This window comes from Protomyctophum parallelum (assembly GCF_964188405.1).
Source record: "Protomyctophum parallelum genome assembly, chromosome: 9".
Taxonomy (NCBI): Eukaryota; Metazoa; Chordata; class Actinopteri; order Myctophiformes; family Myctophidae; genus Protomyctophum; species Protomyctophum parallelum.
This window is the reverse complement of record NC_139706.1, coordinates 25,770,047-25,891,942: the sequence shown is the minus strand read 5'-3', so window position 1 is coordinate 25,891,942 and position 121,896 is coordinate 25,770,047. Positions and strand designations below refer to the sequence as shown.

Here is a 121,896-nt window from a genome sequence, read left to right as displayed (position 1 = left end):
TTTGTTTGGTGGGGATGTCTATCCATCCACATCCTGCTTATTTTTTTTATTTTTTCATAGCCCATCCCACATTTGTGGGGTATTTGTTAATTTGTTGTTAAGCAACACTTCTTAATTGGCTCCATCAGTAAAATGTAGATCTCTTAATTGGGACCCAGCAGGTCGTATTACATATTCAGTGGCAAAATGCTAATTATTTCGAGTATTATTAAATACATCATTCACGTCATAGTTTTGCCTCATTTGTCATTGGTTGACAAACTTGACACTTTGTAAAGATGTCCTTTTCCCCCCTTTCTTTTTTCAAGTCCAATTCTCGCACCACGGCAGAGCAGCAGCTGCAGGACGGACGCCCTTCAATAGTAGCCTAACGTGCGCACCACTGGAGGCAGTCGAACACTGACGCTTTTTAAGAACTCTGACTGGCTGATGTTTCTTTCATTGGGTGGGCATGACACGACCGAAGTCTTGTCTGCAGACTCTGCACACAGATACAAATGGCCAAACTATGTTTACAGGAGCGGTGGCATGAGGGTCTTGAATGAGAGCGCAGCGGCAGATTTAACACGAGGAATGCCACTGTTACATCGCGTCTATTTAACCTCCGTCTGGCAACAGTGAAGGAGAAGGACGGGGAGACTGCGCTACTCTGTAAAAACTATCAGACAACAATATTATTGGGACTCTAAATCTTTTTATTTTTCATTGGATTTTTTTCCTAGTGTGACAGCAGGAAACATGTCAAAGGAAACGAGGGGGAAAGGTAAGGGATATCCTTAATTGAGTCAAACACATGAGCTTCTTTGATCGGCTCCTCCGTTCTGGTGCTGCTTAACAGGTAGAATGAGCCAACCTGCCTGCTGTATGAGAAGCATGCTGAAGGCTATGCAGGAATGCGTGATGTAAGCCAGGCATACCATATAGGACAGGTCCGTCCATATCTGTTTCATAGTAGCACAATGTAAAATGATGCGATGTATCTTATCTGTGCCGTTTTATTCGACTATTCCTGGCATACTCTGTAGCATATAGGCTTTGAGGTATACAGAAAATTGTCTCGTTCTCTAGGGTTGTTGTTGTGTGTTGTGTAGTACGTGTGTGTGTGTGTGTGTGTGTGTATGTGTGTGTGTGTGTGTGTGTGTGTGTGTGTGCGCGCGTGCGTGTGCGAGTGTGCGCGTGTGTGGGTGTGTGCGCGCGCGTGCGTCCTATATTGGACATACAGTGTATTTTAGTAGAAGCCTCACCCTCATGCATATGCATGTAGTTGCACGAAACCAATAAAACATTATCAATTAACCAGCAGTTGCATTTGGTGCAGTTTAAGAAGGTCATTCATCTGTCCAACAGGCTTGGGTATTATATTCTGTTTTAGATTTCTGTCAAGACCGATCTGTCCTTCTAAGACAGAGAAGACAATAATAAAAAAATAGGCCTACTGTACATCCTTGTTTTATGAACACTAGTCTCACTGGACCTGTGTCTTCCTTTTTTATTTTATTTCTGGCTGCTTGCTAAGGAAAACGTGTGTAACAATGCACACGCTGTTGCCATTTTGATAAGCCTTTGTAAATCCCTGCTTTGTGTCTATTTGTTTAATCAGACGTTAATTTGATAGACAATATGTAATGTTTCAGGTAAACTATTAGAGCTGCCTGTGTTGACAAATGACCCAGCTCACAGCTGGGTCATTTGTAACACATGCAACATCTATTTCTCACAATGTGGTGCTCCCAAAATGTTCCCCCTAAATAGCTATTAATCTAGTTGTGTCCTAGCCTCGGTACCAGGCTTTCATTTTTAGTTGTGTCCTAATGATCCCACACGCAGAGATATCAGAAAGAATAATTTATTCACCACCTTGGCTATAACTATTTTTCTGATATCTCTGCATGTATCAAATTAAATTGGTCGTCAATGACAGTCATTGTTCTTCTGGTCCATTCTAACAAGAAATGACAATCATATTATGGCAGCTTGTGGCAAGCTTTTCTTTCTTTTTTCCCCTGATCCAATCATTTTTTTAAATCTTCAGCATATAATGTAATGTAAACAAAATTTGAAATATAAATATCCTGTCTTGAACAAATAAAAAGCTGCATCTTTAAGATCAGGGAGGGAACAGGCTGATTTTCGGAACAGTGAACCAGGTAACAGTGCTCACTCAGGACATTGAGGACAGCTTCCAGGCCAATGAGAAAGCTGGGGTTGTGCTACTAGACCTGACAGCCACGTATAATAACGAATTGCATTTTTATAGCGCTTTTCCAAGTGCTCAAAGCGCTTTAAAATGGTTCATTCATTCATACATTGGGAGGTGAAGCGTATGACACTATCTGGCACCGCAGACTCCACTTGGTCACCTACAGCCTCTGCAGGTGGCGCCTGTAGCTCAGCAGCGGCAAAGAAAAAAGGGAAATCAATGTGTTTGTTGACAACAAGTCAAGCCCCTTCAGTTCCAACAAGACTCAAAATGCCTCATTCAATCAACACTTTGAAGACGTGAGTGCCATGGTGACATCAAGGGTCTCACTTATCCGTCGTCTTGCTGGGCTTTTGCACACTACGGATTTCTACACAATAGCCCTGGTCTTCTCTGCAGCTGGATACTGTGCCTCAGTCTGGTTTAGGAGCCCACATGTCAAAAAGATAGACACCGTAATCAACAACTCTCCGAACCATAACTGGCTGCCTGAAGCCCGCTCCTATATGCCAGTCCTTGCAGGAATTGTCCCGACTGGCCTCCGACGAGAGGCTGCTAGCATCAAGCTAGCAAGGAAAGCCCAGATTCAGGACTGGCATATCCTGCATGACACAATGGAAATAGAGCCTCCAAACAGACTCAAGTCCCGCCACCCTTAAACAAGGCGGCACAATGCTTCTCTCCATTCCAGAGGAGTACATGGCTGGCGGCATCCTGGAAGCAGGAGTGGGGAGTCTGCTGGGCCCTCCGGGATCCACATCTGGGATCCGAGTGATGGTGATGAAGGATTGATTGATTGATTGAAATATTTATTAACAGTTTGTAGAATTACAGTACATTTTAAGCACAAACTCAATACAAAGACTGTTAACTGTGAGTGGACGACCCAATTAAGCATTACACTTGTTTACAACAGGGTCCACATTGTTCAATTCATCAAAACATTTAGAGACATACAAATAGACACTTCTATGTAGTTAAAGAACAGAACAGGAATTCATCATATAGGAAGCAAAAAGGGAAAGGATACATATACAGTGAGGGGAAAAGGGGTGGGGGGGTGGGGGGGATTCAGATTTTACAGAGGCCAGTTTCGAATTGCAGCCATCCGTAGGTGCCCTTTGAGAGCGGTTTTGAAGGAGTCAAGGGATTCACATGTCTTAATGACTGTTGGTAGGGCGTTCCACATTTTGGTGGCATAGGAGCGAAAATAATTTAGTCCCTTGTTTGTGCCGAATCTGGGTTGTACATGGTTTGTTGCACTCCCTCTGGTGTTGTGGGTGTGGACTTCGTTTACATTAAGGAAGTATTTAGACAGGTACATGGGTATCTTGGTGGTGTATCGAATCTTGTGGACCAGACCCATTGCAAGATGCTGTACTCTGTCGTCGACCCTAAGCCATCCCAGCCTGTCAAAGTGGGCAGGGGTGAGGGGGGTGAGGCCAAGTAGGAGCCTGACCAGTTTGTTTTGGGAGGTCTGGAGCCTTGTTTTAAGGGCCAAAGAAACCTTGTACGAGGGCTCCTGTTGAGGTCTTCAAGGTGTTTTTGTTGACCAGTGAGGAGATCCTAAAAGGAATCTTGTTCTTTGATTGACTTTTTTGATTACGTTGGTGGCCACTGGCCATTTTATCACCGGAAAGATTGGCCTCCAGGATGGAACCTAGGTAGGTAATTTCATCTTTGCGTGTGATAATATTGTCACCCACTCTAACCAAGAAGCCATCTGCCTTGCTGAGATTACTATTTGATCCGAAGAGAATGGATTCAGTTTTTCCCAGGTGTAAGGATAGTTATTCATTTAATTGTCAAAGTATTTGTATACTATGTGCAGTGACAATAAATTGAATCTAATCTAATCTAAAGTTTGTTATCAGCGAGCCAGGTGCAGATTCTACCGAGTTCAGAGCTGAGGGTCTTTTCAACCTGCAGTTTGTTCCTGTCCGAGACCAGCAGTGCTGAGTCATCTGCGAACAGGAACAAGTTGCAGTCACAAGCTGATGTCATGTCGTTAACATATATTAGGAACAGTAAAGGCCCTAGTATGCTTCCTTGTGGGACGCCACAGCTCACTGGGAGGGGGGGGACAGTGTTCCGTTCACCTCCACCATCTGTTCTCTCCCCTCCAGGTAGGATTGCATCCAGCTCGCTGATGTGCTTTCAAAACCAATAGCTTTAAGCTTGTTAACCTGTATGGAGTGGTTAACAGTGTCAAAAGCCTTTTGGAGGTCCAGCTTGACCATGCCGCAGTATTTTCCAGCATCCACCTCGTGTTTGATGTGGTCGCTCAAGAGAGGAGAGGAGGACCTACCATGCATGCCGGCAATGGTCCCTACTGAACCGCCTGCGCACTGGAGTGCTTCAGATGGCTGCTTCAGATCAGCTATGAATAGTAAATAAATGGTAAATGGTAAATGGTGCATTTATATAGCCTTTACATAGATTGTGCATTACATTCACCCATTCACACACACATTCATACACCGATGGCAGCTGAAACCATGCAAGGCACCAACCAGCACATCAGGAGCAGCACCGCCGCCCTGAAGAAGAAGTAGGGCTTGACAGACAATGCAGCATGCGAGTGTGGTGAGCCTGACCAGTCTGCCCATAATTAACACCTGCCCCCTGTACAGACGACCTTCGGAGGCCGGCCTCTTCCAAGTGGGACCAGAGACAAAGTCATGCCTACACAATACTGAGTCAGACATTTGAGGATGATACACGACAAAAGAAGAAGAGCAGACATCTTGTAGACTAGACTAGACTAATGGCTTTCAAAGTTTGGTTTCATTCAATAATTTAAGAACTTATTTTTTACATTTTTGGTTTGCAAAATAAATCAAGAACTTGCCTTTTCTTTCACACAGTGTTTGTCATATTTATAACAGTGGATATTTTTGGGAACGATGAAAAGACCATGGGCTGCCTAAGAAACACTATAATCTTTGTAAAACCAGTGGTGAAGTGGCTTCCAACTGGTCAAACTATTCTAAATAATAATTGTAGTGTCTGTATATAAATAGAAGTATATAGTAAATATGGAAACATGGTGACTTCTGTATGTCCTGCATTTATACTCATGTTCCATTACTGTCAGTCATTATTAGCTTGTATATTTCACAATTCACAGGAGTAGTTATGTCATATTGCTTTACCTGCACTATTCGTACTGTACTGTAGTATTCTTACTGTACTATTTGTAATGTACCGTACTGCACTGTACTGTACTACTCGTACTGTGCTGTAGTACTACTCATACTGTACCGTACTGTACTGTACTACCCATACTGCACTGTACTGTACTACTCGTACTGTACTGTAGTACTACTCATACTGTACTGTACTATCCGCACTGTACCGTACTTTACTACTTGTACTGTGCTGTAGTGTACTGCACTGAACTGTACTGTACTCTGTGCTGTACTGTAGTACTCTGTACTGCGCGTCCCAATCAGGAGGTTCACACACGGCCACGCCGCCCAACAGTGCCACCCCAGGTCATCTAGCGCTACTGTAGCTGTCCGTACTCAAACGGATGGACAGACTTACATACATGGGGACGGACGGACATAGCTGTGTGTTGGACCGTTTAGGCACTGCTCAAAAAGCTCTATATGTTGATTTCTATTGAGGTGCAACCACTCCAAGGAACAGCAATGTCCGTGTACACCTATGTGTTCACCTATGTGTTCATATGTATGTATTAATGAGCACGAGTATGACTGAGTACCAGTAGGGACGCTGTTTGCCAGAAACAGAGAGAGGGAGATAGTATTAGTGCTGCACTGTTGCCTGCTAATGAGAGAGAGAGAGAGAGAGAGAGAGGAGAGAAGGGGGGAGAGAGGGGAGTTGTACCACTCAGTTCACACGGGTGTGATTTTATTCTATAGAGAGGCATCCCTTGCTACCAGCGAAATTTACTTTTTTACAGTGCTACCAATTTTAGAATTCGGAAGAAATTCGGAGCACCCATCAAAGATTTAGGAGCATCAATATGTAATGATTTTTTACATTCATTATTGATATTACACTTGTTCTCATACCAAAGACATTTGGCATGAGAGATGCTATTTTTGTTTAAGAAGCGCAAATTTGTTTAAAATCTTCCAAATTCAATTCCAAATACTGTCTCTGCTATAATTTGTGGATTTGTAAATGGCTACAAAACCCTTTGTTTTATGTAGGCCTGTGAACAACAATAAATAGTGCTTTAAAAAAATAATATATATATATATAATATATATATATATATATATATATTCAAAGATTTGCACACATTTTAAAGATTTCTCTAAAAGATCTACAAGCTTGTATATCTGCTATTTTTGAATAGCCAAAGTATAAATGATGGTTAAAGTGATTCAAAGGATTGGGACGGTTTGTCTGTGAGTCAGAGTGTGAATGGCTGAATGTAATGCACATTCTAAAGCGTGTCCGGTAAAGACATAAAAGACATGTCTGGTAAAGACATAAATGTACCATTTACCACCATCACTTACTTGGGGGTCAAGGCTGAGTGTGACAGGTACACTTACACTGTACTGTGCACACTACTTTAACCTAACAGGCATACATTCACAGTACTGTTAGTACAACCACAGATCTTTTATCTACACAATATGTTTCTAAAAGGATGTGATCTTTATACAATTCAGCTATAAATTATCCATGTGTATGTTGCATTCTCAGTTCTCATAAATACTGTAGCCTACATCAACATCTTGTTCTGTTTGTAATGGCTATTTATAGTCTGTCTTTGACCTGGTAATGAAAACATGTAATCTCGTGTTTTTTAATAGTATATATATATATATATATATATATATATATATCACTCATTCTTGAGATGAGGGACAAAAGTGGAAAAAACATGTCCCACACATAAGAGCCTTATTTAGTCTTATTCATAAAAATAAAAGCACTTGCAAAGTTAAATGTAATACAGTTGTGTATTATTATGCCATTAATTCCATTATGATTGTTTTCATATGCCATCTGAATTAGTTAAAAGCAGGCACTGTACCCAAAAACGCCTGTATTTAGCCTGTCCCCAGCAAGTGGTCACACAGTGGTCTGTGAGGCAAAAAGAATGTCTAGATTCAGAGAGGGGAAACGCGAGAAAAGTGAGTCTGTTTGTTTGACTTTTTCAGGAGATCTACCTCAGAGAATGTACGTGAGTTACATTTCAGGGTTAGGCCATATGAGAGAGCACCGCTCAGGTGCTTTTGTTGCCAACGTTATGGGCATGTGGCAGCAGTGTGCAGGGAGAACAGACGGTGTGGAAGGTGTGGGGAGGAGAAATGCGAAGGAGAGGAATGTAAAGAAGGGCAGGGAGAAGAAAAGTGTGTACATTGTGGTGGGGGTCACTACACCGGATCAGCTGGGTGTCCTAGGAGAGAGAAGGAGGTAATGGTGAGCAGGGTTCGAGCTGAAGTGAAGGGGTTGTCGTATGCCGAAGCGGTAAAGAGAGTGGAGAGGAGCAAGGACAATAATGGAAAAGTGGCAGAGGAAGTACAGCAGGCAAGTGAGGGGAAAAGTAATGTAGGCGTAAGTGATAATGATAACATCTGTATGGACAAGAAGCGATTCCTGGCATTCATTGCGATGATCATCAATTGTGTGGTGTTGGAAGCGGCGAGGAGATTCCTAGATGTATGTGATGTCACTGCAGAAAGTACATTGAGAGAAGAATTCACACCATCTCAGGGTCTGGGATGTAGCGCACAGAATGGACAATGTGGGTGGGGATCACTTTGGAGTGGGCACTATTAAGTTTGTACAGGGCGATGATGATAAGTTACGTTATGGATATAAGTTTTAGTTTTGTCTGATCCACACACGGATCAGAAGGTGGCGGTAATGCACCAAATCTGGATGCCAACCGCCGTTAAACAAAAAAAAGAAGAAGAAGAGCTAGTCAGTTATGCTCGGGCAGGCATCATGCTGACAGCCCAGTGACAGAGCTGCTAGGGCCCATGTCATGGGTATAGCCTAGTGCAGTTTGGTTATTTTTTCTTTTTCCTATATTGTGCGTTAAGTATTTTTGAGTTCTTTGTTTTGTATTTTGGCCAGTATTATTTTTGCAGTTTGATATGTTTTGTGAATATCTGCACTGGAGCTGGAGTTTTGGAGAAATAAAATCCACCAAAAAGCATCGCTGACTGTTTTTGGAGCCTTGGCCCTCGGGCAACTTCACATTGTGGTGGCAGCGGAAAGTAACAACAGTTCAGGATGCCTCCAAAACCACATCTGCGGAGCCAGCAACAGCAAGTATCATTCGATGAGGAGGAAGAAGAGGGTGCCACAGGAGGAAAGAACACATGGAAGAACAAATCCACACCAGGGTGAGCACTACCTCGTCCCAAGAGGAAACTTTCTCAAATCTGGCTAGGATGTTTGAGACCTACATGCAGTCTCAGATGGAGAAAGAGAGGAGTCAAGACAAGGAGAGGGAGCGACAGGAGCGGAAGCTCGACGTACTCACTCATCAGATAACCCAACTCCAATCGGACATGGAGGCAGTATATATTATATATAAATATATTATATATATTATTTCAGTCCGACAACCTACGAATAGATTTATCCAATATTTATTATAGAATGAGAATACAAGTGTGCATACGATATTAGACTTGGCATTCGGCTCTGCTGCATTTTCTCCCTGCTCGGCGCAATTAAACACCATCATAAAACATTAAGAGCAGGGAGATAGATACAATAAACCCCCATGGGGAATATAAATAACGGAGCCCACCGGTGGTGCTGGGGTGGTGGTGGGAGCAAACATCACATAACAACCAAGGACTGTCTAAAGAGGACGAGACGCGAAGACCGTACGGGCGACGCCATGTTGCTCCATGGAAGGAAAGAAACATGCGCAATGGGCTATATGCAGCCAATACTTTCCGCATTCAGCTTCCTTGGTCTCAACTGCGCATGTTTCTTTCCTTCCATGGAGCAGGGTTGCCAAGTCTGCTTATTTCCAGCGACTTTTGGCTTCCTTTTTTCCAGAGATCCTTTTCTTTTCTTTATAGGCTAATTATTAGTATAATAAGTTACTAAAACATTAATTATCATAGACATATTATTTATAATGATAAATGCATCAAACCTTTTTTATTAGGATTATATGGTCATATTATTGGGTTTGTTTTGGCTTGTTTTTGGAGGTGGGTTGGCTTATTTCTGTCACGAGTTGGCAACACTGCCATGGAGCAACATGGTGTCGCCCGTACGGTCTTCGCGTCTCGTCCTCTTTAGACAGTCATTGATAACAACCAGGAACCATATGCAGAGGAAGGCAAGGAAGCTCTGAGAAGGAAGAGAAGTGGTCACATGACTGGACTGCGCCATGACACTCTCATGGGAGCCAAACTACCCGGAAGTTTGGCAGAATGCACTGGAGTCAATGAGAGATCAGTGACCAGCTCATCAATATTATTTATGAATGACTGAGACCTTTTGTAAAGTAATCACTTCTGGAAAATAACAGAAGACATGTAACACATTATTGTCTGTCTGCTGTGTTGCTTTTCGATGTGTACACTGTGTAATTTGTATAGAGGTATGGTATCTAAAGAGCACAAAGTACCTTTCTGAACGTATCAAGTATCGCGAGACTTCCCACCGTTTTCTGTCTGGCAGCAAAATCTTGCGATACTTCGGAGCCAGAAACGATACCTGCTGCTGTTTAGATACTCGGATAAAATGATATACTGTGCACATCGAAAAGTAAGTGATTAGAAAACAACCTGTGATATGTCTTCTTTTATATTCCTGAACTGATTATATGACAAAAGTCTAAATTGTTCATAAATAATGTTTGTTATGAGCTGGTCCAGCCAGCTCCATTCATTGCACTTCCGGTGTGAGTTTGGCTCCCATGAAAGTGTCCATGAAAGTGTCATGGCGCAGCCCAGTCACGTGACCACTTCTCTTCCTTCTCAGAGCTTCCTTGGAGGAAGGCAGGTAGAGCATGCAGACTGGTGAGCTTAAGTAGCCCGCCCAATTGGTCAGCTGACTGCCACATCAGCGAATGACGCGTGGGACTTGCACACACTTACACACCCACGTAGTAATGCAGCATGTTAATCTCTTGAGTATAGTATGCGCCTTTGAGCATGGCATGAACCCCTTTGAGTATGTCTACATGAACTAACTCCACAGGCTGTGCGTGTGTGCGTCCGTCCGTCCGTCCTGGTCGCATTAAAGCAATTATTTGCAGTGGCACTGGTGGCACTGCTCCCAATTAATTTAGATTGCACAGATTAAAATTCAGGCGCATTTGCGACCAAAACTGTCGCAATTTCGGGCCCTCCTTTTCAGTCTGCTTTTTGAAGAAGGCCAACATCTTCCTCACTTTTTCTGCCAGGCAGGAGGAACATTTGTAAGGGCTCGAGGCTTCAGCAGCAGTCTGAAAACAAATGGAATACCAACACTCACGGGTCATCCTGACGTGATAATGTGGTGTTGATGTCTTGTATACTATACGCAACAGATATGGTTTCAAAATTGGGAGAAGTGTTTATTTAATAAGCTGTTTCGCCATGTTTTAGGCCATATGGTTTTGCACCGAGCATGAAGCAACAAGTGTGGGAGACTGAGTGAACAGCCTTTTATCAAGTATGACATAAGCACAGTAGCCAACAGTGCCCAGCCTTATGATTTGCTTTACCTTGTATTAGTTTTTTTTTTAATTGCCCCGTTTTTTTCCCTGTAGCCTACTGTGTAGGTCAAAATTGGCTTAATTTGCCATTCAAAATAACAGTTTAACTTTAAATTGAAAGGTTTAATCTAACAGTTATAATGTCCTATCTGAATTAAACATAATTGCATGAGCTAAAATAGTGTTTGGCATGCTCCTGGTGCAGTAAAGCAATGGTCATGGTGAAAGTTCAAGACAGGCCCTTTAATTATCTTTTCTTCTCACTAGCAAATTCTCATTATGAAGACGACTGCGGGGTTTCCATTTTTAATGATAGATTTTAGCTTCTCTCTTCCTCTCCCCTCTTTCCCTTGCCCTTTCTACCTTTCGACTTTCTTATAATCCCAGGGAGAAGCTGTGAGGACTGACCCAAATTATTGAAACACACACACACACACAGCTGTTATTGTATCAATCAGCCTAATTGATAAAATTGGCTAAGTAACACATTGAGCGACATCACCACCACCCCCGGTTCAACCCGCGGGGGGTGGTGGGGGGTGGTCATGTGCTCTCTCTCTCAATATTAAATCAAAAGACAAAAGACTTTTGCACTAAAACATGGCCCGGCTCAGACAGGTGCAAAAATAAATAAAAACCTACTGCAAATAGACGCCTAGTTCCTTTTAAACGCCCGGGGTCCAAATCGATTGCATATTAAACACTAGGCTACTATTTGGAGAAATTCGGGTATATGGGCATATCGGTCGGATCTGTGCTGTGACGTAGGTGTGAGAGCCGTGTAGCGGCACAAACCTCTAGTATTGTAAATGTTGCCGTATGACACATACTGTATCTATTTCCATTTGTATTTTGCCATACAGCTAACGGCTCCCCGGGGAGCCTGCTCAACACAGTTTTCTGCATCCTACAGATGCCTGTACTGATGCATTCAGCCCCTGACCTCTGTCATTTCAGTTGAGAATTTAAACGTAATGGCCATTTGTCATGGGGAAGCACTCAGGGCCTCTGTCAGCCTTGTCAGGGAACAGCTTCTCACCATGCACACAGCAGATTTCCCAGTGATATGCGAGGTCAGGGGCCAGAAGTGACACCCTGCTGCCTTGATTACGATTAATGTATGATATTCTTTTGTATAGTTAAAATAACACATCGCAATGAGATGTGTGTGTGTGTGTGTGTGTGTGTGTGTGTGTGTGTGTGTGTGTGTGTGTGTGTGTGTGTGTGTGTGTGTGTGTGAAACCTGTGCACTGCACTGCACACACACTTCACATCGGCCTGTTATAGCACTGATTATTCTTTTGCAAAACAGAGTAGATGCTTATTTACTTGCTGTCAGACCTTGGAAAAGAGCTGAGATTACCCTAAAGTTTTTGTTTTTGTAAGCATGAACCATAATCCTAATTACCTCATTCATTGAGTCAGTCATTATCTCTTTTTGATAGTAATCTCAAGTACTCAAAACCCAGATGACCTTGGGATACATCACTGAGAATACGTCCCAGTTGCATCCATGCAATGTATTTTCATTCTGAGGTATTCTATTTATAGTGAATCATAGGAATAGACTATGTGACAACCAGAGAGACCACCGGAGAGACGGGTGACAGCCGGAATGTAGACGGCACCCCGGGAGCAGTATGGGTTATGCCCCAGCCTGCATCCTCCATGAGGAGGAAGCGCAAAAACCTTCAATGAGGCCTTTAGGAGGGCCATTCGAGCCGCAAGTGGAGTCTGCAGAACCATTGCGGCTCAAGACTCCTGAATGAAGTGTCTGGTGCTGGGAGTCCTCAGTGGAGTACAGTACAGTGGAGTACAGTGGAGTACAGTACAGTGGAGTACAGTACAGTGGAGCACAGTACAGTGGAGCACAGTACAGTACAGTACAGTACAGTACAGTACAGTACAGTACAGTACAGTACAGTACAGTACAGTACAGTGGAGTACAGTACAGTACAGTACAGTACTGAACAAGTCCGTCAGAACGTCAGACAGTCACGGTCAGAGCGCTGTGTAATCCCTTACTGACAGTTGATGCCGGTTAGCGTTTCCTCATCGAACGATCCGGGATGATCCACACAGTGTTGTGTGTCCCCCCCCCCTCTCTCTGTCTCTCTCTCTCTCTCTCTCTTTCATTAGCAGGCAACAGTGCAGCACTCTCTGTTTCTGGCACAACAGCGCCCCTACTGGTACTAATAGTCATACTGATGCTCACAGTCACATAGGCTTATGGGTGGGTTAACATCACATAGTTAGGCGGACACGGACATTGCTGTTCCTTGGAGTGGTTGTACCACTCAAAAACAGCCAGACAGACAAAGTAAATCTCTATTCTTGAACTGAAATACAATCAAAGAACTGGCCATCTTAGAATGTCCTTCTAATATGTGAGGGGGCCATGATTTTTCCATTACCTTTTTCATTGAATTTTTCATGAATGCCATGTAATGAGCCGTTTTCCTATACAGTACTTGTGTGGGCAAGATAGCAATTTTTGTGATGGAGCAACAACACGCTCATGGCCACATGCACTGCACATTGGCGCAAATTACGGAGTAAGCTGTAGCTCTGACATTTGAATATTAAAATCAGGGCATTGGCTTTTGATCTTTCCAATTTCAGCTTGGTGAAATCACTTCAGACTGATGGAAGTATGAGGGATGATGACTCACTCATACTCATATTTTGCTTTTGAAGGCGCACACTTCTATCTATCACTTCTACACTTCTACCCTTTGATGCTAGACTAGCAAGCACTTACTAAAACAAATGACACAATTTTTCTTTGTGAGAAGTGAAATGTCTTTTATGTTGTCCTCACTATGTGACTTGTGTCCTCACTATGTAACCTTAAACTACTTTCATAAACATTTGAAAGTAGGTCCTAAGTCCTAACCAATGACCTCATTATGCCTAAGCCTGTGGTCAATTAGCCACTGGCAGAATTAAGCACTGTTCATTTACATGCAGTCATCTTCAGCCTGTTAATTTAACTCAAGAGTGTACAACTACGAATGGATCCAAATGAAACCATTACAAGTTAGGGTTAGGACCCGTTAAGGGTTCATTCTCAGAGTTACAAATGGATGAATTTAGCACTGAAGATTTTACTGTGTACTGTAGGTACAATGTGACTATTTCACATTCAGGAATGGAGGCTGTACTGGACTACAGTATGTAGGCTTTTGAATTACTAGCTATCCTGCTCATCTTTTTGCAGCAATGCATGAGCACTGAGCAGCATTTATCAATACAGCTGCACAGTAGGGGCCCTAAGGGGGAAGAGAGTGTCTGGAGGCTATAGATACTATCCATTGCTTAAGGTGACAAGTGTGCAGTTTAGCTCTGCAGCCTTATACACATAGATCATTGGCTGTGGTAATTGATTTTAATTGTGTGCTGAAAAGAGGTGTAATTCAATTAGAGGAAAGGCTATAATGGCTATTTCCAATTGACAAAAGATCCAACCAACACACAGTATGCACTCAGCATACACACACACACACACACACACACACACACACACACACACACACACACACACACACACACACACACACACACACACACACACACACACACACACACACGTCTTGTTTTTTCATGCCTCTAGGTAGCTTGTCCAGTCAGTGCTTAGTCATTCTCTTTCCCAAGAGACATGTCATGTCCATGTATAAGTGCATGGGAGTGTTCCACTGCTGCTGAGCATTCAAGTTTAAATACAATTTAGTTTTTCTCTCTTTAGTTGGAGGATATTAATACAATCTGGGAATAAATTTCTTACCAAGAGTTTTCTTCACCAATGTGTTTGTAAGGGTGTCTACGAACATATGCCACAGCTGCTGAAAGTTGGGGTACCATACAATGGTATATATAATATACCAATATAAGGCAAATTATGTTCTATATTAGGGGGTTTTCATGATTCTGAATCCATTCCAAGCATTAGTTTTGCATGAAAAACACTCCTTGGGCTAAAAACGGCCATAGCCGTCATCACAAATGTGATGAGGTCAGCACATTTGGGCACATTTGGGTAAGTGGCTATATGACCAAACTAGGGGGTCTATGACCAAACTAGGGGTCAAACTAGGGGGTTTTCATGATTCTAAACCCATTCCAAGCATTCGTTTTGCACAAAAAACACTCCTTGGGTTAAATTCGGCCATAGCCAAGCTTGCCCAAATGTGCTCAAATGTGCCCAAATGTGCTGACCTCATCACATTTGTGATGACGGCTATGGCCTTTTTTTAGCCCAAAAACTGATTCAGAATCATGAAAACCCCCTAGTTTGACACGTCACATGCTACTGGTGCCAGATTTGACATTATACTGATAATTTTCCCTGACTACTTGACTTTTTAGATATTTAATTTCACCCAACCCAGTATGATACAAGGGAGCTTGTAGATACAGATCTACAAGCTGTGGGCTTGTAGATCGGCTATTTTCAGCAAGTGAAAAAACAGTCATTACGACGGCATCAAGGCCTGCCAAAATACATTTTGTTCGACTAAATCAACTGTAGATTTAGTCGACTAAAACTAGACTAACACTAAAACATTCCAGGTGACTAAAATGTGACTCAATTAAAACTATTACACAAGAGACTAAAATCTAAATTTGCTGCCAAAAACAACACTGGGTGGGACATCAATTCAGGAGAGAGAACCCATTAATAAGCTTCAATTTGATAGTGAAGTTCCTATTTTGTTTCATCAAACAAACGGTTACATTTGGTGCCACTTTTTAATGATGATACTGTATCATGGAGAATAAGAGCCATGGCAGATGGCATGTATTAACAGTTACCAAGCTTATTCTCCTTTTCCCTTGTTCGTTCATGAACCTGATTGTCCAATGGAAGTGACTTCACTACAGTATTACTACTACTGCCAGTAGTCCGGCAACATGTGGATTTATTGCGGTATCATCTACTTGGTGTGTGAACTGTTCATACATAGCTCAATATAGGGTAGGAACGGTCTACGCTACCATCTTTACCGGCATCAGTCATAGTGGTACTTGGAGATCCAAATATTTGCGATGGTAGTAGTAGAATATATCATAGCAGTTTTGTATTGAAGTTTCGTTTGAAATACCCATTATATATACTGTGAATACAAATTTCAATCAATCAATCAATAGTAGGTACACAATGTAAAACTTACAGAACCTTCTCTCTAAGCACACACACGCACACTCCCACTTGTTTTCATGCAAAGGCTCTTCAGTTTGTCCAGTCAGTGCTGATGAGTCATTCTTTCCTAAGAGACATGCGTTTTCAGTAAGTGGGAGTCTTCCACTGTTGGAGTTTTTCATTTATCGGTTTTCTCTCTTGAGTTTCTAGATATCTCACGCAAACCAATAACCCTGTTGTCAGATCAATTTACTCATGTGTTGCAGTTGCACGCACTTCCAAAACCATTTACAGAAAATGAAATGAGATATTGTGTACGTACGTACTCAATATCTATACTGGATGATACGTACGTACCAGGTATGCCATCTGGTGGTACATACATACACGCACACGCACGCACGCACACAAACAAACAAAAGATATTAGAACAGATTTATTCCACTTTCCTGAGATAAAAGGAGAAGTACATTTGTGTGAAGAAGCTCTCAGTCATAATATCCATTGGAAGTTCTATGCATACCAATGTCATCTGTTTCGCAGGTTTAATCAAATAACGGTGATAAAACTCCTCAAATGGAGACGGCAAAGACAGCCTGGCGTCCATGGGGCTTTGTTTAACCCAGGTGGGGCATATTGGCTTAATAGAGTCCATGAATGATGACCTGTGGTGTTAGACTGTTGTATCATAATAGGTTGCAGGGGACTAGTCTCACAGAGGGGGAGTGCTTTGTTAAGCCAAACACAGGATGTCTGGTTAATTGGCTGGTGTGCACATGTGCATAGAGAGTGTGAGAAAAGGGAAATAAAAAGTGCTCATAAAATCTTTTACAAAAGGGCAAAATGTTTCCCTGGCTGTAGCAGACTTGATTTGTCCCCTGTCTGTCCGTCCGTCCATACATCAGTGACATCACGATTCACACACACACACACACACACACGCACGCGCACACGTGCACACACACGCACGTGCGCACACACACACGTCACACACACACACAGACACATATTGGATCCATTCATCCATGGTAGTGCCCCATAAGAAAAGCGAGGCTCAAGGATGGGAATCAATGAGACGGACGGAAGGACACACACGCACGCGCATGCTCACAAGGATGCACATTTTTCAGGAAATGACAAATACATCCAGCTCAAGTACAGATGTAAAGGGTGTTCAGTAGCATGAAAAGAAAATCTAAAACCTGAATAATGGAGTTAGCTGGTTTCTGCTGGACAGCGATGATATGATAGTGGAATATAATAAATAGATAATAATATCCATGGTTGTTATCTAAGAGGTGATTTGAGTGCCTTAACAACATCTAAAGAACAGTCCAATTAGTGCTCTTGTTCTATTAAAGACCATCCATGTCTCTTGCTTTGGAGCTCTAATTTTGCACAATACGGTTATTTAGAAATGAGAAATGGAAGTAAAAGAGCAGATGAATGAAAAGAGATGGAAAAAAAGACACCCATTCCTTTGTATGTTGACATCTCTGATTAACTATCATAGCTACAGATAAATCTCTCTGATAGACTGTCATTACTGATCCTGTCTGTGAAACTGATGATTCTCTATATTTCATCTGACCCACAGCCTCATCACGAAAGCACAGTGCCTCTCACTGGCGCATACAGAACATTGCACAAGAATCCATCGACAGCTCAGATGACGAGTTTTTTGATGCAAAAGGTTGGTAAATATTGTTTTTAATTGAACACACAAGCCTCAGGTTCATAGTTTGGCCCAATTTCTGTTATTCACTAATCCGTCCTGCTGCACGTGCCCAGAAAACTGCAGGAATGGCAGCCAGAGGCCAGTTGTACACTCTGAACCTCTCCTGGCATTTCTTAAAGCTGTTAATGGGAAAGCAAAAACAATCATAGCATTGAGTCACAAGATGGGGGATTTGCAGTCGGGGGTAGTGGTTAGAATCTACTGTAGATGATTGCTGTTGTTATTGACTCCTGATAGTAGAGGCTCCAGGAGTGGTCCACACTCACCCCCCTTATTTAATTTTTCTTCTCATTTTACAAAAGGTCCCTTTAGCTGCCACTTCAATATATGTGAATGGATGTACCTACAAGCCTCCCCTGTACACACATACCAAATGTATGCCAATCTCATGTAGTTTGGGCAAGAACCATGCAGGTTTATACATGCAGTACAAATGTGTATAATTTCCGCCTATTGTAAAAATGAGACAACTTTACTGTATCTATAGCTGTATGAGACCACTGTACTGTTTCTATAGCTATATGAGACCACTGTACTTTATCTATAGCTGCATGAGACCACTGCATGAGACCACTGCATCTAGATACCACTGTACTGCATTTATATCTGTAGGAGACCACTGTACTGCATCTAGGCTACTGTGCTGCATCTATAGACCTCTGTACTGCATCTATAAACCACTGTACTGCATATAATATATAGACCATTAGATGCAGTAAGCATCTATAGACCCCATACATTGACCTCTGTACTGTATATAGAACACTGTACTGTATCTCAACTAAACTCAACACAAAATGTATTTAAGAGCACATTTAAAATTACCAGGTCATCCAAAGTGCTGTACAGGTTAACACAATCCCCGCTAGTCTCGGCAAGCACCAATAAACGTAAGTTACGTTAATTCAGTTGTATTTAAATGTTTTGATCCGATCTAGTCGAAAGGGTACTCACATTAGCTTCGGATGGATATCTGTTGATTTGCGCGTGCACGCACGCTTTCAGTCGCTTTTATCTCATGCAATTCCCCGTCCCAGGCGGCATTTCTGGTCAAAACAAGGCTTATTGCACGTAGCATAGCGGTTGCTGTAATGGCGTCTGCCTGTACTTCTCATCAGCTAGTGAGAGATCAACACCTAATCCGACAACACACACACCATTCAGTCAACATCCGGTTTCCGGTTGCGGTGTTTTGGATCTTCAAAATAAGGGTTGAACGGGGGGATATCCTGGCATATAGTAATCATTCTTTAATTAATCCTTCCGGCCAAACGGTTAAAATACAATTGAAATAGAAAGAAAAAACAAAACATTATCTGTATGTGTTTAAAGTGCTCTAAACAAATAATATATAGTATAATATATAATAATAATATAAATCACACTCATGTGAAGTGAGGGGCGCTCTTATCATCACATGATCATACTGTCATCAATTTTCGTGGTGTACACACACACAGTGACACACACACACACACACACACACACACACACACATTTCGATTTCTTTATTTGAATCCATAAATTACAATTCATTTTACAAGGAAACAAATATAACGGGGTTGACAGTTCATGTTCACTTAAGGATACACATGGCACCTCCTTCTCCACACAGACAAACTGCCTATAACAGCCGAAACAGAACAGTATTTGCAAGTTGTTTGGCTTTGCTTTTTGTCATGCCAGCTATTCTTAGACCACTCATGGTCAGTTTATGCACATAGTCCAGGCTTCCGAATATCAGTATGGCAAATCTACAGCGATACCCCAAGTTTGTTATACTTCCAAGTAATGGTTGTTTATCTAAACAATACTGATTGGGTCGTGCAGCTGTCTGTCACGGCTGTAGCTGCAGGCTCCGCCCGGAGCCTTTAAAGCAGCCCACCAGCCGGAAAGACGTCATTCCTGCCTTTTTCTGCGCTGATACAGAAGTATTTCTAAGACTACCATTAACTCCGTTGAGAATATTATTCTCACTTGTGCCCTCACTTGTACCCTGGAATTCGCGGTGGAAACCCGGTGGTCTTACACTCACAAACACAGAAAAAGAAACGAGGTAAGTTTCTAGGGCTTTTTCTAGCAGTGCCGAGAGGCCTCTTGAACATAGCTCTATTAGCGTTGACAAACGCTAGCTTAGCTTGCTACAAACGCTAGCTTAGCTCTAGCTTGGCCTAACCAGCGTCGGAAGACCTCACGTTAGCCGCGAAGCTTTGCCTGGCCCTTGGACAAGAGCCAGCCGACAATGGACGAGGCAGCCGCTCGTCGGAAAGAAGCGATCCGCGGAAGTCAACCTGCGCTGCTCTGCTACGGTGAGTTGGTAAGCCTCCGTTGTGCAACCCCAGCTTGTTAGCTCTGTTTTCCCTTGTTTTCTCTGCTGCTAAAGCCTTCGGAAACTGTTAGGGACCCTACTAGCTAACACGCAGTTTTACAGACTCCCTCAGCCCGCGCTGAACCACGCTCTCTCTCACTACGTTGTGTTGCAAGACCCCGTCGGCTCGGAAGCCCCACGCTCCACACGACCACAGGCTTCCATACGGCCTCACGGCCCACGGCTAGATTGGTAGCGCACGTTGCTCCGTGTCGGAAGACCCTAGCTACTAGCTAGCTGCTTTTAGCAGCCTTTCTGGCTACCTCTAGCGGCAGCCTCCTCTAGCTGCTATCGGCTACTCCTGTTGCCTCTAGCTACTGTTTGATCTCGGAAGCTAAGCAGGGTCCGGCCTGGTTAGTACCTGGATGGGAGACCGCCTGGGAATACCAGCTGCTGTAAGCTATGGTTTGTTGTTTGTGGTCCTGTAGCTATTTATTAAATATATTAAATATATATTTAACATATATTGAATATATTATATATATATATATATATATATATATATATATATATATATATATATATATATAATGTATATTATAGCCTTTTAGCTCCGCTAGACACTAGCTAGTTTCCAGCCGTCAGGCGTTAACTTCAGCTTCTCTAGCTTCTTTTTGGCACGGTTTTGCTATCGAAGGCCACAGGCCTGCTTTACGCAACCCGCACTACCCAACGAACCGCCGCATCGCTCTGTGTCGTCAGACCTAAACAGCACCAGCCCGACGGCCGCGCTACGCGAGCCCCAGGCTTTGCGGCCTTCCCGTAGTCCGGCGCCTTTTCTTTCACACAACTAAACAGCTTCTCTGGCCACCACAGTTTCACAACGTGGTCCTCTCTGTTTAGACAGCTGATTTTCAGTGGAGCACCACGAGTCCTACTCTTCTACTCCACCACCGCTTTTCTTCTTTTATAATTTTTATATTATAACTTAAAAGAGAAGTGCTTCTACAATGTCTTGAACTGCTGGTTCCTTCTTTAAGCTACAACTGCGCTTGACCTACAAGACTCTTCCTTTTGTCGGAAGACCCTGGTTAGTTTTCTAGCCTTATTACACCTCAGTGGACAGTTGAAAAACTAAACTAGGCAACATGGCTACTGGCGGTGACGCTACACAGCACAACCAGACCCAGGAGGACCTTCAGCAGGGGTGACAACAGCCCTCCCGGGTTCCCGAGGAGGAACGCCACCGGGAATTTCTCATGCAACTGCAGCAACCTGCTGTCCCCTGAGGACAGTCACTCTCGCTGCATTGTTTGCCTGGGTCTAGACTCGAGCATGCTCGCCAGGCTCTTGAGACCTCTGGTCTCTACCCCTGCTGCTTCTACTTCGCAGACGGGGAGAAAAGCTGACGCATCTCACGCGTCAAGAGTCACCAAGACAGGTCCCTGGTCGACATCTCCGAGCCCGGCTGTCCCGACCAGCCCCAAACCTCGAGGCCTAGGCCCACCACCTCGTCCTCTCTCTCCAGACCCCTCAACCTTGACGCGTCTCAGAGACACCATGACGAGTCCTTCCTGGGCTCCTCCCCTGCCAGGAAGGCGGCTCGGACCGCCAACAACAAGCTCCACACGCTCTTCACCACACTGGTAAACAGGCCTGTGGAGCCAGACCCAAGACATCAGCCAGGCCTCGCCGGCTGGCTCTGGGTGCTGCTCTCCCTCCAGCGGGATCTCGTCGGCCCACCAACGAGGCTCCCCCGAGCCGGGTGGTTGCGACAACGGGATGTCGGATGCAGTCCTAGGCTTCCACCGACAACTACCGCTACTACTACTTCACGCAGCGGCCAAAGGCACGAGTCTCACTCGACGTGGTTCCCCAGCGACCCTCGACTACCGACTGCTTCCCTCAACATTACAGGTATGTACATTGTGAAGCTAGGGTTGTTTAGCTGTTTAGCTAACTTTTTCGAGGTCGGGAGTAGCAACCTCGTTGGATGGCCGATGCCACCCTAGCATGCTTAGCATTCTAGATAGGCTGCTTTTCAAGCTGGACGACGGACAGCGAGCTCCTCCAAGAGCTCCCTCCGCACGCCAACCCCAACACACTCAGACCGCCCAGGAAGAGGCGGGGCTCACGATGCGGAGCGTCACCACGGGTGCGGCCGACCATCGACATGTTGTTGTTTCCAATGTTGTACCTGTTTTATTTCCTGTAATGAAGGCTTTCACGCCATTAAAACAAAACAACAACATCGGGGGGACATGAACCCACTGCCAGGAGTAGCCCCCGGGCTCTCCGACACAGTGGGGCGGGACCATGGCCTTGTGGCGGGCCTAAACGCCACTGGCAGGACGGGTCATGCCGAAATTTTCTCTGGTCCACCAGGGGGCGCCAGCCCTGCGCGACGACGCGCTCCCCTGGTGATGGAGAACCCCCTTGCGCTTCGCCTGACACAGTGGGAACTGTGCGGAGCGTCTCCTTGGGTTCTCCGCACCATAGCGAGAGATTACAGGCTCCAGTTCGCTATGAGACCCCCTGCATTCGGAGAAGTCCTCTACTCCGATGCACGCGGCGAAGCGGGTCAGGTTCTCCAGCAGGAGATCAACTCTCTGCTGGAGAATAAGGCTGTCAGAGAGGTACCCCTGAGCCAGAGTCGCAGCGGGTTTTACTCACGCTACTTCCTGGTCAAGAAGAAGGGGGGGGGGGGGGGGGGCTGCGTCCAATCATGGACCTACGAGCTCTCAATCGGTACCTCAAGTCCTTACGCTTGAAGCTGCTGACAGCCAAGTCTCTTGTGCGCTCTATACGCCTGAACGACTGGTTCACATCTATAGACCTGAAAGACGCCTACTTTCACATCCCTATCTACCCACCTCACAGGAAGTTCCTGAGGTTCGGTTTCAAGGGGAAGGTGTACGAGTACACGGTTCTCCCCTTCGGGATGTCCCTGAGCCCCAAGGTGTTCATCAAATGCACCGAGACGGCTCTAGCCCCTCTGCGGCGACGAGGTCTACGTGTAGCAAGCTACATCGACGACTGGCTTCTGAGCACAGGCTCGCCACAGGAGGCACTATGGAACACCACTCGGGTGGTGTCCCATATGTCCTCCCTAGGGTTCACCATAAATCACGAGAAGAGTGTGATGGTGCCCGCCCAGTCGATCAACTTCATAGGCATAGCACTGGATTCAGTCTCCTTCATGGCTCGGTTGAGCCCAGAGAGGATCGACGCCTTCCTGAAGTGCGTGGCCCTGTTCCAGAGAGGACACAGACTGCCACTCAGAATCTGCTTACGTATGGCGGGACTGATGGCATCGGCCATCTCTCTGGTGCGGTTGGGCAGACTCCACATGAGACCCTTTCAGCGCTGGCTGAGGTCTCTACGGGTGCCCACCAGATTCCTCTCGCGGCGAGTGACAATCCCCGGGGAATGCACGCTCGCCCTGAGATGGTGGTCGGACAGACAGGTCCTGACGGAGGGAGTCCCCCTTGGTCTACCTTTGTTCAGGAAGGTCGTCACTACGGACGCGAGCCTGAGTGGGTGGGGGGCCACCCACGAAGGCAGGTCAGCCAGAGGGGTATGGGACGGAACATTGAGCTCCGCCCATATCAATTATCTGGAGCTCCTAGCGGTCTTCCTAGCACTGCAAGCTTTCGAGCCGCTCATACGGGGTTGTCATGTCCTCGTCCGTACCGACAACACGACAACGATGTGCTACATCAACAGGCAGGGTGGACTGAGGTCCTTACGCCTGCACACGTTGGCATACAGGCTTTTGACTTGGTGCGACAGACGTCGTCTGACAGCCTGCCACGTCCCGGGACTTCTGAACGCGGGTGCAGACCTGTTGTCCAGAGGTCCCCTCCGCTACAGCAACTGGTCCCTACACCCGGGTGTAGTGGAACAGATCTGGGACAGGTTCGGGACACCGGTGGCAGACCTGTTCGTTGCAGGCGGGAACGAGAAGTGTCCACTCTTCTTCTCCCTGACAGGCTCACCGACGTTGGGACTGGACGCGATGGCACATCGGTGGCCTCAGGGCCTACTCTATGCTTTTCCTCCACTGGAGTTGATTCCCTTCACCTTAGCCAGGGTGAGGGTTCAGGGCTCGAGCGTGCTCCTAGTGGCGCCAGCCCGAGGATCCTGGAGGCAGGACATCTTTCCCCTCCTCTACGACCGGCCCTGGCAGCTCCCTCTATGGAGGGATCTGCTTACCCAGGCGGGTCACGAGATATTCCACCCGCGCCCGCAGGACCTAGATCTCTGGGTATGGCCGGTGAAGGGTCGACCCTAGTAGCCACAGGCTTGCCCCCTAGAGTCATTGAGACGATTTTGGGAGCCAGGGCCCCTTCAACTAGACAGCGGTACAACACGGCTTGGAACGTGTTTGTGCGCTGGTGTGCTGCGAGGCCGGAACGGGCGGTTCCTTTTCAAGCCTCGGTGGTTCTTATCCTAACCTTCCTGCAGGAATTGTTGGATAGAAACTTGGGGAGCTCCTCAGTCAAACTCAACCTGGCGGCCATATCGGCCTACCATGTGGGTATGGACAAGAGACCAATAAGTGATTGATTCGTCAGTTCATGAGGGGTGTCAAGCGTGCTCGGCCGGTATCTAGATCCTTAGTTCCGTCCTGGGACCTGACTTTGGTGCTACACGCTCTGTCAAGAGCCCCCTTCGAACCACTGGACACAGTGGGTTTGAAATTTCTCTCACTAAAGACCGCCCTGCTGGTCGCCTTGGCTACAGCGAAGCGATCTAGTGACATGCATGCGCTCTCAGTGAGCCCAAGCTGCATGAGGTTCAGTGGGAACGATAACAGGGTTTCGCTCAGGCCGAACCTGTCGTTCCTGCCTAAGAATTTTCCTTCCGGATGTGCTCCGGTAGATTTGGCGGCTTTCCACCCACCCCTGTTCGCATCGGTGGAGGACGAGAGACTGAACAGTCTCTGTCCTGTCAGGGCACTGAAACTGTATGTGAACAGGACTGCTGCCTTTAGGAAGGGCAGTCAGTTTTGTCGCATGGGACCCTCAGAGAAGAGGGACTCCCATAACCAAGGTGAGACTTTCACAATGGGTTGTGGAAGCCATACAGTTGACTTATGCCGAAAGAGGAGCACAACCCCCGGAGGGTTTGCGGGCTCACTCTACGAGGGGCATGTCTGCATCCTGGGCCCTTGCAAAGGGAGCCTCACTTCAGGATGTGTGTACGGCGGCGAGTTGGTCGTCCCCTTCGACTTTCGCCACGTACTATAACTTGGACGTGGCATCTTTTGGAATTGCTCACGCCGTTCTGGGAGCTGCCGCTAGGTGATGGGACAGTTGGGAACAACAGTCACACACGCGCACTTCAGGAGATAGATCCTAGGGCATATAAGATGGGGAACCATCAGCCCGCGTCTGAGTGCTTAGACAGTTTACGCTGGCTAGCTCCTTAGATAGGTTCTTGTCTACTGGGCCTGTGGTCCAGATAGCCTCCTTGCCTTTCCTTCTCCCCACGGGCAGGGGACTGCTGGGGGAGGGATCCCGGGTCGGGCCTCCTTTTCAACTGGTGGTAGTGATACGGGGGGTTTATGTACACCCTTAGGCGATTCTTGAGCGAGATGAGCTTAGATAAACTCTGGGTTACTTTAGTAACCTCAGTTTATCAAGCGAATCGAGCGAGAGAATCGCCCTTACTACCCTTCTTGCTTAGAAAGAGCACAGAAAAAGGACTGGTTGATAGGAATGACGTCTTTCCGGCTGGTGGGCTGCTTTAAAGGCTCCGGGCGGAGCCTGCAGCTACAGCCGTGACAGACAGCTGCACGACCCAATCAGTATTGTTTCGTGAGTATATGGATTTATTCTGTGTTGGCACCATGGAAATGGCGCCACCCTTAGGCGATTCTCTCGCTCGATTCGCTTGATAAACTGAGGTTACTAAAGTAACCCAGAGATACTTAGAATATTTATCTTGGAATGCCTGGTCCATGTACAAATCAAAGACACAGCCCACCTCCAGAATCAGGACCTCCTTGTGACTGGTGTCAACAAAGACAACATCAGGTGTATTGGGGATGTTAGCAAAGACATCGCATGCACAACTAAACCAATCTGGTAACACTCTTGAATGTTTATACATTGCTGCACTAGATGGCACATACTTTCGAACTGCATCAGACACTAGGTCAACAATCCGGTCGTGGCGAGCAATATACAAGTTTTTGTATGCACTACATCCATTTGTTATGTGTGCGATGGATTCTAGGTGTTGTTCAGAATCAAGATGGTTTATTCAGAGTGGAGTGTGGGTGTCGGGATACCAGATTGACAGATTGTACTTGGTAATACTTGCAGTCTTGCTTTGATGGTGAATTTTAAAACATCCTCCCCAATAGCAGCATTTTTGTACATCGAATGTGAAACAGAGTGATCAGCTGAATCAACACAGGCCAACTTTCCCTGCAGTCGAAGGCCACGCCAATGTTCTTTGGCTTCAGTCTGTTTCGTGCTAAGCAGAACCCTTCTCGTTTCTTCCTGTAGTCTAGTGTCCGCTCCCTGGTGGGTGAGGGTAGCCTTCACTACCACGCTGGAGTCTGTAATTAATCCATCAGAGATGGGCACATTTTTGCACACACACACACACACGCACACACACACACACACACACACACACACACACACACACACACACACACACACACACAAAGCTGGGCATACGAGGGGCTAGCACCAATCAAAGGTCCATAGACTTGGCTGCCACATGATGTAATATCAAAAGCCAGAAAATGGCTCTGGTTGTGTTTGTATTGCAGTATAAGGCTTATGGTGATTACAGAGGAGTCTGAGGCGAACCTAGTGCATAAACAGCAGGAACACGTGCAGCAAGACAGTGGGGTAAATCGCCTTGGAAATCGATGCTTCTAGGAGCCAGGCTTAATGTGTTGCTTCTGTTATCATTCTTGTCACCCCGATGACCTTGGGATACATCACTGAGGATACGTCCCAGATGCATCCATGCGATATATTTTTGTTATAGTTATCTAGGTTCTCGGTTGTTCCTTTCCCTACGATTTCAATTTGGGGTTTGTTAACCCCGCATGCATCCATTATCTACTGCAAATTGTCATACCCTCTCAAATTGGATTTCAGATTGGAGAGAAATACAGTGTGTTTGAGAAATAAAATTGGAACATAGCCTACCAGCTTCTATTGTTTCTTTGTTCAATAGAGCAATTTAAGCATACTGTAAATGGAATACTCATTGTGTTTTTGTTTGTGGACATTTTAACTCTCTCGTGTCTGTCTCTGTCTCTGTCTCTGTCTCTGTCTCTCTCTTCCTGTCTAGAACAGTTTGTTGAGATGTGGGGGCATGAGAACCTCCTGTGTAGCATATTGACTCACTGGTTTTTATCTCTTTAGAAAAGAAAACACAAAAAAAGAAAAGAAAAAAGAAAATGTTTTTTTTTAATATTATTGTGAGTACCCAAAGCATGTAATTTCTAGAAATGTCTGTCTGTCTGTCTCACTCGCACTCAATCTGTGTGTGTCAGTCTCTCTTTGTCTCTCTCGCTCTCTGCGTCTGTCTTCCTCTCATTCTGTGGCCCAATCCCAAATGCCTCCCTCAAGCCCTGAGCCCTGGACCCTCATTGACTTTAATGACGTCAGCTGTAAGTGCTTGAGGGTGAGAGGCTGCAAGGGCTCCAAATTGTTGTGAAAGAAATGGGACAGCACTTTGAAGATGAGTCCGCCATTCATGACACTTTGCATCACTTTATACAAACTGTCCTCATTCACAGCCAGTGCCTACCTACATGCTTGGCCTATTTATACATGTCTATCATGTCTATTTTAGTATTTAAGATGATCGTTTTATTATTAGTTTAATAAATACACTTTCCTGTGTGATATGAGTTTTAATATTCATATATAATAATATGCATTATAAAATTTCAAAATTTCATTTCCATATTATTTTACTTTGCTCATTAGTCATTTCTCATCATGTTTCCCTTAATATTATTATTGTTATTAAATATATAGCCTATATCCTTCCATTCCGTCTCCTTTTGAGAACAGTGAGAAAGCACTATTGTGTTTGTTGACATTCTAATCGTGATACATAACTAATTTGCATACCTAAATGATTGACGTTCGGAGGATCCCCCTCATTCCACTAGTAACGCTATGAACTGTGGGTAATTTATTTGCCAAAGTCAGCCTAAAGTCAGCATCGACGCTGACTTTGGCAAAGGGCACATAAAGGGGTGGGGCTGAGCCCTCACTGACTTACCGATTTCAAATGGGACATCCCTCAAGCCCTCGCAGACTTCACATGAACGCGCAGCTAAGTCAGTGAGGGCTTATTGAGTCAGCAAGGGAGTGGATTGGGATTGGGCCTGTGTCTTTCACTTTCCCTTTGTGTTTCAGCTCAAGGCTGTCTCTCTCACTCACAACATATTTTTTGGTCTCTCTTCTGTGTGTTAGCAGCGCAAAGTGAATGTTTGCAACACAGAGACCGTACATACTTAACGTAAAATGTGTCATCTTTATCACAGCTGTCACATCAAATACCCACTGTGTGACTGCTTTCATTGCAGCTATACTAGTGGACCAGCATCGCTGGGCCAAAGATAAAGGAGCATATGGTGTTTAATCACACTATACCTTGCACAATAGTGATGCGCGGGCTAGCTTTTTTTCATAACCCGCCCGTCCCGCCTCAGGTCGCTTAAGAGAGAGAGAGAGAGATACAAGAGAGAGAGAGAGAGAGAGAGAGAGAGAGAGAGAGAGAAAGAGAGAGAGACCTTTGACGAAGAGAGAGAGAGGGGACGTCGTCCCTCTTTCCTGTGTGAGGCGTAACAAGTTATTTGAATGAACAGTATAACACTTACACATACGTGACATGACATACTATCTGTCTCGGACCGGTTCACTTCACTCGTTTGGGTTGTGTGCGCACTGCAGCAGTGTAGCTCTCCACTCAAAATGAATGAATCTAATGTGCTCATTTTAGTTTTGATTGTGTATACTTCAACTTTGTTGCGCGGCGGCGGTGAAAACCTTGACACGTCCGCCCGGGGCAACCCGCGGGACCTCCGTCCGCGCATCACTATTGCACAGTATTTCACAGTTAGTCATGAAATTCCCTAACCGAAAACTGAAGGGAAGGAAAGAGAGAGAGAGAGAGAGTGCTAAACTCGACTCAACCGTCATTTCTTTTGAGGGGAGCTAGCCCCTCCTATGTCCAACTTTGAGAGTTTGTGAAAACACAAACATTGAATGCGCATTGACAATGAATGGCCAGCTTTGAGTGTTTGTGTAAACACAAACATTGCGTTCGTCCCGGGGAGGTGTCTCTGTATTATTTATGACAGTCACTCATATTTGATACACACTGTTTCTAGTGAAATTTTAACAAATTTCGGCGGCAGTAAAATTAGAGTTTTCTCGCAGTCCGTTGATTCTTCATATATAGTGAAACCACCAAGATCTTTTGTTTATTTTTGGAACATACCATGACCTCAAAGTATTGCTGTCGGTACATTTCTTCGGGTGTTTGGACGGTGTGTGAAGGACCACCTTCAACGTCCTATCGGCGGGGAACCTTTTTCGGTCTTGGCACAGAGTTTGGACAAGTTAGCACAAAGCAACAGATTATTATCCACAGAGTTTGGACAAAGCACAAAGCAACACATTATTCAGAGTTTGGACAAAGCACAAAGCAACAGATTATTCAGAGTTTGGACAAAGCACAAAGCAACAGATTATTCAGAGTTGCATTGCACAGAGTTTGGACAAAGCACAAAGCAACAGATTATTCAGAGTTGCATTGCACAGAGTTTGGACAAAGCACAAAGCAACAGATTATTCAGAGTTGCATTGCACAGAGTTTGGACAAAGCACAAAGCAACAGATTATTCAGAGTTGCATTGCACAGAGTTTGGACAAAGCACAAAGCAACAGATTATTCAGAGTTGCATTGCACAGAGTTTGGACAAAGCACAAAGCAACAGATTATTCAGAGTTGCATTGCACAGAGTTTGGACAAAGCACAAAGCAACAGATTATTCAGAGTTGCATTGCACAGAGTTTGGACAAAGCACAAAGCAACAGATTATTCAGAGTTACATTGCACAGAGTTTGGACAAAGCACAAAGCAACAGATTATTCAGAGTTGCATTGCACAGAGTTTGGACAAAGCACAAAGCAACAGATTATTCAGAGTTGCATTGCACAGAGTTTGGACAAAGCACAAAGCAACAGATTATTCAGAGTTGCATTGCACAGAGTTTGGACAAAGCACAAAGCAACAGATTATTCAGAGTTGCATTGCACAGAGTTTGGACAAAGCACAAAGCAACAGATTATTCAGAGTTACATTGCACAGAGTTTGGACAAAGCACAAAGCAACAGATTATTCAGAGTTGCATTGCACAGAGTTTGGACAAAGCAACAGATTATTCAGAGTTGCATTGCACAGAGTTTGGACAAAGCACAAAGCAACAGATTATTCAGAGTTGCATTGCACAGAGTTTGGACAAAGCACAAAGCAACAGATTATTCAGAGTTGCATTGCACAGAGTTTGGACAAAGCACAAAGCAACAGATTATTCAGAGTTGCATTGCACTTGTGTTCTTCCAACTGCATACCAACTGATTGGACGTTTATTATAGCTGTGGAAAGAACTGGCAGTGTAATAATCAGTTTCCTCATGCATCTTTCAGGAGACATCTCATTCTTCTTATGTAATGATTCCACAACACTTGGACCTTGAATTAAACTCCAGATGCAAGTAGAGAGTAGCAATTAATTCTCTACTTGCATTGCATGGGGTTAATTCGTTCTGTACCAATTGTACATGCCACAAAATGTCAATGTCCCATCTTTGAAGCATATTGGAATAACTTTGCGGCGCCCCGGTGTTATCAAAAACGTTGTAAACCTTTCATGCCACATGAAATAATCCCAATTTGAATGAACAAAAACCAGGTCCTCTTCAAGAGCAAACCATTTGAAAAGACACAACAGTGCGACATTAGAAGAGAAGGACAAAACATTTGAAATGTGCCATTGCTAGGTAACGCGTGCAAACATGTGAAACTGTGTCCCACAAAGAAGGCACAGAACAGAACATGCCGACAACTAACCATATTATTCTCACTATGAAAAAAACTGTTTCTCAAAAGGGAACCAGAACCAGGTCATAAAAGCCTGTTGAAAATGTGTTCTGCTTCATTTGCCTGCCAATTGAAAGACAGTATAGTGCTCGTCTTGGATGCATTTATTATTATTCTGAACCACTTAAAGCTGCTATAAGCAATAATATGTCAAAAATTAATGATTATTTTTGTTTTTTTTGTATTCAGACAGCCAGCAATGGGTAAAATGCTCCCAACAAAAATGTAGTCTCTGTGACACATCTAGGGGCCGCAATCTGCATTCATTGCAGTCGTTTCTAGAAGCTTTGCCATTGGTAAAAAAAACACCGGTTGAAATGACTAACCAGACAGGCAAATCGACCAATGACAAAGCTTCTAGGAAAATCTTTGAATGCTGATTGCTGCCCCTAGATGTGTCACAGAGACTAAAATGTTTTGACATATTGCTTATAGCAGCTTTAAACCCCAACAGATAGTAAAAATGGTTGATCTATAAGCTCACAGTGTCACTGTCGTATCACCATGCAGTCAAAACTAAGACGCAGACAAACTCAAATGGTCATAAAGTGCAAAAATCAATACAAATATTATTGAAAAAAAAGTTTGTTCTAAATGGACTGGGCCTGCCCTAAAGGTTAGATTACGGAGTGTTTTCACTGATATATGTTACCTATTGAAAATCTTTCTCTTTATTGTGCTTTGATGTGTGCGACTAGTCCCTTGTTCAAACGCAGCACATGACCATGCTGCTCGCCTTTTCACTGACAGCCTCTATAGCAAGTATAACAATTTGCTGTCGAAAGAAACTCCTATATTTTATTTTTTAAATGTGATTGGAGGATAAACCCTTGCCTGATTTAACCACTCTCCCTTGAAATCGCATTGCATTCATTTAATGTGATTTCAAGAGGTGAGTTAAAACAAGGATATTAACCCCCCTGAGATGCATCATCTCATTTTCGAGGGAAACAATCACACAACAAATCAACAATATGTATTATATGGTGGAAATGTACAGTAAGCTTTGTGATTCAATGCTTGTACACTGAGTTGTACACTGATTTAACCCATTAAGACCATCTGTGTGACCTTAGCTTTTAACCACTTAACTTTAGCTATTGGAATAAATAGCAGATATACAAGCTCATAGTGCCACACTTCCAAGCTGCATGCAGGAGCTGTTCAAGCCAGGGGAACTGCCATGTTCAAGACAATTAAGGCAAGGACCAACACTAAACTAAACTGAAATCTTTCAGTTTGTCCATGGAACAAAATATTCTGAGATGGGGCTTGGCGCCGGCGGCCAAATACCTATAATTTGGGGGGTCCTTGACATGAAAATGTTTTGAGAACCACTGGCATAGAATAACGACACTAGGGTTCAAGTGGTCACTAATTGAATCATTAACTCAATACCTCCATCCATATCGGCAAGCTGTGCCAACTCCAGCTTACAGTTTGAAAGAGCTCCTTCATACAGCAGAGCAGATATAAATAGCTGTCAGCACCTCATGCCTGCATGGCTCCATCAGGCACCGCTGCTCTGTCACTGGTGAACGAACATTAATGGAGTACTTAACCCAATCTGCTTTCTCCTTTTTGTGCATATGTAGGAAGTAAGGAGCCAGTGAAAGGCCAATAAGCTTTATGATTAGCCCTGCCACTTTATTGAGATTATAATAGCCCCCCCACACACACACACATGCACAAACTCCCATGCCACATCTATATTAAACCCTCTGATTCAATTCCATTCAGGGTTCAATCACTGTACACACTACACAGTATCTTCATAAGCACATAAGTCAAGCTACGAGTTTTAGTTATTATTATTCTCATTCATCATTCATCAGTGACTATGCCTTCCAGCAACTCATGTGTGAATGAATGCATAAATGCAAGAATGAATGAATGAAAATTAATGAATATATGATGAGTTTTAGTTTCTGGCTGCCTTTCGCAGCCCATCCCTTACGGCTTATGGGATTATTCAGACACAATTTACAATACATTATATGTCCTGTGCCAACACGCTGACACCAACATTATAAACAAAATAAATATCACACAATTGTCAGGCTAGAGACTAGAGTGGGGGGAAAGAGAGAGAGAGATAAAAGTACAAGGAAAGAATGGACAGAAAGCAGACTTAAGTGTTTAACTTAGACAAGGTGATTTGAAATAGTGTAAATGCAGATTTTGTATCAGTCAACATGACTTTGCATAATGCACCTAACCGTCCAGATGTTTGCATTCATTTTAGCTGTTCCCTCGATATAACCTATTACATCAATACATTGCTCTGGGAGAGAGTGTTTTGTAGGCAAACTTTAAATGGAGTGGCCTTGAAGGAGTGTCTAGATCATTTTTTCAATTACAATTTAGGCATTTAGCAGACGCTCTCAATTCAGAGCGATTAAAGTGATCCTACTAGATATTGTACTTGCTTATATCATCATAGTGCTATAGCAACATCTTTTTGTGGTTTGACATTGATGTAACTACAATTTACCAATTTAAGTTACTATAATAAACGGACATGGCAACACTGCTGAGCAGGCACCATGCATCAAACTTTTTTATTTTCTTTTTGCACATAAGAGGTGGTCAGACCCACATGTAATCGGTATGCGCTGACTCTTTTTAGGTCAAGGGAGCATAATAGCAGACAGCGCAAAGCGAAAATAATTAACATATGGACACTCACCCAATGCTAAAATATGCAGGAAAGTGGTATGACATAATGTTTGTGCGTTCAACGTGACTTGCATAATACGAAGGGTGCATAACGAGGTCGCGGTTTGAGCTTATTATATCATACCACATGTTTCTAAGAGGTTTCATGATGGCAAAAAGAAACAGGGCGGCTTTCATTAAAATTCTCAAGCTTTTGCTTTTGTTTGTACAGTCTGCCCTGCCGGTCCTTGTATGCTACATATTGGCTTTTTGGCTAACATGGTAACGTCACGTTTGTCCTAGGTGATGACACCACTTTTTTACGTTTTCTCTGTCCAAAGATGTGTCTCCAATCCTATCACTGTTGTTGCACCATGATGATGTAATGACAGTACTTTATATCCCTGCCCCATTTGCTCCATGCCCTTTCATACACACACACAAGCCAAAACCAGAGATTAGCACTCTGTTGAGAGCACCTCTCTAGTTCTCTTTCTTTCCGTCCTGTACCAGGGCCAGACAGTACACCAGAACACCAGGGCCAGACAGTACACCAGGGCCAGACAGTACACCAGTACACCAGGGCCAGACAGTACACCAGGGCCAGACAGTCAGACACGTATCTCTGCATCATGCCATTCAGACCAGGGATTTGATCAGAAAGAAGAGATGAGTGAAAGGCAACGACTCCCAATAGCGGAGGACAAGCGTGTCCATTAGCCTTGCTACTGTATCATTCAAATGGACAGAACTTTGCACAATGGTGTCAGAGCCTCTCAGAGCTGCCAGCAGCAGTGAGAGAGAGAGGAGCGCGCATGAAGCATTTGGTTGTCAGACTGTATGAGTCTGCCTGTCTCGGGCTCTGTCGATGGATGACGTTGTTGCAGCATCAGACGTGGTCGTGTCGTGTTAGTCATCCACACATGTATTTGTGTGTGGTTTTTTTCCCCACTGTGACAGACATGGTCGTGCATGCATCCTCCTGACCGTCTGTCATTTCGGTGTGTGTTTAATGATCCTTTGCTTTGAGTTTGAAGGACAGGGAGACATTCATGGTTTCCTTCTCATCCTTCTCATCTTTCTTTCTTTCTTTCTTTCTTTCTTTCTTTCTTTCTTTCGTGCGTGCGTGCGTGTCTCAGCAGATGTGCTGGAGGGAAAGAGTGCCATCCTGCTGGGCATGAGCCAGTGGAACTCAAATGACCTGGTGGAGCAGATCGAAACTCTCGGGCACATGGATCACCAGTCGCAAGGTACGATGCACACACGACATACCAAAGCCTACACAGGTTGTGCAGTCGAGAGCGCTGTGCTTGGCCAGTCGCTGTGATTGACAGCCTAACCCTAACCTCAGTAAAACTATACCTAAACCTAACCTTAACCTCAGTAAAACTATACCTAAACCTAACCTTAACCTCAGTAAAACTATATACCTAAACCTAACCTTAACCTCAGTAAACTTAACTTGCCCGGAGGCGTGGTTATAAACACAACCGGTGTAGGAATTGGTATGTAGCGTCTCTGACATTTATAACAAACCAAACCGTTGAGCAAGTTATGGACATTTAAAAATGCTGCCTCCCGGCAAGATGGCCGCCACGTAGCGACGTCACTCTCCATTGGCCAGCAGTGCGGGTGAGCCATCGAGCCTTTCTTATATATATATCTATGATAGCGTTCACTTTTGACACAAAGCTCTCACCCAGCGGCATGAAAATACATTTCAAAAATAGGAATTGAAAACATCCCAAAAGCACATTCAAAATGTCAAATCAATGGAGAACAAAGTACTCACATTTCCACATTTGTATTGACATGAACCAATAAAAGAGATACATTTATTCTCTGATAAACTATTCTTGACACAACCCAATTTCAGTGTTTATTGTTTACCACCAGCCCAAAATAAATCCAAACTCACTTCTGAGCAAGATAAAACAGAATACAAATTGGCCAGTAAGGAGACATTCAGAGCACCATGAATCATTCCTGCTAAGGTCATCACATTTCCACAGAAGATTGCACAAAATAATCACCTTGCCGTGTGTTGGCCACAGGCCATCTGCCCACTTTGTAGGCAGAACGCAGCAAACCTCCGATTGGGTTTCCAAAGCAATTTCACTTTTCTTTACTCCAGCCTGTATTATAGGCACTTCAGGTGCAATTATTTTTTTATTCTTTTCCACTCTTTTGAACAGAGTAGGACAGGGTTCCCCAATAGGCGGCCCGCAAGCCATTTGCGGCCCGCGGCACGCCCCCTTGTGGCCCCTGGAAGAAAAACAAATGGGGGTCAGTAGCCTATGCATGTCAAACGGAGTCTTGCCCTGAACATTTCTTTTCAGACCTCGACCTCGACCTTGCGCGTGCGGACTCGGCCCCCAGCCTGGTACCCTACTCAAAATATGGCCCTTGAGGAAAATTTATTGCATGGGGAACCCTGGAGTAGGATCTTACATTTGACATTGATTTGCTTATTTAACTGTATGTCTTCCCTGTATGTTGTATGGCATGACATTTATGTATAATTCTCTTTTCCCTGTATTATTGTAATCTGCTATTTTCAATGGTATATGAGGAATGTTCACAGAAGCACTGCACCTTTAAGTCACGTGACAAGGTTTTTCACAGCTGTTATCTGTTTAGATTATTACATGCATATTGATTGGTTGTTTATACTTTCTGAAATGTATTTAGTGACACTGACAATGTCAGCCCATTCTGAATTAAGCCTGAGGAAGGTCGCAAGACCGAAACGTTGCTTCTTAAATAAATGCTCTGAACCTAGCAAGTGGCGGTGTGCGGGTGTCCCTCCTTTCTACATTGTATATGCCTCGTCATCATCGCACCTGCTCCAAATTACCTACCGGGTGTGCGGAAGTCATCTCTCTGTAACTTTTCTTTACTCCAACATGTGGGTCAATGAGCATTAAGGAGACACAGCCTACATCAACACAATATAAAACATTATACTTGAACATACGTATAGGGCATGGCAGTGGCAGCCATTTTGTGGTTCCACTTGATTCTTATATACATTATTTTAAGCCTAGAATCAAGCCATCCAGGGTCCTGGTGAATCATGACTATAAAGCACTTTAGGTCACCCAGCTGTATATTGCAGTTACCCGTACTCGAACAGACATACATACACACATACATACACACATAGCTGTTTGCTGCTCGCACACACACACACACACACACACTCATTATATAGTATTATATTATTATATAGTATTATTATTATTTTCCACAGATTTTGATGATTCACCAACCCTGGATGGCTTGATTCTAGGCTTAAAATAAATTTTACACATTTTAGTAAAGGTTATGCTCTGAGGCTTGACAGACTGAAGTGGCAGTTCTAGGGCCATGTAGGGATTAGAGTCCCTCCTACAAAGATGAAATAAGAAGCTTGCTGTGTACTACAAGTGGCGTACAGTATCTGAACCTGGTAAGCTACTGTACTGCTGGTTGCTGAATGCTGACCTATCCAATAGAAATGTGGTTCGTCATATGGTGGATAGGTGGTATCCAGTACAGATAGAATGGGCGTTTAAACAATTAAATACACTGCAACTAAACCTGATATGTTGTTTCCATTATGTAATGCATTACACACATGCACTGCAGTGGTAGAAGAAGTTAAAGGGACACCCCTTTTGCACGTATACGCGTATATCTATTCTACATCCGAGCATAGACATGGTAACGCCCCGACTGCCTCTGATTGGCCTACAGAATACGCCTGGTCACACCAGACTGTCCTCCGTCCGAGGTGGGAAATAATAATAAAAGTACAAGACATGACAGCTTGGCATGCGCGACAGTAACTTTTATTTTTGTAGAAGAGGCAAACTAATATTGTTGTTTGTTGTTATTTGATTGAATGATTGATTGATTGAACACGTATTTGTATGATTTGATTTGGGTGTGTTCTAAATTAAAGTGTTAGTGTTGATTATGGTGTATTAATCTAGTAGTAAACTAATACTATTATACTAAAAAAGATAAAGATCAAGGGAAAAGAGACCTTTTTACAGTACAATAATGTTTCAAGTTTACACTGTACACATGTAAAATAAACAACATAAACAATATATTAGTTTGCCTCTTCTACAAAACATAAAAGTTACTGTCGCACGTGCCAAGCTGTCATTATCTTGTATTATATTGCTCTGACAACATGGAAGTAAGTGAGCCCAGTGTCCATGACATCATGGAGTCCATGGGTGTCTAAAAACACATTATTGCCCACAAAAACCCCAGGCAAGTGTTTCTTGTCTCCCAATCATCATTAAAATAAGATCTGGTTGCAAAAGGGGTCCCTTTAACCCATTTTGACCTGAGATCAGATTCTAAAAATGTCTTCTACATCCTACATCGTTCTTCGATCTTTCAAAAAATAGCAAACCTACAAGCGCTATGAGCTTGTAGAAAGGGGTTCCCGCCCAAAATGGTTTAAGTAAAAGTAGCAATAACGCAATGTAGAAATACTCAAAATAAAAGTACTGATGATACAGAATGGCTCAAGGGAAAGATCTTAAAATAATCCTATATTCATAATGGGTGGGCGGACTGCGGCCCTTTGGGCCCTGGCAAGTGCTCCCATGCAGGGACCCCGTCAGCATATATACAGTATGTCAGACACCGTCACGTCAGCACCGATGTGATCTCTGCCAGGCCAGGGCCTGCAAACTTTGGAAGGCCATAGCCATTGTGGGGTCCTTGGCCTACTGGGAGGGAGTGTGCGTGCAACATTTGACGCTGATTGGCCCAGTGATGCCAGAGATTAGTTGTTAAGTGTGGGTACTCGGGGACCCCCGGTGCGCGAGGCGCTGGTCCCCCCGGAGGTGAGACACAAACAAATGATCACACTGACAGACACATGCTCAGTTGTGTTCCTCTTTCTGCAACCCTGCTTCTGCTTGCTTGTCTCATTTCTGTGTAATAAGTGTCAATTATAATTCTGAGCAAACAACGGTGAAGAGCGCAAGTCATGTTCATTGGAGCAGATTTTCTGCGTCGCTGAAAACAGTGGTCCCCCTGGGTAGGCTTTGTACAGTTGACATTTTGCTATGCACCTAAGCCAATTATACTAGTAAATATTGCTGATATTCACAGACAATTGACCTGTTGTTACTCTTCCTGCAGAATTCCCTACTTACGAGTCCTTCTCCTCTCATCACATCACATCTTATTCTTGCCTTCGCTGGTTGTGGCATGAGTAATAATGTCATATTTCTCCTGTGACATTATAGACTTGACAGTGCATCCCAGTGGAATAGACCATAAACAATGAAAGCGTCCGAGGCTAATTTATACAGATGCTATTTTTGGTTAGCCTGGCTCCAGCCCTGAATCGCTAGCCACGCCCATTAATAAAACCATGTTCTGGCGATTCAGAATAATGAATAAATAATGAGGTTAAACGAAATAAAAATTCAGGCTGAGAGTCAGGCGATTTTTCTGTTATTCTACACCGGCATACGATAGAGCATAAAATTACACATTACTTGACCACTTACCACCACCGTCTGCCGAGCAACTACTCCCACAGTCCTGGATTTCGATGTGCTCCAGTTCAATATCTCTGGGGTGTTCATGGCTCACTGGGAAAACAGCCTTAAAGTTGCTATAATATGTCAAAATTTTAATGCCAACTCTATACCGGGCACTGCACTCCCTGCAGGGGTGTGGATCGCGTGTATCGAATGTGAAGTTGGAGGGTCAAACGGTTCTCGAGTTAGGTGCATTACACACATGCACACACACACGCAGACAGAGACTGGTGCATTTATAGTAGGATATCCACTTAATTCTTGAGTGATGTGGTGCAATTTATATCTGGATCCTGAGATAGCTTAATTTATCAACCAACCCTGTTTAGAAAATTAGGACTCATGCATGATGAACAAAACAAACTCTGACTATGACTTTGTCTGCAGTCTGGCTGATTCCCACCACGTTTGGAAACCAATTTTGATAAAGTGACTGCATCATGGCAGAGAAACAGATTGTATAAGATTTAAACATTTAAATAACTGATGTGTTACCTAGCTTGTGTTTTCTTTGCTTACTGTAAATTGCTCTGGATTAAGAGCTTCTGCTAAATGCCTAAATTGTAAATTGTAAAAGATAACTTATGCTAACCCAGAGTGTTCAATTCCCCCTGAACTGTAATGCCCTAGAAAGTGACCTAGAAAGAAATGTATCCATGTTTCCACATTGCTTGTTGGAAGCACTATTCAGAAATGCATGCAGAAAACACATCTGTATTCTACCCATCACCCCCCCCCCCCCCCCCCCCCCCCCCCATTGCTACAGCAGCAGGCAGAATCCAGGCAGGAACCATTTGCGACAAAATCTTAAAAAATTACCTTGAGGTGCAGAGACAAAAGCATGAATGCTAAAAGATAGCAAACAGGGCAACAGAGGCAGGGACTCGGTGTAAGTAGACAAGCGTGTGTGTGTGTGTGTGTGTGTGTGTGTGTGTGCACACGCACACGCACACGGGAGGCTGGGAAGCAAGCAAGGTAAGAGACGAATTGAGAACACCTCCCAAACAACAGTGCCGCTGCCTGAGCTCCAGGGGAGCAGAGGAATACAGAGCAAAGAATAAGGAGCCTTTGTGCATTTAATTTCCTGATAGACCAGTGTGCAGATGTGCAGGACGTGTTAGCACGTGACTATAGACTGTGACCTGTTGTTATTATAGGCTTACATGTTGTTTGTCATGATCGAGTCAGTGTGACAGGCATGCATCGAATGAATCACTGCTGCCGTTGTCCTTGCCGTGTGTGTGTGTGTGTGTGCGCGCAACTCACGCCATATTACAAAAAGCATCAATTAAATAACAGTTCAAACGTGCAGGGTGTGTGAAATATGTAACCATCTTTGCTTGGTTATTACAGTACAATCACTATAATTATTGCGAGATTGTGTGTGAGAGAGAGAGAGAAAGTGAGAGTGTGTTTATTTATTTATACTTTAGGATGACACAGCAGACCATGATTTCAGTAGCAGTGAACAACAGATGGCTGAGCGTGTTAGCAAGGCTCCACTGCGCAGAGGGTCAGGAAAGACTGTTCACCCTGTTTAGGGGAAGTCACCCGTACTATTAGCCTGCATATCCTGCTGCTACTGAAGAGGCCCACAATGAAATGACAGACAGATTTGTACTCCATCTTGTTAGTTCACTTTGGCCGGCTCATCCTAGCGCCACGCGTCGCAAATCGGAAGAAGGCAATAGCGGGAGGGCGATAGTGTTTTTTTCTTTTTTACTTGGAAAAGCAAATATGGCAACCCATGATGTTTTCATATACCCAGTTGCTTGGAAAGTGCAAACTTACTGTACTGTACTGTACTGTACTGTAGCCTACTGTAGCCTACTGTACTGTAGCCTACTGTACTGTACCATACTGTACTGTGATGTGCCTTACCATGCTGTACAGTACTGTGCTGTACCCTAGTGTACAGGGCTGTACTGTACCATACTGTACTGTACTGTAGCATACTGTGCTGTACCATACTGCTGCGCCCTGTGTATGTGTGTGTGTGTGTGCGCAGTGAAAAGGCGAGGGGGCGGGGAATGGGGAATTTGTGATGTAATTTGCATCACAGCGAAATGTTGCGCAATGACAAAGTGTCTGACAAAAGTAATATTTGTAAACTATTTTACAAATTTTGGGGAAGCGATGTAGTGCATCTGGATTCGGGTGGCGTGCAGGATTTGTTGTGCATGGAGAGATGTGTGCTAACGGAGTGGTTTGGTAGGAGATCGGATAAACGGCCATGTGCTTGTGTACCCCCTTTCCATTAGGGTAGAAGGATATATGGGTTTAATATTGATGACATCAGGGATCTCCACATCAGGGATGTCACGTGATGTCACGAGGGATGACCATATATGGTCATGGGGTGACCAACCAACTGGCGGGAATTGCACGTTTTCATAGTAAATGTGACCTGCAGTCGCAATTCAATCTATTCATGAGTTAGCTGAGTGAACTATAACGGCTCCATTTCCTGAAAAGTAACAGTTTGGAGTCGGACATATGAGGTTTCCACCCGACAGCGATATGTCATCCCTGTCAACTCATTGTCTCCACCAGCCGAAGGCATGGGGGAGAGTATATGTTTTTTTCCCATGCACTTTATACTGCAGTACGATAGAAGATGTGCAGATAGGGTTTGTATCAGCAGTAGCAGGGTGCTTGAGGGGTTGTAGATGTAAAACTGGCAAAACTACGGTGCTGCTGCCAAACCCTAGCAGCTAAATTAATTTGTTTAGAGAGAGAGAACGTGAAAGAGAAGGCAAGAGATGGAAGAGACACAGAGAGAGAGAGACAGAGAGACAGAGAGACAGAGAGAGAGAGAAAATATTGATAGCACGGTGCACCGCTGTAATACACTTATCCATAGAAAGGACCTGAGAGAATGTGAGATGAACATGAAGAGGCAAAAGGAGCAGAGAGAGAGAGATGGGATCTCTGCAGCATTGCAGGGTCTTTACACCACTCAGCCTGCATACCTAGAAAAGTGTGATTCAATACCAAACAAATATCACATTTATATACGCTTGGCTCAAACAGACACCCCCCTGACCTGAGGATAGAAACAAAACACAAACGCATCCATTAAAGCTAAACTGCAGAGGCAGAGGATAATAACTTGATGGTGTGAGCAGATATGAACATGATTTTCTATCAGATTTTTTTATTGCTGCGGCATCAAGCTACAGACAACATTTAACAAAAAAGTCACACCCGTGTGAACTGAGTGGTGCAACACCCCTCTCCCCCTGCCTCTCTCTCTCTCTCTCTCTCTCTCTCTCTCATTAGCAGGCAACAGTGCAGCACTATATAGTCGTCACATAGTCACATAGGTTAGGACGGACATTGCTGTTCCTTGGAGTGGTTGCACCACTCAAAAAAACATTTTGATTACTATCCCTCTACCCCCGTCCCTATAACAATTTACAATTTAAGCATTTAGCAGACACTCTTAATCCAGAGCGACTTACATTAAGCAAGAACAAATGAAACATGCGTAAGCTAAGAATGTAACAGTGGAATATCTATATAATGAAACTATACATATAAACTATACATATAAACTATACATATATACTATACTATGCTATACATATGTACTATGACGTGCTATGACTACATACAATGCAATTATAGTGCTATGGGCCATGATGGAGTCTGAAAAGGTGGGTTTTCAGACTACGGCAGAAGATTGGGAGTGATGCTGCAGTTCTGACTGCAATGGGAAGTGTATTCCATAGTTTTGGAGCCAGAAGGGAGAAGAGTTTCGGACGTGTGGAGCGTTGTCCCGGCGTTTTTAGTGAGGGTACTTTGGTACGTTGGCTGATCTGAGTGCGCGGGAGGGTTTGTATAGGGTTCAATCATACTTGCAAGATATGGGGGAGCCATACCTTTGGTTGCTTTGAATGCCAGCATCAGAGTTTTGTATTCTGTGCGGGCAGCGACCGGGAGCCAGTGGAGGGAGCGGAGCAGGGGGGAGACATGTGAGAATTTTGGCTGGTTGAAGACCAAGCGAGCTGCGGCATTGTCTCTCTTGCGGCCGTTTCTCTCTTCATACCAACCAACAGGACACACTCATCCAGTTCCATAATTATTTTGTTAATCCATATTTAATATTCCAATATGTTCCAATGTCCCCCATGCTTAGTTGATTCAACTGTTTGTCACCTGGGAGATTTCTGTCTGGGGGAACTTTGACAACCTGGGATCTCCAGTTGACTCCCCATGGTCGACAGCCATTGCTCTACTCTGTCTCTGAGAGCTGACACCTATCTTATCTGTCTGCTTGGAGAAACACCTTTGTCTCTGTGCAATAAATTGACCTGAACAACATCTCTGACGCCGATATCACACACAATTGGCGACGTCTCCTTCTCTGCCTCTAGTCATGTGTCATGACGTGGAAATATTGCTCGATGTTGGCATTGCCTTGGGGGGTTGTAATTTACTATTCTGTGCCTATCGGGTTGCAACTCGAACAGGGCTCAGTCGGCTCTAGCGAACTTTGCAACATTTGACATGGCAACTCAGTGGTGTCTCACGTGGCTCAAGTTCCCCAGAGGCAGCGCCCCTCCCTCGTGGTCTAAAACTATACTGCATGTGTAGGGGCAATTATAGCACCAGAGCCCTGTGATTATCCAAAGATAATACACACTGCAGTGCAAAGGCAACCCTGCATGTTAATAGCTAGTTTAGAATCTGAATGTCATTTTTTAAATACTTTACTAGCTTTTTTTAGGGAAACTCCTATGGGACGTATAGGGACATAGGCTATGTCACTTTTGTGTCCAAAATAGGGATGCCAGAGTGAATGATGTTTCACCTTGGAGGGGGAAAAAGTTTCATTGATTTTCTGATCAAATATTGCAGCATGCTGTGTCTATGGTGGATGACTCGAGGCAGACAGGAGGCAACCTGAGACCTATTGGCAGGCTATGCAGATAGGCTGGCTGGCTGGCTGGCTGACTGGCTGGCTGGCAGGTCTCATGCTAGGAACAGAGGAACAGACAGCATCACCTGACAGTCAGTTCCAGAAGAAGAGACCAGAAAAACAACAACTATACTGAGCAAAGCATGGTGCCAAGCCCTGAGCCGAGAGATCTGGACGGGGGCGTAGGGGTTTAATGAGAGCCAGATACAACAGGATGAGAGAGAGGGCAGAGAGAGAGAGAGAGAGAGATGACGTGATGTGGCTTCCGAGCAGGGTAATGACTTTGGCCAGGTTTCCATGATATGCTGCACTACACAAAGAGATGCTCTCTGTCACACAGCCAGTGGCGTTTCCAGGAATTACATTTTGGGCAAGCAAGATGTGTTAATTGTCGTCCCCCCGCACACAATCGGTAGCACTAAAGGTTTTCAAAGAGATATACCTGCCAGACAGTAGGATACAAAGGCTGAAAGGCATTCGAATGGGTGATCGAGGGTCACGCTCTATACGTGCAACGGCCAATCCGCTGTCCACTAATAGTTCTCAGGTCTTTTTTTTGTCCTCAGTGTGTGGATTTTGACCAGGCAGAAATGGATTTGGACAGGCGGACGCCTGCCCTCTCCTTATTGTAGATACGCCTCTGCACACAGCACAGTTGGATTAGGGTGTCCCTCGCCTCATTTCCATGCTCTATGAATATGTGATTATTCTTAATCTTTTTACTGTATCTTACACGGCCAAAATCCAATTACATGAGACATATGAACCAGATATGATTGATATGGATGTTCCTGTATACAACAACTCAACATAGTGTGTAAACACTATGTTGAGAGATTACTCATGCCATGTGCCATCAGCATCGTGGGAGACTTAAGTCCAGAAAATCTGTCTGGAAATAATGGCAAAAGAAGTGTCTTCTTTGCCTGTACCATAGCCTGTGTACCTGTGTCTTGTGTATACATATATGCATGTTTATTCTCACTATATATATATTTATCTCATTGTGCATTGGTGATCTGATTTGTTTCTGTTTTCCTTAAAAAGATAAATACAATTTTGAGAAAAATAAGTGTCTTCATACCCAAGTGGAAGTTGTTTACTATTTCTCTTGAATGATCAATAATCCCCCCCCCCCTTCAATCACCTCATCCCCCTTGCCCCATTCCTCAATTTACCTCTTTGTGTCTCACTTTACCTGCCCTCCCCTTCAACCAACCCACCCCCCTTCCCCCATTCCTCAATTTACCTCTTTGTGTCTCACTTTACCTGCCCTCCCCTTCAACCAACCCACCCCCCTTCCCCCATTCCTCAATTTACCTCTTTGTGTCTCACTTTACCTGCCCTCCCCTTCAACCAACCCACCCCCATTCCTCAATTTACCCCACACAGACAGTCTGTACCAGCTGGAGGGCCCGCGGTGTGCCCCTGAAAGCAGCATTGAGGGATTGGAGGAGACTGAGGTAGGAGGCGGAGCCACAATGAAAGTCAAATTGTCCACTTTTCCAGCTTTCATGGGCCAATACAATCATGTTCCAATACAATCCTCACCCCCCTAAATATTGATACTACAATATAGAAATAGTCTGTCACAAGTAAAAGTCCGGTAGAAGTACAAAAGTGTTGGCATCAAAATGTAGGCCTACTTAAAGTAGCTATAAGCAATAATAGCAAGCAATGGGTAAAACTAAAAAATGTAGTCTCTGTGACACATCTAGGGGCCACATTCTGCATTCAAAGAATGACAAAGTTCCTATAGAAGCTTTGTCATTGGTCGGAAAAAAAACCTGGTCTAAATGAAGTAAGTCAGGAAGTAGACAGGCAAATCAACCACAAAGCTTCTAGGGAAATCTTTGAATGCAGATTGTGGCCCCTATATGTGTTCACATGGTCTGAATACCAAAATAATAATAAAAAGGGTCATTAAAAATTTGACATAATTTTGCTTATAGCAGCTTTAAAGTACCAAAAGTAAAAGTAATACATTTTTGCAGAATGTCCCATTTCAAATTTTCAAATGTATTAAAAATCTTTAGAAAATAGCCGATCTATGCGATGCGACCGGTGTGACACATTGTGAGCTTGTAGATCTGCTATTTTTGAATGACCGAAATGTATATAGGCCGAAGTGGTTAATTTTTGGGAATAATTATAAAAATCACACAAGTGAGGGGTGCTCTTATCGTACATCATGACGTAAAACAACACAATATATCCTTTGTGTAGGACAAAAATACAGTTTTGCTCAACCAGCTTTCATGGGCCAATCCAATCCTGTTCCAATCCAGTCCTCACCCCCCTGAATATTGATACTAGAATGACTTTGCACCAGTTACTTTACACCACTGATCCTCACCCCCTAACTCTCGTCGCTGGGCTTTTTTGCCGAAGAAGTGCCAGAGCCACGTCTTGCTGCTCGTGGTGCACGGAGGAAACATCCTGGATACCGCGGGTGGCGACGTCGGCACAAAAGCAGGCGACGTGGCCACGCTGGCATCCGTGCTGCAGAAGGTCACCCAGGCACACTTTGAAGCTGCCGCAGAACACGTGACCATCAAGCTGGTGCCCTGCCCGGCCTTGTGCGCTGAAGCCTTCTCCCTGCTCTCCAGGTAAGTACCCTGCCCTGCCATGTGCGCCGAAGGCAGTGGCAGAAAATGTACTCAAATGTTTTGCTTAAATAAGTACCAATACTGCAGTGTAGAAATACTGTTACAGGTAAAAGTAGGCCAGGTACAGAATTCAAATTTTTCTTTTGGTACTTTAAGTACCAAAAGCAGAAAGTACTCATTGTGCAGGATGTCCCATTTCACAAGATTCCAGGAAGGGCGCGATCCGGTAGCGACCAACGACCAGGTCTCGACTAGTATGTTATTGGTCGCGACCAGGTTGTTATTTTCCTCGACCTGGTTCCGACCCAGTATAGTCGCACAACTTTGAATACATCTTTTTTAATGTTAAGATTTTATCGAATTATGGCTTAATGAGCCAGTGTGTTTTTACACTTTTAGGCAATCTTGCGCAGCACCCGTGTCTCGTTCTCTCCAAACACTATATTCAGAAGAGTGCACTTGCTGCATTGGAATACATTTATATTTGCTAAAGCAGGTGTCTGCATAATTTATGTTTGATAGAGAAGATTTTTATCTTCTCTAGGGTCTGGAACACATAAGACCGCATGCACAGATGGGCCCGAGAATTATAGCCCTACCCTACCCAAACTGTGCCGGCCTGAAGCTCTGCCCGACCCTAATAATTACCAGAATGTTAGCCCCGAAGCCTGAAAAAGCCAGAGTAAAAACTAAAAAAACGCCACTAATTATATGGCCGGCCCGACAGCGCCGTGGTTCAGTGTGTGAGAGTGACCTATTGCCGTAATAAAGGATTTATATAACTCACGTTGGCCTGTTAATGTCCCATTTCCACCATTCTAACAGAATAGCAGCTCCATTTAGTTTCCTCTGTGACACAGTTATGTCCATAAAGTATTGTCCCCGTTCGCAAAGTGAAACATTTCCATCATTCACCGTTCAACAGTGCAACAGTCGCAAACACAGCGACAATATTATTATCAACTGACAACTTGGCTAAAGGCTATAATCTTGTATAGTTTACATCAATCATTACCTCTTAACCCAGATATACATAGCACGCGTAATCTTTGGAGCAAAAGTATTTTGTGGTATTGCTGATTTTACTTGCAGTAAAAAACCTGAATACTTCTTCCACTACCTCAGAGGACCATTTTGCTGTTGCAGTAATGTTACCACGTGCACAGAGCAATGGTTATGGCTCATTTTATCAGTATTTATATGAATGATGAATTCTCTGCAGAGCAATGTTTTGTTTGCCTTCTCTCAACCAGGTGGATTATCTGGGTGACTGTAAATGAATACAGATTCCCACTTGATGAGTATGGTCAAGCACAGTCGAGCACAAGTGAAATGGGCCAATGACAATTCTGTGAAGGTTAATCGGGAAAATATATTGAACAAAGAGCTCCGAACAGATAATACAATGTTCATATGATACTTACATCAGCCCTTCCAAAATGTGTGGGCATGTGGCATATTATGTAGCCATAATTACCGTTAACTTAATGGTAAACTTAAAGTGAATTGTAATCGCCAGTGGGCAGGGGTATCTCTGGGGTCCTTTGGAAGGAATGGATGGGATGGCTCACTGTGATCTGTTTATCTAATTAAATGGCAGCACATCATGGACAGGCCACAATGGATCAGTGGCACGTTTCATCCCTTTGATAAAGGAATCCAGAATAGTCACGGCTAAAATCATTACGGTTCCCTACACTGAGATTGCTAAATGTAACTCCTTTGAGATTACACTTGTGTGCTCTTATTTGCTGCATGCATTAAGTAATGAACTAAATGAAGACAGAAGAATATTTAAAGAGGACCAAACCCATTGTTTGTGGGTTTGGTCTTGTAGGCAAGACTGCTGTCTGTGCAGAAATGCAGAAAAACAGTACAGGAGAATTTAACTTACCCTTATGTTCATATACTGTAATTGGTCCTGACGAATGCCCGATACAACACGTCACCATTTCTGTCTACTCTGTATCTCAGAGGACAGGTCAGAAAGCTGTCTACCAGTGACATCATCCGTAGGTACGTTTTATTTATTTTTTATTAGTGATGCAAGAACAATGGCTTCTATTTCAGCATTCGAGTTTCTATTAACTGCTGATGATGTCATCACACTGATCAGATGCTCGCTGTGGCGAAGGTTGGCAGGAACAGTTGCACACAAACCCACCGCGCACAATAATGCACGCGAGTGTGCTTTTTTTCATGGCTTCCAAGGGCAAGTCTCCATTATGCTGTGGATGTATTGGTCTGAATTGTCTGTACACCAATGTAGCTGAGAAAGGTTTTTTTTTGTCAGAACTAAAGGGTTATTGATAAGAGAGAGGGGCTGTAAGAACAGCGCCGTACAGAGATTTAAAATCGATAGGAACTTCACATTTGCTCACCTGCTGCACCTCTGCACATCCTTGATTAAAACATGAATAGAATACTTCTCAATCACACATGTGTACCACACACGAATGCACACACTAACGCGCGCGCACACACACACACACACACACACACACACACACACACACACACATACACACACACACACACACACACACACACACACACACACACACACACACACACATTATTCCCCTTTTATTGTACCGAATGGGTTCCCAGATTTCTATCACCATCATGTATTCTACAGTATAGCCTACCTACTGCATGTGGTGTGCCTCTTCACAGTGCCAAGCCAGCCATTAAAACATTGGTATTAATACATTGGTAAAACATTGTATTAAAAACATTTATGGGTCGACCAGGTCGTTATTGTTGCTACCTGGTCGCAGCTACAGTAGGTGTTTATGGGTCGACCAGGTCGTTATTGTTGCTACCTGGTCGCAGCTAGGTGTTTATGGGTCGACCAGGTCGTTATTGTCGCGACCTGGTCGCAGCTAGGTGTTTATGGGTCGACCAGGTCGTTATTGTCTCGACCTGGTCGCAGCTAGGTGTTTATGGGTCGACCAGGTCGTTATTGTCGCGACCTGGTCGCAGCTAGGTGTTTATGGGTCGACCAGGTCGTTATTGTCTCGACCTGGTCGCAGCTAGGTGTTTATGGGTCGACCAGGTCGTTATTGTCGCGACCTGGTCGCAGCTAGGTGTTTATGGGTCGACCAGGTCGGAACTGGTTTGTGTGTTTAGTGCTTTTACACACAGGGAGTGGTTTTCGGCCCGCTGTTCGCCCGAAGTATCGTTTTCGCTTGATAACATCTAATATGTTGATAGTACAATCACGGTGAAGACGTCACATGAAAGCTGGATATTTAATTAATCCCCACAACTTTGAATAAATAAATAAATAAAAAATAAAGATTTGATCTAATTATGGCTTAATGAAATGACGTGTGTTTTTACACTTTTAAGCAATCTTGCGCAGCACCCGTGTCTCGTTCTCTCCAAACACGTGATTCTAATTATCTAAGTGCACTTGCTGCATTGGAATACATTTATATTTGCTAAAGGTGTCTGCATAATTTATATTAGATAGAGAAGATTTTTATCTTCTCTCTGGAGTCTGGAACACATGCACTTATGACCGCATGCACAGATAGGCCCGAGAATTATAGCCCTGCTGCCCTACCCTACCCAAACTGTGCCGGCCCGAAGCTCGGCCCGACCCTAATAATTACCAGAATGTTAGCCCCGAAGCCTGAAAAAGCCAGAGTAATGAATTATTGTGTTGTGTTGATTTTCTGTCCTGACATTTATGGACATTGACAGGAGAAAGTGATGGAGATGCTCTTGAGGTTATTCTGAGCTGAAAGAGGCTGATTTGAGGTCTTATCTCAATGAGTCTTATCTTCTCCCTCCTGCTGCAGGTAAAAGACAGAGAGGCTTTTGTTAATGGATCTCTTCATCACTACTTTGCCCCAAACCATTACACAAGATCATATGCATTTATCTCACTGTCTGTACAGTGATTAACCGTTCAACCTTGGCGTCGTAGCAATGCAGTGATCAGAGAGTGAATTGCAATGCTTACAATGCAGTTAACTGTAACGCTTCAAACAAATGGCTTGTACTGTAGGAGCTGTCTCTGTTCAGATTGGAGACGGTTCACAATCTTAATAACTCAAGATAATTTCTGGTCTCCTCATTATCTCCCCTCATCATTTCCCCTTCCCCTCTCTCCATCTCTCTCTCTCTCTCTCTCTCTCTCTCTGTTTCCCCCTTATATTGGCTCATGTGGTACGGCTCAATGTTATGCAAAGCTCAGCCAATCACAATGGAAGGTGACACACTTTCCCAATTGTATATCATTTAGATTTGATGTGGTCGGCGTGAGTGACAGTAAGTGAATCAATATTATCCAGTAATAGGGTCATCTTGGTGATGTGAAAAGCACTATCCTGCAATTTGTGCTTTTGTTGAATTCCATGAACCAAAAGTACTATTATCAATAAGTCAGTAGACTGTCTCATCAAACTACTTTGAGATACATGGTTTCCTCTGTAATGTTTACAGGAATGTTTACACTTCACACGTAAAATCCGGAGCTATTGTTCTAACTGTTTGAAGCTTGCTCCCCTGGGGTGAAGAAGATTCTTCTGATAACCAGCTGGCCACTTTCCACTTTGTCACCAAAACTCCTACTGATTTAAACTATTCCACAAGCTAAACTTAAAGAAGGACTTTCAACAATCGGTCATGAAACTATTAATAGTGAGTGCAACCTGTACTGATTTAAAAGGTACTATGAGACTATAAGATTATAGTGTTCGTTACTGGGTCAAACTGTTTTAATTCACTTCTTCTGTTCTGTTCCATTTCAGTTCCGTTATATTTAACTATGTTCATTAGAGTGTTCAGTTTCATCTAGGACCGGTTATGTTTTAACTACAATTTGTCATTGTATCTTTAAAGTAGTCATCTGTTGTTTTAGTGCAAAGTTAGAACTAATTCCAGTGTCTCTGCCAGAGAGGCCCGCCTCTGTAAACCTGTAAACCTGAATGAGCTAGTAGCCCAGATTTCATTGGTCGAAAGAGTCAGGAAGTGCCTAGTTCATGTACTGGAGAGGAGGGATCAGATCTGAAGTATATAACACCTTGTATTTCTTGTGAAGGGGGCTGTTCGAACGAGTCTTCATTTGGCTCCCACTAGGCTGGTTGGAACAGACGAACGGCATGTACCTTTGAGACATGCTTGCTTTGTAGCGATTGAATCTATTGTGTTTTACCAAATAAACGCTGAGATCTGGAGAAACCTTTGTCCTGCCTTTCTTCTTCACTCCTCATGCGGACGACACACACATCGGTGATTTTATACAACAATCCTTTTAACTATTTGTCTATTTATTGATCTCGTACCAGTTGACGTATCCATGTCAACCTCCTCAGTCTTGTGACCTACAGTATATATCTTGGCTGTAAATGTTCACTTAATTGATCAAGTTAAAATCCACGTTTCACAAACTACTGTAGTATTTTACTATTATGTCACAGCAGATACACCACTTAACTTTACTCGTCTTGCAAGGTTAAAACTGAGTTAATGATGCGTAGCCTGCAAGCTAGTTCAGGCAGATACAGGTTTATATATGCATGTGCACCACTATGTGGGCGATGTTTGCAACACGTCAAGCAGCTGACCAAATTGGCTCACCGTAATGCACTTCATCTTGCTGTCAGAGCTGCCACTGATGTTGTGTGTTAGTCAGGGAATATTATCAGAAAAATAGCCAAACCTGGAATAAATTCCTTACCAGGAAATGTTTTTGTAAAAGTGTCTAGTAGGGCTGTCAGTTTCCCTCTATATATAATAAACACCCAAGTGCACACATACAGATGCTTTGATAAAAGGAGAGTAATATTAGGTTACAAGTATGTCTGTGCGTTTCTGCCTGCATGGTTTTGCTTCAGCAACGGTGTCGCGCTAGAGAGATGAAGAAAGTAAAGCAGGAGTACAAGGAGATGAGGGGTAAGGTGAAGGGATCTGTGGTGAGGGCTAGGTAAAGAGGATGAGAGGTTGAACCCCAAGAAGGGAGAAAATTATCTTCACCGATTGGCTGGATGGATGGATAGATTAAAGTCTCACTAAATTGATATCTTCCATTACGTGGGCCTATGAAGGCTTTAATATTTACAGTATAAATATATATACCACATAATTATATTTGAACTCCCTGCTCTTAAATGGTTGTCTACTAGTCTGCTGAACAGGGACAGGGAGTAATGTATAGAATAGCTTGAATGCCAATATCACATTGTATTCACTTGTATGTACATTGTATTAATAAAATGTTCTCAAGCTAGTATTGGTCTCAATCTATTAGTGAGTTATCGGTGACTGAAGTTGAACTGTGTATATTGTACGTGTCTCCTACTGACCTTTCCTCTGGCTGTGCAGCCAGATAGTTGAACTGTATATACTGTACTTGTCTCTGACCTTTCCTCTGGCTGTGCAGCCAGATAGGCGTTGTAAAGATTGTTGCCTTAATCGGGGCCATTTATTGTAATAAATAACGACAAACATGCCAGGTGGACCCAACACCTGCAGGGATAGGCATTGAGATTGGGTGCAATGTAAACATCAATCAATCAATGATTTAATCCTTCCAATTAAGCAGAGGTCTGGCCAAGAATCTCCTCAGTGGCAAGATAGCATATGTGCGTGTTGGCACGCTTTCCTCTAAATTGCTATTTTGGTCACACACATTTGGGAAGGCGATAGTGGAGTTTAAAAGCACCCGTAAGCCGTATCCCAAATTAGTTTGGTAGAGCTCCGCGCGCTGCACGCCTACAATGGAGATGTCCACGGAGTCAGGCTGCCTCATCTCTCCTTATTCTATTGCATCTCTTTGTAATTTAATCAGCAGAAGTGAGTGCCTGCTGTGACCTGTCACTTCCTTGTGTCCATTGTGTTTATATAATTGTCTAGTCAAAGAAGTTATTTCCACCAGAAGTTATCTCCACTCTGTCCGTCCGTGTTTCCGTGTATCCGTCCGTCCGTCTGTGGACAGCTAATCTCTGGCACCGTTGGCTTGATCGCAGCCACACTCTGCACACACACTCCCTGAATGCCACAGCTGAACCTCTGCCCCAAGGTTTTCACATTGGCCTCTTATAGCGCCACCAGGAGGCCGCTTTGTGCACAACAGTTTTTTGGACAGTACACCTACAGATTTTGTCCAAACATCACGCAAATTGGTACACCGTCTCTCTAGAGCCATTCAACGAAACGGGTCTTTCAGATTTTTCAGACTCCATTCTGATTGGCTAAGATTGGCTTCGAAAGTTCGCAGGAGTGCTCAGTTTCAAACAAAATGCCGCAAATCATGAACACATCGTGTGATTTCAGTGAAATTGTGCACGCACATTCCCACTAGGCCGAGGAAGAAATGCCACTGGAACATTTTCAACTCATCCTCATGGTGGCGCTATAACTGGCCGATTAGTGTTTTTACCTCTAACTTGCCCGGATCTGTGTAAAACTTTGTATGCACAAAATATGTAAAACACATTTTCTAATATTATATTACTCCTTCAGATTGTATCAAAATTTCATGCAAATCGGTACACATGCTCTCCATAGGCATGTGATCAAGACCGGTTTGTTTGCTTTCTCATAATCCAACCTGATTGGCTACGATTGGCTTCTAAAGTTTTCAGGAGTAGCCTGCTTTGTATCCGTTTTGTACACATCGCCACAACTCCTCAACGTAATGCCACTTGACAGTTTTCTAATCAGCGTCATGGTGGCACTACAACAGGCCAAGTTGTCCCACACACACACACACTCCTATCTTCCTGGTGGAGACCTGTGCCCAGAAGGGCACTTTTTCTAGTTTGACTTTTGCTAGCCATTGTGCATGATTCCATTTGCTCGTTCAGTTTCATCACAGTGCAGCAAATGGGGTTTAATCCGATTTACCGACGGGGAGGCAGCACAAGTGAGACTTCAAGGCAGCAACGCACTCTTCCATGGGCTATAAACCGTAAGGCTATATGAAGCAATATAGAACTGGACATAACGGTCAACGGATAAGGGATCTCTTAAAGGCAATGGCATGTGGCACAGTGATTGGTTTCATTATTCACCCAAACCACACCTATGCATAATGTAACGGGTAGTGGAGGTGTTTCAGGGATTTAGACAGGTGACCAAAATAGTGCGGGAACGCCCCTTCCCCACTGTTAAATCCCCAAATAGTGTATTTAGAATGCTCGAACAAAAATGGATCCCTGAATGCTTTTGACATTGTTAGGTTCACTTAGCTGAAACAACTCTTCAGTCAGTGTCATGTGGAGGTGGAGCCTATAGGGGAGGCGCAGTCTTTGCAGTAGCAGAAAAAAGGGTCGTGAAGTGTGGGTCATGACTCATGAATGAAAGAATAAGGTCGCTAATACAAGCGGCCGAAATGAGTTTTCTTCGACGGGTGGCTGGCATCTCCCTTAGAGATAGGGTGAGAAGTTCAGTCACACGAGAGAGACTCGGAGTAGAACCGCTGCTACTTCGCCTGGAAAGGAGCCAGCTTAGGTGGTTCTGGCATCTGGTTAGGATGCCTCTCGGGCATCTCCCTAGGGAGGTCCTCGACGCACGTCCCACTGGGAGGAGACCCCGGGGCAGACCAAGGCGCAGTTGGAGGAAACACATCGACTCACTGGCCTTGGAACGTCTCGGAATCCCCCAGGAGGAAGTCACTAATGTTGCTCTGGAGAGGGAAGTCTAAAGCACTCTGGTGGAGCTGTTGCCCCTGCGACCCGACTACGGATAAGCGGTTGAAGTTGGATGGATGGATGAATGGATGCTCGGCCTCCCTAGGAAAGTGTATTCCAGGCTCTGTCTGATTGTCAAACCGCAGATTACGACTCAGGAGGAGCTGTATTCTGTAAGTGCAAGAAAATAATGATAGATAAATAAATAATAAATAATAATAAACTGATTTTTTTGCAAACTGTTAATAAAGTATTCAATCAATAAATCAATCAATCAATCAATCAATGCTGGCCTCCAAGAAAACCACAGCATTGCCTGTGCCAAACAATTAGTTGAACCTCCCAGTGAGGCTTAAACTCAATAATTGTTTTCACCTGAAACATGGATTTTCCATTTGAACACTTACAGCAAGCATTTCCATAATCAGATCTGACTAATTAAATTAAACCAAATACACAAATAAGCAGGTGCGAGTTGCACATGCAGATGCATTGCAGGTGTTGAACCTTTACTGTTGCCCAGTGCCTTGTGAGCTCTGTACTGAAGCATGTGAGCTGTGTGTTTGGAATATTGATTAAGATTTCATATGTCTAGCTGCTGCAGATAAGGTGTTACACAAGGGTAAATCAACAGGGATCCAGCCATTATTGGTGCATGTGGTCCTAAGAGTGTCCCTTTAACTAAGGATGGTGACTGGTGAGTGATGGTTCAGTTGAGTGATGAGCTCGGAGAACAAGATGACGCCATGCAGGCAGTCTCATGCGGCACGTTCTTAAGATTATTACACAGATAGAGAATACAGCACTCGACACATGACGTGACCAGAAGATATGAGACATGGAAAAGAACAGAATGGCTAGGAATAAAACATGAGAGTAATTCAACATGCTTGCTATTTTAGTGTGTAATAAAATACTTTTAGCCAATGTTTTTGTGAGAGTTTTAAGAATTCCAGCTTTTAACAACTTATTTTAAAATGACATGCGCAAAACGCCAGGACGCCAGGCTGAAAGTGGTTACAAATGAATGAATGTTTTTTTTTGGTGTGTCTCACCCTAGGTGTGTGTCTCACCCTAGGTGTGTCTCACCCTAGGTGTGTCTCACAATAGCTGTGGGTGCTGCCGTATTTCAGCTTTGGTGCAGTGTCTTTGGCCAGCGTCCCATAGACAAAGCCTCTGATAGATGGTACAGGGTTGGTTCAGACAGAAAGAGAGCATGCAGGGCAAACCAATCTTTCTCTGTTTGCCCAAGCCATCCAATAAAAGGCTCTCTCTCGTCTTCTCTGGAATGTAAACTACCATTTACTATGATTCATATACACGCACGCACGCACGCACTCACTCACGCACACGCACGCACAAGCACACACGCACAAGCACACATGCCTTCCTTGCTGTTACCTGTCACTTATTTGCTTATCATGCCTTTTATCTTTTTGAGATAAGAGCATGCAAGTCTCTAAAGCACCATAAAAAAATACTGTAAATTCATTGATGTTTATTCAGCCATAGAGCGCCGAAGTCCTGACGTCAATCTCTCATCCCCTGGTTTCTATGGAGATTGGAGAATAACATGGGCTCATCTTAAAATCGTCTCATATAAGAATTGTGGTCCAAAAATAAACAAACTGTCTCTGCGAAATTGTCGGGGAGGTGTCTCTGTATTTTACGACCGTCAGTCAGTCAGTCATATTCCATGTAGTCTGTTTCTAGCGAAAATGTAAAAGTGCTATGCAGGAGAGGGGTGTTTCTTATGCTGTCTTATAATTGTCATTGAGTTTCATGCTGATTTATACTTGTTTAATTGTAACTCATTATTAAGAATGTGTAGGTTACTTTTCTTCAAGGTGTTATTTATGGCAGTATTTATTGAGAAGAAATGTTGCTAATTGTTCTGTGTCCTGTGGTAGGATCCACCCCTATTTAAGGGAGGCTGCAGGGACAGGTGGATTAGTTGGTTGTGGGCTATAACACGGGTAACAGTCGTGAGGGAGAGCTACAGGGCCTTGTGTGACCAAGGTTTAACCTGAAGAGAGTTCTCATCCTATTCGGTCTTGTTCAATTGTGTTTGCCTAAGTATTTATTTTGTTGGTCTATTGTTGGCCAGTATTTAGTTTTTGCTTTTGATATGTGAATTGCACTGAAGAAAGCTGTCTGGAGGTTGGTGGAGGAGTTTGGGGAAAATATAAGCCCTTAACTACCATTGCTTGGCCATTCGGGCAACTTCACAGATACTGAGTATTACATTATTTAAAGGATTTGACTGTGTACGTAGCCCGGTTTGAACAGATTGGATAAGTTAAGTTTAATGGATTCAGGGTGGTATAACAGAGGCTTTTCAAATGTATGTTTTACACTGATAACAAATAACTAGGCTACATGAGTTTATTTATTTATTTAATTTGAAGCTTTTCACTACTTTCAGTTGACATTTCAAACTGCTGATGATGATCTCCTTTGAAATGTCAGCGGAATGACCATTATGAATAAACACTGAACAATGCTCTTTATCCTTAACCCCTTTTCTTCCCTTCCTTCCTTCCTTCCTTCCTTCCTTCCTTCCTTCCTTCCTTCCTCCCTTCCTCCCTTCCTCCCTCCCTCCCTCCCTCCCTCCCTCCCTCCCTCCCTCCCTCCCTCCCTCCCTCCCTCCCTCCCTCCCTTCCTTCCTCCCTTCCTTCCTTCCTTCCTTCCTTCCTTCCTTCCTTCCTTCCTTCCTCCCTTCCTCCCCTCCTCCCCTCCCTCCCTCCCTCCCTCCCTCCCTCCCTCCCTCCCTCCCTCCCTCCCTCCCTCCCTCCCTTCCTTCCTTCCTTCCTTCCTTCCTTCCTTCCTTCCTTTCTTCCTTCCTTCCCTCCCTTCCTTTCTTCCTTCCTTCCTGCCTCCTGTCAGCCTGAACCCATACAGCTATGATGAGAGTTGTGTTTCCAGCAGTGTGGACCATTTGCCCCTGGCTGCCCTCCCGCTGCTCGCCATCGTCTCCCCCCGCTACCACGATACAGTGGCAACCGTCATCGCCCGCGCAAACCAGGTCTACCACAGCTTCCTGCAATCAGAGGATGGTCAGGGATTCACGGGCCAGGTGCGTCCATTGTCTATTATAGCCCACAGAGACTGCTGACACAAAGTAGATGAGTCATTAAAAGAGGACAGGAAGATCTCCCCCAATCTCTCATTCTCTATAGTCACTTCAACCTTCATCGCAGACTGAAGCAAATAATGAATGAGATCTGTATAATGTATGTAAGTTGCCAAAGTTCAGGTCCCCGGATGACTGCAATGATTACCTAACATAGAACTCTTCTTTCGTTCCACCTTTAGGCCATGGGCCAGAGCCCAGAATTTCATGAAAAGCAATAGATTCTAATGATAATTTGTATGTTCCCACATGCCCATGGTATCATTTAAGCCCTGGTAGCAAGCTTTCTGCCTGTTAGTACAACTTTTATATGAAAACTTAGAAAAATAAATCGTTTTGTTATTTAAATACATTTTCATATCATATCCTTATAATACAATTGAATATGCCAAATCATGCCTGGAATTGATTGGAACTGACTTAAATAAAACATTGTAATGCAGAAGAATGTCGATTAGAACTGCAAAGGTTGGCATACAGAGGTATTATTCAAAAAAGGCCTGCACATTTGACTGATTTCCGTTTTTTTGAAGGTCACAAAATGTGCTATATTTTCCAAAATATTAAACATGGAGACTAGCAATTACCATTAAAATGTGCACATAAGACTAAATTATGTTGTGAATAACAACGTATTACCGGTAAGACGCCCTGAGGGAGAGAAGCACTGAAGGACACCCAGGTGCTAGTCAGCACGCACCAGGCTGAGGAAAGCCTCAACCGAGCAAAACTTGCCAGATTGCCCACACCAAAGGTCAGGCCACAGGCAGTCAATGCGGGTCCTCTGGGGCACAGTCAGTCAAGCCAGATGATGCCGGGGGCATGGCCAACATCTTACACGTGACCCAGGGTGCATGAGTCATAATTCTTTGGGTGGATGCGGGCGTGCGTGCGTGCGGGTGTGCGTGTGCGATGTGTCTTTGACGTGCATTTCTCCATGCATATCTTTGTGTGTTTTTTCCGACCAGGTGTGCCTCATGGGGGACTGTGTCGGCGGGGTGCTGTGTTTTGATGCCCTGTGTTTCAGCAGCTGCCAGAGGCCTGAGAGCCCAGACAGCAGCAGCAGGAACAACAGCACTGAGAGCTTGAAGGTAAGAGCCAGTGGTGTAAACCAATGGTTTTCAACCCTTTTTATTTCAAGGTCCATTATTTATTTGGCATTTTAGCCACGGACCATGATTTGACGAGATTTAGCCTCTAAGACCCAAAACCCCCCAAAATAATATTTTGTTGTAAGATTGGAGGAAAACACTGATGTAAAGTAACTAAGTACATAAGTAAAATCTTGAGGTATTTTTTACTTTAGTAGAGTATTTCCAGTTTTCAGTACTTACTTCCACTCCACTACATCTCAGAGGAAAGTATCGTACTTTTATTCCACTACAATTATTTGACACTTTGTAGGTTTTTATTATTACAAAAGAAAATACATTAATCACAATAACATCACAATAACAAGCTCACAATATGCGTCACAATGCAACACATTGTGAGCTCTGCTATTTTCAAAAGATGTTTATACTTAAAGTACATTTTGATACAAATACATTTGTACTCAAGTACATTTAGAATTCTGGTATTTTTCGTGTAACTTTAGTAATCACTAATTCTACATCAGTATTGATACTTTTACTTAAGTAAAAATTGTAATACTCTTTCCACCACTGGTAAGAGCCCAGTAACAACAACATGGCCGATGACGCACATCAGGTGTGGTAGAGCCACACACAGAAGGGCCAAGATCAATTTATCCACTTTAACTTGGCACCCTTATTTTGGGCAAGTCATAGACCAATCCATGGAGCGGTGCCCTGGCTGTAGGCCAGGTGTAGGCAATCAATACTGAGGTGTCAAGCTGCACTGTGACCCCTCAGCTATGGCTGTGCCCAGGGCACCCCTCGTTAACGCTGGTTAAACATTGTGGCCCCCGCCATGGCACCCTAGACATTTGATTTTGATTTATTTATTAGATCCCCATTAGCTTACTATGAGTCACAGCAGCTATTCTTCCTGGGGTCTTAAACATATCATCATTAAAACATTTCTTCCATATTATTGTATACATTTACATCCAACATTCATCCAACACAACAATACAACACAAAACAACTCATGATCCGTCCATGAACGTATATTTATTGGTTTTTTAGACGAAACAAACAGACATTACACAACAAGAACATAATAACAAACAAAAAAAAGAAAAAGAAAAACAGCTCAGGCACAACACTATTATAAATAAAAAGATTGAATATACACAGACATGACAAGGACAATGAACCAAAATGACAAGTGACTTTAGAATTTTCATAGACTCCCAATCAGGGAATACATCCATACAGTACATTAATACATATATTAAAAAGGCAGACAACAGTTATCATAGGCACCAAATCATTACAAGAGCAGACCCATGCATGCTCCACTCAAAGGCGGCAACCGCCACCCCTCCAGGCGGCAGGGCCACCGCCCCAAGAAGCGGCCCCGACGCAACGCATCGAGACCCCTGCCCGGGCGACCACCCCCCCATACCCAAAGGGCAGACAAGCCCCCGCCCCAAAGCAGAGCACCCACTAGGGAAGAATGCTGGCATATAAGATATCTAAGGTTGGTACGGAAAACCTCCAAGTATCGTGGCAGACAGTGTGGTTCCAATATGATTCAAATAAGGGTCCCAAATTTTGTAGAAAGTGTCCAATTTAGAATGCAACATGCATGTAATGTATTCACAAGGAATACAGCCCATTATAATGTTATGCCATGATTTCTTTGATGGAGCAACATCCTTGATCCAAAACAAAATAATATAACAACCTCTTATGTTTGACATCAATGACATGAACATCCGGGAGACCAAGTAAAAGACACAACGGATCTAAATCGATCGAGACGCCAAAAATAACAGAGAGTTCTGACACAATGTCATACCAATAGTTCTGAAGCTTCACACAGGACCAAAGACAGTGAACGTAATTACCAATCTCTGTCTTGCACTTAAAGCAAAATGGGGACGCACTGACATCCATTTTGTTCTTGAGAGCAGGAGTTATATGTATACAATGTAATATTCTGAACTGGATGGATTTAGTTCGGTTACAAACTGAAATCTGTTTCGCATAGGCCCACATATCTGCCCAGCCCTCATCATGAATAGAGACGTCCAGATCTTTTTCCCAGGACTGCTTAGTAATCTGAGAGGATATAGATGAGTCTGTCTACTACATTTGATAGCTAGCTCCACAGTACAATCAAATCATTTCCTTCACATCTCTTGAGTGAACAAAACTTCAGCTTCTTCTGAAGCACATAATTGGCCATTGGGGAAAACTAATTGGTGAACGCTGTGGGTGGGTGGACGTCACAAATATTGTTTATCTGTGTGCCTTCTTCTAGCACACCAGCAGTGCAATTTCTTCCACACTATGCACAAATAACAATGCATGCCATGGGCCATCCAATACACTCAATTTCATGCTTGCAACTTTACCGTACACTTTGTATTTGTATGAAACTATATTAATTTGCAATACTTGTTATGCTTATTATGCTATTAATACGTATTATGCTCCTACGTGATATTCGTACAGTTTTCCAGTTACACAGCACATGCGTGGACACAAATGAGAAGACAGCAGTTTCCTCACACACGTGCGGCCCGAACCTCTAGTGTCTAGTATATTATAATTGCCCTGTGAGTGGACGGTGGGTGTAACAAACTTAACATGCTCATATATATTCTGGCACACACAGAATTTCTGGCACGCACACAGTTATATAAACCATGCTTGTGTAAATGGACTGCACTGATATATAAGTGGACATTGCTTTATGATATCACATGCTCTCGAATCAACTTCAAACTCGCCATGCATATCGTGCAGGACCGAGTGCGGTGCCCACTAGTAAAGTCAGTCGGATCCGTTATATATAATACATATACTGTTATACAGCTAACCGGGTGAGGCATGCATGCATTCCCAACTTTAATTATTACCAACAGTCCCTGAATAGGCTGGCTTTACATAGCTATACATAGCTATTCGTTGTACAAGGAACCATGTAGCCATTTTAATTCACATTTTAGATGTTAGATTATTGTAATGATAATTACTGATAATAATTCCCAATAAATTACTCATGCCAGCAGGCTAAACCTGGGAGCTAAAAACAAACTGTAATGACGCGCCACAAACAATGATACAATGATTCATGTCCAAACGAGCTCATAAGTTTAAAATGTTTATATAGTTATTCAGTGCACCAAATATCATAATACAATTTCCAATAAATATATATACCGGTATGTATGTAATAAATATTTGCAAAGAAGCCAATTTAAACGGTGAGCAAACAAAACGTGAATGAACCAAAATATCAATAAAGTGCGAGTGCGGTCAACAAAATGTATCGCTCCCAGCTCACCCTGCCTCCAAGTTCAAGCGTCCTTAGAGTGAGCTGGTAGATACCTGTATTTATCACCGATCTGGTGGCCACCCACAGAGACGCTCCCACCAATAGTGAAGCGCCAATGTGGTGCCCACACCCATCACCAACCAAGTGAGAATCATATAGGCTAACAGTACGCTTTGGCTCCTACAATTATTATGTGATATTTGTATGAAATCATTATTCCTCAGTATACTGTAGCTGTCCCACTTTTATATACCATTTAAAGTGAAATCACCATACTGTACTAAAGGCTAGATTAATCCATCTGAACTTCATGAGAACGTGAAGGATTAGTCCAAATCAAGAAGAGATTGCGCGCGTGCATGCATGCATGCGGTGTGGAGCTTTCATCAACTCTGGTTAAAAAGCTGATAGGCCCCAGCGAGAATTGAACTCGCGACCCCTGGTTTACAAGACCAGTGCTCTAACCACTGAGCTATGGGGCCCTGCATGTCATATCAGGTGTGTATCTACCGTCATGTAGTGGTTTAGAAAACATGGAAATGCCACAACGACGGATGATAACATACAGTGGTTGATTTAATCATCCTAGGGCAGTGTCAAGGACCCCTAAATGAATGTGTATTTGGCCGTTGACCCCCATCTGGAAAATATTTTGTGCCAAGGACCCCATCAAATATTTACACCCGTGTGAACTGAGTGGTGCAACTCCCCTCTCCCCCTACTCCCACTCTCTCTCTCTCTCTCTCTCTCTCATTAGCAGGCAACAGTGCAGCACTATCTCTCTCTCTCTGTTTCTGGCACAACAGCGCCACTTTTGCCCCTACTGGTACTCATAGTCACACATACATAGGTTAACACATAGGTTAACACGGACATTGCTTCTTCTTGTGTGCTTCTTTTTGAGTGGTTGCACCACTCAAAAAATAGATGACCCTGGTGACACTATGAGAACCCTTGCTTTAGATCACATACACTTTCCTGTGCATGTTGAGAAACAATGCCACACACACACACACACACACACACACACACACACACACACACACACCAATATTTCTGATAATATTTGTAGCACATGCACTTAAGATAGCATGTTATGTAGACAGATGTATTACCTTGTGTTGTTCTTGCTTATATGTAAATGGATAAGAGGGTCCGCTAAATGCCTAAATTGTAAATTTGAATTGAAGCCTGTGGCTGTTTACTCTAATCTGACTGGCCCTTGTGACAGACTTCAGAGTTGATCTATATATATATGTGTTGGGGAGAGAAACACTACCTCTCTCTCTCTCTCTCTCTCTCTCTCTCTCTCTCTAACTCTCTCTCTCTCTCTAACTCTCTCTCTCTCTCTAACTCTCTCTCTCTCTCTCTCTCTCTCTCTCTCTCTAACTCTCTCTCTAACTAGCTCTCTCTCTCTCTCTCTCTCTCTCTCTCTCTCTCTCTCTAACTCTCTCTCTCTCTCTCTCTCTCTCTCTCTAACTCTCTCTCTCTCTCTCTCTCTAACTCTCTCTCTAACTAGCTCTCTCTCTCTCTTAAATTCAATTTCAAATTCAAACTCAAAGGAGCTTTATTGGCATGAGAAAACGTACGTTTACATTGCCAAAGCAGAAGTGGAACAAGACAATCAAAATAAAACAATGTATGTACAAATAAATATTGGATATAAATAGGGATTAAATAAATGTGTAAACAGAGCTTTGTTACATTAACACTGAGTAATACTATCTTGTGAAACTATAAACAGATGCATTTTCTGTCAGAGATAGTTATACAGTAGCATAACACATAAAATGTTGATAACGAACTGAATAAATTAGATGAGCTTGTAGATTTTCGTTATTTTCGTTATGAATACATTAGTGCTGCGTGACACAAAAAGCTTAAACCACTGTTCTATGCTATCCACCACATCCTCTCTGATCTGAATTGTTTCTCTTTTTGTGTCTGTTTACACCCAGTAATGCTCAGTGATCCCTACTGTAGTGTCCATCACTCCCTCTCTCTCTTGACCCTGGCATGCTCCAATCCACCCTCCCATTGAGCGTTGACAGAACAGAAATCCCCTCCCCTGTCTATTACAGTATCTAATAAACTAGAACTGCTGCCATTAGCACTATACTGTAGTAATATTGTTGGACCAGGACCAGAGAAGGTTTTCTGCTCGATGGACTGCATGCCTTAGCCCACCTCCAAGTGACGAGGCTATCAGATGCGAGGACAGAGAAATCGATCGGGTTCGACTGAATAGCCAAATCCCAATACCGCTTCCTCCAGATGTCATGTCCTATTGGACAGACGCTGTATGTGTCTCTGTAATATGCTTGTTTGTCATGCATTTTCCCACACGCACAACAAACAAAAATCTGGGTCACACTTTTGTTTTTAATTGTATATTGTTTTTTTGGCTTTTTCTGCCTTTATTGATAGGTTGAAAGTAGACTGACAGGAAATGGGGAGAGAGATGGGAGGGGGAAGACACGTGGCAAAGACTGTCGGGATCGGCCGTCGAACCCGCGGCACGCCGTCAGGCTGGCTCAGCAGCCTAGGTGAACCCGCGGCACGGTTGAGCTAACCATCTAGGCCCGGGTCACACTTGAGGACGGAGTGCGGGGGACGTGTGTCATGCTGTCCTTTTCTTATGCAGGACCCAAGCCTTCTGGGGGATAACAGCCCTGGTCTGAGCTCTACCAAGAGGCTAAGTAAGAGCAACATTGATATCTCTGCTCCAAATGAAGGACATGGTCATGGAAGACCATCTCTCAGCCGCAAGCAAAGTGACTCGTACGATGGAGACAGCACGTCCACTGGCCAGCACCACAGTTTCTTCTCCAGGTGCAACAGCACGCACGCACGCACGCACGCATGCACACACACAGCTGGCCACGCATCTTGCTATGCACAAACAAATTAACCATCACTTCTTCTCATGGATGTTTGATATAACTCCCTGTTAAACTAAAATATACATTGGAAGAGAATTAGGGTGGAAGACAGATGCAGAGCTTTTTGTCCACTGGACATGATGTGTGTGAGAAAGTACTGTATGTGTGTGCGACGGTGTGGTAGTCTTACACAAAGCTGTATTTGTTGTATTTTAGTTTCCCATGAGGCAATACATCCCGTGACATGTATTTGATTTGTCAGCAGTGCATCGATAATGACAATGATAATTTATGATTTGATAAAGGTGTCACTTTGTTGGCTCCTGCTATCCTCAATATTTGCAACGTAAGATGACTCTGCCAGACTGTATTTACTGGACTGCAAATAACCTGAGCCACAATTGTACTAGACTGAGCTCTGCAGGTGAACATAGCAGGGTAGGGGGATGGGTGTGCATGTGTTTGTTCCGACGTACTAAGAGTCCGACACCCTACCTGAAACCCTAACCTAACAGGGTTTCAAGCAACTCCTTTCCAATTCATATGGTCCACCGATCTTACACCGAGTGCATCTTTTCCCGAACAAGTTGCAGTGAGACATGTTGTGTCCACGGCGATGCACCTCACCAGTTATTCCCTTCGTGGAACTGAGACGGGGTTGTGTGAAGGATTTTTCCCAAGGGGAATCCCCGCTCACTGATAGGCCTTGTTTCCCAGTAATCACTCCCACTCAAAATGGCTCTTGGGGCCATTTTTGTTCTGTTGTTCTGTCTCTACTTTGGCCCTATCTCCAGTGTTTCCGGTTAAACCTAGCTCGACCCTGGCTGACAGCCGCAGTCGGGGTCAGCACACCTAGGGATCATTAGTAGCCCTCATTACTACCACCTTGTCCACCTACGAGGAGGAGTGGATAGATTTGTGTAGGGAAGTCGATGGAGTGGTGGGAAAATGGAGAAAGACAGGATAGCAGGACTAGGGGTGGGTCCCGAAACTCGGGACCAAGTATGTACCGAACCGAACGTGCCTGGGTACCGGGTACCCATTACAATAATTCAATTTCGGTTCTCTCTATCGGTTCTCACAGACACGCGGTCACACGCTATTTATTTATTTTCTACCCTTTTAATAGAAGCGCAGGGAACAGAGCTGATCTACAAGCCTACACCGCGTTGCATCAGCGACGCGTTGTGGGCTTGTGGCTTGCAGAGGCGGGGCTATTTCTCTGCATGGAGTTGTCGAGGAGTGTAGAGACAGAGAGACGCGCGGTGCAGAGAAGCATTGAAGCAACATAATTATTAAAGTTTCTTAAACGTAATTTTCAAGTGAAGTTTATGGGAGGAAACTTTTAAGAGAGGGGACAGGAGTCTTGTGCCCTGCTGCCTCACTGCATGATCATGCATGTGCGCTGCACAGCATTGAATCAACATCAACCCACCTCGGATGCGTGTGTGTGTGTGTGTGTGTCTGTGTGTGTGATCACGGCGTAGGGTCCAGACTCCAGAGGCTCAATTAGTTTAGACTCTAAATTAATTAAACTAAACTCTAATTAACTTTAGAGCTTGCAGTCGAACTGTCGAAGAGAGGTGGCAAAAAAACAAGAAAAACAACAAATGATAGCCTACTCTGGCAGCATGCACATTTCTGCAAGCCGCCTTTGTTTTCAATGATCCCACCATTCGCACGTCGGCAAAGCCGTTCTCACCTATCGGCTGGAGATGCCCCCCCCCCATTAGCGATGCTAATTTGTGTGTGTGTGTGTGTGTGTGTGTGTGTGTGTGTGTGTGTGTGTGTGTGTGTGTGTGTGTGTGTGTGTGTGTGTGTGTGTGTGTGTGTGTGTGTGTGTGTGTGTGTGTGTGTGTGTGTGTGTGTGTGTGTGTGTGTGTGTGTGTGTGTGTGTGTTTGTGTGTGTTGCTCTCAGATCTCAGATTGTCAGTAGTTAGTAGTAAGAGAAGTAGCCTACAACACTATTGTCCTGGGTAAATACAGAATAGATATATTGTATTTAAAATAATCACTATATTATCCACAAATGGCTCAATAAAGGAGAGGATGTTACACTATTCATTGTACATTATATATATACTCAAATTGACATTGAGCTTTTTTGTTAAATAAACATTTGACCTCTTATTTAAGTTATTTTATACCATTTTGGAACCGAAATAGGGAACCGTTAAGAACCGGAATCGATAAGCAGAACCGGAATCGGTACCGGTCTCGAAAAAATCCTAACGATACCCATCCCTAAGCAGGACCCTTTAAGCAAACCTAAATTGTAGCTGAGACCTCACATAAAGAGCTGAACACATGCTTCCCTAAATCCAAATCACATTTGGATCTCATATCTCAGTTTAACTTTTCTTATTGTCTCTTATTTCCAAATTGAGCTAACTTTATTATTATTATTGTGTATTTTTGTGTATTTCCCCAGTTTAATGAAAGAGAGTGTGGACGTGCGACCAGGCAGCAGCACCAGTCTGGAGTTGAACCCCGGTCGTTTTGACTTTGAAGTGTCAAGCTGCTTTCTGCTGGGCTGTCCTCTAGGACTGGTTCTTGCCATGAGATGCACTGTGTTGCCTGCTGTCCAGGGTAAGGAATACAAGAGACAAACAGACATACAGTACGTATGTAAAAAAGATTTATACAGTTACACACATGCACGAGTGCCTGCAAACACACACATACAGTAGAAACAATTGTCACAGTACCTACAGTGATTAATGACCAGCACTAAAAACAGTGAATATGAATGGTCACAACTAGACTGTGACAAAGGTGCATACTGCAGCATTCTGAATGTTGAATGCAGAAGTGCAGTGTGATCCTGTATCACTGACTTGATTGATGACAGTCCGAACACAGTGTCCTAGAAAAGGTTTCTACCATTTCAATGTTTGTTCTATTTTCAAATTTACACAGAAAAAAACAGGAGATGAACGAAAAATGAAAAAATAATCAGACATACAAACAAGACAAAAAGTATTAATAGCATAGTAATCTCATTTTTAAAGTCTAAAAAATCACACCTGTGTGAAGTGAGGGGCGCTAATATATTAAAGTCTAACTCATGTTGCTATGATTAGTGATGTAATGGTGATGTAAAACAAACGGTGCCAACACAAACATTAAATTGTGTTAAGTTAATGGCATTTAATGTTTGTTTGACGTAAATTTTCCCTTCATTGTCAAACATTGAACTAAAGACAAACATTAAACCTGTATAAAGGAGGGGCTAGCGCCCCTCAAAAATTAAAATCACACCCGTGTGAAGTGAGGGGCGCTAATATATGAAAGTCTAACTTGTAGGTGATATAAAACAAACGGTGCCAACACAAACATTAAACGCCATTAACAATAAAGAGACAATGTGATGTAAACGCCACATTATGACGTACATTTTCCCTTCATTGTCAATGCGTTTACTAAACAAACTTTGAACTAAAGACAAACATTAAACCTGTGTACTTTATACCAATGACTTTATTTCACATTCTCTTTATTTATTTTTGTGGCTTACACCTTTTATTGGTTTTTGAAGGGACAGACAGTAGGCTGACAGGAAACGGGAGAGAGATGGGGGAAGACATACAGTAAAGGCCGTGTCGGGCTCGGGAGTCGAACCCTCGGCACACTGCGACTGGATTGCCAGTCGGGTGCCCAGACGGTTACGCCACCGCCTGGGCCTTATTTCACATTCTCAATTGGTTGGTTTTTTAAATATGCAGATGACACAACTGTTGTCGGTTATATTAAAAATGGTGACGAATCAGCCTACAGGGCCGAGGTGGCAGCCCTCGTAGATTGGTGCACTTCGACTTATTCTAAACCTGGCCAAATAAATTATCTTTAATTTACGGAAAAGCGAGATTATGTCCCTGGTTATTGGTGACCAGCCTGTTGAAAGGCCCGACAGTTTTATATTCCTTGGCACCACTATATGCTGCTCCCTGAAATGGGAAGTTAACACTAGTAACATCCTGAGTAAAGCCCACCAGAGGATTCACTTCCTGCGTCTCTTAAAGAAGTTTGGTGTGACTGGGGAGGCGTTCACTTCTACAGAGCCACCCCGCCGACCCCTCCCACCCTGCCTGCTCTCTTTTTGCACCCCTGCCCTCAGGAGAGACTGCGGTCTCTAAAGTGCAATACCTCCCGCTTTCAGAACAGCACTTATCCCGAGGCTGTTCGCCTCCTGAATGCTGACCCTCTTTTCACTCTGCACTTTACAGCGTGAAGCTGCTTTGTAAGAATGCGATGAACTGCTATTTATTCAACATGAATTATAACGTTTTGCACTTATTGGTCCCTCTCATATGATGTTTGTACTTTTGTATCTTTTTCTACTGTCTGTTTTTAGTGCACTGAAACAAATTCCAATCAACTCTGTTGATTGGAATTTGTCAGCAGTACAGCAGTCATAGGCATAGCCAGTCGGAATGAAATATGAAAATGACTCAGGTCTTAATGTTATAATCTGATCGCCCATGGCTGTGTACTTGTACGTGAGTACATAGTGTACTTGATATGTATTGTGTACTGCCTGAACTGTAGCATACTTTATGGTTAGGCTACGAGAAAGACATCTCAGACAGCAAGGTCAGCCTTGCTGCAGTTAGCGGTTATTATGTCTCAAGTGTTGTTGTCACGTCATTGGGATCCAGCTCTATATATGTTCCTGTGTGTGTAATACATTTTGTGAACCTTTAGTGTGATACTGTCTCATGTCGCGTTATTGTTCTCCCGGGCCCGCCGCCGCTGTCGCCGTACCAAAGGTATACTTCACCCGGATTATCACACACCACCCAGCCGGCACACACTACCTGTCTGTCAAACCAGACGAGGGTCCAGTATTTAGAGTTTACAACACTTGATAAGAGACAGCTCTCTCTCTCTCTCTCACTGCTGGTTGAGAGAAAGCTTGGGGCTAAATAAAATTCAGCCTTAGGCCCACAACAAAAGTCTTGAGCTCACCCTGCACTATGAGTCAATGTGAGCAACAAACCAACCACTCAACATGTCATAGCTTGGCTTAATCTTCCCCGCTTCCCCATTTCACTAGTTCACTCCCACAGATTACCACTCCCTTCCTAGACGAGCCTTCAAAATTCCCAGCAGTTGATACAGTAGAAACTATTGATCCCTGAAGGCCAATTTGGTTCAGTAGCGTTCATACAGTAAGCATTAAGCATCTGTTGCTAAGCATAATTACTGCCGTTGTAGACACTGATATTGACAGCCTCATGCAATCACTGCTGTTCCTGCTGTTCATCTGAGACAACTACCAAATGCCGCTACCACACTGCCTTTATCTAATGGCTGGCACTGTCCCATTTTGCTTTCTGAACCTCAGTGAGTCAACTCCATCCAGCCTGCTCCCAGATCTTCAATCTGTTCTATCCTTCGGACCCATCGGCCTCCAGACTGGAGCCTCTCCTGCAGCCGCTGTTCCACAGGCTGCCCCCTTTGGCTGTGCCACGTTATCAGCGCTACCCGTTGGGGGATGGTCGCTCTACACTCATAGGTGAGAGAAGCCACTCACCGTTTGAAATAATGTTCAACAGTACCTGTGTTCCTGCTGAAACGTTCATTTGATTCTCCTGTGATATCCTATTGCCATACGTGAGTAACCCTTTTAGATTTAACATTTCAAAGTTGGGCTCAAACATTTTTGGAATTGGGCCTGAATTGTGATTTTAGTGTTCAGGGTCACGAACGTGCATATACTGTGTGTGACGGCCCTGCTCCCTCTGCCTCACTGTAGGCTAGCCGGCAGCCTCTGTGATGGCAGAGTGGAGCAGGCCGTCAGGCCAATTGTGCTTACCTGATGTGGGTGGAGCTTAGGGCAGTATATAGGGAGCTCTCCTGGCTCCAGCTCACTCTCTCTCTGTCCTCCCTGCAAGCAGGACCTGCTAGTTGCTACGGGTTGCCACCTGGCTCAAAACCACCCTTTTAGTTTAAGTTATGTTTTGCACCAATTAATACAGCACGCACCCACCACTCCACACATCCATACACTGCAGACATAACTGATAACTGATATCCTCACATCCCACACTCACATTATTTGCAAGTCTTTATTTTACTTTAATATAATAAATATCTTTTAAAACGTTTATACTAATGTGTGGAATCCCTGTTTTTGCCATGCATCCCCTAGTGCATGACAAATGGGATTAATTGATCATTTGTGAAGGCATGTGCAGGCTGGGTGCAGGCGCTTTGAAATCCATCAAAGTATGAATGTAATTGCACTTCAATGTCAAGTGTTATACTGTAGTGCCTTTAGCCTGACAACTTTGTGAGGATCAGGCAAAAAGTCTGAGATATTAGTGGGCTGGATAAGGGCACAGCACTACTGTAATCCCCCTTGGGGCAGGGTTATGGATAATGAGCTGCTGATTTATTTAATGCATGTTTTAGCCTGCTTTTAGGTTGAGACTCACTCTCAGCAGTTGGGATGCAATGCCTGGTTCCACTGCAGTATCTCTCTCTCATAGAACTAACACTTGGAAAGTAGGACAAGGAGTAAGAAAGCTCTTGCTAACCGCCTTTAATTTCAGCATAAACCTAGTCTCTCAAGACGGACTGTTGACTAAAAGAGGGCTTTATTTGCCGATGGGTTCTCAGATAGGCATAAACCTACTGTTGATGAGAAGATAAGGCTTCAGTAGCCTAAAATGCAGGCTTTATGAATGAGAACGATGCCTAATGCACATATCTCGAAGTGTTCAGGTGGCCTTCAAATGCAAATCTAAATTGTTTTAATCAGCCCCTGTTTGCTTGCTTACTGGTCATAGTCTATAAAGAAAAATATATTTTCCACCCATTCATCACCACCAGCATTCCACATGCTGGATCTTTGTGGAGTGGAATTTTGATTTTACGGCTTTGTGACTATGCGATTCATATCAGACAAGGAGTTGCACATATACAGTACATAGACAGAACTCACTTTGCTTTGGCTCTGCAATGTGGGAATTAGTTATTATGAAAGTATAGTACAGAGAGGCAATCAAATCAGTTTCCTATAGGGAGTGGCTTACTGAATCAATATCTAAGCAACTGTCTAGCTTTCATTATATGATCAAACATACTAATATAGAGACTGAGGAAGCCCTTTTGTTCCTCCACTACATGTATTGATTCTAGCCTTGGCCATTGTCCTTGATCGTACGTTGGAGTGTGTACTGTATTAGCCATTACGCCGAGTATATCATTGCTCAGCGTCGGGCAGAAACCTTGTATGTTCATATTTAAATCTTCTTTCTTCTTATGTGGGTAAGACTTTCTGGGTTTATAAATATTTAAGTATCAAAAGGTTTTAACAGGCTTGTGACTAAATAATAACTGCAGTACATTGGATCCATTGGAATATATATATATTCTTTGATTTGTGACATACAAGCTTGTTTTCACCAGACAGCGACGATATAGACACATTGAGATGAGAACATGTGTGGACTGTGAACTCAACGACTTCTGTGTGTTACGATCTGGAGATACATAGGAAGACAGGGAGAGAGAGAGAGACTGAGAGAAGATGCAATAGTCTTGTCTCTTTGTGAACTACAATCTCCCCACGCCTTATTATACAATTCTCCTGCCTTTCTCTGTACATTCAGGCAATTTTCATCAGTTTATTCACTCTCATGTACTTACATTCCAACCCGTCTATTTTCCATATGAGTGTGTGTGCTATTTCTGCCACCTAGCAACATCTAACCCGGCTGATACAGCTCACCACTACTACAACCTGAATCTCTGGTCTAGACTCTCTCTCTCTCTCTCTCTCTCTCTCTCTCTCTCTCTCTCTCTCTCTCTCTCGCTCTCGCTATCTTGTTCTCTCATTCTCTCTCTCTCAGGGAACAGAAAAAGCTGACGAATGTAAACTCAAATCATGATACTTGTGGTTACAGCAGCGCACATTGGCTCAATATGCTCTGTTCAATATTAATAGAGGTTTCATATATGGCACCTTATCCTCCCATCCTCCCACACAAATGAAGAACATGAATACTAGTCACACCTGACACTGCCTCATCCCAGGGAAAGTGGTCTTACTGTAAATCATTATTCTGCTGCTGATGACTGCCAGTCATGTGGGAGGGTCTGTTTTATTTAAACGGCCAACGTAAAGGTCACTGGCAGCAGATGAAGGGTTAATGTGTCAAAACCAGACAGACGTGTGTAGTGTATGTGGCCTGTGTTTAATGGGGTATTTTTTCAGCAGGAGCTCAGTATGGAGGGTATGCGCATGCATAAAGTGAGTGTCAAATCGAGTGGCAAAGTGAGTTTAACGCTGTTTAATGCAATCAGATTGGATGATATATGGGCTGTCAAGGCCATAAAGTAGTTTTTTTGGCACTCAGTAGGCGTTCCTGTCACAGCGCATACCCTCCATACTGAGAGGTGATTCGTTTGAGTGGTTTCACAAGAACGAAACACAGCCAATGTCAAATGATCGCTTATGTAACAACAGGCTAGATAAGCCATGGTGAATTACTGTACTTAATGAGTATTAGTGGTACGCGGGCCGGCCCGTTGCCCGCAGGTCCCGCGGGTTGTCCCTGCACGGGGCGGGCGGACGGTTCAAGCTGCCCGCGGGGCGGGCGGGTTGTTGATTATTATATAGTTATGCGGGGCAGGTTCGGGCTGGCTCCTGTGGCGGGACGTGACAGGCGGGTTATGCAAAAAAGCTGGCCTGCGCAACACTAATGAGTATACAGCAGTGGCGTGCACAGATAGACACTAGGGGTGCTAGAGCCCCCTGCCCTTTTTCCTCTGGACAAATCTGAAAAATAAAATAAATAAAAATATAAAATATAAATCTCACACTATTAAGGCAACCGGCCAGTTCCATGCGCTGCACAAGGTGCCCTTTTTCACTTAAGCACCTGCCCCTCTAAATGTGCATGCCACTGGTATACAGTATGTCATTGAGATCTTTGTGCTATACTGTAGGTACAGTATATGATACATTAGGTCTTATTGTGTTCATACATGCCTTATACCCCAGAACAGCCAAAATGATTATAGCAGTCTGTGAAGTTGCCCGAACGCAACCCGTGACACAGTCATTGTTTTCTTTGACAAACACAAAGCAAGTCAATGCACAACATCGAGCAATCTTGTTAGACAAAACAGCATTGATTTAAAGGATGCAGTTAGGATAGTTAATTGCCATGACATCAAAACATCCCCCCCCCCCCCCCCCCCCCACGACACACGCACGAAGGCTTTGTCTGCCACCTGTTTTTCTGTTGTAGACAAGCGGAGCAGCCGCAGGGCTGTATTGTTTATAAAAAGCCAACCCGCCATTTGATGTGTATGCAAAAAAAACAGCAAATCCATGCCTGGTTTGCTGGGACCAGATTACATAAATGACCATATGTCTTACGTCATCATTTAGAGCTAGTCATACGTATACTATATACATAATCAGTAAAATAAAATAGCAAATTGTGCCTGATCTGCTGGGACCAGAGTACGTGGTGTGTATATGTATGACTAGCTCTCAATGATGACGTAAGAAATATGGTCATTTGTGTAATCTGGTCCCAGCAAACCAGGCACAAATCTGCTGTTTTATTTGCATACGCATCAAATGGCGGGTTGGCTATCACGGTTTTTGGCGCAAAGTAACCACAGTATACCACTAATCAACTTACAACTACATACTCTATATAGTATATGTATATGTATACGTATGTCTTACGTCATCATTTAGAGTTAGTCATACGTATACTATATACATAATCAGTAAAATAAAATAGCAAATTGTGCCTGATCTGCTGGGACCAGAGTACGTGGTGTGTATATGTATGACTAGCTCTCAATGATGACGTAAGAAATATGGTAATTTATGTAATCTGGTCCCAGCAAACCAGGCACAAATCTGCTGTTTTATTTGCATACGCATCAAATGGCGGGTTGGCTGGCACGGTTTTGGGCGCAAAGTAACCACAGTATATCGCTAATCAACTTACAACTACATACTCTATATAGTATAATTTATGTATATGTATACGTATGTCTTACGTCATCATTTAGAGCTAGTCATACGTATACTATATACATAATCAGTAAAATAAAATAGCAAATTGTGCCTGATCTGCTGGGACCAGAGTACATGGTGTGTATATGTATGACTAGCTCTAAATGATGACGTAAGACATATGGTCATTTGTGTAATCTGGTCCCAGCAAACCAGGCACAAATCTGCTGTTTTATTCGCATACGCATCAAATGGCGGGTCGGCTGGCATGGTTTTTGGCGCAAAGTAACCACAGTATACCGCTAATCAACTTACAACTACATACTCTATATAGGGGAGGATGGGGGAAGATGAACCGTCGGGTAAGTTGAACCACCCCCTGTATCTTTAAAACTACACACATGAGTTGTCATGTGACCTCAAAATCAGGACACACCCACCATTTCAACCTGACTGTGAAGATGAGAGACACATGGACAAAGTGGAAAGTACATTTATACACAAAAAAGTGTTTTTTGCTGGTCAAAGTAAAAAAAAACTTTTCTGGAATAATCATTTTTATGTTAAAGCAAAAGCACCCAGGTCTAAACTTATATATCATGCATGTTGGTGATATACCAATGTATAAAACCCATGTGAATCATTTAGCTAAACATTAGCCTGGAGCATTAAGCTAGCCATGTTTTGTCAAAAAGTGGCCATGGGGCAAGTTGAACCAATTCCTTGGGGTAAATTGAGCCAATTTTCTTAACGTGAATCACCATTCATATTTTTGTATTAAGTATTTGCTACTCAAATTATACTGATGTTATTAATTAATTTGGATGTTTGCAAATGTTTGCAAATTTGCTATATTGTATTAACAATATTGCAAATATTATAAGGTTCTGAATAACAAACTTTATTTAATTGTCTTTATATTGTTTAAATAATAAATAAACAGATAAATAAGACTATTTGCAAAAGGGAAAACTGTTATTAAATTATTTTCAATAAGTGAATACATTATTTGTTCAAGTTTAAGCTCTTTACATTAAAATATCATGTGGTTCAATTTTGGATCAACTTACCCCTTACCTGGGGAAAATTGAGCCACATGACCAGTTTTCTTGAAAAGGTCATTTTTTCTTTTTTGCGGAGTTGGCGAAAGGGCCTTTCTGTGTGGAGTTTGCATGTTCTCCCCGTGTCCCCTAGGGTAGGTACCCTCACAAAAACATGCAGTAATCCTGGTCTCTAAACTGCCTCCCCCTGGCCAGCCGGGACGCCTGATGGAGGGGAAAGGAACTGGTTGGAATAACGTGTTCCTTCCACGCACCAGGGAAACTCCCCCCTGTCAGGTGTAAAGGAGCAACTTGGACACTCAAGCATGAAGGAAGCATGAGTTAAGTCCGTTGCTCTCCCTATAGGTTGGCGGAGGTTGTGTAGAGCCCAGGATCACATCACAGGATGATTGACACAGGGGTGAAAAATGGGTTACAAAATCGTGGGACAAAAAATATAAATTAAAAAAAGGTCATATTTTCATGGCCCTTTGTCATAGCTGCTTACTCATCATTTCAATTGATAGAGGACATCCTGAAATATGTGTAGATCATTAGATTTGACTGCCATCTCATTTTGCCTTGCTTCCAGGACAACTTAAGTAAAAAGTGGTTCATCTTCCCCCATCCTCCCCTACTATATAGAGTATGTAGTTGACTGACGTAAGACATACGTATACATATACATATACATATACTATATAGTATATAGTATATAGTTTATGTATATGTATATGTATACGTATGTCTTACGTCAGTCATCATTTAGAGATAGTCATACGTATACTATATACATTATCAGTAAAATAAAATAGCAAATTGTGCCTGATTTGCTGGGACCAGAGTACATGGTGTGTATATATATGACTAGCTCTCAATGATTTATTTTTCTTTGAAAAACTTAAAAGGGATCTAGAATATATCTACATCGATAAAACTGTATTTCTTATATAGATAGAAACTTGAACCATACTTAATAATACTAGGTGTTTATATGCATAAAGTAGGTAGGTAGCAGAGCATGTGAGCGGAGCGAGCGAGGAGCGGAGCGGGGGGATTTTGACGTGAGCGCGGAGCGGGTTTTTAAATGTGTCAGATTGACTTCCGGAGCGAGAACTGTCCTCCGCTCCGAGCCGCTCCGAGCCGCTCAATGCACACGGCACGGCTAATTTACATCATGCTCCAAAAAAGACCACATGTTGCAGCAACATGCGGTCTTTTTTTAAACGAAGGCCTTCAGGTTTAATTAGCCAATTTCAGGAAAACAGCATTTTATTTCCCCCCCGTCATTTCTTTCTGCTGAGCGGAGCGGGCATCTGAGTGTAGCCTCGGAGCGAGCACGGAGCGGGGAGCGCTCCATGCGTAAATGAAGGTGAGCGCTGAGCGAGCGAGGAGCGGCGTGGGGGGAGATGAACGTGAGCGCGGAGCGAGCGTAACAAAAGCCGTCGAGAGCGAAGAGCGGAATTATCGGCCGCTCACATGCTCTGGCAGGTAGCAAATAGTTACACCTAATAATTATACATTTCAAACGTTCCTTCACAGATATACTGAGATTTGACAGTTTACAGCGGTCGAAAGTACTTGCGCGCTCTGCTTGCGCACTAGTTGGCCATTTATGGCCTACTAGTGCAACAAGCAAGTATGCACTCTAGAGTTCTAGAGTTCTAGAGTTCTAGAGTGCAGTTTTTATTATGTCTTAGTTTGAGTTAGTATATCATTGTTCATTGTTCGTTAGTATATCATTTTTAACTTTTTTTTAAAGCATTTCCAAGTTTTAGTTGGCTATAGTAACCCTGCCACATCCTTCATCTGTCTTTCCCTCTAGCGGACAGTATCCAGAATCACACAGATGTGTTCCTGGACAGTGGGAGCAGCACCCCTGGGGTTCCGATGCCCCAAACCCCCTCTGAGACAGAGCCTGGTGGAGGGCCAGAGGGAGTAGAGGAGGTGGCAGGTGGTCGCAGGGCCAGCATGACGGACAGTGTGGACAGTGAGACGTTGCTGTGCTCTGTGAGTCAGCTGGGCAGCACCATTGCCGACAGTGAGTGGGAGCAGAGAACAATATAACTGGTTCTAATTATTTCGGCTTATTGTCTATATACTGCACAGTAAAATCCTCACTGTTAATTTAACGCAGAAAGTATACGCAAAAATTGCAAATGTAACCAGGTCATATACACAAATAATAACCCAACTTAACTGATTCATCTGTGCAATAGTCAAATAGTCAAACTTAATGCGTGCGTGTGTGTGCGTGCGTGTGCGTTTGTGCGTGCATTCGTGTGTGTGTGTGTGTGTGTGTGCGTGCGCGAACTCTCTCCCATGTGTGTATGTGCATGCTGTTCAGTCTCCAACAGATGGTGGGGCTCCAAGCGGCTGGACTATGCGTGTTACTGCCCTGACGTGCTGACCTCCTTCCCCACGGTGGCTCTGCCTCACCTCTTCCACGCCTCCTACTGGGAGTCCACCGATGTCGCAGCCTTTGTACTTCGGCAGGTAGGTTTGTAGTTTGTTGTCATGTTTTATGGTTCACGTAAAAATATAGAATTGTCTCACACCTCCACTGTGAGTAATCAGTGCACAAACAGCTTGTTGCGCAGGTAAGGGGGTCCTTCCTTGACCTGAAAAACGTTGAAGACCCCTTTAGCTAAACACTGTAGAGCTCAAGACCCTGATGTTGGATAGGAGAGAGTGGAGGGCAGGAGTCCCGAGTTGGTGTTGGCTATAGAGCTAGACAACTGCACTTTTGCATCGCAAATAATTTCACTTAAACAGATTAGAATAACAATTTAAAAAAATCCATCTAACTAATTTTGCCATGTAAATAAGTGAGCATTGTACTGAACAAGCCTCATAGTCACTATCTGCCTTTATCAAAGGAGCTGCTTTAAATTATCTCCAAAAACTGCAGATGGATTTAATATGTATCTTTTTTCCCATACACACAGTATAATCCTCAGATTCGTTTCATTTGTAATAGTGTAGCATGCATACGTGATGTGGATTTTAGATGGTATCTGCATGTCTGCTGCTTGTCTACCGCGTGACATTCCTCTGTGCATGCGGGTATGAGACTTTGAAGCAGCCGCCCATGGCACTGAATCACTGAATCCTCAGATGCCAAGACACAGCAGAATGAAAACCCAGCACACCATGTCGAGCCCAAGCTAATTCCAGCCAGTCTGGCAGCTTTTTCACATGGACATTAGAAAGCTTTGTCCAATGAGCTCTAATTTCACACTGCCATGCAGGCCACCATGCTGGAGAAATGTGAGGGAGTGCAAAAGTAGTGTTCGGATCACGGCTGAGAAGATAAATAATACGAAGCTTGCGAGGCAGTTCAGACAGTCAATCTCGAGGGGGTTCTTGCCATGCTCAAAGGCACATACTATACTCAAGGGGTTAACATGCTGCATTACTATGTGGGCGTATAAGTGTGTGCAAGTCTCACACGTCATTCGCCGATGCGGCAGTCAGCTGACCAATCGGGCAGGCTACTTAAGCTCACTAGACTCCATGCTCTTCCTGCCTTCCTCTGCTCATGTGATGTTTTCTCCCACCACCACCCCAGCACCACCGGTGGGCTCTGCTATTTATACTCCCCATGGGGGGGTTATTGTATATCTATCTCCCTGCTCTTTATGTTTTATGTTGCTTAATCGTGCCGAGCAGGGAGAAATCCAGCAGAGCCGAATGCCAAGTCAAATATCATATGCACACTTGTTACTCATTCCGCAAATAAATATTGGTTAATCTATTCGTGAGTTGTCTGTCTGAATTAACCTTCCGGTCATTACATCTGATCAGTGGGTTTCGGCTCCAATCGATATCCATATCCTGGAAAAGGATACCAATGGACCTTTGGTCATCACAGCCCACAGTAATAAACATTTCTCTTGTCAGATTTATTTGTAATTGAGATGATCCAATTAGTGATAGGATTAGAATAATTAACAAAAACATTTTTGAGAATTTTACTAATCGTTCATGGAAGCTGATTGCCTGTTCTTTTTTTTGTTTTTATAATTTTTATCCCACGATTTTGTAACCCATTTTTCACCCCTGTGTCAATTATCTAATGTGATCCTGGGCTCTACACACCTTCCGCCAACCTTGTCCACATATATGGGGGACATGGGGAGAGCAACGGACTTGAACTCATGCTTCCTTCATGCCCGAGTGTCCAAGTTGCTCCTTTACACCTGACAGGGGGGAGTTTCCCTGGTTGGACGTAGCACGTAGAAGGAACATGTTATTCCAACCAGTTCCTTTCCCCTCCATCAGGCGCCCCGGCAGTTTAGAGACCAGGATTACTGCATGTTTTTTGTGAGGGTACCTACCCTTGATTGCCTGTTCTAAACAGAGCACTATCCATGATTCTGAGCTGCCTGCTGATTGGATCAATAAATTACTGGCCTTGTTTTTTCACACATTGTTGCAGTAGCTGCAATCTTCATCTACACTAGCACACATATTCCCTGACCCATAACTGACAATTTTCCTGTTTTGTTGATTCATGCACAGTGTTCAAGTATAAACTCAAGTGCTGTCAGGCTCACGCTGTTATGCAAGGTCACGGATTCGTGTGTGTGTGTGTGTGTGTGTGTGTGTGTGTGTGTGACGGAGCATCAACTTCCACTGTCTAATGCTCGAGGTCGCCTCCTATGGGCACAACAACAAAGACAGCGACAACATTGGACTCAGTTGAGATTACAAGGAAAGACTGCATGTCTTCCTGCTGCGGACCATTCTGTCTCTCACTCTGTGTCAAAAATGTTGCCATTGATGAGTGCATTGTTGTTTTGTGTGTGTGTGTGTGTGTGTGTGTGTGTGTGTGTATGCGCACTCGCGTGTGTGTGTGATGGGGGGCTTAATGCAGCTGATGCGATATGACTGTGTGAAGACCCAGGAGGCTGGCAACATGGACTTGGCGCCTTTCTCCCCCTCCAGCCCTCGAGAAAAATGGCTCAGAAGGAGAACACAAGTCAAATTGAAGGTAAGAAATCCATCATTACTTAGTCATGGTTGACAATAAAGGACATGTCAGATTACAGGAGACCACCTGCTGATCCACCAAATGGAAAGCTTTATTTATGCTTCAGTGAAATAGACATGCGACAAAGTGTTGCGCGACGTGTCAAAAATATGTCAGTTGAAAATGTTATTGTATTTTTATTGTCGTTATTTTTGTCTAGATAGACGTCACAGACTTTGTCGAATAATAAATCAGGTTTTAACATAACTTATTGCTGTTCTAGTTTACACAGATGTAAATTGATATGCTCTGAAGTTAAATGGCTTTCATAAGCTGTTGTTCAATTATAAATTCAGATATTGTATTACTAGTCTGTGGACATAGGGTTAGGGCTAGGCGCTAGGGCTAGGAGCTAGGATGTCCGACTCCTTTAAATATATTTCAGGGTAGTCAGGGAAAATGCTGTAATAGAACTCTAATATAGGCCCTTGTTGCAGTAGCCTGATTCAGACTAAATATACCAGACTCAACACTAATGGAAGGGGCAGTACAGTGCTTACACGTTGTGGTGAGAAGGGGGCCATGGCATCTTTTCCCCAAAATAAACCTTGGAACATGGAAGGTAGCAAAACACAATTTCCTTCCCCTGCTGCTAAGCGGCGGTAAACTAGAGCCAGGTCATGAGTTTATTGCTTTATTTTACCTGCCCATTTCCAGATACAGACACTGAGTGTGACACCTTTTTCATGAATGGCTCTTGGCTATGTTTGCACTTTGTGTAAATACAGTGTAGACTGTAGAGTCAAGCCAAGTCAGGTTTTTTATTCGTCACACCTGTATGCACTTGCAATAACAGCTGTGGCAACATAGCATGCAGTGACATTTCTTTTAGCCTCCTCAAGGTGTGGACAAAGAAAATGCAACAAAGAAAACCAAAATAATCATAATAAGCTAAATTGAAAGACAAAACAGCATAAATAGCCTTATAATTAAATAATTATACTTTTGGTAAGTGAGGCTGCAAACCTGTACAGTCTATGTATGGTTTATAGCTATACATGGTAAATGGTGCCTTTATCCAAAGTGCTTTACAATGTCCGTTAGAGACATCCATTCACACACACCGACGGTATAGAAGCAAGGCACCAATCTGCTCATTGGAAGCAGTCCCCTGAGGGTCCTTCAGGTGGTTTGCAACTCACTTTTGAATGCTCCAAAAAATATTTATTTGCGACAAAACAGCACAAGTATACAACGTTTCTACCCTTCGTATATATTAATATATATACCTTATATACCTACTAACCTGGTCGAAACGTCCTATACACATACCAGGTGAGCTTAGCCAAGGGTTAAACCAGCAATCTTCTGATCCCCATACAGTATCACACACATATGACTGCTATAGTAGTCAACCAGAGTTGTGCGTGCGTGCGTGCGTGTTTACTGATTGTATCAGTGTGGCCCAGTTAATTATCAACAAACTTAATCAACATGCAAATATCATAGCAGCTGTAAATACTTAACTGTCTGCATCATTAGATGACAAATCCTTTACATCATCTTCATTAGCTAGTGTGGTCCAACAATATATTAGTGTGTCAATCACAGCCCTGCTTAAAACAGGATATTTTTTCCCATTGAATTACATTTTTACCAGTATTACATTTTGTAATCTTGTTCTTAATAAAAACATATTTGACAAATAATAATAATAACAATAATAATCATAATAATAATAACAAACAAAAAGCATACATGTAATGCAATACAATACATTTTAAGGTAAACATACCCTGTGGATCACATTTTTGATCAATAAGTTGGCATTGCTTTGAGCCTACGTGTGCGTTAGGTTGGTTAGGTGTTCCTTATCTCTTAAATTATCACTCAATCTGAAAAAAACTAAATTCATGATCTTTGGAAATAAAAAAATACATTCTAACACATTAGTTGAATCAAAGATTAATAATGTAAAATTGGAAAGAGTTTATGAGAACACCTTTTTAGGAGTAATAATTGACCACAAATTCACTTGGAAACCCCATATAAAGTATATCCGGTCCAAAATAGGCAAAGCAAGGTATTTATTAAACTATAAGTCACTACTCACATTATACAATACGCTAATATTACCATATCTATCCTATTGTGTGGAGGTCTGGGGAAATAATTACAAAGGAAACCTCCAGCCACTTGTCATAATACAAAAGAGAGCCATAAGATTAGTGCATAAGGTAGGGTATTACGATCATACTAATGAACTGTTTTTAAGGTCAAATACATTGAAGTTTATTGATTTAGTTGAACATAAAACAGCTCTTGTCATTTATAAAGTAAGAAATGGACTAATTCCTAAAACTATCTTGTCATACTTCAAGGATAGGGAAGGGGGGTATGAGTTAAGAGGAGACTTAAATTTCCAACAACCCAGTGCCAAGACCACTCGGAAGAGTATGTGTATCTCTGTCCGAGGGGTTAAGATCTAAAATAATTGCTCAAGCGAATCCTTTTGGCCAAATACAGCATACTATAGGGACATTATGTATATGGTGGATGTTGACATTATTGTATGATCAACTGATACTTTTTGTACAGGTTTTGATAGTCATTAGTGCTGTCATTAGGGTGGAATTCTCGTTAATGTAATGAGTATTATGATTCATGTTCTGTTGTAAGTAGGATAGGCATTTATAAGCTTTTAGCTTCTGCCTACTCCTTTTGATCATCTTCATGTTTCGGTTTTGTTTTGTTTTCATAACGGCTTACATTCATTGTCTTTAAATATTGTATTTGAAACTGAAGGATGATCAAATAAACTAAACTAAAACTTGATCTTTTCGCTGTGGTCAGCACCTCACATTATTCACACACCAATGGTGGCAGGCTAAGACGACCAACTCATTGGAGGCAATGTAGTGTACAGTGTCTTGCCCAAGGACACTTCGACATGTGCACACAAATAATGTCTCTGCACATTTTACGTCCTGCGCCCCTGTGTGTAACACATCTCAAACTGTGGACGTACAGTTTGAGGGCCCAGAATAGAAGACTGTCGTTGCAGCTCCCAGATATGAATGTCCATTAACAATAATAAGAATAATACTTTTAGAGTAGCTGAACAGCACTGGAAATTGTTATTTCCCTTTCAAGACTAAAAGGCCTCCCAAATGAATCAATGATTATTATGATTGTCCATTATGCAATAGTGCTTTGCATGTGGAATGTGGATCACTTGTTAAGAGTACATTCCACATAAATAATGCTCTCAGCTCTCTTTCTCTCAGTTGGCTTTGAACAAATCCAGCCCAAGGCTACTTGCTGCTGTGCTCCCCACTTTCTCCCACCCTACACATTTCTCTGTTCTCTCTCTATCGAACCAACTGGCGGGGGTGTTTATGGGCTTATTCAATCAGTCCCCTCTCCCTCTGAACTGTTCCCACCTGCTTCAAGTCCAGTACCATTATACCCATCCCCAAAACAGCAGAAAGTGAACAGTCTCAATGACTGGCGCCCCATCATCATCAGCATTTTTCGACCGCGGTCGAGATCGTGGATTTCACAATAACACACCAGACTTCCCGGTCCTTCATTGCCATCCCCAGTTCCTGCTTACTGATGCCTGTGTCCCTAGCGATGACATCAGGGAACGACAGTTTTCTACCTCTGGTCTGCTTAGGACTTGAGGCAGGACTCCAGAGAAGAAGACGCCCCATAGCGCCCCACACCTATAGCCAGTAAGTGCTTTGAGGAACTGGTTAAAGCACAAATATGTCCTATGCTTCCCCCCCACCCTGGACCCCTTGCAGTTCGCTTATCGCACCAGGACGCCATTTCTCATGCTCTTCGTGGATTACATGCCTCAAGAAGTTTGGCCTGAGTCCACAAATCATCAGGAACTTCTACCGGGGGACAATTGAGAGCCTGTTGACGAGCAGCTTCACCAGCTGGTATGGGAGCTGCACAGACAGGGACCATAAGGCTCTAAGAAGGGTGCTGCGCACAGATGAGCGCACCACCCTTCACTGGTGTCAGCTGCCTAGCGTGGAGGAGCTGTATACACACGGCAGTGCTGTGTGTACAGCTCCTCCAAGCTAGAAGTCAAGAAGTCCCTCAGGATTATCACATTATTATCACCCCACACACACCCCCATAACAGTCTGTTCACAGTGTTGCCCTCAGGGAAGAGGTATACCAGAGCATCAAGGCCAGCAAGTAGACTGAAAAACAGCTTTCTCCCCCAGGCTGTAAGACTGCTTAAATGAACAATGCACTTTTCTGTGGTAGTACGGCCTTGTATGCTGTCTGAGTTATTTTAAAACTTTTTAGATAGCTTTAGTATTGTTATTTATTTGCTGTTTTATGTATGTGTATTGTGGAGCACCCCCAACCTAAGTTTTTCACAATGCATGTAGTTGTACATCTTTGTGACAATAAACATATTGAATCTTGAAACAGAAATGCTGAAAATAATCTTTAAAAAAAGAAAAGATCTTTGTATTGGCTGCTGCAGAGAAGCTTTTTCAATTTTGAGTGGTGCAATATATACAACAGGGATACGATAGTAATCCAAAGGACTGCAGTCGAAATGAGATCACTGAATGAATGACGGATAATTACGATATCATTACGCATTTCATTTACACCTGGTCGTATATTTCCGTTGTGAATTTGGCTCTTTCTCTCTCTCTCTGTGTGTGTGTGTGTGTGTGTGTGTGTGTGTGTGTGTGTGTGTGTGTGTGTGTGTGTGTGTGTGTGTGTGTGTGTGCGCGCATAAAGAATGTCACAGCCAACCACCGGGTAAATGACGTCATTGCCACAGAGGAGGGACCTCAGACCTTGGTTGGACGCTTTATGTACGGCCCGTTGGACATGGTCACTCTGACCGGAGAAAAGGTTTGGCTACAGCACGCACTGCATGCTATTGATTAAACATATGTCTGCACACTGAATAATGCACCAGCTTAAACATATTTATTAAGATTACTTACACCATGCATAATGACGTTTTAAGCCTCTCGGCTGGATATCAGACGACATGAATGTTTATATCTGTAGCTGCAGTATGAACAGCAATGAGACACTGACAACTCGGTACACAGAAAGTTACAGGGTAATGCACAGTATACCTTTAGAGCAGTCATGTCAAAAATAAAGTCAATTTAAGGTAAAACATTGTTTAGCCTATTGTGAAATAGGTTAATTATGATAGCCTATGTACAGGTAGTACATTCAGTTGTTATATTAGTCAAACAGAATTGTACCAAAACACATTTTGATATTGAGTATCATACTGCTGTAGCTTGATCTCTGCCTAACTACCACAACTGTAAGTTGAAGGTTAATGTTTAGATGGTGGGACTTTTAATCATAAAATGTTCCTTGCTGCTTTTAGTCCTTGTTTGTGTTTGTAGTCATTATAAAGCAACATTAAGCAACATTTTGTTCCCACACTCAGGTGGACATTCTGCTAATGACCCAACCTCAGTCTGGCCGCTGGGTCCACTTCGACACAGATCTGACCAACAGCAGTGGCAGGGTGAATTACACCATACCCAAGAGCAAGAAGCTAGCCCTGGGAGTGTACCCCATTAAAATGGTTGTGAAGTAAGTATCCAGATCACTGTCCCTCTCGGGTCCTAACGTGGAATTTGAACTGAGAAATCTACTGTGATGATTTCTTGTGTATCACAAATGTATTCACCTATTTAACCCTAGAACACTAAACCCGAAGTGTTCTAGGGTTTAGGCCTTGACAACTCCTATGGGTTGGTTGGGGTGCCTAGAACTGGGAGGGATAGTGTGTTCCTCCGCACGCATTATGCCCACCTGGTGTGAAACTCCTCTCTGTCAAATGAAAAGAAGCAGACGACGTGCACTTCGTGTGTGGTTAGGGTTAGGGACAGGATTAGCAATGAGGTGAGTTGGGCCGTCGGAATAATGACGCTGACCCTCGGAGAATACACATGGGTTGTCTACACTGGAGGGAAAGAATTGTGGAGAACATTTGCGGAAAAAACAAATCTGAAAGAAATGGCACCATATGGCCTTCGGGACTATCATAAATCTTTCAGGTAGTTGTCACCAAACACATATAATGTTGCTTGTTTATAAATCTCTGTCTCTCCGATGGGATCAGGGAGGACCAGGCTATTACAGAGGCGTACCTGACTGTATTGTATTGTATATGATCAGGGGGGACCAAACTAGTGCAGAGGCCTACCTGACTGTATTGCCACGGGGGATGGAATGTGTGGTGTTCAGCATCGATGGCTCTTTCGCCGCCAGTGTTTCTATCATGGGTAGTGACCCCAAGGTCCGGCCCGGAGCTGTGGACGTAGTAAGGTATTTATCAATACTGTGTGTGTGTGTGTGTGTGTGTGTGTGTGTGTGTGTGTGTGTGTGTGTGTGTGTGTGTGTGTGTGTGTGTGTGTGTGTGTGTGTGTGTGTGTGTGTGTGTGTGTGTGTGTGTGTGTGTGTGTGTGTGTGTGTGTGTGTGTGTGTGTGTGTGTGTGTGTGTGTGTGTGTGTGTGTGTGTGTGTGTGTGTGTGTGTGTGTGTGTTACCTTATCTAGCCAGGAAGAACCACATGAGTGTCCTTATCCTGGGTTTACCATTTGGTGACATAACGACTATTTTCTGCAATGATATTTGGTGTGGAGGGAAAAAGGACTAGTAGGCCTATAGACAGGACTCCAATCAAGTACAAGTGGTTGAAGATCCTGTTCAATTAGTGGTAATTTTCGACGTCGGATGTATCCTTTGATTAGTTCTTCCTGAACACACAATTCTCAGTGAGTATAGGGCATTGGAGGCATTCCATTCACAAGGCAGTTTGTTTACAGATGTGCATGCATTACGTGTGGATGGATGCATTTTCATTCAAATGTTCGCCCCAGAATAGGGAGATTCACGTGGTTATAGAGTGTAGACAAAATTCTAATTCATTACAGTAGAAGTGTAACTGTGTTCCCTGTGATCTTTTCAGTTGCGTTCTGATTCTGAATAATGAAGTATAACACTTTCTGCTCAACTGAAACTCCCTGGCATTAAGTGGCACTGCATTAACGAACCACTTCACCACTTTTCAACCTATCTTCCATTTATTTCTACTCAGTCTGTGTCTCATAGGAGGGCTGTGGGCAGTTCAGAAACCCATCCACTGCAGGCTTTCTAGTCCTGAAAAGTTGCAATGCGAAAATGGAAGCTATCGTTCTCACGATAATACAAATGTTCCAAAACACATCTGTCTAACGATGATGTCACTGGTGGACGGGTTTCTGAACTGCCCACAGCCCTCCTATGAGACACAGACTGAGTCGAAAGAAATTGTGCCATTTTATCATGATTATTAGAGAGAGGACCTATTATATGAAGATAGGTTGAAAAGTGGTGAAGTGGTCCTTTAACAACGCTAAATATGTGTGCGTCTACATGCAGGCACTGGCAGGACCTGGGATATCTGATTATTTACATCACAGGCCGCCCTGACATGCAGAAACAGCGCGTGGTGTCCTGGCTCTCTCAACACAACTTCCCACATGGAATGATATTCTTCTCTGAAGGCTTGGTGCACGACCCTCTCCGCCAGAAGGCCATCTTCCTTAGAAACTTAGTGCAGGAGGTACAGCAACACTCCCACATTACTTTTCTATGTCTTACATGCACGCACGCACACACGCATGCACGCATGCATGCACGCACACACACACACACACACGCACGCGCACGTGCACACTCACACTCACACTCACACACACACACACACACACACACACACACACACACACACACACACACTCACCTTCTTGAGGCTCTTCTTGAGACCTGAGGCTGAACTGATTAGAAGTAAGGTCAAGGTCACTATGTGCTTAAGTTCATATCCCATCAGTATGAACGCCTGGATGGAATTTCATTACTTTTGGCACAAATGTCTACTTGGGCTCAAGGATGAACTGATTAGAAAATGGTGGTCAAAGCCAAGGTCGAGGTCATTCTGACCTCACAAAGTATTTCTATTTTCTTTCTTTCAAAGTCTTTCTTCACCTTTTTTGTACGCAGGACCTTTGACAGTGAATTTACTGTAGTTATTTCTTGACAGACCTTGGTCTTCCTCAGCCCTGATACTCCACTACTTATGCTATTTGTTTTGCATTGTAATTCCATGAAAGAAACTTCAATCATTGCTTCTTTTTTTTGCCTCTTCTTTTTACATTATTTACCAACAAAGGATATTTGCCTCACTGCTTTTTATTTCAGAGGCTTCATTAATGTATTAATAATGTTAATGTTAATTAATGTCAAATTCTATGAACTCTCATTTAGCGTTGGTTGGTATTTATCAACCCATGCATGCACAGGGAACAGTCAGATCATGCTCTGTATACGGATTTGAATTCAATTGAGTGTAATCTATTATCCATTGATGTATGAATTTACACAGTTTTATGAAAACATTGATAAATCGTCATCATTTAACGTAAACAAACAGCTGACAGCTCGTTCCAAAGATGTCCACTTCGTTCAAGCATAAATGTCTTGTTTGAGTATAGTACATCTGTGGCTTCCGAAAGGTTTACACATTACATCTTTTGACACTTGTCTTATGGTTATACAGGTTATACATTATGATTAGGTTATCAAAGTGTTTAGACACATTTCCACCTGTTTGTTTCCTCTTTTAACAGTGTCACATTAAGATCAACTCCGCCTATGGCTCCATGAAGGACATCTCTGTTTACAACATGCTGGGCCTCAGCTCTTCCCAGATTTATATTGTTGGCCGGCCTTCTAAGAAGTACCAGAATCAATGCCAGGTAGACGTAGTACAGCTTTTGTCTGACCCTCTTAATCGTTTATTTATTCCATTAGTATGTATGGCTATTAACAATATTGGCCCTATTATGCACGTCTTATTTAAGACCTGGGTCTTATGTGGACACCATCTTACGTGCAATCGCTATTTTACAAGTCTGAATGCAGACACTCAAGGCTTAAAATAATGAACCCCCATGGTGAGAAGTTCAGTCACACGATAGAGACTCTGAGTAGAGTTGCTGCTTCTTCGCCTGGAAAGGAGCCAGCTTAGGTGGTTCAGGCATCTGGTTAGGATCCCTAGGGAGGTCCTCGAGGCACGTCCCACTGGGAGGAGACCCCGGGGCAGACCAAGGCGCAGTTGGAGGAAACACACCGACTCACTGGCCTTCAATTGTTAATTTTAGGGCACCATGCAGAATCTGCTATTTTGCCCCTTGATAGCAAAATGGCATTGGCCACACCTCCATGTTTTAATTGACCATTGACCATTGGCTGTAATTAAGACTTGCATAATAGGGCCCTATGTTTTCATTTTCTTTTTTATGGTATTTGTTCTCTCCTGTCATTCTAAATGTTTAACCCATTTTAGTTTTTTCATTGTGATTAAAGGATTCAGGTGTTATTTTAATTAATAAAACATTATTATTTAAAATAATCTATATGGTACAGTACATAATATAACTAGCACTATATTTACCATAGTTAGAGGTGGTCTCCCTACTATTGAGAAAATGTGACCCTGGTGTCCAGTGCCCACCTACTGGTTGACATTAGTAAAATTATTTGAAGCATGTGGTGTGCTGATTCGGACACTAGATGTGCCGCCATCTTTGTTATAGTTTACACCTCGTAGCAATTACCTAAACTTAACCTATCTCCATCGGGAGAGTGAGACGGCAGACGTAAAACATATGGATTGGCTTTAGTTCTCTTATTTCTAAGACAAAACCCTTTCTCTGTGTTGCCTTTGTAGTTCCTGAGCGATGGCTACGCAGCACACCTCTCCTCCCTTCAGTTTGGCCACAGGGCCAGACCTAAGAAGACCTCTTCAGTTCGCATGGTACTGAGGAAGGGTTCCTTTGGTCTCTCGGCAAAGCCTGACTTCCTGTGTAAGCGCACACACCTGCGCAGGACCATGTCGGTTCAGCAGCCTGACCCCCCCTGTACCACCAGCCACAAGCCTGAGCGTGCCCAGAGCCAGCCAGAGTCCGACAAGGAGCACGGTGGAGGAGGCGGGCCCGGAGTGTGGGGGCGTGCCTCCATGCTCCGTGGTGACACCACTCCCTGACGTCAACAAAACAGATGGAAAGATGGAAGGAGGACAGAAGTGGAAGACAGGGAGGGGTTTTCGTGTCCAGTGCCATGGTAAGAGCTCATCTGTAGACCACATTCAGAATATTCGGTGACCTGCCTGAATGTCACATTGTAATAAATAATAAAATCACACCTGTGCGAAGTGAGGGGAGCTCTTATTATCGTACATCATCATCTCCGACTTCTTACTGACAGTTGGGAGTTGAAAGCCTCCCGTTACTGCATTTCTCACCTCAGATGTTTTCAGAATCAAATTAAGTGTGCTGTTTTTTGCATTCGAGATCGCAGCAGCAGTGTTTGCTAGCATTCAACATGCAGCACCACCCTCTAGTGTCTGGTCTAATCAATCATAGCCTTGTGTGGAAGATTGATTGACAGGTGAATGTCATGATTGTATTGCCTTTGGCAGCTGAACCAATAGCGACACATTTTTCTGTGCTGGGCAGGTTGTCTGGACACCGTGATGTTACATCGCAGTCCTAAATTGAAGCGTGTGTTGACTCAAATGGCTTATTGTGTTGCTGCTGGCACACAACAGGTTCTCTGTCAGCCCTGTAGCGCTAATATATTTCAGAGAGGTAGAAATGGAACGAAATGGACCTGTGTTACGTGCTCTTTCTACCATCCACGTATTTACCCTCGCTGCATGCTTCGGCGGTAACCAATCACAGCTCTGTCTTTCTTCTTCTACTCCATGTATGTGGGAGGTTGTAAATGCATGGACATTGGATGCATGGATAGTTTTCTCACCTCACTAACCTCGCTAACAAAACCTTTCCGATCGACGCTTTCCAATATTTAGCATGCTGTCTGAAGAAGTAATCTAAACTAAAGAGTTGGATAACAGTGGCTGTTGGATTCAGGAAGTGATTAAATTACAGGGGTGACGTTTGCAAGGTAAATGCAAATGAAATGAATGAATTGAATTTCCCCATTATTAAAAAAAGCCACAGCGCATCCCTGCTGCTGATGTAATAATGCATGACTTTTTTTTTAGCTCACCTTTAACTGCTTCCAACAAGCCTTACATGGTTGCTTCCTTGTTCAATGTAAAGCACTTTGTGTGGTCGGAAGGCTGAAAAAGCTACATAAATTATGAATTCAAGACCATTTACCAGAATCTCCAGAGGGAAGCGGAGTGAGGGGTTGAGAAAGATAGGACGTTACACAGTAAAATATGGAATGCTACAGTATTTGATCTCTTGGAGTAACACTCCAGATTTTACTGTGTACAGTTAGAGATGGAGAGTTAAGAATCTGTGCGCTCACTAATACATATACATATTCATGGGGTGACCTGTGCTATGTTGCTATTATTAGAAACAGTTCTGAATATTCATTATGATGATACCAGTGGCTGCTAAGCTACAACTGCAGTAACCTCGCATCACCAGACCTTCGACCTCTGATGAAAGCCTGCATGGTCTTTATGTTCCAAAATGGCCTGTGTGGCGCCCTCAAACACAAAGATTTAGGTATATACATTTGTGCACAGTAATGAGCAGCTATTTTAGAATTTGACAGTGCATAAACATAATTGCCTTGACATTAACCAACATCAACAAGCACCAGCTGGACACACACACACACACACACACACACACACACACACACACACACACACACACACACACACACACACACACACACACACCTGCTCTCTGCAGTGCTCTAGTCTAAAGTGACTGGACCAGCCCATAGAGCTATAGCCCCATTGTGAACCTGGACATGTTGAGTAGGCTACACCAAGGTTTTATGTTAGAAATGTTGAGTAGAGGTCCCCAGCAGGTAGAAACTGCCGGATGCTAACTTGCATAATGAGCAATTTTCATAATTGGCATAATATGTGACCATACAGTACCATTAACAACCTATAGAAGGCAAACGGCCATAGCCACAAATGTGCTGACATCATCACATTTGTAATGACGGCCATGACCGTTTTGAGCCCAAGGAGTGTTTTTAATGGTATGGTCACATATTATGAAAGGTGCTATACAAATAAAATTCATTCATTCATATGCCAATTATGAAAATTGCTCAACATATGCAAGTTAGCATCCAGCAGTTTCTACATGCTGGGGACCCATACTCAACATTTCTAACATAAAACTTTGGCGTACTCAACATGCCTGGGTTCACATTCTGGCAAGTGGACTATATGTAGAACACTAATTTCTCCCTTTCATTTCGACAGTGTTGTTTGTAAACTGGATCCTCTGCTGCCTGGGGAAACCCTCCTGGTTGGTCATCCACTCCTTCACCAGCTGTTGAGCCTGCTATCAGTGTTACTGTGTCTTCATGCCTGAATTCTTTGACATTTTGTTTGAAATAGAACATTATTTATTCTAATGCCACGGTTACATTTGAAAGGTATGGCAGTAAAAAAAAAAGTGAGAGAGAGTGAGAAAACACATGCACGCACACACGCACGCACGCACGCACATACACAAATACACACACACACGCACGCACGCACATACACAAATACACACGCACGCACGCACGCACGGTCGCACGCACGCACGCACATACACAAATACACACACACGCACGCATACGCACACGCACACACACACACACACACACACACACACACACACACAGGCTACAGTATGTTCAAGGTTCTCTAGCTAGTGTTAGAGAGTAATCCTCTACCTACACTCCTAAAGTATATGTGCTGTAAATACTGTTTGTCACAGAAGCACTATGGCCTTTGGGCTCAAGCTGTTCACATTGACTCTGTGGTGTAAACTGAGAGAGCTGACCAAACCTAACCTGGCTTTGACCTCAACTGCTTCAGCCTCACAGTCTCCCTCACTTCCTCCACACCCACACCCCTTTCTGCTTTTGCAGAAACAGTTGAGCAGAACATGCTTTTCCATAGCCTTGCACTGGCTGCACTGTAGCCTGGTTAATAAACCAGACCGAATCAGCCGTTGGCAAAAATAAATTGCCTGCCGGCGGATTTCGGTCTGGAGAGTCTCAATTGTACGCCCATTTCCTACACCAGAGAATGTGTGCGGCCAATCGGGACACGGTATGCAATATGGGCGGGCTTTGGTACAGTGACTTTCAATGCTTGAGACCTTTGACTGACAGTAGCTCTGACCAATTGCGTCAAAGAGAAAATGTTTCCCTGGAAATGAAATCCAAGCTGAGCCTCCCCGTGCGATATTAGTCTGGTTTATTAACCAGGCTAGCTGCACTGAACCTGTGGACAGCTCTGCTCCTGATGTTGCACTATCCACTTTAAACTTTACTTTACAAGTACAGTAGTTCACAATTCAGCTGTGATTCTCCATTTAGAAACACAAAATTGTGTTTGTATGTTTGCTGCAAAATATCCACTGTTGTTGCCTCAGCCTGATGACTGCTGTATTAGGGTGCAGCGAGATAAGAGAGAGATAAGCGCACCAGGAATGTGCTCCGTTTCTTTTAGTGTGCTTGGCGGTGATCACATCACAGAGCGCACCGAGTGTGGCTTATTTATGAACGACGGAACGACCGGTCGTTTTAACCAGTTAAAACATGGGCCAGGGTAAATGATGAACACTAAATGAGTGCATGCCTTTTGTCCGACGGGGCATAGGTCCGATCCATTGGTCCCATCGACTACTTACCCCAAACCCTCACCCTAACCATAACCGCGAGAACGGGGCAGCACACCTAAACCTAACCCAAACCCTCTCCCGACCTCCAGCGCAGACCCTCACCCTAACCCTAACCTCCCCCGGGGCAGCACACCTAAACCTAACCCCAACCCTCTTCCGACCCCCAGGCCCCAGCGCACCTCGGACCAATGCGCGTCGGATCATTGCTCCGTCGGATCATAGTATGCCTCCCACACTAAATGCTTGCCGTGCTAGCTTAGCTTTAGCCCCCAGGGAGCGCTCAAGACACTGCAGTGACGCATGCACAATGGACAACCCCAACTTCTGAGTAGGGTCGGTCAGTGCGGGCACTCAGCACACTCGAGGCGGACCGCACTAGATTTTCGAACAACAATGCACCGAGTGCACTGAATAAACAACCGAGAAGAACTAGTGCGCTCAGTGCGAATTTCCGAAAGCACCCTTAGACTCGGACACAAGGACAATGATTCGGTATGCTGTAAAGAGAAGATGTTGAATTAACAAAATGTTTACAGAATTGTGATTGACTGTAGAAAGATCCATCCAGTTGCAAAGACTAACGAGAACTTGCTATATAGCTGTGAGTTTTTTTTATTGTTATGGTTATCATTAGTTTATAGATGTCAATTAATTCATGGTGAGTTTTGTTAATCAATAATACCAGGATATTGTATCAGTTGAAACGTTTACGCATTTATTAGGACTGTATTTGAAATAGTAGACTGGGGTCAAACAAACTGTTGCTACAGTATATGCTCTATGTGAGTCAAACATATTTTTTATAAGGATATATTATGAATACAAATATTTTCGATTTTTGAACATTTGTTGTTGGAGTCGGACTCATGGAATATTTAATTAATTCATTTCGCCTTAAATTGTATTTGATGTTGTATAGATTTTCTTCTCAGCCAAAGTATGAGTTTTACCTTCATGAAAAAGTGCTTTAGTGTGTGTGTGTGTGTGTGTGTGTGTGTGTGTGTGTGTCGTGTTATATATGGATGTGCGAGGATGTGTTATCAGAATTGGTGGTAAAAAATATAGTGGGTCAAAATGATTGATCGACTTTCCAACTTTAACTGAAAGGGGAGAACTGAGAGTCTCTCACCGCATTCCATTGCAAGCACCACTGGTGAAATGGGGGTTTGTGAGATCCTTATCAGTACAAGTCAGTGGTGTGAAACCATTTATGACCTATTCAGAGGAAAGGTCTCAACTTACCACAGGACATGTCTATAGGTTACTAGGAGCCATAATCTGGTTCTTTAATTCCTTTCATTGATAAATGTGTTCTAAGTAACCAATATTATACTGGGTTAGTAAAGCCTAGATAATATAAGTATGTAATGATCTAGAGATAAGCAGCAGCTCACATGACAGGAAGTGATGGGAGCTGTTGCAAAAGGCTGCCCCAGTGGGGGCACAGGCAAAAAGGTCCGTGCTTTTTCATTGGCTAAAACAACTGTCCCTGTCGATCTGATTGGTTGCCAAAGCAACTCTCTCTGGTCTAGTACATGAACAGGAAGAATGAATCTCCAGATTCATCTAATACCATCATGATGACAGAACCGAGCAGAAGGCCAGCGGTAACTATATGATGAGATATGATTTGTGCATTATTCATAACTATGTTTTAATGTGTAATATGATAATTAGATTGTAACCAAGTGTTATTGTGTTTCTTTTCTCCAATTAATAATCTTGAATGGTAGATTTAAAACCACATACTTGCCACATACCTGGCACACACATTACAAAGTGAGCATAGTGGAACCACACAAAGTGGAATACCGCACACATGCACACTTACCAAGTGGAACCTCAAAAAGAGGAATACCGCTTATGTTTCAATATAACTACACTTCTCCAAATGAGAGCAGGGTTAGGTATTAGACTTTAAGGGCGTGCTAAGCACAAATCCAGGGTACTAGTATCAGTCTGCGTGGGGAAATTTGAACAAACGTGTGAATGTTGATATATGTGTTTTATGTTTAATAATGAATTAATAAAAACCCTATAAAAAGCATGTTTGATTCGTAAAATAAGTAAAGTATTGAAGCATTAAACAAATCAATTGTGCGTATTGAACCTAGCAAAATCTGCTTGCATTCTGGGGAATTCGGATCCCGGCAAATCTCACCGAAAACCGGACAGTGTGTGAGTGTGTGTGTGTGTGTGTGTGTGTGTGTGTGTGTGTGTGTGTGTGTGTGCGTGCGTCAGTGCGTGCGTGCATGTGTGTGTGTGTGCATGAGTGCTTAGATTTATTTATGTGGAGTATTACGCCAGGGCTCCACTGAGTGTGTTGCGTCGCGTTCGGACGTCCTCATTGACGTCGTCACATTGACACCCGGCCCGGCTCCACCGCAGGCTTTTGAAAAACGGGACATCAGCAACATTCATGGATTAACTATGGGTTAAAAGAGACCTATCTACGTTGTATGTGTTTTAATGTACATTTACATTTCTACGACTGAATACAAATTAATTGTATTTACAATTTCTGCTATGTGGAAAAGGCATCGCTAGATATGAATTCAAACAATATAGGCCTACAGGTTACTGCTTCTTACATAAAACATATGCTAGGATTATTGGGACATTCGGGCGCGTTCGGAAATGCGCCCTGAACGCACTGGTGTGCTCTCTTGTCGTTCGTTTATTCAGTGCACTCAGTGCGTTGTCGTTCGAAAATCCAGTGCGCTGCACACCGGGTGTGCCGAGTGCACGCACTGAGCGACCCTACCCTGAAGCTGGGGTTGTCCGGTGTGATTCGTGTGAATGCGTCACAGCTGTGGTCGTTCGGAAATAAGGCACACTGAACGCACTCTGTGACGTCACCGACCACCACAAACTGACCACATTCCCGGTGCGCATTTCCGAACGCTCCCTTCACCCTTGTGTTGTGAATGACATGAATGAATAGCCAACATCAGAAAAGCACGTAGGCCTACACGAACCGCGTCGGCGGTCATTATCGAGAAATAAAACCCTGACCGCTAGGATGATTAAAACAGACGAAGTCGAGGTGTTTAATCATCCTGAAGGGATTTAAATTTTATTTCTGGATAATGACCGTCGTCCCCGTTTATTATCCCACTTATTACACGGTTGTACTTAATAAATAAATTAATACATTGACCCAAAAGTAACAACAAAATGAGATATTTCCTCATGGCAAGGAAAGTGTTCCATCAATTTTGCCCAGCGTCACATGGTCTCCTTGTGACCATCAAACAAGGAAGTGTTGATCAAATGATCTGCATCGTCTATTTCTCGCTTCAAATGTTTTCAAAAACATTCTTGAGAGCAGCGTTTAGTTGTAAATCACATTGTGTGTGATTCCAAACAAAATCAAGCATCTCAACCAAGCTGTAAATATACACTTAATTATACGCAGCGCAATGCAACACACAGTCAGCAGTGGAGCACCTTTCATTGATTAAAATGGGAACACTCCCTGGCAGTGACGCGACGCGGACGACGCAACGCCGAAGGCTGCAGTGGAGCCCCAGCCTTACAAACTCCTGTCTTCTGAAATACAATAGAAAATACATTATGTGGTTCTTGACACACACAGTATACCAGCTAATAAGAGGGGGTTAAGATTTAAAGCATGAAAATGAAAAATGGTGTAATAAAAACTAAATGTGTCCCCATCAAAAAAAGGAAGAAATATTGTGAAATATTGTTTTAATATTGTTTTGTTTACCACTGTAAGCCATAAGCTGACGGACACCGTCATCCATATGTTTTTGTTGGGTAAGGTAATTGTTTCTCTAGAGGAAGGCAGCTCACTAATGTGACTAATATGTTGCAAACCACATGATTGCTGCCTCATTACCGGATAGTACTAACCATCCTTTAACAGTGTAGTGCCCAATATGTCTTTGCTTGGTAACTGTAGGCCTATAGGGTTAACAATTGCAGATATTGTAAACTTTTGATTTTATATTTAGATATGTTTATGTTACAAAGACTTGCAATTTGTTATCTAAGCAATGAAATGATCATTGCCCATCAATAAGGTGAAATCAATTAAATTAAATCTGTATTATTGGTGATATGTTTCCTGTCATTAAAATACATAATGAATGATACGATATTTAAGCCATGCAGCACTTTATTATAAGCAATTATAATCAAATGTTTAATGACTCTGCTTTGATTATTTGACCATTGTTACATAATTATTATCAAATGTTATAAGCATGTTGATCGTGTTCAGTGCTGTATAATCATTTATCTTTCATGATATGAGCCAAATTCATGTAAATGGACAGCACAAATAAAGTAAATGTTGTAATTATATATATATAATATTTTATATATATATCACACACACAGCAGTTCTCAGTTAACTAGATAGCATTTTATGTAGACATAGCACTATATATTATATATGCATAGTTTAATTATATAGATATATTCCACTGATATGTTCGTAGCTTAAGCATGATTCATGATAACTAGTCTTTATACTGTATAGCGCCATGTTTTGTTCTTGCTTAATGTAAGTCACTCTGTATTAAGAGCGTCGGCTAAATGCCTATATTGCAAATTGTAATTGTCAGTTCAATACGCCTTTATGAACCGCATATTTTTGTTTTTTGCAATTACATTTTGCGTTATGTATTCTTTGTGACAGAAGGTACCAGTGAGCAGGATGATGTATTACTGTAAGACGGTAGTGAGACCAGCCATGTGTTATGTATTCTTTGTGACAGAAGGTACCAGTGAGCAGGATGATATATTACTGTAAGACGGTAGTGAGACCAGCCATGTGTTATGTATTCTTTGTGACAGAAGGTACCAGTGAGCAGGAAGATGTATTACTGTAAGACGGTAGTGAGACCAGCCATGTGTTATGTATTCTTTGTGACAGAAGGTACCAGTGAGCAGGAAGATGTATTACAGTAAGACGGTAGTTGCGTTATGTATTATTTGTGACAGAAGGTACCAGTGACAGCAGGAAGATGTATTACAGTAAGATGGTAGTGAGACCAGCCATGCTGTATGGCTTGGAAAGTAAACAATGGTGCAGTGCAGCACTGCAGCTGGAGGTGGCAGAATTGATGATGCTATATGATTCTCATTAGGAGCGAAACGGAAGTGACTGACAGCCCAGGTTGTCGAGAGGTTAAGATTGTTTTGACATGTGAAAAGGATATAGGCTATGAGGGGAGATATGAAAGAAGGATGCTGAAGATGTATAGCTGCATGGCAGGTAATAGGAGGAAGGCCAAAGAGGAGGTTTAAGGATGTGGTGAGAGGGGACATGCAGGAGTCACAGAGGAAGACACAAATGCTTTAATCCCCGAGTTTCTCTGTGAGCATGCACACTGTTTTTGAAATTAAATTTTGATTGTTATAAATGGTGACAATCAACCTCACAATCAAGTGATTGTGAGGTCAATCACTTGATTTAGTGATTGACCTCACAAAAGTATAGGCAAGGATATGTTGAAATTAGGGATGTCCCGGACATGTTGTTTTGCTCCTGATCCGATTCGATTTGACTTGATTTTGAGCATCTGCCGATACCGATTTGTCCTGATCTGATATTTATATTTTATAGAACATGTTTATGCCATATCACAATAGTACAATATCCCAAATCACAGACTGTCACAGTCACAGACTCTGCCTGTCTAGCTCTTGTAATTCTATGTTATGTTCTAGTTGTTTTGGTTCTATGTTCTATGTCTTCCCCAGGTGTTTCTCATGTGTAATCACTAATCAGCCCTCCTGTGTATATTAGTCTTAGTTCCCCAGTCAGTCCTTGTCCAGTCATTGTTTGGTGTCACTCCTTGTTCAGTGTTTGTGTTGTTTTCCCTGTTATTTTATAATAAATATCTTCATTTGAACTGAGCTGCCTCTGCCTCTCATCTTGCACTTGGGTCCTCCTACACTGTCTTGACTCGAACCGTGACAGAACGAACCAACCAACATGGACCCAGCAGATGAGGCAGAGGAGGATGATTTCACCAAGGTTCTTCAGTCGATGGTCTCTATAATGGAGTTTTGCAATCGTCCATCAACCAGTGCTGAACAGAAGATCGAGGCTCTGAAGCAGGCTCTCCGGGTGGCCTACTCCAGTCCAGACCTAGCAGGCAAGCTTGATGGCATTGTAAAGGGAATGTGGGCTGCCATGTCCAATGCACCTACCAGTCTCCGGTCTGCAAGCCGTCAGCCCACTTGTCCCCCTGCTCTTCAGCCAGAAATCCACCCTCCTTCCCAGCCTGTTCAACAGCCCTGCTTATCCTTTACCTGGAAGGATTTTGGTGAAACTAGGGAGGTGTTTTATGAAGACTCCGACTTCCTAGAGTCCCTTCATAAATATTGGAGGAGTGACTGTGTATTTGCCAAGTATTTGGCTTTCTTCAGATGGGAGAGCCGTGGTGCTTTTTTCCTGGTCCCCAGGAGGCAGTCAATCCAGTCTCCTCTGTTTTCCCGCCTCCCATCACGCCGCCGCCCGGCATCCAGGAGCCTTTGTCCTGCATCCAGGAGCCCCTGCCGCCCAGCCTGTGCAGCTCCCCACCGCCCAGCATGCCTGGCCCTCCGCTGCCCGGCTCTCCTCGACCTGCAGCCCCGTCTGCAGCCCCAGTTCCTCGACCTGCAGCCCCGTCTGCAGCCCCAGTTCCTCGACTTGCAGCCCCGTCTGCAGCCCCAGTTCCTCGACCTGCAGCCCCGTCTGCAGCCCCAGTTCCTCGACCTGCAGCCCTGTCTGCAGCCCCAGTTCCTCGACCTGCAGCCCTGTCTGCAGCCCCAGGTTCTTAGCTTGTACTTATGGTTGTGCTTATGGTTCATGTATGTGATGTATTACCATGTCCGTGACACAGACAATATTCAGTCTAATATCATAATACAGATACAATATTGATAGTCCCGGAGTCCCGATCCGATTCCGATCATTTGGAAATGGCGTGATGGGTTCCGATTTCGGATCACCCGATCCGCTCAGGACAACCCTATAGTTGAAATGCAAAATAAGATTGGCCCGGTTTCTTAAATTGAGTGACGTCCAAAGGTGATTTGTATTTTGTACCACATTTCACACTTCACACCATATTTGCCTACGGACGTTTTTAGCCCAAGGAGTGTTTTTCGTGCAAAACAAAATGCTTGCAAATTAAAGCAGAATTAAAATGTTCCTGCATAAGGTTAAGGGTACCCCAACTTTCAGCAGCTGTCACAGATTCCCCTAGCGAAATTGAATTTCAGTCTTTGTGAGATGTGTTACACCTGTGCTATATACACCAATATTTACAAACCACGGTATGTAAATATTGAAAGTAGGACTTGCAGCTCTACTGATGCGCCACCATACTGAAATGTAAGACTAGACAATGGGATTTTTTTTATCCCAATGGGATCTTTGTCAGGTAGGAGTAATTTCAATTGCCACACTGAATTTCAATTCTATTTATTTTCTACAAAGCAGACAGACTTCATCAGTGTCAGTGGATATCGCACCAGAAGTCAGAGCGCGGTGGTCACAAGAAAAGTCTTCTTTGTCAGGTAACCGTAACAATAGGAATTGAATCATGTCTAGCCTTACCTCAACCATTTATACGTTAAGCATCAACAAGAGTTGCGAGCCCTTATTTGGATATTTGTGGCTCGGAACCAATATGAAGTAATATGAATGAAGGCAACAGCAGTGAACATTCACTACACCGGTTTACAACACCAAACCCCACCGATAAGTCTCCATCCATTCAGATAGACGTTGATTTAATGGTTGGGGAAGGGAGCAGCATCAAAGATTAACATGTCATACGGTCTAGTGCCCTGATGGAGAGAAGCAAAGATTAACCAGTCAGTGTTCTGGCAACGTGCCTATATGGGATGCAGCCTGTGCCAGCATCAGGAGGGGACTTTTTCCTCTAGTCTAGGCCATCTGTAGCACAGTGATGTACTGCAAATGGACTACATGCTTAATGGGTGGAAACTGTGCATATATTGTCTTGTTGTTGGGGTATTTGCTACAAAACATTTGCACATACTTTAGAATCTGTCCTCTGAATTTACCTATCGAGCAGAGCATACCATTAATACGGCATCCAGGGAGCTGGTACTACATTATAAGAGGTTTAAGTGTCTTACTGGGTGACCTGGTGGGCTGAGGGAGAACAGGTGATGATTTAAATTCCAGTAAGTTTAGCAGACCACTGTTACGGACCTTTAAAATTGGCTCGAACACCAAAGGGCCACAACATAATAAAGGACACAAAGTCAGCTCAAAAGTGTACAGAAATATATATGAAATCAGCATTAACACTGACACTGTATACTGACACTGTATACATTGATCAGAATAACATAACCACCAATAGGGGTAGCACTATAGCAGATACAGCATTAAGAAAAGAAAACATGAAAATCAATAGGTTTTGAGGACAGAGCATTTCATCACTTTATATCTAAATCTTTTTTTAGACTCAAAGGCCCTTCTATTATCTGTCTCTTTCATCTGTGACAGATTTGTGATGCTAAGGGAGGAAGTTCTAGGTTCTTGTCATTTCACCCTGTGAAACCTCTCATCCCCATGAGACACAGATTTCCCTTTAGTGTGATATGGCCCAGTGCCTCTCCAGGCACTATGGTGGCTAAATCAATCATGTGCAGCTACAGATATACACTGTAGACACCAGTGATAATCTGTCACCTGTTCGTTGCTCCACACACTGCTCTTGTCTTTTTGCTACAGTCTGCGTCAGCTGGTGTCTCATAGCTCTGCTACCCGTCACTATCTCCCCCTACCATTTATCTCTTGCTCTAATCAAGAAACACATGCTTTTTTGCATTCTTTTCTCTGCCTCTCTGCCTCAAAGACTAATTCTATTAGAGGTTTCAGGCCCTTGGGATGAACCTGTTAAATGCTTTCTATCCTTTTCACTGTCTGGCCTATAGAGTGTCTACCAGCTGAAAAAAATAGATACTTCTCTGCCATGAAAAAAAACCAATGTGATAATTTATAACCTTTCCTGTGTTAATTATTTTAAAGCAATTATGTGAAACCACAAAATGACACTGAAAGTTTGTACATTGTGTTGAATATTCCGGTGAGCCGCCCGGCGTCCGGAACGGTACAGAAATTAGAGAGTTACCATGTGGGGGTCCCCGGGGGGGTGTGTGTTAGGCTGCGCAACAGTGACACAACGGACAGACCCAGCCAGCCAGCCAGGGACAGACCCAAGGACACACATAGCTCAGTGGTTGCACCACTCAAAAACAGGTCTAAGAATTTGCATAATAAGCATTCATCCATCCATCCATCCATCTTCAACCGCTTATCTGTAGTCGGGTCACGGGGGCAACAGCTCTACCAGAGTGCTCCATACATCCCTCTCCAGAGCAACATTAGTGACTTCCTCCTGGGGAATCCCGAGACGTTCCAAGGCCAGTGAGTCGATATATTTCCTCCAACTGCGCCTTGGTCTGCTCCGGGGTCTCCTCCCAGTGAGACGTGCCTCGAGGACCTCCCTAGGGAGGCATCCTAACCAGATGCCCGAACCACCTAAGCTGGCTCCTTTCCAGGTGAAGAAGCAGCGACTCCACTCTGAGTCTCTCTTGTGTGACTGAACTTCTCGCCCTATCTCGTCGAAGAAAACTCATTTCGGCCGCTTGTATTCGCGACCTTATTCTTTCGGTCATGACCCACACTTCATGACAATAAAATAATGTGTGGCAGAATATCACAGTCTCTTTTCTTTTGCAAGTATAAGAGACAACAGAGAATCTTGTTGTCCATGGAATAACTGCCTTTCCCCAGTCTCTGGGCTGGCAAATAAAGCCTGAACGACTCCTGTTTGGAACAACTATGAGTCTGATTCAGTGGAGCACTGTGAAGTAGCCTGGCCCAGTGTCTAGAGGGGTGGGTGGCAGTCAAAAACAGGCGGTGGATCCTATTGGTTCACCAATCTCATTTTTGAGCCGAATACAAACGAAAATAAAAGCCTGGGTACCGAGGCTAAGGTGACTATAACAAAATGTTTTGGTTTTGCAGAGCATAATATCGCTGATTTATTTATTTAATTTTGCTTGGCCTTTCCTTCTTCAGCGATCCTAGTCCAGTGCGCATTGCCTTTCACTTCTTGTGAACAGCAATGGGGGGGGGGGGGGCTAATAGGCGTACTGCAGTTGTACTACTACTGTGCCATCGGGGAAATATGAGGTGTTGGCTGGCTAACTTAGCTAGTGCCGTGATTGATACCACTCAAGCTTCTCTTTTTTTCTGGGGCCTAAATCTGCAGGAGGAGACACAACTGGAACTAGCAGGGACTCAGTAGAAGCTAAATGAAATATGACTGCAGTAAACCTGCCCTTCCCTAGCTTTTATAATGCTTTCAAGATCTCTTTGAAATGGATGGTGATGATATAATCAATATGTAGTGCAGGAACAATGCCATGTTGAATCATATTTGTAGCTTACATCACACTCAGACTACTTTAATTGTGTTTCATGTTCCTTTTAGACTATAAATATTACCACTGTAGTAACGGATGTGGCCTGGCCCTGGCTTGTTATACCTTGGTCTCTCAGGTTTGGAAAAGCCTGTTATATACTAAGTGTACATGTTACAGTTTAATATCTTGTTCAGATCTCTGATTCCAGTCATTCCAATCATTGCACCCTTCCTTTTCCAATGAAAGATCGCTGTTTGTTAACACTATACTATGGTGTTGACCAGACTCAATGTGGTGCACTGAGATTTACTGTATGTAGCTGTAAATAAGGCTTAAGTGGTTGAATTGAGTACAATTGTTAGTGACATACAAATACATTTAAGCAAAAACATATCATCATCATATAAACGGTTAGAAATCAAAAATATGCACAGTAAACTTTACAAATTGAACCCTGCATGCAGCATAAGGCAGTAAAGGCACTACCACCACAATGCATGGCTCTATTCATAAGCCTCTGGATAAAGCCAATGGGCTTGTTTATGCTGATTGGTTCTACAGGAGACCTCATCCTGTTTTCTGAAATAGCACATTCTCTGTGTTCATCTGACCACAGCAGAACAGAATTACCATAAGAGACTCAGCAGAGGCAGGAGCAAATAGTTTACAGCCAATTTATGACCAAATGAGCTGTGAAAAGTGTTGCCATACACAATAAGCATTAATAAGCACTTTCACCTGGAAAGGTAACATCTACAGTAATAATAGAATAATAATACAACTTTATTTGTATAGCACTTTTTTTTTGTTAACCTCAGTTCCTCTGGAAGGCTGTTCCAGAGCATCGGGGCTTTTACAACAAAGGCCCGATCTCCTTTGGTGACCAGTTTAGCCTTATGGGTCACCTTAAGTAGACCCCGACCAGAAGACCTTAGGGTACGTGGTGGCACATAATATTCAACCATATTGCAAAGGTAGCTACAGGTTGATAAGACTACTTATCTAGCGATGACTGATGTGTAAGACAAGTGAACAATGTGTATTCCTTTAATTCAATGAACAGATTTCTGATTTCAGAATAGCCCAGCTGTACATTACAGCCTTGAGCCTACCTGCCAGCAGATTTATCAGTTTTCTTCCTGATCGTACGTGCGTGCAGCCGTGCACGCATGCATGAATTTCATTCATTTGTGCTAAATGCATACTAATTAGGTGTATGAATGAAATGAGATCCATCTTCCCCCATGATCCCAATTATACTCAAGTGCAAAATAACCTTTTCTGCCTCTTGGTTGTCTTTCTTTTATGCAGTGTTTCTGCATCTGCTTCAGGTAGCTACAGAAACATGCTGTTGTAATTTATAACCCTTCATGTATTGAAGTGGATACCGTTGCCATACATGTGCGCTTTTGCCCAAGAACTGGAGTTTCTATGATTTAGGTTTGTGTCTACAGTATATATAATACACTACATGTGTGTTACACTGGTTTTAGCATTTTGCTGTGCTTTCAACCTCAAACCTCCTCATTTATCCTGCTAAAAGCTAAATATAGGTATGTGCAAAGGAAACAGTGACAATCCCTGTTGATGATCCTCACGTGTTCATGCATAACGCTTCTTCCAGCACCACTTAATGTAACCAAAAAGGAAAGCACAGATGTAAATAACCAGGCGTTGGCTACTGCAGATTCACTGCAATGCACGCACACATGTTTATTGTGCATGCATGCATGCATGCACACATGCATACGTATGCAAACAGAAAGGCATGGGTATCATAATCTATGCACTATAAGTATAAATTCAGATTTGAATGACGCAGATTTGACCTACTTAACTCCAAAGATTCGACCCGAAAAGTAGTCTGTAGTAATCCACACCAGAACACAATCACAACCAAAATGCATTTCTTCACCTCCATGTATTTGTGACTGGATTAATAGAGCCCTTTCTCCCCCTTCAGGCTGGTCTGTAGAATCACTACTTGAAACCGGCTATCCTACTGTATATGCGGGCATATCAGACACATATAATCAATTCTAAATGATATAACTCTGACATTCCAGGAAGATTATAGACCATCTCAGTTGATTAATGTATATCTGGTGTAGATTCTTTTTTAAATTAATACATATTTATATGGCCGGGTCGGGCCGGGTCATACCAAAGACTCTAAAAATGGGACCCAATGCCTCCCTGCTTGACACTCAGCATCAATCAATCAAGCAAACTTTATTTATATAGCACATTTCCAACAGCCAAAGGCCGACCAAAGTGCTGAACAAGAAAAAATACAACATGACATGGAAGGCAACAAGAAAATAGAAATAATAAAATATTTACATACATATGTAAATATTTTATTATCATATCAGGTTGGATTGGGGGTAAGTCCCTGCGACATACTAGCGTCATGTCCAGGGGGTGTACTTGTACATCAAGCTGCCTCACGCTACAGAAACAGGAGATAGGCTCCTACGCTATGGGCCTCATAGCTCTGCAAGGCTACTTACTTACTTTACTTACATATTTATATATTTGCATAAAAAAAAAAAACATAAAGTAGTTTTAAACGTAGATCATTTATTATATTAGAGAGATTTTGTCATAACTATAACAAGAGAGAACAGAAGCGAAAACTCATCAGACAAGTAATACACTGTGTGTTGGGTGCACGGTTCTGGCATTAATAGTCTTTAAGAAAGGATTACTAGCACTCACGATCCTTTCAGGATTCCTGTTTGTTCAAGTCATGCAGGCAGTAGCAGATCAAAGGCCTTCCTCAGCGTAAGTGTGAGAAAGAATAAACCGAAACCTTAATGGATCAAAGTGAGACCTTCATTATAATTACATATATAAGGAACTACAACATGTATTTTAAATTAGTTTTTAATATCTAATGCGCAAAGAATTGCGTAAATATTGCTGCCCAAGGTCTACTTTCTGTTCATTATGATCTATTGTTTGCAGATCTATTGTTTGCAGAGATCTATGTTTGGCATAAAGATCTTCACATACAGTACAGTACATCTGAGACAGCCTAAGAAAGACAAAGCCTGTCAGGACTATCAAAACCAATCTAGTGTAATATAATGCTATGGCGGCACATCATACATAAAAACATAATATTACATTAAAAACATTAAGTAAACTGCAGCTGGAGTACGGTAAATCAATATCGCTACAAGGCTGACCTTGACACTTCTGGAGTGTCTAGCCACCACCTATAACCCACACTGGGTAAATATAGTCTTCAGTTAATTTCGTATTTTTTTAAAAGTAGGCTAACTATAGTGAAATTTCTATAGTGGATTTTGTAGGCGCCCGTGTCTCTTTATTCCAGCAGCCAAAATGAAGAGCATCCCAGCCATGGCCAGACCCCTACGCAGGCCCGGATTGGACAGTCTGGCAATTCTGGGAGATGCCAGAAGGGCTGCATGGGCAGTCGTGGGGCCGGGGCTGAGCCAAAATAATAAGAGAAGGTATTACAAAAAGACATAGTATAGCGTATTTGAGCCGGTGAAGACCACAGATGCCAGGGCCGATTTTCTGTGCAGTCCGTGCCTGCCCCTACGGCCTACGTAACACCAGAGCTCTGTAGCTGTTTGATTCCACCGCTGTTAAGACAGCCGATCTGTTCCCAACATCAGCCAGCTCCTCTGTATCTGTGGATCCCTCACAGGGCTCCATATCTTCTAGATCTTCTGGAGAGACATATAGTAAATGTGAGGACAAATGTGGAGTCTCAAAGGATTGGGAATTATTTACTGTATTCTCAAACTACTCTTGATTATTAGAACATGAACAAAAATGCTTGAGCCACACAGATCTCTAGCAGACTTAACAGGTAATATGGGCAATGTTCTTGAGACCTGTTTCTGTAGAGCTCCCATGCACTCCAGCTCGTATCAGCGCCTGGAAGGAAAATTTGTATTACCTTCTTATAAAGTTTAGGACAGGTCATTAAGGCATGCTGATCCAATCAGAGAGTTATAAATCTGCCTACTCAACCTCTGTGGTGGCTTTCTTCCAGTTCATTTTGGTCAGATAAAACATTAGGGCAGCGGTCTGAAGGAAAACGCCGGTAAACATACCTATCCACAGACCTGGAGAGGTTCAGCGTAATGTTAATATTGTTCATGTCAAGAAAGAGAGGGGGAAAAGAGGAAAAAAATAACAGTAGCCTACAAAATGTACCAAATATGGAGACTATTTTGGCAGTTTAATTATGTGTACATGTACAAATAATTAAACTACCAAAATAGCCGCCATACTGATTTATACTTCATGATGAACACGTCTAAAATACGGATGCATATTGTTGCCATGCAAGGGAAATAAAGAAACTATGAAAAATGCTGTCCAACGAAATATTTGAATCGCGAATAATCGCAAATAATTCATTCGTTTGTATCTGGGCTTTTGTCTGCTTTTCCGGGAAAGTAATAAATCTTCCCGGACAAGTGTATCAAAATTTTACTTCTCCGTTGGACAAGTCACTCTTTGTTTAGCTTTTTCTGTGACGCAACTACCAGCCAACAATATTATCTGGCATTATTGTCTGCAGGCTTTCCTAATAATCACCTTTCCAATATAGAGGGTATGCGCGTGACATCATCATACCCGTAAGTTATGCGAGAAGCCGAGAACGCCTACTGAGTGTCAAAAAACTACTCTGGCCTTGACAGCCCATACATCCAAAGAGAAAAGTCCTATCTGATTGCATTAAACTACATTAAACAAAGCTAAACTCACTTTGCCACTCGATTTGCCACTCGATCTGCCATTCACTTTATGCATGCGCATTCCCTCTATTGTTAATAGCCCTAGAATGTCTGTGATTCCGAATGCCGAATCTGGTTTGCACTGCATGGTTTGTTGAACTCCTTGGATCAATGTTTTACCAGCCAATTCTTGAAGATATCTCGCCAATATTTGGAGTTACTGTTAACATCATGGCAAGGTAACTTGCACCAGTACCACCCAGACCGCAACCAAAGTTGTATTGTGCTTTAAGTCTTCCTACCTTTGATTCCTAATTTAGCAGCAAACATTAGAGGCACGCCAATAGGAAAGGCCACACCATAATAGCAAACCGTGTTAAAGATGGCTCCAATCTTCTGCTTCCCAGCTCCTCTGATAACACCTGATATGGCACACTAGACAAGCCAACTTGTATTATTACTGACATAAGCCATTATAAATGTTTACATAACAAGTAGTTCACAGGCACTGTAGGCTGTATCATGTTGTCAAGGTGAAATACAGTGGCAAGAGATACTTACTGATATTGCATCTAGCAGGAGGAATGGTGCGTAGAAAGCCATAACTTCAGCAACTCGTTCTCTAATTTGTCTGTTGGAAAGGAAAAAGGACATTTAATTTTAAACTGTTATATCAAAATAACATACCCGTATAGGTATTGTATAGACAATTAAGCAGGAAATCAGCCTGGCCGATGTTCACAGCCTCCCTTCACGCATGCACGCGTGAGGAAGGCACTGGAGCAACACAGATTCATTTACGTCTTTTTTATTAAGGTGGAAAGTACAAGTGGGTTGTTTTGTTACATCTTCTTCATCATATGTTGCTCCAGTGCCTTCCTTTCTACTTATGTTGCCATTGTCCTGCTCCTGTGATGCAGTGGACATGCCAAACCTTTTACCTGTTGCGCGGTAGAACTCCCTTTCTAAATACACACACATTTGAGTGTTGAGTGATTCGTCAAATCGTCACTTGATGTCAACAGTGTAATAGTAAAAACTAAAATCATCACACAAACTGTGATGTGAATAAGTCAAAACTTGATTACAGGTATTGCAGTGCTCCTGAGAACAAAGGCCACTCGCCATAATCACTTGATTGAAGTTAATATGTAACAGAAGATGTAATTTCACTGCAGTTTTCTATCCTACACAGTGCACTAGTTTTCAGTTTCTTCTGGGTTAGGGGTAAGCTGAAATGATAATTCACCTATGCGAAGTACAGTATGTACACATTACTCAATACTCACTCATCATATGTAAAGACATAGGCAATATGTTCCTTTAGGCTCCAAATGACAACTGCTAAGCACACAGAGACTGACCCTGGGAATGAGATAATGGAGTCGCACAATAAAATATAATCCTGATTAGACCTAAAAGAGCTTAATTAAAAAATAATTAGTTCAGAACTTCATAATGTCATCTGTAAAATAATATTTTAATAGGTTAACGTATATAATTGTCATTGGTTAGAATGTGTAATAACCTGCACAGAGTAATGTCATTTTGGAAGATAACTTGGCCTGCTCTGTATTTCCTGCCCCCAGGGCATTACCTACCCTTACAATGCCTGCCACACTGAACCCTAGAGGAAACTACAAACAAGAACCTTGCATTACTTACAAATTCATTACATGCATAAACATATGGTTCATTTTATTTCATGAGTCTAGAATCCATAACAGATGGATTTACGTATATTTTTTACTCACCATATATGCAACATTTGCCAGTTGGAACACAACTGACTGAGCTCCGAGTTCCACCTCGCTAATTAGGCCTGACCAAGAGAAGAAATATAAGACCACTGCTTATTTACACCAATACATTTTTATTTATTTTCAAACATAATAAGATGTACTCCTGCTTTCTTACCTGCCAGAAGGGCTCCAATCTCATAAATCCACCATTCCACACAATACATGAGCATGCTGGGAATGGCCAGGTGGATGAACTCTGCCCAGTCCTGCAGGCACTTTTTAGACCAGCCTAGATAATCAATTGGTCAATATTAACCACTTATTGAGGCATCCCTATTCTGCAGGGGGAACAATCACCATAAAAAGACAATCTACTGCATGCTCACAAAGCATCAAGCGTGTCTGCCGTGTCGACTCATGTGTCATAACTTATATGAGCTTATAGATCAGTTATTTTGGCGAAAGAGATTTGGTGTAGATCGAAAGAAGAGCACACCGAGTACAGTGTAACTCAGTTCTGCTTCACGCCGATCAGCCCACATTAGCTGCACAGACACACGGAAAGACAGACATATGAACGGATGGGCAGGAGTGAAAACATAAAACGTAGCTCAGCTTCATACATGTATTATACAAGCTGCCGAATTTAAGACTCATGGTTAATGTAGAACATTGAGTTCATAAACTCCAAATAGTATTGATGTGTCATACATGGAATCACCATAAAAGAGAGAAAGAACAGTTCCTAATGCATTATGGGTGCCAATTAAGTGCTTGTGCAGGAATATTACCACCAGCCCATGTAAAACATCTCAGAGAAAGCAAGCTCCCACCTTACATAAACAATACAGGGAAATGTTGTGTCCTTATAATAGTACAATAGGATTGACACTACATCAAATATCAAAGATGTTAGCCTGTAATTAAGTTAGTACAAAGTGCAAATGTTGTACTTACCATCCCAGGTGTTCTTATGAAGTCCTTTCCACATAATATATGCATATAGTAATAGTGCCAAGGAGAACTGGGAGATAGTGTTGGCAACAGCAGACCCTCTGTTAATGATATTTTATAACACTAAATAGGCCACTTGTAATAACCATCATCAATAAATACGAGGAAAGATATGAAGGTGGTGATCATGTACAAAGTGATACTCACACTACTCCCAGATTGAGTTCATATAGAAAGATGTAATTGATGAGAGCATTCAGAAGATTAACCACAACTCCTGTGATAACCAGTGGCCATATGATGCCCTGAAAACAAAGGGATATATAACTCAGTTGAACCAATATCCCAATACCCTGGACAGAGCAAAATGTACACAGTAAAATCCCCAACCTTCCTTTAAAGCGGAAAGTCTACAAATTAACCTTAAGTTTCAGTGTTGATGCTATCTTGCCACACACATAGGGGAATAAAAAAATACCCGATATGGGTAGGTTGTGTTTGTTATCAGCAGTTTAAAATAGAAAGGAGAGGTCGCACAACTCGTCCCAATGCCAAACCTTGTCAAAGTTTCCTTCTTCCACCCTGAAGAAGGCAACTTGTTTGTCGAAACGTCAATTTCCTTCTGTTTGTTAAAGAAGTATATGTATTTGAAGGCCCTATAGTAAAATATACTGGTTCTGTTCAGAATGTATTGTCTCCCGTGTTTCCACGAAATAATAGAAAATGCTCGATATGGGCTCGATAAGAACCCGGCTCGATAAGCCTGTTCGATAAGTTGCTCGTTATCAATAAAGGTTAACGAGGTCCATCCTTACTTTTAAGGCTTCTTGTTTGTTCAAGTCATACACCCCTGCAGCAGAAGATCAAAGGCCTTCCTCAGCGCAAGCGTGAGGAAGGCCTGCAGGCCCAAACGTCTGTTGCTCTGCTAGCCTGAGCTAACGTGTTAGGTTTCTGGTCTAGAGGGGGCGGGTCGCGGCTCAGATTTGCGCACGCCCTGATTGGATCTCATCGATCTGTCCGTCACCCCCGGCCCCTCCTCTCCCCCCTAGTGCAGCGCTACGTCACATCATTTGGAGCGACGCTCACCCGGAAGGGTTGACTCCCACTTTTAGACCAGAGCGGCCAATGCGTTCCTCCAGGCTTTCAATTTTTGCACCAACAAAAATGAAAGCCTGGTACCGAGGCTATTGCTCTGCTAATGGGGTGTATGACTAGAATAAACAAGAATCCTTAAAGGATCAAAGTGAGATCTTCATTATGAATTACATAATTTAAAGCTTAAAACCAGTGAGTGCCCTTTAATATACAGAATGCTATAACTATTTGTACTTACCTGATTCCGTAGATATATTGTCTCCAGGGAATAAAGAAATGTGGCCTGTAAAAAGCACTTGCTTAACTGGGTTTATTCAAGGTCAAGGTCAACTTTATTGTACAATTGTTTTGCATAGACGACATATTATTTGCCTTTTCCTACATAGTTATTATATAGGCTAGGGTAGTAATATGGATAAATATTTATCAAAAACTATCATTGGGTAAATATTGTTGCCCATGCAGTCCTACTGTGATACTTTCTGTTCATTATGATCTACTGTATTGTTTGCAAACTAGCACACGTGCAAGGGTACTCACAGGTAGTGCTAGCATAAAGATCTTCACATACATCTGAGACACCCTAAGAAAGACAAAGCCTGTCAGGAGTCATGACCTTCAAGACCAATCTAGTATAATACTGTATAAGGCGGCACATCATACATTAAAAACATAATATTACATTAAAAACATAATAAACTGCAGCTAGAGTATATCAAAATCTCTACATGGCTGACCTTGCCACTTCTGGAGTCTGTTTGACAGCCAAGAGAATAGACTCTGTATTTATTAGGACAGCCCAGCAAGGAAAACATGCCAGCATCAGAATCAGGATAGCCTTCTGCAGAATGACACCAACTCTCAGGAGATTTCCACTCCCATAGGTCTACAGGCACAGAAAAATAGATTTACAACTCAACAACTCATAGAAACTTTTCAGAATTAAATGGGTAAGTATAGGCTACTCTAGAAAGGTATTGATTAAGGTTTGTATAGAGAATAAACAAACAATAAACAAACCATTAGGTTAGGGTTAGGCCAACTCTCAAATCTAGCCCTAACTTTAGTTAGAGGTTAAATGTGTTGCCAAAACTTGCCAATGTAGGCCTATGTTTTACATTGACTTCAATTCAATTGTATTTTATTTTGATAAGAAGCCTATTACTAAATGCATCTGAAATGAAATAAAAATATTGCACTGTATAATAATAATTGTTGTTTATAATTACATTTGTGGGGTTTACAGTATACTACTAGTGAGAGTTGTGGCCCCCTCTAATTAGTGTGGACCAGAGTCACACACACACTGCTTTGTAGGAATAGACTGTTCTTACCTGAGAGATTAGTGTATCACATCCTGATGCTAGACCAGCTCCAATAGAAATACCGGTCACATTAATAACCTGGAGAAATGTAGCACAAGTTATTTTCTAGTCGCAATTTGCAACACTAGATTTTTTTATAATGGGATGATGAATCTAGAGTTGCAATCATAGAGTAATAAAAGGATAGAGGCTGAACCGGAGCGAAAGCCCCGCCACCCCGCTATTCATTTCGATGGAAGTTGCTCAGTGGCGTTTTGAAGCACCCGGAAGAGCGGTCTATACTTCCAATTTTTTCGATTAGGGTACCAAATTTAGTTGGAGTTTGAAAGCACTCAAGCATTATTCCTGGGTTGTGCTGCTGGTTCCTGCAGTATACTACGTGCAAATTCTAAATAAGCGTTACGCAGGGCCGTTCAGTGACTTTGACGAGCGCTTCCAAACTCCAACACCTGCACAAAATCTCTTGACAGAAAGTAGCTCATAACATAATAACATGTATATGGTGTTTTTTATGAAACAAACACTTTGCAGGTTGAAAGAGGATAGTTAAAGTTGTGCCACAGCTGTGTTGAGTTTAATTGTTTAATTCAAGCAGATCGGAAATTTAATTTGGATCAATGGGCTGTCAATGGAGGGTGGGCCTACTGCAACTTCATTCCATTATAAAACAACTCTATAGCTTTGCAAATTGCGGCTAGTTATTTTCTATGTAGCCTCGTTATATAAATTAATTATTAATAAAATAAAAATAGCCGACCACGTACAGTTATAGCCAGACTCACTCCTGCTAGCTCTGTCTTCCCCAAATGGCCACAGAATACAGTACTGATGAAGCTCACAGAAAACCTTACAAGTTCAGCCAAACACTAATGGAAAAAAGAAACAAATATACCTTAATTGATCTTCTTCAGATTAGACCAACCAAAACACCTTTCAATATTAGGTTAGCCTACAGCTCGAACATGAGTCATGTAGCAACTATGAATGTAATTTATAATGACATTTATAATGGTCTACTTACTGCTGGCCCGGCTAATTTTGCAAGTTCAAATAGTTCCGTCTTGGCACCAACAGGAATCATTCTGCAAATTTGTCTCAAACAACTTCCAAAACTATGTAGCGGCGTGACAGATGAACTGCCATTTACCGTACTCTATAGCTGTATTTTGGATAGACTGTTATTCATTAGAGGAACACGCAAAAATGGCTATTACTAGTATTTATGATAAGTAAATAGGCTCTCAACAAAGTGAGTATACACCTTAGAGTAATAAAAGGATAGAGGCCGAACCGGACCAACAGCCCCGCCCCCCTGCCAATCATTGTGGAAGTTTCTCAGTGGCAACCAATGTTGGAGAGTCTCACTGGGGGCTTGGGAGTACACCAGCGGTCTGATAACTCAACGCGTGATGTTACAACATTACTACCTGCAGGCCTACTAGGAGCCAAACATGGTTTATATAATTTGTATTGTATTTGTGCACTCAGTCACTGCAGGTAATAGGCATGTTACTGTTTTTCACCATTGTTTTTGTTTTCACCATTAGTTTGGCTCCCATGAAAGCATCCATGAAAGTGTCATGAAAGTGTCCTCAGGCAAAATGCAGGGGCCCGCCTGCATTCTCAGCTCTGAGCAATAGGGCCGAGTGCTTCAATGCTGGAAAGCCTCCCTGGGTTCTTGGTTTGACTGGATTGCTGAATTCCTACAATGACCATAATGCTTTGGTGCATTTGGTCTTCCTTGTGGAGAGGGGGAGGCCCAAGCCCCCAGAACCATATAAAAGGTAGACGCCTCTTCCGGCTCTGGTCTGTGTGTTCTCGAGAGGGGACAAAGCTTTCCTGAGATTGAGTCACTTGAGTGGCGTAACGTGCAGCCTTCCACACTTCCGGCGCACTTCCGCCCCAGAATGTAAATTGTTCCCCCCTCCCGTCGACCCAGAACGGCTGGCCAACGTTGAATCCGTTAAGCCTATACTAGTCAAGGCTGGAACTGCAGTCGGGCCTGTGCATATAGCACGAGGAAACCCAGCACCGCTGGGGTTTAACATTTAGCACTTCCGCAGGCTGGCAAATGCGGAAGTAGAGCATTCTTCAGGTTGCTTCGAAACGCCACTGAGCAACTTCCATTGAAATTAATACCAGGGGGCGGGGCTGTCGCTACAATCCAATCCAATCCACTTTATTTATAAAGCACATTTTTATACAACAAAGATGAAACAAAGTGCTGTACACAAAGAAATACTAAAATATCAAAGACAAAACAACAATACATAAACAGGGCAACATAATATTGACATAATGCAGTGGAAGCAGCGACTCTTAATCAGTATGTTCAAATGTCAAGGAGTACAAGTGAGTTTTCAGACGTGATTTAAACACAGGCAAGGTTTGAGAAGCTCTAACATGAGGTGGAAGTTCATTCCACAGTGTGGGTACTACAACGGAAAATGACCTATCCCCCCTGGGATTTCAGCTTTGATTTATGGATCTTGAGAAGTGACTGGTCAGTCGACCTCAGGGCCCTTGTCGATACTTTGGGAGCTACAAGTTCCGATATATAGACGGTGCCAACCCATTTATTTATAAAATCTTAAACTGGATCCTATAACGCACAGGGAGCCAGTGTAGGGAGGCAAGGATCGGAGAGATGTGGTCATACTTCCGTGCCCCTGTTAAGAGGCGAGCGGCCGCGTTTTGGACTAACTGTAGTCGTGACGGACAGGCTTGAGTAACACCAGTCCGTCCGCTCCGGTCTGCACTCTATCCTATGGGGAGGCTGCGTGGAGGTGGGACTTGTAGTCCTGGAAGGAAGTCAGACCACACTTTCATGACAAATGAAACATGAATATGGCGCCATGACTGAAATAGAAAAACACATATTGCACGCATAAAAACCCCAGGAAAGCGTTTCTTGTGTCCTGCTCCTAAACATCATTAGGTTGCAAAAGGGGTGAAGTGGCCCTTCTGTTCACAAAATGGAACTTGTGTTTTCATTTGGTAGCCTACACACAGCCATATTTATTTTCAAATGAAACACACATACAGTACCATTCACTAATCACTACACACAACTGAAAATTTGCTGCACACTTAAGTACAACATTCAAAACACAATCATAGAAATGGAACACACCATATGACTCTGGAGAATGAGCCAAGCATGTCTCCTTTTGTAAAATGGCTCAGTGTAGTCCTACGTTTTTCATAGTCAAACATAAAACACATTTATTTTATTTTATGTTATTTGCATTACTGTAAACCGGCCTGCTCAACCCATTGTGCGTATAGTGTTTGAACAATAAAGTGATGAATTATTGACATCAGAGCGTAAAGAAGGAAAGTCAGAATCTAATGCAGATAAGGGAGTGAGAAGTAGTACCAAAGTGAAGGTTGTGCACTCTTTTTGGATTAACAATGGTAAAAAACTGTATTAGGTTTGATTGACACTTTAATGGTCGGAGTGTGTGGGTGGCCTCCAGCAAGTAGTCCTAATGGCACTAACCCGACATTAATGTAAAGGCAACTTGAGCACTCATTTGGAAGTGCGTGCTTTTAATGTGTGCGGCAAGTTTCTATCTCCCAGGCTTAGCCTCATGCCAGTTGATCAATGTATTGGGGATTGCTATAAGCCGCAACACTACCAACTGTAAGACAGGTCCCTAGGTATTTTATTAGTTAACACAACTTAGGCTACCTCACTGAGAGAATGTGGCTCAATACAAGAGTGATATGATATTGTGTTACTAAACAGTAACAAATTAATTGTTTTATAATGATAATAAACAAAAGATTGGTGATAAAGCCTTTCCCAAGGCTCTCTGCTCTGTAGATGTACTCTGTTGGCTGGTCACAGTCACATGCAGGCTGCAGCAACCGTTTGCATCACAGTCTGTGCCGCTGATGCACTCTCCTGACTTCAGTGGTTCTAGCTGAGAACAACTGTATCGTATCTATGCTCATCTAATCAAGTTAGACTACTATGTTGGTGATGATTCCAGCAGCCAAAATGAAGAGCATCCCAGCCAGGGCCAGACCCCTACGCAACACCAGAGCTCTGTAGTCCATCACTGTTATGACAGCTGATCTGTTCCCAACATCAGCCAGTTCCTGTGTATCTGTGTGTCCCTCGCAGGGCCCCGTATCTTCCAAATTACTCCCTGCAGGGGAGACATGTCAGTTAGATATAAGTCATACATGTTCAGTAGATCCTTTTCAAATAATTGAGAAGGATTTCTACTCAAATGTTCTACTCTTGGACTTTCAGAACATGAGCAAAGACTCTTTAGCCCAGAGGTTCCCATTCCCAACCACTGGTACGTGTACCACTGGTGGTACTTGAGCCCCCCTCTGGTGGTACAGACTACAGTGTCGCCGAAAAAAGGCAAAAGTGGAATGAAATATTTATATTACTACAGGTAGTTCTTCTGACCAAACAATTGGTTGTAATAGGCTATCCAGCCGTGCTGAAATGGGCATGACAGCACACCGTTAATAGAAGATTTGAGAGCGGATTAATCACATTCAAAATATCATCAGTTGTGCTGATTAGTGATTAGACAGTTTAGGAATGGAACAAAAAGGGCAGGTATACGCTTCTATATTTTAACATCAGTTAGTATGGTGGTACATGGAAAGCCAAATATTTTCATATGTGGTGTATACTTTAGTATAAAAAGGTTGGGAACCAATGCTTTAGCCCACAGATCTCTCACACAGACATGATGACAGGTGGAGTAAGGTAAATATTAAATCTTGAGAATGTCTCTTACCCTGCATGTCTGTAGGGCTCCCATGCACTCCGGCTCTCATTAGTGCCTGGGAGGAAATTTCTTATTAAATTCCCAGAAAGGTTAGATCAAGACAATTTGACAATCAGACAATTATAAATCTGCCTACTCACCTCTGTCGTGGCTTTCTTCCAGTTCATTTTGGTCAGATAAACCATTAGGCCGGTGGACTGAAAGAAAACGCCGGTAAACATACCTGTCCACAGACCTAGAGAGGCACAAAGGCCATTTAATGCCTTTCTTTTTTTTTTTTTTAAGATTTTTTTTTTTGCGGCTTACGCCTTTTATTGATTTTTGAAGGGACAGACAGTAGGCTGACAGGAAACGGGAGAGAGATGGGGGGATGACATGCAGTAAAGGCCGTGTCGGGTCCGGGAGCGGAACCCGCGGCACACTGCGACTGGATTACCAGTCCGGTGCCCAGACCGTTACGCTACGGCCTGGGCCATTTAATGCCTTTCTAAAAGAGCAGTGACCTAATAATGATAAATACAAAAAATGGTATACCAATGTACGCATAATTAAACTGCCAAAATAGCCTCCATACTGATTTAAATTTCATTATGAACAGGTCTAAAATACGGATGTATATTGCTGCCATGCAAGGGAAATAAAGAATATTGTTATAATGTGAAACATTTCACGTAATAACGTGAAATGTGTTTGTATGTCGTAAACTCGTAATGACGTAAAAAAATCTTATAATGTGAAAATTATCTTGCTATAACTATTGAAACTAGTAAGTAATTAAAGCAAAACAGCAATAATAAGAAACGACAGGAAAATAATAAAGTACAAATACAGCAAAACAGCAGTAACATGAAAATACAGGAAGGTACGTATATGCTTCTGTGATTTAATCACCTTGTTTGTTATGGAACATTTAATAAACAGTCCCTTTACCAGTCATTGTAAGAGATTAAAAAAAAATAACAAAATGCTATACCGTTTGTAATTTTATAAATTAGTAGAAGTAGAATACACTTTGTTTACATTCATTTAAATAATTTGTGTGCTAAAAGTGTGTCTATAAGACCTCCGTGCGTGCAATGTAAG

At 43.0% G+C, this 121,896-nt stretch overlaps 3 protein-coding genes across 3 annotated transcripts in view; 1 reads left to right on the top strand and 2 right to left on the bottom strand.

Moving 5' to 3' along the window:
* Positions 1–738: 738 nt before the first annotated feature.
* Positions 739–92,157, top strand: pitpnm3 (PITPNM family member 3; the record flags this gene model as incomplete). The annotated part of the gene is made up of 19 exons (XM_083772585.1): positions 739–763; positions 17,606–17,701; positions 35,011–35,118; positions 45,743–45,813; positions 46,742–46,959; positions 58,491–58,680; positions 59,706–59,828; positions 65,795–65,982; positions 68,464–68,621; positions 71,380–71,550; positions 78,889–79,104; positions 79,411–79,559; positions 81,943–82,059; positions 86,818–86,934; positions 87,497–87,645; positions 88,234–88,383; positions 89,478–89,661; positions 90,725–90,853; positions 91,828–92,157. The coding sequence occupies 19 exons, from the start codon at positions 739–741 to the stop codon at positions 92,140–92,142; spliced, it is 2,874 nt and encodes a 957-aa protein (XP_083628711.1). The 3' UTR covers positions 92,143–92,157.
* A 17,626-nt stretch (positions 92,158–109,783) lies between these two features.
* Positions 109,784–117,134, bottom strand: LOC310864501 (multidrug and toxin extrusion protein 1-like; the record flags this gene model as incomplete). The annotated part of the gene is made up of 15 exons (XM_083773189.1): positions 109,784–109,917; positions 111,240–111,372; positions 111,499–111,568; positions 112,227–112,302; positions 112,466–112,574; positions 112,692–112,759; positions 112,855–112,968; positions 113,637–113,734; positions 113,841–113,938; positions 114,967–115,011; positions 115,269–115,311; positions 115,466–115,614; positions 116,063–116,131; positions 116,818–116,919; positions 117,075–117,134. The coding sequence occupies 15 exons, from the start codon at positions 117,132–117,134 to the stop codon at positions 109,784–109,786; spliced, it is 1,368 nt and encodes a 455-aa protein (XP_083629315.1).
* Positions 117,135–120,022: 2,888 nt separating this feature from the next.
* LOC310864500 (multidrug and toxin extrusion protein 1-like) overlaps positions 120,023–121,896 on the bottom strand; it is a gene marked incomplete at both ends in the record, with an annotated part of 9,470 nt that continues 7,596 nt past the window's right edge. Inside the window, 3 exons of the mRNA XM_083773188.1 lie at positions 120,023–120,210; positions 120,483–120,516; positions 120,954–121,048. Coding sequence (XP_083629314.1) covers positions 120,023–120,210; positions 120,483–120,516; positions 120,954–121,048 — 317 coding nt within the window. The remainder of the gene's footprint in view (positions 120,211–120,482; positions 120,517–120,953; positions 121,049–121,896) is intronic.